The 144,179-nt window shown below is 41.4% G+C and overlaps 2 protein-coding genes across 2 annotated transcripts; both read left to right on the top strand.

Moving 5' to 3' along the window:
• FCRL4 (Fc receptor like 4) lies at positions 22,914 to 47,261 on the top strand. The gene is given in 11 exon segments (XM_013976239.2): positions 22,914 to 23,010; positions 23,842 to 24,096; positions 25,496 to 25,750; positions 26,193 to 26,477; positions 27,300 to 27,587; positions 37,511 to 37,621; positions 39,311 to 39,338; positions 40,113 to 40,195; positions 40,402 to 40,470; positions 46,998 to 47,029; positions 47,127 to 47,261. Coding segments are annotated over 11 exon segments (1,620 nt in total). The 3' UTR covers positions 47,244 to 47,261.
• FCRL5 (Fc receptor like 5) lies at positions 58,043 to 132,880 on the top strand. Its single transcript, XM_018046527.1, is given in 17 exon segments — positions 58,043 to 58,121; positions 91,668 to 91,922; positions 93,004 to 93,255; positions 93,540 to 93,818; positions 96,099 to 96,368; positions 99,765 to 100,052; positions 102,696 to 102,974; positions 104,255 to 104,533; positions 111,793 to 112,071; positions 117,448 to 117,726; positions 126,414 to 126,692; positions 127,127 to 127,243; positions 127,928 to 127,955; positions 129,207 to 129,289; positions 129,493 to 129,561; positions 131,979 to 132,010; positions 132,089 to 132,880. Coding segments are annotated over 17 exon segments (3,237 nt in total). The 3' UTR covers positions 132,179 to 132,880.

Genomic DNA, 144,179 nt, shown 5'->3' with positions numbered 1-144,179 from the left:
CTCGTCCACTTTTTTCAGTAAATACAATGTGTCCATGCATGGCTCATTCCCATGTCTAGAGCACCCAGTAGGGACTGAAGGGTGCAGGTGAGCTTTGGGGCAGTGCTTCTGTATTTGGAAGTGGGCTGCTGGACACAGCAGAGATTTTCAAAGCAGTAACTTCTGCCCCTTGACACTGATAGCAGTCACCACTCTGCACATAGGAAGAGAATGTGGGTCTCTCTCGAAGGCCATATCTTTCAGAGCCTCTGTGTCTCTTGGAGAGAGACAGAAATCCTGGGGGATGAAGTTTAAGGACTGGATAAAAGAGCCCCACCCCCATATCCTCTTTTTAATTTTCTAATTTCTTCTCCAGCAGAGCACCTAAGAACACATCTGGAAAGCAAAGTGGTTCCATGTTCCTGGCTTGTCTTGTCCCAGTATTTATTCTCGCTCAATGAAACATGTAGTTCAGTGTATGAGACACAGTAGTCCCTCAACAAAGCATTAGCTTCATTTCTCTTTATGAGTTTTTTCCTCCTCAAAATTCCTGTGTTGTCTCTTCTGATGTGGAGAAAGGACAGTCCCCAGCAGCCCCACTTAGCAAGTCTGAGCGTGAAAGGAGCCTGAGAGGAACCTGCCGTGAGTCAGAACAGATCCTACAGGCATGTCTTGACCTTGACTCAGATCCCTGGTGTCTTGAAGTACCCACCAGGATTGCCATGTGCTTCTCTCCTAGGAGTCATCAGTCATTGTTTCAAGGATAAGGATAATTATCTGTCAGGACTCAGCAAGGAAAACTCAACAGAAGAAAAACTAAAATCATGGCATCTGGTCCCATCACTTCATGGCCAATAGCCAGGGGAAAGGTGGAAGCAGTGACAAATTTTCTTTTCTTAGGCTCCAAAATCACTGGGAATGGTGACTGCAGTCATGAAATTAAAAGATGCCTGCTCCTTGGGAAGGAAAACTATGACAATCCTAGACAGTGTATTAAAAAGCAGAGACATCACTTTGCTGACTAAGTCCATATAGTCCATATGGCTTTTCCAGTAGTCCTGTATGGATGTAAGAGTTGGACCATAAGGAAGGCTGAGCACCAAAGAACTGATGCTTTCAAATGTGGTGCTGGAGAAGGTTCTTGAGAGCCCTTTGAACTACAAGGAGGGAAAACCAGTCAATCCTAAAGGAAATCAATCCTGACTATTCATTGGAAGGACTGATGCTGAAGTAGGTAGCTGATGTTCCAATGCTTTGGTCACCTGATGCAAAGAGCCAACTCATTGGAAAAGACCATAATGCTGGGAAAGATTGAAGGCAAAAGGAGAAGGGGGTGGCAGGGGATGAGATGGTTAGATAGCATCACCAATTCAATGTATATGAATTTGAGCAAACTCTAAGAGATAGTGAAGGACTTGGAAGACTGACATGTTGCAGTCCTTGGGGTCTTAAAGAGTCAGACATGACTCACAGACTGAACAGCAGCAAGGAAAGTCAAGGCTAAGAAGCAACCCTAACCCACAGTCAAGGCTAACCCTAACCCTAACCCTAATTTTTTCTGAGGATACTAGAGAAGGTTATGGGAATATTGTCCTCATGACCTGTTCATGACCCAGACCTTGTGTTTCCTTCAGGGACCAGGGTTGGCAGTTGGAGCCGTCTTTCCAGTTTTCTTTACCCCCTCACCCAGACTATACCATACTACAGTGAAGCCAGTGTAGGGCCCTCAGCTGGAAGAACCAGGTCACAGACAGGACACGAGGGAGAGGGAACCTTCGTGAGTAGGGGCTGCCCCCAAATCCCCTGAGGGCGGCTATGCAGTCAGCACCTGCACACACAGAGTGAGCGGTAGCCTTGCACCCAGGCCACTGGCTGCAAGTCACAGACCCTCTTGGGGAAACTTGGCCGCAGTTCTTAGGTTTGACTGTGACAGAGGCCCTCAACTTGGCAAGCAGTGGGCGGAGATAGCCTTTCAAGCACCTTTACCGTTAGGCAAGGCCTTCTGGTATGCATGTCATGTTCACTCCTGATTTGTTTTACTAGTGTACCCCATTTCTTCACTTTTAATCTTTTGACATGCGTTCAAGCCTTGATCATCATATTACTGATGATCGTCATATCATCATCTACTTCATGAGGTTAGAATAAATCAACAAATGAAACATAATAATGTGGTGTAAGTAGTTCTAACTGGCATAAGAAAACTAGTTGTGAAAAACAAACGGTTACGATGACTCTGTGGCAATGGTATATTTTTATATTCATCTGCCTCTACTGCAACTATGTAGTCAGGCTACACTGCATTACATTAATCTAGCTTCATTATATGAGAAACTACCTTAAAGCCATTAAGTTCCTCAGTAAAGGGTTTCCCTCCTCACTCTGCACCTTCTGGTTTTCATTCTCCCTGACCAAAACCCCAATTAATTCTTAATACTGTTTCTATCAATGGATTAACTTTCAACTTTACATAAATTTAAAAGAATAAAATAAATTTCCGTAGGCAATTTGAGTGGGACTGTTCTTTCCAGAATCCATTTAATCCTTAGTCCTAGGGATTTTAAAGAGTTATGAAATGAGTTTTCCATAACATGAAATACAAAAATAATTGAGACCAATATAATTCTGCCATTACAGAAAGTTTATTACACTGTCTCTAAGGCACAAACCTGCCTCTCTCCTTTTATACCAAAATTTTCAGAGTCCATGGTCCCCCAAATACCACACTTTGTCCTGTCCTCCTGTCTCCACCTTCACTTCCTGCCATATACCACCATCAGACTCTTTGCTTATGGAAGGAAAAAATTTAAATCTTTGAAATGGCTTAAATTAAAAAAAAATTAAATCTTTGAAACATTTCCAGAAACTTTAGGCAAAGTAGGCAAGACATATATTTCAGGAAAATAAAGGGAAGAAAATAAATTATAAAAAGAGGAATGGTGGGTCAAAACAGCCCCTGGTGGCTGCAGAACTAATATGTCATAGACAAAAGGAAGGTAAAAAAAAGAAAAGAAAAAATAAAAATCTGACAAACAACTTCAGATGGAAAAAAAAAACAACTTTAGGTTGAGGCATACGATGGTAAATTTTGTCAACAGGACTAGGCTCAGAGATGCCAGTGTTGCTAGTAGAACATTATTTCTGGGTGTATCTGTGAAGGCGTTTGTAGAAGAGACTCGCATTTGAATCATAGACTGAGTAAAGACCTAGCCTCATCAATGCAGGTGAGCATCACCTAAACTGTTGAGGACCAGATTAAAACACAAAGGTGAAGAAAAGGCTTGAGCCAGGACATCCATCTTCTCCTGACTTCAGATATCAGCACTCCTGGTTCTTGGGCCTTCAGACTCAGACTGTTATACCATTGGCTCCCTTCGTTCTCAGGCTTTCAGGTTTGGACTAGGACAATACTACTGGCTGCCTTCAGCCTCCAACTTGCAGATAGCAGATCATGAGACTTGTTAGTCTTCTCAATCATGTGCCAGTCCCTTTTGCTATATCTATGCATCTTCTACTGGTTAAAAGGTAACTGCAGGGACTTCACAAGCTGTTCTGGGCTGGAACCTTCTCTGTTTTTGGAAGAGAGGTGACATGGCAGGACAAAAAGACAAGATTTGGACTGGATGGGAATGCTGATTGATTTTTTACCACTTGTCTAACTTTGGGAAATTATTACCCTCTCTGAACCTCAGTTATCTTATCTATAAAATGGGAGTAATTGTTCTTATAGGGCTGTTATAAGATTGAGAACTTCTAAGAAATAAATGCCTATTGTAAAGAAGGCATATAATAAGTGGTAATTTTAATATTGTGATTGCTATTATCATCATTGTTATGGAAAGGACTGTTCCTTACAGACATTCCAAAATACAAATTTATCAAGAGGTCTTTAGTGAGTTTTATCCATGTTACTGCTACCACCTTTTTCCAAACACAGGCAAATGCAAAGAACTCTACATATGCTCATATAGTCTAATCAATGGAGTAGACTACAGAAAGCCCACTTCTCTTCTCCAGTCTTCAGATAATATTTTAGTCTGGGCTTTTTGTTCTAGAACAGAAATCAGTTTTGGCTCACTTTTCAAAATGGGGATATTTAGCTGAAAATATATTAGCGACTCAGAAAGCGGAATGAGTAGGCTTAGGAAATGGATAGGAACAAGAGAGTAAGTGGCCCAAGCAGTAGAGACCACAGCAAATTTCATGTTACAGAAATGTGACCTACACACTGATCTGTACACTGTAGCAACCCCATACCCTAATACCACCAGCTCAAGCTGCAAAGTCCTGGGGTAGAGGACTAACAGGCTGAGCATGGGTCGCACATCTATATCTTAACGGCACAGGAATGGGGGATGGAATAGTCTTGTTCTTTGGGTTTTTAAAAGGAGACATTGCACTCTTCCTCACCAAGACCATGCATCAGGTGAGTCCACCTAAAAGGAAATCAAAGTGATGATAAGAACAGTGTGTTGTACTCAAGACATCAAATAAAGCAAATGACAAGAGTCTGCTAGCACCACTAACTCAGTCATCTTAAAATATGACCAATTGACCCATATATGTGTCCTACATATCCATGCAAATAAAGTGTCTTTTTTTTTTTTTTTGGCCAAGGCCTATGACTTGCAAGATCTCAGTTCTCTGATCAGGGATTGAACCCAGGCCTTGGCAGTGAAAGTGCCAAATCCTAACCACTAGACCACCAGGGAACTTCTAAAGCGTGTCTCTTTGGATTAGATACAAATAAAATTACTACTGTAAAACAGACTATAGCAAGAATTATGACAGGCTAGAGAAGATGCATATTGAAGAACTTAATGAACTAAAAAATAAAAGGCTGAACTTTAAAGAGGTCCTCTTTTTAGTGTTCATAAATTAAATATTACCACTATGAAATGCAGCTACGTGCTCAATAAGAAACAAAAAGTTTTCTAAGTACAAGGACTTTCACAGAGGGTAAATCTATAAAAGAATGTTTCTTGAGGGCAAAAATATTGTGTTTCCTGAAGAGAATTAAGCATTGGCTGAGGTTCAGGAAGTTGAAAATATGATTTAAGAGCTGAAAGGATAAGTGTGTGAAATTTTTAACCAATGTATGGCATTTTTACAGCAGTTTATAAAAGTATAAAGATAAATACTACCACCACCTGGAATAACTATTTACTTCAATATCTTTAAGAATTAAGATGGAACTAAAAGTTTTGGTCCTGATGCTAATAATGTATTGAGATAAATCACATCAGTTAGTGCATGCACGCACGCTCAGTCAATTCAGTCGTGTCTGACTCTTTGTGACCCACTGGACTGTAGCCCACCAGGCTACTCTGTCCATGGGATTCTTCAGTCAAGAAGAATCCTGTGCCCTCTTCCAGGGGATCTTCCCAACCCAGGGATCGAACCCTCATCTCCTTTGTCTCCTGCCTTGTAGGCAGATTCTTTACCACTGAACCACCAAGGAAAGCCATCAGATAGTAAATCTGTGTAACAAATCACCTTAAAACTAATGGTTTAAATCAACAGACATTTATTTATCTTATGATTTGGCAATACAGTTACTTGGCTTGGGTTTATCTCGACAGCTGTTTCGGCTTAGGCAGTGCTCAACAGTTATTGGCTGGGTTCTCTTATGCATTTCTCCTGTCACCTGATGATTGGGTTTGGGCTGTCTGGTTTAAGCAGTGAAGGCAGAAGCATGCAAAACCTCTTGAGACATTCATGATTTTCATATCATTGCTACTGCCACTTTTTATTGGCCAAAGCAAGACGTTAGGCCATACTGTATTCAAGAGATAAAGAAACAGATTCCCCTCTTTCATGAGAGATGTTACCAAGTCACATTATAAGGTCACAGATGCAGGTTGGGGAAGAGCTTGTGGCTATTTTTGCATCTACCACAAGTCTTGAAAAGTTAATATGTGCTCAGTCGCTCAGTCGTATCCGGCTCTTCTGTGATCCCGTGGACTGTGGTCCACCAGATTCCTCTGTCCGTGGGATTTCCCAGGCAAGAATACTGGAGTGGGTTGCCCTCATCTTCTTCAGAGGCTCTTCCCATCCCAGGGATGGAGCCTGCATACCCTGAGTCTCCTGCATTGACAGGCGGATTCTTTACCACTGAGCCACCTGGGAAGCCCAAAGTTGAATATAGCCTGGTCAAAATTAGTAAAAAATGTGCTCTTACAGTGGTCAGTGCTAATACTGAACTTATGATTTGCAATGAAAAGGAACTAAATTTGATCATTGCACCATTCATAAGAAATCACTCTATGCTGAAACAGAGCACATCTCAAACTCAATAATTAAAACCGTAAGCCAGATATATTCTTGGATTAGGATCACAGAAAGACTAGCCATTTTACTTGATGAATGAGAGGCAGAGTATAGCTGTCATTTGTACATGAGTTTTAGGTGACTTACTTGTGACATGATACCATAGAGAACTGAAAGAAACTCATTCATGTCATCGACCTCGGCTCCCCACCAAAGATTAAGTCAAATACTTGGTTTTTTAGTGGATGATTCAATACATTTAAACACTATGTCTCAGGAAAACATTCATTAATATTATGTGCTGTGCTGTGCTTAGTTGCTCAGTCATGTCAGACTCTTGGTGACCCCATGGACTACATGTAGCCCGCCAGCCTCCTCTGTCCATGGGGATTCTCCAGGCAAGAATGCTGGAGTGGCCTTCCTCTAGGGGATCTTCACAACCCAGGGATTGAACTTGGGTCTCCTGCATTGCAGGCAGATTCTCTACCATCTGAGCCACCAGGGAAGTCCAAGAATACTGGACTGGGTAGCCTATCTCTTCTCCAGGGGAACTTCCTGACCCAGGAACTGAACTGGGGTCTCCTGCATTGCAGGCAGATTCCTTACCAACTGAGCCACCTGGGAAGCCCCATGAGTATTATAATTCCCCAAAATTGTGATCCCATTGATTGAAATCATTTTCTAGAAATAAAAGGGATGACCCAAACTATATAACTCTAACTATGGAGTTGAAAAGTAAATTTAGAAAAAAATGTCTGAAAATAAACTAACATGGTTAAATTGGCCTTTTCCAATGAACGTGATAATTGAGCTCAAGAGTTTCAAATAGAAATAACTAAACAGTAAGGCAATGTTACAGTGAAAAACAAATATGGCAATGTAGGAATACCAGAATTCCAAACATCTAAGTCCTTCTGAATATGAAAACCACTGTGCAAAGTTTCTACCCGTGATCAGAGATGCTTACATTTGCAAATAGCTATTCAACCTTACAAAACAACAAAACTAAATGTTGTGACCATTTGTCTTTTTTTCTTCCAGTTTTATGAAGATATAACTGACATGCAGCACTGTCTAAGTTTAGGGCTTCTCAGGTGGCACAGTGGTAAAGAATCTCCCTGCCAATGCAGGAAATGCAAATACGCATTTGCATTGACCTGTGGGTTGGGAAGATCCCCTGGAGGAAGAAATGGCAATCCACTCCAATATTCTTGCCTGAGAAATCCCACAGACAGAGGAGCCTGTAGGCTACAGTCCATGGGGTCGCATAAAGAGTCAGACCTGACTGAGTGACTGAACATGCATGCACATGTCATATGAGTTTAAGGTGGCACAGCATAATGATTTAACTTACATACACCATGAAATGAGGATCATAAGGTTAGTAAACATTTATTATCTGACTTAAGTGCAAAATTAAAGAAATAGAGGAACTTCTGTGGTGGTCTAGCGGTCAAGGTTCTGTGCTTTCAACACTGCGGACATGGGTTTGATTCCTGGTTGGGGAACTAAGATCCCACATGCTGTCTGTGATCTTAGATGAAAAAAAATTTGCTTCCTTTTGATGAAAATTTGTATCTTTTCACTACTTTTACCGAATTCCCTCTCACAAATCCCTCCGCCATCTCAGGTAACTACAAAGCTGATCACATCTCTATGCATTTGTTTGTTTTTGGAGTGTAATTGACCTACAGTACAATTAGTTCCTGTCATAGAACATAGTGATTTGATGTTTCCATACATTTCAAAATGATCATTATGATAAATCTAGTTACCATCTGTTGCCATACAAAGATATTACATAATTATTGACTATATTCTCCACACTGCTCATTTCATGCCCATGACTCATTTATTTTGAAATTGGAAGTTTGTTTCTTACTCTCTATCATCTATTTCTCTCCCCTCAACTCTCTTCCCTCTGTCAACCACTTTTTCTTCTATCTATGACTGTTTATGTTTAGTTACATTTGTTCATTTGTTTCTTAGATTTCACATATAAGTGAATCATGCAGTATTCATCTTTCTCTGTCTGACTTACTTCACTAAGCACAATACCCTCTGGATCCACCCATATTGTCACAAATGGCAAGATTTGATTCTTCTTTATGTCTGAGTAGTATTTCCTTATGTGTTTATGTATCCATCTATATATATAAACATACATACATATGCATAATGCTTCCTTGTGTGTATACATCACATAATGCTTCCTTGTGTGTATACATCACATCTTCTTCATTCATTCATCTACTAATGGTCATTTAGGGAATATTCACATCTTGGCCGGTGAAAATAATAGTGCAGTGAACACAGGGGTCCATATGCCTTTGAATTAGCATTTTCATTTTCTTCAGATAAATATCCAGTAACAGGATTGCTGGATAGACAGCAAATTCCCTGAGTTGTACAGCAAATTCCCACTGGCTATCTATTTTACACACGGTAGTGTATGTGTTTCCAGGCGACTCTCTCCATCCGTCCCACTCTTTCCTTCCCCCCATCTCTGGTCTGTCTGTTCTCTATGTCCGTATCTCCATTGCTGCCCTGCAAACAAGCTCATCAGAATAAGATAATTAAACTTTTAATGCATATGACAATTGATTTTTCTCACGCCTGACCTTTCTTACCCTACATTGCTTGCCTGACTTTCATAGGTTTGGAATTCACACCCCTTGAAACAGACTGCTGCTGCTGCTGCTGCTAAGTTGCTTCAATCATGTCCAACTCTGTGCGACCCCACACACGGCAGCCCACCAGGCTTCCCCGTCCCTGGGATTCTCCAGGAAAGAACACTGGAGTGGGTTGCCATTTCCTTCTCCAATGCATGAACGTGAAAAATGAAAGTGAAGTCTCTCAGTCGTGTCTGACTCTTAACGACCCCATAGACTGCAGCCTACCAGGTTCCTCCATCCATAGGAAGTTCCAGGCAAGAGTGCTGGAGTGGATTGACCTTGCCTTCTCCGTGATGTGCACTTGCATCTAAAAATGTGTAGTTACAGACAAAATTTAGAACCAAATGCATAGTTTAATGCTGTTTACCAGTGACGGGTGGCCTTATTTTAGTATCTAGATTTTTTAATTCTTTAATATACAGTCTGCCAGTGAATTGCTTGGTTTAGAAAATTGCAAAGTCCAACTAAAAGTTATGGTTTTATAATTTTTATTTTGCTGATTCTTTCTCAAAATGTTTTGGCCAATGGAAGTGAAGTAGTAAGAAAATTAATTTCTATATTAATTTATATTAATATTTTCTATATTAACCTACTCCAGTACTCTTGCCTAGAAAATCCCATGGGAAGAACTTGGTAGGCTGCAGTCCATGGGGTCACTAAGAGTCGGAAACAACTGAGCGGCTTCACTTTCAGTTTTCACTTTCATGCATTGGAGAAGGAAATGGCAACCCACTCCAGTGTTCTTGCCTGGAGAATCCCAGAGATGGGGGAGCCTGGTGGGCTGCTGTCAGTGGGGTCGCACAGAGTTGGACACGACTGAAGTGACTTAGCAGCAGCAGCAGCAGCAAGCAAAATCAGTAAATCAGTTTTTCACTTTCCCTTCCAAATAAGTAGGGGCCCCCTAACATGTGTCATCCAAGACAAGAATAGAAATGAAGGCCTTCCTTGCATATATGCAGAGGTTTAAACATTATAAATCAATCTAGTGAAACAGTAAAATATGTTTTTTCCTTTTACTTTAGCAAATATGCCTTTATGATGACCTGCCAGTCTAGGTTCAAATATAAACTCCTTGGACCTTTGGAATTGCATACTGGAACATGACACCATAAGAAATGCAAGCTCTGATTGCAGGTCCCGAGCCTGCAGCTTCCTCCTTCTCTTCCCATCCCCAGCTTCATCCTATAGCACAATGCATGTCAAAAGGAAATACCGAGACTCAGTTGCAAGAGTTCCCAATGGACAAAGCAGAAATATTTTAAGCAATGAGATAAAGTAGCATTAGATTATACCTAAAGTATAAAATGAATACACATGAGTTCATAGTGATGTAAACAAAGATTGAATGAATGAATGAACACACAGAGACAAATCAATAAATAATGGGGACCAAAAGACAAATCTTCCTTACAAAAGTGGGACTTAACACCCTCTCAACTCCACTTCCTGAATGTGGATTGGACTTAGGAACTTGCTTCCAAACACTAAAGGATGGAAAGGGATAAATAGTAACATTACATTGAAGAAAACTGGCAAACACCACCATAACCAAGTGACTGAGATAAGCAGTACTTGTAATAAGACATGTTGATGTTGTATATCCATTGATACGAAATGATGAGAAGCACACTGTGGCATTGTTTCTGCAAACCTGTAACCCTACTCGGATCCTGAGAAAAACATCAGATAAACGCAGATGAAACAGCATCATAGGATATCTGGCCAATGATCCTTAAAGTTGTCAAAGTCACAGAAAACAAAGACTGAGAACCTGTCACAGACCAGTGTAGATGAAGCAGAAATATCTAAACGTAATGTGGTATCTTAGATTGGATACTACAAAGAGAAAAAGGATTAAAAAAATTTAGTCATTCTAATGGGTATATAGTAGTACCATGTATGGTTTTAACTTGAATTTCCCTAATTATTAATAATGTTGGGACAGCTCTTCAATGCTTATTTATCATCCATGTATATATATATATATATATTTTGGTGAAGAATGCATTCATATTCTTTGCCCATTTAAAAAAAAAGTTGTTTTTTAAAGTAAAAAATGGTAAAATCTGAGTAAAGTGTGAAATTAAAATTAATGCATATATATATAGAATCTAGAAATATGGTACTGCTGCTGCTGCTGCTGCTAAGTCCCTTCAGTCGTGTCCGACTCTGTGCGACCCCATAGACGGCAGCCCACCAGGCTCCCCCGTCCCTGGGATTCTCCAGGCAAGAACACTGGAGTGGGTTGCCGTTTCCTTCTCCAATGCTTGAAAGTGAACAGTGAAAGTGAAGTCGCTCAGCCGTGTCCGACTCTTAGCGGCCCCATGGCCTGCAGCGCACCAGGCTCCCCCGCCCATGGATTTTCCAGGCAAGGGTACAGGTGAGCCCATTTGCAGGGCAGGGATGGAGATGCAGACGTAGAGAACAGACATGTGGACACAGTGGGGAAAGGGGAGGGGGGATGGATTGGGAATCGACATATACACACACTACCATGTGTGAAATAGATGGCTAGTGGGGCAGAGCTACTGTACAGCCGAGGGAGCTCCGCGGGTGCTCTGTGATGACCCGGAGGACTGGGGTGCAGGTGGGGGTGGGAGTAAGGTTCAGGAGGGAGGGGATACATGTGTACATACGGCTGATTCCTTCATTGTACAAAACGTCATAAAACAATTATACCCCAATAAAAATTTTTTAAAGGTAATATACCAATCAGGGTTTCTTAGTTTTGATAAATGTACCACTATAACATGAGACAGTGGATGAGGGATACATAGGAAACTTCTGTACTATCTCTGCAATTTTCTGTAGATCTAAGATTATTCCAAAATTTAAAATTTATTTTTAAAATGCAGAGTTTTAAATATTTTTTCATACATGAAAAAGATCAATTTCTTACAGTCAGTAAATATAAATATTTACTGTCAGTAAAAATAAATATAAATATAACTGTTTCTCATTAATGTAAAATCGAAAAGTTGTTCTTGATTGTTTAAGCAACTGCCTAATAAATTGTGGTATTTGCTGATTTGAAATGAAACTATAGTTATGATAACAATAACATGCATTTATAGCAATGACTTAAACACAACAAAAATAGTACTTGACTTAAACTATGTAAACTTTTACATAGTGGTTGTCAATGTGACTTTTGTGCTTGGACATCTTTTGTAATGTCATAAATACAAAATTTTATTTGCTAATTGAATATCCCTCATTCATCAAAATTGATGCCCCAAACAAGAAAACAGAAGATGTGATTTCAGCTTCCCCTCTACCCAGAATCAATAATATTGAAGTACTTAGTGTAAAATACTTTTTGTAGAATATTGTATCAATTATAAAGTGCTTTCTAGTTCATAGCCCTAAAATAATAATAGTGATTTATTGAATGCTTGCATTGTGCCTAGCACTGGGCCATGAGTTTTACATCATTATTGCATTCATACACACGACAATAGCAACATCCCCTCTGAGAGAAAGTGTTAGTTGCTCAGTCATGTCCAGCTCTTTGCAGCCCCATAGACTGTAGTCTGCCAGGCTCCTCTGTCCATAGAATTTCCCATCAAGAATCCCAGAGTGGGTTGCCATTTCCTCCTCCAGGGGATCTTCTGACCCAGGGGTTGAACTCAGGTCTACTACACTGCAGGCAGTTTTTTTTTACTGTCTGAGCCACCAGGAAAGCCCTTTAAGTGAATATTATATTTATCTTGTTTTTACCAGTGTTGAATCTGAAACCTAAATAGGTTAAGCACTTGACCAAAGTCATACAATTAATAAGAGGTGGGGACGAGATCTGAATCCATGCCTCACCCCTCCTGAGACAAATAGCAACAGTTGGAAGATGATAGGTCACAGAGCTAGGTGATGAAGGACCTAAGTGCCACCTTGACACTCTTTATGTTCCCATGGTGCCTTGTGTCTATCAATACTTTGATCCTTACAACATGTTACAAAGTCTTTAAAGGAGATGCATTTTATTTATTTTGTGATACTTCTAAGGTCATGGACATTGCCTAGAATTGATGTCCAATACGATTCTTAATTAGAGAAACAACTGTATGTATATAGAAAAATGTGATTATGAGAAAAATATGGGCCATTCACCTAATTCATCCTATGTCTGTTATCTCCTCCTCCTAAGAAGGCCAGGGGTCATTTAGTCACAGATACTATGAGTGTGATGATGATGGTGACGTGACTGCCTCCACCTTTGACCACGCTCATCTCTCAGTCTACTTGGATGTCTCTTCCATGGGAAACTTCTCCTGATTCTCCATAATTGGGCCAGATTTCCCTCCTTCTAAACTATCAGAGCACTTTTCATTCTATTTAACTTCCTGTTGGCTTTACTGTCTCCCCACTAGGATGAAAGCTTATCGAGTCTTGCTTACCACTATTCTCCTGGCACCTGGCACTATGCCTGAAAGTGAAGGTGGCTCAGTCGTGTCCAGCTCTTTGCAACTCCCTGGAATACAGTCCATGGAATTCTCCAGACCAGAATACTGGAGTGGGTAGGCTTTCCCTTCTCCAGGGGATCTTCCCAACCCAGGAATCAAACCGGAGTCTCCCGCACTGCAGGCGGATTCTTTACCAGCTGAGCCACAAGGGAAGCCCAAGAATACTGGAGTGGATAGCCTATGTCTTCTCCAGTGGATTTTCCCGACAAAGGAATCAAACCGGGGTCTCTTGCATTGCAGGCGGATTCTTTACCAACCGAGTTATACTTATGTAATTAATATATATTGGTCGAGACATTCCTGTATCAAATTTTGGATTCTAGGATCTTAAATCAAAAATTTCACAGTCCATTCTCCAGGAAGAGCATGATGGGGCTATAATTTATTCTTTGCAACCTTCTCAGATCAGTCTGTATCTTCATTTGAGACAAATGAACCAGGGTATTTTCATAAAGGTCAAACAAGGTACAAGTTGTCTTATGATTCAGATACTTTGTCCTACATAGACGGTTATCTGGAGGTGGCCCAGTAGAGTTTGTCAAGGGTCATTTCTGCATTGAATGGGAAGTTTTTGAACACTGGAATGATACAGCACATCCTTGGATTATGTGGATCTCAATTGGATTGCAGTCTTACCTGATATCTGGTAGCAGAGAGGATAGGTTACAGTTTTCTCAGAAGACAGAGTCTGGAGGGTTCTGAAAATAAGACAGCTAAAGCCTTGAGAAGCTATTCATACCAAGATATCTGAGCAGTTCTTAAATATTTTGATCAAATTTTGACTTTCATCATTGAGATTTTCTCACACAGGGTAATGTGCTATTTGGTATTTAAAGAAGGATTCCTCCACTTCCCTTTTTCACTTCATTAATTTGAGCAGCGATACTCAGAGAGGAGACTTGTTGAACTCACTCCCCAGTGCTGGGAACTGGCTTGTCTCCTATGAGATGCTCCTCAGGATGCTAGAGGAGGCTTCCGTGCTGCTGTGGGCATCCTTGCTGGTCCTTGGTAAGTGGTGGGGGTCGTCTCTGCTCACTGGGAAAACTGAGTCTCTCTATAGGCAAACAGCTTCTCTGGGCTGGCTGCTGAAAAAAGAGATTTTACTCCCATTTAGAAGCATAAAATGAACAAAGGAGAAAGATATCAATTTAATGGAAAGACAGGGAAAAAATTATTTCCAAAAATGTGTTCCTCATTTGCTTTTAATTGCCTAATTGAAAAATTCCTTTTATTCTCCAAAAAGTGGACTTATTTTTCCATGTAAAAAAAAAAAAAACTACAATTAGTTGTTACCTCTCTAATCACAGATCATGAAGACTAGGAGGAAAAGATGAACTGACTCCCTTGTGAAAGGACCATGTTCTGACCATGGGCTGATGTAGAATGATCTTCTGCTGAGAATAGTTACTTCTTTCTCTGTATTAAAAGATCAAATCTGTTCTAATGTTTGCAAAGAGAGTGAGAAGTTTTCCTTTGATTTTGTTTCCCTGCTTCTGGGTTACTTGCTAATATCTATCCAAATGAGACACAATCTCTAGTAGTTCAAGCTTTGGGAAATAAAGACTAGCCAGTCATTTGTACAATGCATTTTGTTAAACGTGTTTGTCTTGTTCTCAGCTCTATCTCCAGGCTCTAATTAAGAAGGGAAGAGTTATTAGTGTGACTGGCGCATTACAGGATCTCAGTAAATAGTGAATGAGTGGCCATATGGGGCATAGCACAGTGTTGGGCAATGCGGAGGATGCGGAACGTGGAGGACATAGCCTCTGTCCTCAAGAACTGACACTCTGATAAGGAAATCAAAAGAGTATTTGACCTGGCAATACAAGAAAAATATTGCACAATGGATTATAGGATAATATGTGATGATAATTAATTATTGCTGATAACCCTGTGTCAGATAGTCTTCTAAGAATATCTCATATTAATGTATCTAATTCTTTAATAATCGAAGAGCTGGAACTGCTGTAAATTCTGTTTTATGGGTGAGGAAACTAAGGCAAAGAGATGACGTCTTGCCTTAAGTTTCATGCCCCAGTTAAGCGGCAGAGTCAGGATTCAAACCTCTGCTCTGACAGTGTAGTTACGCTTTTAAACACTGCCCCATACTGCATGTCCAGTTGAGGATTTCATGTGAACTTGAATGGGAGGGGTTCTAAGTCAAAAGAAAAGTGATGGTTCTGTGGCATAGAGGTATCTCAGAGGGCTTCATGGAAGAGGCGGAATTTCATCTGGGCTTTAATGCATGGGTGTAATTTGCTTTTGCTTCATACTGAGGTAGGAGAATAACACTCCAGGCAAGAAGATAGCAAAAAGCTAAGCCTCAGCAGCAGCCACAGTTATGTTAAAAAATAATTCTAGCAACCCTTAACTGACGACTTACGAATTTAACTCCTTAAAATAAGGCCTCGAGATCACTTTGATGGTCCTCATTTTACAGATGAAGAAATTAATTGAGCCCTGGAGGTTTTATGTAGCTTGCCCAGGGTCACACAGCTAAAATTCAAACCTGTTTCCGTCTGAGTCTGCAGCCTGAGACTCTGGCCATGACATCACCTTGTTTCCCCAGAGTGGGTGGATCTGGGCATGTTTTTCCTCCTTTTGGGTGGAAGTTGAAAGTGGCAGGTGGGCTCTCAGGGTGAAATGGTTTGGGACTCATCGCCTTATGCTGACACCTGACTCTTTACTCTCTTGCAGCAGCTCCAGTCAGTGGACCACTTGGTAAGTCTTTCTTTTCCTTTCTCTTTTACGTTTCTGGATGTCCTAACAGCCATCCTCTCTCAAATATTTGTCGAAAGGGACCTTGTCGTGCCCGCATCCTTTCCTTGAGGACTACGGGCAGGTAAAAACACATCTTAGGACTCAGACCCTGAGAGTCTGCGGGTCACACTCCCAGACCAAACCTGCTGCTGTGCCGGATGATCTTGGAGGAGGACCTGGGATATATGTCATGAAATTCAAGGAGAAGGTGTGTCCCCATCTGATGTGGGATTCTAGCTGAACTGACAGAATGCATAGATTCCTGAGGGGGGAAGAACAGAAATAAACTATTACCTCAGTGGGGGAGGTTGAGGTGCAAACAACTTGCTGGCTTCTCCATATTTCCCCCAGTTTGACAGATCAGTTGCATACTCAGCTGCTTCAGTCATCTCCTACTCTGTGACCCTGTGGACGGCAACCTGCTCGGCTCCTCTGTTTGCGGGATTTCCCAGGCAAGAATACTGGAGTGGGTTGCCATTTCTTCCTCTAGGGATCAAACCCATATCTCCTGTGGCTCCTGCATTGGCAGGCAGATTCTTTACCACGAGTCACCTGGGAAGCCCCTGACAAATCACTGTCCCTAAGCAAGTGCAACCAACTCATCCCAAACTTCAGCATTCTCTGTAGATATTTCTCTGTTAATAAGCTCAGATCATGATGACTTTGAGTCCCTATCCTACTACTTAGCAGAAAGTCAGGCCTCTTTGGGGAGCTGTTTCCAGGAATTTTGGCAGTCCCTGAGGATTCATTCAAGTCTCCTCTCCCCAGGGAGCTGATTATGGTCAGTTAACTCCAGCCAGCAGGAGCCACTGCCCCTTGATGCATGGTGTCCCATGAAACTTCCCAGAAGAGTCTCCCCCTCAGTGCGTGGATACAGACTTTTTCCCACAAATAACTGGGAGGAGATCATAACTTGACAAAGCTTTCTTAAAAGTTCTATGATGGCGAAATAAAATACAGAGAGTGTCAGCCAGTAGATGTGGGTAATCTCAGGACCCACTGCCTCCGTCCCAACCTCAGAAAGACCCTGACAAGATGTGTCTCCTCCTGACCACAGGACTGCCTGTATTAGCAGGGGGAGCTTACTTGGTGTGGCAAGGAATGAAGCTGTGTCCAACAAAGGAAGTTTCCCCTTCTCCCTAGAACAAGACCCACTGCCCAAGTCTCCATTTCCCCAATCCCAGGCTCTTCCCAGGAATATAGATAATGCAGATTCCTATTCTCTTCAAGAGAAACACAGTCTCATACCTGCTGGGGACATAGTATATCTACAAACCTCTAAAGAAAGAGAGAGAAAAAAGGTCTGCAGAGACATATGAATGTTTATATAACCAAACAGAACACTTAGTTTTCTTGTTTAAAACAAGCATTCAGGTCACTCTACAATTTTTGCCCCCAGAGTATTTTCATTACATTTGTGTATAATTCTAAGGTGTATTTGGGTGTATTTTTCTTATGGAAAAAGTTGAGAATAGGTAAAGTCTCAGGGCTTCCCTGGTGGCTCAGCAGAAAAAAAAAAAAAAAAATCCACCTGCAATTCAGGAGCTTCAGGAGATGTGGGTTCAATCCCCAGGTCAGGAAAGTCCCCTGGAGGAGGACATGGCAACCCACTCCAGCGTTCTTGCCTAGAGAATCCCATGGACAGAGGAGCCTGGAGGGCTGTAGTCCACAGGATCACAAAGAGTCAGACACAGCTGAAGAGACGTAGCACACATGCATGAAAAGTCTCAAGCTTTAAAAAAAAGTAATTGCTTATACACCCTTAAATACAGATGGTCCTCCTTATCTGAGTATCAAATGTACTAAGATAAAAAGACACTTAAGTGATTCCACTTACAATTTTATGGTAAATTGCATGTCCTCAACATTGAGATATTATTTTTGAAAAAAGATAATATAAATGGAAATAATTTACTTTGTTTTCCTCATCACAAAATTTAGATCACCATAGGCAATTTGTAGAACAAAGCATGAAGCAAATATTGATTTTTTTTTTTTTTTTTTGGTATGTGATCGCAGTCACAGCTTCAGGCATCACGACTGTGTGCAAAGCAGGAGGGGGGGGGGAGGGAGGAGGTGCCTGCTATGCTTCTCTCCCTTCACCATAAAGGGAAAACCTTCCCCAGAATCCTCACCCCTTATTTCACTCCCAGCTTTATTCTTCTGACATCTCCTTACTCAGAACTGTGTCACAAAGCTGGGCAGTTAGTGCTTCTGTTTTTCAAACTTATCGGCAGGCAACAGGCTCAACAGATGGGCACTGGGACTAAGTTTCAGAAACCAAACAAGTATTGTTCCTATCGCTGATTTCCGCTCTTCAGTTGTTAACAGATCTTGCTCTACTACACTTGTCAGTGACTTTGGAGGCATCAGAGCAGTGGTCTCACAGAACTTTTACCGCCTTCATGAATTACTGCATCTTTGACAGAATCTGAAGTGTCACTTTAACAATCAATTTTCATTGCACATACCATGAAAGATTAGCCTGTCAAAGCATTGTTCTGGCTAGATAGCAGCATTAAAGGAGTGAGAAAGTTTACATGGATGTTTGTGACTAATTTGGTTTGCAATGACTTTTATTATGTCAAAGATGGAAACTTTTTTTTCTATCCTCTTCTGTTTATAATGGAGGATTGCAAATGAAACCGACAAAAGACAGACTGGCAAGAGAAAAGAAAAATTTTTATTCAAAACTTCAGGAGTACATAGAAAATTACAACCTAAGGAACCATTAGAATTCGGGAATTATGTAATATCTGGATTGGAAAGAAGGGGAGAAGGGCAAGAGGGTCACTTCGTTGTTGTTGCTGTTGAGTTGCTCAGTTGTGTCTGACTCTTTGCGACCCCAGGTACTGCAGCACACCAGGGTTCCCTGTCCTTCACCATCTTCCGGAGTTTGCTCAGACTCATGTCCACTGAGCCAGGGATGCCATCCAACCGTCTCATCCTGTGTCGCTCCTTTCTCCTCTTGCCCTCAACCTTTCCCAGCATCAGGCAGGGTGTTTTCCAATGAGTCATCTCTGTGCATCAGGTGGCCGGAGTATCGGAGCTTCAGCTTCAGTATCAGTGCTTCCAATGAATATTCAGGGTTGATTTCCTTTAGGACTGACTGGAAGGCCACTTACTGGAAAACAAATAGGTTTTAGAAAAGATAAATAGGCCCTTAAAAGAATAGATGGGAGCTAAGCTAGTTTTGTCACAATGTCTGTTTAGGTGTGGTGTTGACTTTCAGTAGCTGGTGATAAGAGCTGATTGTTTATTTGCTCCTGGGGAGGTGATTTATAACAATTGACTGTTTTCACTGGCTTTGCTTTTAGACAGATAAGGGAATTCAGAATAAAAATGAATAAACAGAATCTTTTATCTTATGCCCTCAGTTCAGAATAATTTTTATACCACAGTTGTACCTTCACCCATCAGTTACTAACTCTCACAACCTTGAAACAGCAAAACTTAGAAAATAAACATTCAGATAAGAAAGAACCACAGTAATAACTGTGGGAAGTAAAGTTAAAACAAAATCTACCAACCCAGAAATCCTCTCCACAAAGGTAAAAAAGAAGCAAATGCTTTTAGTACTAAACAAGCATTAAATCAAATCCCTTACAATTATACAGTGGAAGTGAGAAATAGATTTAAGGGACTAGATCTGATAGAGTGCCTGATGAATTATGGACACAGGTTTGTGACACTGTATAGGAGACAGGGATCAAGACCATCCCCAAGGGGGGAAAAAAATGCAAAAAAGCGAAATGGCTGTCTGAGGAGGCCTTACAAATTGCTGTGAAAAGAAGAGAATCCAAAAGCAAAGGAGAAAAGGAAACATATACCCATTTGAATGCAGAGTTCCAAAGAATAGCAAGGAGAGATAAGAAAGCCTTCCTCAATGATCAGTGTATGGGAGAAGGAAATGGTAGCCCACTCCAGTGTTCTTGCCTGGAGAATCCCAGGGATGGAGGAGCCTGGTGGGCTGCCGTCTATGGGGTCACACAGAGTCGGACACGACTGAAACGACTTAGCAGCAGCAGCAGTGATCAGTGCAAAGAAATAGAGGAAAATAATAGAATGGGAAAGACTAGAGATCTCTTCAAGAAAATTAGAGATACCAAAGGAACATTTTGGGCTTCCCTGGTGGCTCAGAGGTTAAAGCATATGCCTGCAATGTGGGAAACCCAGGTTCGATCCCTGGGTGGGGAAGATTCCCTGGAGAAGGAAATGGCGACCCATTCCAGTATTCTTGCTTGGGGAATCCCATGGATGGAGGAGCCTGGTGGGCCACAGTCCACGGGGTCGCAAAGAGTCAGACATGGCTGAGCCACTTCACTTTAAAGGAACATTTCATGCAAAGATGGGCACAATAAAGGACAGAAATAGTATGGATCTAACAGAAGCAGAAGATACTAAGAAGAGGTGACAAGAATACACAGAAGAACTGTACAAAAAAGATCTTCATGACCCAGATAATCATGATGGTGTGATCACTCACCTAGAGCCAGCCAACCTGGAACGTGAAGTCAAGTGGGCCTTAGGAAGCAACACTATGAACAAAGCTAGTGGAGGTGATGGAATTCCAGTGGAGCTGTTTCAAATCCTAAAAGATGATGCTGTGAAAGTGCTGCACTCAATATGCCAGCAAATTTGGAAAACTCAGCAGTGGCCACAGGACTGGAAAAGGTCAGTTTTCATTCCAATCCCAAAGAAAGGCAATGCCAAAGAATGCTCAAATTACCGCACAATTGTACTCATCTCACACGCTGGTAAAGCAATGCTTAAAATTCTCCAAATCAGACTTCAACAACACAGGAACCGTGAACTTCCAGATGTTCAAGCTGGTTTTAGAAAAGGCAGAGGAACCAGAGATCAAATTGCCAACATGTGCTGGATCATTAATAAAGCAAGAGAGTTCATGAAAAACATCTATTTCTGCTTTATTGACTACATCTATTTCTGCTTTGGTGACTACACCAAAGCCTTTGACTGTGTGGATCACAAGAAACTGCAGAAAATTCTTAAAAGAGATAAATACCAGACCACCTAACCTGTCTCTTGAGAAATCTGTATGCAGGTCAGGAAGCAACAGTTAGAACTAGACATGGAACAACATACTGTTTCCATATAGGGAAAACGTACGTGCAGACTGTATATTGTCACACTGCTTATTTAACTTATATGCAGAATACATCATGAAAAATGCTGGGCTGGATGAAGCACAAGCTGGAAGATTGCAGGAGAAATATCAATAACCTCAGATATGGAGATGACACCACCCTTATGGCAGAAAGTGAAGAGGAACTCAAAAGCCTCTCGATGAAAGTGAAAAAGGAGAGTGAAAAAGTTGGCTTATACCTCAACATTCAGAAAACTAAGATCATGGCAACTGGTCCCATCACTTCATGGCAAATAAATGGGGAAACAGGGGCAGACTTTATTATTTTGGGCTCCAAAATCACTGCAGATGGTGATTGTAGCCATGAAATTAAAAGATACTTACTCCTTGGAAGGAAAGTTATGACCAACCTAGACAGTGAATTAAAAAGCAGAGACATTACTTTGCCAACAAAGGTTCATCTAGTCAAAGCTATGGTTTTTCCAGTAGTCATGTATGGATGTGAGAGTTGGACTGTAAAGAAAGCTGAGCACCGACGAATTGATGCTTTTGAACTGTGGCGTTGGAGAAGACTCTTCAGAGTCCCCTGGACTGCAAAGAGATCCAATCAGTCCATCCTAAGGGAAATCAGTCCTGAATATTCACTGGAAGGACTAACGTTGAAGCTGAATCTCCAATACTTTGGCCACCTGATGTAAAGAGCTGACTCATTGGAAAAGACCCTGGTGCTGGGAAAGATTGAAGGCAGAAGGAGAAGGTGATGACAGAGGATGAGACGGTTGGATGTCATCACCGACTCAATGGACATGAGTTTGAATAAACTCTGGGAGTTGGTGATGGACAGGAAGGCCTGGCGTGCTGCAGTCCATGGGGTTGCAAAGAGTCAGACACGACTGAGCGACTGAACTGAATTGAACTGAAGCATTAAAACAGAATACAATGCCCATCACAGGCAATCCACCAAGAGATTGCAAAGATAGAAAGGGATCTCTCATTCTTATATGGCCAAGGGGATTCAGCCCATTACATCCATGTTTTCAAGATTAAACAATAATTAGTTCTCAAGCAGGAGGACTTGACAGCACCTTTTGCCACATATTTAGTGTCAGTCGCTCTGTTGTCTCTGACTCTTTGAGACCCCATAGACTGCAGCCCAAGCTCCTCTGACCGTGGAATGTTCCAGGTAAAAATACTGGAGTGGGTATCCATTCCCTTCTCCAGAGGATCTTCCCTACCCAGGGATCAAACCTGAGTCTCCTGTATTTTGGAGGATTCTTTACCTTCTGAGCCACCAGGGAAATCCAATTTATCACTCTAGGTCTCTTTTATCCAGAGGAGAAACAACTTTTTCATATATTTATGTAGGGGACTTTCCAAGTGGCTCAGTGGGTAAAGTATCTGCCTTTGATGCAGGAGATGTGGGTTCGATCCCTAGATCAGGAGGAAGCTCCCCTGGAGGAGTGCATGGCAACCCATTCCAGTATTTTTGCCTGGAGAATCCCATAGACAGAGGAGCCTGCCAGGCTGCAGTCCAGAGGGTCACACAGAGTCAGATACAACTGAAGCAACTTAGCTCGCACATATCTTTAGGTAAGACTGGAGGTACTATTTCATATTGGAGCAAGGTACACACCAAAGGTAAACTCTTACCCTTCCATGGTAATGGGGAGTCAGGAGCCAGAGGAGCTGTCCCCCTACATGGCTGCATTTCAAAAAGATGGCTCCTTCTTGAGAAAGATGGTTCTGAGTTATGAGACAGGCAAGAGACTTTTTAGCAATTATAAAGAGTCACATATATTTGAAAGAAATTCTGAAGGAGAAAACAGAGAGAGAGAGTTGTTTCTCTTACTCTTACTCCGAGAATGAAACCTCTTCTTTTTAATTTGTATTTATGCTTACATTCTCCAGCTTCTGTCCATCAATAATTCAAAGATCTTGAGGCTTGATTTTATTCAGGGCCCACATTTTATTTTCATGAATGAGTATCTTTGGGGTGTGGGGATTTAGAAGCACCTGGTTCCCAGCACTCATACCCTTTGTAGTTATTTCAGGGTAATTCCCACTTCAGACAACAGCCTGCTCATAACAGCCCTACAGACTTCTTGTTGGTAAAAATACTATATAGACCCTTTTCCATAACTGTGGAATTGACCCAAAATTCCTACACTCCCTCCCTCTATAATCCCTCACCCCACTTTGTGGCCTTGCCAGACAAATACTCTTCTTAGAGAAATGCGAGTAACACGAAGAGTCTGGGTGGGAAGCAGCCCAGGAGGAATCTACTTGAGGATGTGGCCTGTTTGAAAAGGTAAGGGTGTTGGCAAGTCTCTCCTCACTGATCTCCCATGCTGAGTAGGTCCTGCTGGGGTTGCCCTCTGAAAGGCCGGTATTCTCCTCTAGACCATAGAGCTGCTGCTGACACTCCTGAGTAAGACAAACAGTCAGCAAATTTGAAACCTGGGAAAACAGCAGCCTGGCCACAGGTTCTTTCAGAGATTCTCCAAAGCCAGGTCTTCTGGTCCATTCCACACAAACTGCCTGGTTGGGGATGCAGGCACCTTCACCTCAGACTTATTTCTCTTCTCTCTAGCTGCTATACACAAATCCGTGATTTCCGTCCAGCCTCCGTGGACTACTGTCTTCCGTGGAGAGAGAGTGAATCTGACTTGTAGTGGATTTCACTTCTTTGCACAAGAGAAATTACAAGGCTACCGTTGGTTCTCTGGGAAAGCACGTCCACGTGAAACTCCAGGAAATACCCTTGAGGTTCGTGATTCTGGACAGTACAGGTGCCAGGCCCCAGGGTCACTCCCAAGTAACACCGTGCACTTGATCTTTTCTTCAGGTGAGAAAGTAGGTGAATCAGTGAAAACTTGGGAAGCGGTTTCAGTACATCTTAGCTCCCTAGATTTCCCAAGAAAAGTCTTCATTCTACTCTAAGCCTTGATCTTTCAGTTTCATGTCCGACCTCCAGCATTGTCTATAGGTGTTTTTCAAACTACTATTGACATCAGAGTTTAAATGTCTAACATTAATCAGCAGACATCTTGCACACATATAATTAAAGGAAGGAGTTAGTTTTAGGGGATTCAGAAGTAAAGCTGTCTTAGGTCCTGTCTTTAACAACATTATAGCCTCCTGTGGGAGAAATTGCGTCTACATGAATGTGCTGAGCACAAAATAGAAAGGAAAAAGTGCCCTAAAACAGGAATTCAGAGGTGAGAAATCTCCATCCTCAAGCCTCGTGTCCTCACCTGTCTTAGGATTTGTCCCTTCTCCACTACTTTCCTGTCTAACTGGCACACATATCTCTTCGCCCAGTTTTTCCTGCTCCAAAGATCTTCATTTAGAGCAGTGGTCCCCAACCTGTTTGGCACCAGGGACCATTTCAGTGGAAGATAACTCTTTCATGGAGTAGGGTGGAAGATAACTCTTTCATGGAGTAGGGAGTAAGGGGATGGTTTGCGGATGATTCAAGTGCGGCAGGGCTCATGCTCCTATGAGAATCTAACGCTGCTGCTGCTCTGACAGGAAGCGGATCTCAGGTGGTGATGTGGGTGATGGGGAGCAGCTGTAAATACAGGTGACGCTTCGCTTGCTTGCCTGCTGTTCACCTCCTGCTGCGCAGCCTGGTTCTTAACGGGCCACTGTCCGTGGTCTGGGTGTTGGGGACCCCTGGTCTGATCACTCCGCAGGCATTGGTCAGAAGGAGCAGGCATTCACTGCCATCATCTCAGAGAGAAAGGGTAGAACTTGTCTCTAATCAGGATCTGCAGGGCATGAGAGGTGCACGAGTGGGCCACATTCACTGTCTCTCGACCCCGGCTTTGTGTCTATGACCACAAACCCTCTGCCTGGTGCACTTCAATGCACTGTAGCACCTCCTAGTGCATTTCTCCAAAAGCGTCTTTGACAACTCCTGTTATCTAGTCAGCAGGTTGGTGCTGATCTTTGCTGTATCCAGCAATGTCAGAGATTTTGGTCACATCTCTCAGCTTTTCCTCTCCATGTTAGAATCCTTTTATTTTTGAATCTGTCCTTGAATGATTAAATAGATGTGTCTGGGATTTATTTAGGAATTGTATCTGAAGCAAGTCACACTGATTTGGAAGGAGATGAATGAGCTTGATCAGGAGACTAAATCCTGGGGAAGGAAAAGGAAGAAAAAGAAAAACTCTGCAATTCAAGAGACTCGAAGGAAAGAGTGCCTGAATGACAGTGTCTTATCTCTGTGTGATTTCCAGCCTCCCTCATCCTCCAGGCGCCATATTCTGTGTTTGAAGGTGATGAGCTGGTTCTGAGATGCCAGAAAAGGGGGAGAGAGAAACTGGCTGTTGTGAAGTATACTTGGAATCGAAAAATTATTTCTGGTACTGATGAAAGCTTTGATCTTTTGATACCAAAAGCAAGTTTAAATAACAGTGGCTGTTACCAGTGCATTGGATTCTTGGAAAATGCTCATGTATTGAGAACAAGTCAGACAAATATTCAAATTCAAGGTAAACCCTTCATTTCATACATATTTCCTTAGCAGTGTCAGGGTGGGGTAAACTGGGCACCTGAGTGGGGATCTATATAAGTAGTTTTTCTGTCTGTTTGTTTGCTGATTTGTTTTGGTGTGCCTCACGGTTTGTGGGATTTTCTTAGTTCCTGGATCAGGACTGAAACAGGGCTCTCGGCAGTGAAAGCACACTGTCCTTACCACTAGACCTCCAGGAAATTCCCTATATAAGCTGGTACCATAGCGAATGTGGGATAAATTCATGACCTAAGTCCTCTAAGAGGTAGAGAAGGTGGAGTAATTTAACTTAAACAGTCCTGGGAAAGAAAAATGTTAATAGAGAGGCCAATAAGTTTGTCTTGTTGGATGTCTGAAGTTTTCTGGAACCAAGAATTCAAGCTGGCCTCATACTGAGAGCTTGGTTTCCCTCTTCTCTCTAGAATTATTTTCACGTCCGAAGCTGGAAGTCACAGATTCCCAGCCTATAGAGGGGAAGCCTGTAAACCTGAGCTGCCGGACACAGCTCCCGCTGGAGCGGCCAGACACTCGGCTTCACTTTGCCTTCTTCAGAGACAACGGGGTCATGATCTCAAACCAGAGTGGGTCCCGGGACCTCCAGATCACAGCCATTTGGAGAGAAGACTCAGGATCATACTGGTGTGGTGCTGAAACAGTGACTGGTGGCATCCACAAACGCAGCCTCCCACTTCAGATTGACGTGCAGAGTGAGTGTTGGAGGGCCAGGCTGTGATGTCACCCCTGGCTGCTCCATCTGGCCCCGTGGGGGTAGGGACTGCCAAGCACAGATGGATATTGTCAGCCTGACAGAAGCTCCAGGCTTAGATCTCATGTGAAGTGAGGTACTATAATAAAAGAAACACAGGATTTTGCTTCCATCTATATTTCTCTAAAAACTTAGCATTTCTTTAAAATTCCAGCACCTTGAAATGACAGAGATGATTCATGGAGGTAGATACAGAGTTGGGGAAAACAAAATGAAAACAAGAAGCTAAATGTTTTGCTACTGAATCGACAGATTCTAGGATGTCAGGTCTTTGGGGAAACTGTTTAGAAAACACATAACCGCAGAGGTGGATCTCAACTGGTAACAACAACCAGTGTGATGTGTAAAGTGGAAGAGGAGGACATACACACATAGAAAGATAAATACAGTAAATATTGGCTTGTCTTAAGTACCAAAAGCCGGACTGGTGGAAAAGGATGTAGTCTAAGCCAATGTAATGATAGCAACTATTGCTATTATCTCTCTGGGATCAAAATAATTCAGACTAATAACTAGGACCTGACATAAAACCCAAACACTTTTCCAAGGAGAGTCAATTTTTCTCTCCTGGAGCCTATGTATCAGGATGAAAAGGTTATTACATTTAGTGATGCTCTAGGTCTGAAATCTGCAATCTCTGGGCTACAGTGCTAGCACCTGCAGAAGAGTGTACCTTCAAGTCCCATAAAAAGTGCCCCTGTCCAACATCCCAGCCCCAGCCTCCTCTCATCATGCCCTCACCTGTCGTCCTGTGTTCACACAGGAATCCCTGTGTCTGGAGTGCTCCTGGAGACCCAGCCCCAAGAAGACCAGGTGGTTGAAGGGGAGACACTGGTCCTTGTCTGCTCTGTGGCCAAAGGCACTGGGAACACCACATTCTCTTGGCACAGAGAGGACACGAGGGAGAGTCTGGGGCAGAAAAGCCAGCGCTCCCAGAAAGCAGAGCTGGAGATCCCTGTTATCGGGGAGAGCCATGCCGGGCGCTACTACTGCACAGCTGACAACGGCTATGTTCTCATCCAGAGCCAGGCAGTGAACGTCACTGTGAGAAGTAAGGTTTAATCCCCATTGATCTTATTTATTCTCATATTTCTCAAATCAGGGGTGGACATAGCCAACACTATCTTTATGATTCTCCTTTTTAAATTTTGTTTCCACTTTGCCATCTTCCAAGGTGATAGACACTTTCTTCCATTAAATATCAATAATTCAGGTTGTAAGGAGGTACTCCAGTGAGCTAATGCTGTCCGGGAACCATTTCACCCCTTGGGGATGATTTTGTGTATTTTAATGCTGACCCATTGTTTTGTTGCTCTCTAAGAACAGCGTCATGTCATTAGTAGTGTTTTGGTAGGGCATAGCTCCACCATCCTAAGCGTCAACTATACTCTCCTTTCAGTAAATCATTGAACAGGACCAAAGGTCTAAAGCATCATTTTACTCTGTTACTGAGGGTCTAAGAGCATCTTAGTACCAAACGGCATGCAAGTTATGAAACTTACAAGTACCAAGAGTGAAGATAGAGCCCCTAAATGTCCATAGAGGACATAAGCCTTCCTTTGGGATTGCACAGTCCTAGCATATATCTCTCTATCCATTCATCTATCTCCAAGGAGTCGTATAAAGTTAAGCCAGATTCCCACTCAGCCACTATGGCACTGAAGAAATGATTCCTATGGGGCTTCAATGCAGCCTCTATTTCAGGTTCACTTGCATCCTGGGCTAACTACGGGAAAGCAAAGATTTTCCTGCCTTCCTTTATATTTAAACCCCTTAAAAGAGTTATCTCTACTCACTGTCTTCACTTCTATTTTCTTTCAGACCCGTCACTATCAGGCTTTCCTCACTCCAATAGATACTATTATACCTATTCATCAGATGCTCCTTTTAAGTTTTCATTACTGGACCTTCATCACATTTTTCCCTGGAGTAGGAAATGGCACTGCACTCTGGTATTCTTGCCTGGAAAATCCCATGGGCAGAGGATCTTGATGGGCTACAGCCCATGAGCCAGGCATCATTCTAGACCCTCCACCTCGAATCTACCTGCAAGTCTGATAGCTCTGCCTGCAAAATATCGCCAGAATATGACTAATTCCCACCACGTCCACTCCTACCACCTGATCCAAGCCACCTGGCTGATTGCAATAATACTGTTCTTCTGCTTCATCTGTGGTTCTGCACAGCCTGTTCTCAACACAGCATCAGAAGGAACTCTAAGCCGTAAATCAGATCATGTTTCTCTTCTGCCCATGGCTCCCTATCTCCTTCAGAGAGAGAACCAGTGTCCTCTCAACATTCCACCAGGTCCTGGCGATCTGTTGGTCCTACTACTGTGACCTAATGGTTCACCACCCCCCTTCTCCACCTGAGCCACCAGGGCCCCCTGTCTCTTCTTCAAACCTTTCAGTCACATTCCACCACAGGGCCTTTGCAATGCTCTTCCCTGATATCCTCATGCTCATTCCCCTGCTTCCTTCAGAACTCTACTCACCTTCTCAATGAGACCTTCCCAGCCATACTATACAATGTGGCAGCTCTTCACCAAGGCCCTCCCTCTCCTGGTCCTTCTTGATTCTTCCTTGCAGCATGTGTCACCAACTCCCATACCATGTAGCCTTTGCTGTCTCCTTCCACACCCCTTATGAGGGCTTCCCTGGTAGCTCAGATGGTAAAGAACCCACGTGCAATGCAGGAGATTTGGGTTCAGTCCCTGAATTGGGAAGATCCCCTGAAGATGGGAATGGCAACCCATACCAGTATTCTTGTATGGAGAATCCCCAAGGACAGAGAGCCTGGTGGGCTATAGTTCATGGGGTCACAAAGAGTCAGACATGACTGACTGACACTTTCAACACTTCCATACCTCCCATAGTAGCTTCATGAAGGTAAACCTCTATTTTGACTATTTTTTATCACAAGTGCTCATTCTACTGATCAGCTCATAATGAGCATTCAGTAAATATTTGCTGAGTGAATATATTTTGCATATATCACTTTTGCTTATCATAATAATAATCCTAGAAAAGAAAGATATTGTTATCTCCATTCTACAGAAAAGGAAAATGAAACTCAAAAAAGTTTGCTGATTTGCATTAGGTCATAAAGCTTCTACCTAGCAGCCTGGATTTGAACCTCAATACAATCTTTTAGCTCACAGACAGAAACCGTTGTCAAAGTTTTTTGAAGAAATACCACTGTCCACCATGCTAAATAAGCAGAGAACTGTGCTGTTTATATAAAACCAGTCAGCCCTGACTGAGCTATAACCCTAAGCAGTTCGGTTAGTGGCTCTGGCAAGGGGTGGCTATGTTAATGGCACAGCTGCTCTACAAGTTTCCCTTCAACTCCCTCGAGGCATGTCCCGTGATCAAGCAGGGCCTTCCCAGGTCAGGGGAACTGACATGTCTTCCCCCAGATAGATGCCACAGAAGGGTCTGCATCTCACCCTCAAAATTTCTTGAACAGTAATATTGGATGTGATTCCCAGCAGAGAAGGGCAGAGACTAAGCCTGAAATACCGTGAAAACGACATTTCAAGAATCAGGTGGGCGAAGGGAAAAAGAGATTAGCAAAGCTGAAAGCTGCCCATAAGACACCCTCTGAAGAGTCTTGAACGCCCTAGAATCCAGAGTGACACTGAGGGTAGGAACATTGCTTCTCTAGGAAGGCTTTTTTTTTTTTTTTTTTTTTTTTTGCTAATTGATTTTCTTTTAAATTTTATTGTAGTATAGTTGATTTACAATGTTGTGTTAGTTTCAGGTGTATGGCAAAATGAGTCTGCTATACATATACATATATCCATTCTTTTTAAGATTCTTTCCCCATATAGGTCCTTATGGAGTATTGAGCTATATCCTGTGCTATATAGGACTTCCTGGTGGCCCAAATGGTAAAGAATCCACCTGCAATACAGAAGACCCAGGTTTGATCTCTGTGCTGGGAAGATCCCCTGGAGAAGGGAATGGCAACCCACTCCAGTATTCTTGCCTGGAAAATTCCATGGACACATGAGCCTGAGGGCTACAGTCCATGGGGTTTTGACAGTCAGACACAATTGAGCAACTAACAGTTACCCTGTGCTACACAGTAGGTCCTTATTAGTGATCTGTTTTGTATGTAGTAGTGTATATATATGGGCTTCCCTTGTAGCTCAGTCGGTAAAGAATCTGCCTGCAGTGCAGGAGACCCGGGTTTGATCCCTGGGTTGGGAAGATCCCCTGGAGAAGGAAATGGCAACCCACTCCAGTATCCCTGCTTGGAAAATCTCATGGACAGAGAAACCTGGTAGATTGCAGTCCATGGGGTCGCAAAGAGTCGGGCACGACTGAGCGACTAACACACAGTGTATATATGGGAGGGCATGGCAACCCACTCCAGTATTCTTGCCTGGAGAATCTCCATGGACAGAGGAACCTGGTGGGCTCCAGTCCACAGGGTCACGAGGAGTCAGACATGACTGAAGCAGCTCAGCATGCATGCACACTGTGCATGTATCAATCCCAATCTTCTAATTTATCCCCCAGCCTGGAGAATCCCAAGGACGGGGGAGCCTGGTGGGCTGCTGTCTATGGGGTCACACAGAGTTGGACACGACTGAAGTGACTTAGCAGCAGCAGCAACTATAAGTTTGTTTTGTATGCTTATGCTTAGCTGCTCAGTCATGTTCGACTCTGCAATTCCATGGACAATAGTCCCCCAGGCTCCTCTGTCCATGCGATTCTCCAGGCAAGAATACTGGAGTGGGTAGCCATTTTCTTCTTAAGGGGATCTCCCAGACCCAGGGATCAAACCCGGATCTCCTGCACCGAATGCAGATACGTTATCATCTGAGCCACCAGGGAAGCCCAAGTTTGTTTTACGCCTCTGTAACTATTTCTGTTTTGCAGATAAGTTCATTTGTACCCCCCCTTTTTTTTTTCAGACTCCACAGATAAATGGTATCATGTGATATTTGTCTTTCTCTGTCTGATTTACTGCACTCAACATGAGTCCAGGAAGACTCTTACACTGAAAAGTTTACTTACAATCCCTGAAAGAGAATAATTGTGAATCTGTTGGTAATTCACACCTACATGTAAAATTTCTCATCTTTCCTTTTGAATTTTAAGGTCAGTAGAATGAATCAGCATCCTCTGATACAGGCAGTGAACTGGTTCCTTCACACATGTAATTTCATTTTATTCTCACAACTGGTCTGCAAGGAAACAGATGATCTCAGAGTTTAAGCAGATTTTGAGGATTCAGTTGATATGCAACAGAACCAGAATGTCTTCTTTTTAATTTGTGGACCTCCTGCAAAATCTCTGTGCTTAGAAATGTCATATAGCATAGCAGGATAGAAACTCTGAGGTAGCCTGGAGCACTAGTGCCAAGATAGGCTGTCTTAGCTTGCATTGCTGTAACAAGATACAATAGACAGGGTGACTTTAAGAGCAGGCATTTGTTTCTTACCATTTCAGAGGCTGGAAGTCTGAGATCAGGACTGAAATCAGGATGCCGGCATGGTTAGTTTCTGGAGAGATTCCTCTTCCTTGCTTGCAGATTGCTGCCCTCTGGCTGTGTCCTCATGCGACAGAGTTGGGGAGAGAGTGAGAGCGATCTCTGGGATCTCTTCTTTTAAGGGTCCTAATCTCATCATGAAGGACCATTCTCACGGCCTCATCTAAACCTAACTACCTCTCAAAGGCACCATCTCCAAAGCCATCTCACCAGGGTTAGAACCACTTCAATTTATGAATTTTGGTGGAACACAGTTCAGTCCATAGAATGGGCTGAATTTGGCTACGGTAGTGCTGTGTGCATGCATGCATGTGTTCACACTCGGTTGTGTCCGACTCTTTGTGACCCCAAGGACCGTGGCCCACTAGGCTCTGCTGTCCAGGGAATAGTCCAGGCAAGAATACCGGAGTGGGTTGCCATTTCCTACTCCAGGGGATCTTCCCGACCCAGGGATTGAACCCGAGTCTCTTGAATCTCCTGCACTGGCAGGCCAATTCTGTGCCGTTGCGCCGCCTGGTGCTGCGTGAAAGTGAGCCTAATGCGTGAGGGTGTCCCTGAAACTGGTCAAAGGGCCATGAAGTTTCTGAGGGTGAGGGCATTAGAAAAGGCCCTGATGCTGGGAAAGATTGAAGGCAGAAGGAGAAGGGGATGACAGAGGATGAGATGATGGGATGGCATCACCGACTCAATGGACATGATTTTGAGCAAGCTCTGGGAGTTGGTGATGGACAGGGAAGCCTGGAGTGCTGCAGTCCATGGGGTCGCAAAGAGTCAGACATGACTGAACAACTGTACCGAACTGAGGGCATAACGTAAGGGCAATGAATAAGAGGTAATACTTACATAGACATAGCACTTATCATATGTTAAGAACCGTTCAAAGCTCTTTACTAACTCATTTTTATCCACCAACAATAGTACTGCTATAGTTACTATTATCTCCATTTTACAGATGAGAAAACTGACAAACAGGGAAGATTAAATAAAGGTTGCTGGCCACACAGGTAGTAAAAAGAGGAATGACTCTAACCCAACAGCCTAATTTTAGAATTTATGCCTTCCTTTTTGTTGCTATTCCACTCATAGTGAGATATAATTGACGTACAACACCATGTAAGTTTACAGTATACAATATAGTGACTTGCTGCATGTATATATTTCAAATTTATTATCACAAAAAGTTAGTTAACACATCCATCACCTTACGCAGTTGCAATTTTGTGAGTGTATGTGTGATAAGAACTTTTATAATCTACTATCTTCAGTTCAGTTCAGTTCAGTCACTCAGTCGTGTCTGACTCTTTGTGACCCCATGGACTGCATACCAGGCCTCCCTGTTAATCACCAACTCCCAGAGTTTACTCAAACTCATGTCCATTGAGTCAGTGATGCCATCCAACTATCTCATCCTCTGTCATCCCCTTCTCCTCCAGCCTTCAATCTTTCCCAGCATCAGGGTCTTTTCAAATGAGTCAGCTCTTTGCATCAGGTGGCCAAAGTATTGGAGTTTCAGCTTCAACATCAGTCCTTCCAATGAATATTCAGGACTGATTTCCTTTAGTATGGACTGGTTGGATCTCCTTGCAGTCCAAGGGACTCTCAAGACTCTTCTCCAACACCACAGTTCAAAAGCATCAATTCTTCGGCTCTCAGCTTTCTTTATAGTCCAACTCTTGCATCCATACGTGACTACTGGAAAAATCATAGCCTTGACTAGACGGACCTTTGTTGGCAACATAATGTCTCTGCTTTTTAATATGCTGTCTAGCTTGGTCTATCTTAGCAACTTTCAACTATATTTACAATATGTTCTTAGCTATAATCACAATTATATACATCACATCCTCCAAACTTACTCATTTTATAACTGGAAGTTTGTATCCTTTGACCACCTTCACCCATTTCTCCTATCCTCCACCCCCTACCCCTGGCAACCACCAATTCATTCTGTTTTTGGTTTTTGTTTTTGAAAGATTCTATATACAAGTGAGATCATAAAATATTTGTCTTTCCCTCTGTCTGACTTGTTACACTTAGCATAATGCCCTCAGGCTTCATACAAGTTGTTGCAAATGGCGGAATTTTCTTTTTTATAGCTGTGTAATAGTCTATCATATTCACATTCCATCATGATTGACTAGTGTGGGTTTGTTGTCGTTTAGTTGCTAAGTCATGTCTGACTCTTTTGTGACCCCCATGGACTGTAGCATACCATGCTCCTCTGTCCATGGGATTTCCCAGGCAAGAATACTGGACTGAGTTGCCATTTCCTTCCGTAGGGGATCTTCCCGACCTAGAATTGAACGTGTGTCTCCAGCATTGGCTTGTGCTTTTTCACTCAGTCGTGTCTGACTCTTTGTGACCAGTTGGACTGTAGCCCTGCATTGGCAGGGGGATTCTTTACCACTGAGCCACCAGGGAAACCCTATATATACCACACTTTCTTTATCTATTCACACATCAATGACATTTAGGTTGCACATATCTTGGTTATTGTAAATAATATTGTAGTAAACATGGGGATGCAGATATCTCTTCAAGATAGTAATTCTCTTTCCTTGGGATATATACCCAGAAGTGGGATTGCTAGATCATATAATAGTTCTTCTTTTATTTTATTTTTTAATTTTCTAGGAGTCTACATACTGTTTTTCACTGTGAGTGCACCAATTTACATTCTCACCAACACTGTACAAGGGTTTTCTTCTCTCCTTGTCCTTACCAACACATTATTTCCTGTCTCCATTTTTTTTTAAGTTATAGGGAATAAAGTTTATTTTGATGAAAAGTGTAAAGCAAAATTAAAATTGTGTTCATTAGTAACATAACTCAGCATGCTTAATTTGGTATAAGTGTGACACATTTTCTTGCTTTCCTATGTTTTGCTAAATCATCATAACCTTGTTGTTGTTCAATTAAGTCATGTCTGACTTTGTGACCCCATGGACTTTAGCAAGCCAGGCTTCAATGTCTCCCAGAGTTTGCTCAAAATCAAGTCCATTGGGTCAATGATGCTGTCTAATCATCTCATCCTCTGCTGACCCCTTCTCCTTTTGCCTTCCATCTTTCCCAGCATCAGGGTCTTTTCCAATGAGTCAGCTGTTTGCATCAAGTGCCCATAAAGTGCTCCATAAAGTATTGGAGCTTCAGCTTCAGCATCAGTCCTTCCAGCGAATATTCAGGGCTGATTTCCTTTAGGATTGGCTCTGGTTTGGTCTCCTGCAGTCCGAAGACACCATAACATAGACTGCTTTATTAAACTAAGGCATGGAAACTTATTTTTACTCTTTTGCTTACGCTCTGATTTCAAACAATTTTATTTAAAAAAAGCCATTGTAACAGGTGTGAGGTGCTACCTCTCTGTGGTTTTGATTTGCATTTCCCTGATGATTAGTGATGTTGAACACGTTTTCCTGTGCCTGTTGGCTTTTGCATGTCTTCTTTGTAAAAATGACTATTCAGATCCTTTGTCCATTTTTAAAGTATTATTTGAAGGGTTTTTTTTTTTTTTTGGCTATAGAGTTGTATGACTTCCTCATATTATTACCAAGGACTTTCCCCCTATAATTTCTCCTAGGGGTTTTATGGTTTCTGTTCTTAAAGTCTTTAATACATTTCTAGTTAATTTCTGTGAGTGGTTTAAGATGGAGGTCCAGTTTCATTCTTTTGCATGTGAATTAGCAAGTTTCCCCAGCACCGTCTATTAAGAGATTATCTTTTCCACTGAGTATTTTTGACTCCTTTGACAAATATTAGTTGATGATATATTCACAGGTTTATGTCTGGGCTCTTGATTCTATTCCGCTGGCTCATGTTTCTGTTTCTATGCCAATGCCAATTTGTGTTGGTTGTTCAAGCCTTGTTATATTGTTTGAAATCAGGAAGTGTAGAGCCTCCGGCTTTGTTCTTTTGTTGCAGGATTGCTTTAGCTATTTGGTGTCTTTTGTGGTTCCACACAATTTTTTTTTTAATTTCTATAAAAAATGATGTTGGAATTTTGATAGGGACTGCATTGAATCTGTTTGGCTTCAATAGCTTTGAACAATATGGACATTTTAGCAATATTAATTCTTTCAATTCACCAACATGGGATTTCTTTCTATATATTTGTGTCTTCATTTTTTTTAACCATATCTTATAGTTTTCAATATACAGATCTTTCATCTCCTTGATTAAATTTGTAATCAATAATAACTTTTATTGTTTTTGATGCTATTGAAAATAAGATTGTTTTCTTTATTTCTTCTTCAGATAATCCCTTGTTGTTGTATAGAAGCACAATTGATTTTTGTATTGATATTGTATTCTGCAACTCTATGAATTAGTTCATTAGTTCTAACAGATTTTCGGGGGAGTCCTTAAGATTTTCTTTATATAAGGTCACATCTTCAAACAGAGACAATTTTTCCTCTTCCTTTCCAATTTTGAGGCCTTTTATTATTATTATTTTCTTGCCTGATTGCTCTGGCTAGGAATTCTAGATCTATGTTGAATAGGAGTAGAGAGAGGGCACCCTGGCCTTGGAGAATGTATCTGATGAAAATAATAAAAATTCTCCAACAATTTAGTCTATTCCTTCTATCAGTTTTTTCCCCCCACCTCTTCAAAGCACATAAGACTCCGGCTTCTAGGAGGAAGGAAACGGATGTCATTTGATTGTAGTGTCCCAGTACATTATTTTAATGGCGAGCAATATCAGAGTTACTGTTGGTTCAACTAGTGCCCTAATCAGCGGAGACATTTGCTCTCTTTCTCAGGCATGTTGCTGTTCCCAGTTAGATTCTGCCAAGTCATCCTTATAACATCTTTCCGGATGTCTAGGGGAAATTTCCAAATGGCCACTTTACAAGAGCACAGAATAGGCAGACAACTGGTTAGACAGACAGACAGATGCAGCGTGTGTGTGCTCACTCAGTCATGTCCAGCTCTTTTCAACCCCATGGACTATATAGCCGGCCAGGCTCCTCTGTCCAGGGAATTTTCCAGGCAAGAATACTAGAGTGGGTTGCCTTCTACTGAAGAGACCTTCCTGGCCCAGGGATCGAATCCACGTCTCTTGTGTCTCCTGCTTTAGCAGGCAGATTCTTGGCCAGTGAGCCACCTGGGAAACCACAGATGTCCCTGTGAATATTAATGTCCAAAGTGAAGTCAGTGGGTCAGTGGAGGGAGCTGGCTTCCTTTTCTCCTCTTTGCCACAATCCCCTCAGATTCCTGCCTTCTGCCCCTGCGCGGTGTCACTTCCTGTCATATGCAGGCTCAGGACTGTGCTGCCCACAAGTGGAATCCTGCTTCCTATGCCACACAGTCCTAGTCCAATCCTCAACTGGCCCCACTGGTCCTTGTCTTTTAGAGCCCTCCCTTTCCCAGGGCGCAGGACCCCAGCCAGGTTGAGGAAAGTTTCCAGGGCTTCAGGGCACCTCCAGGCTCTAGAACCCTCCCCCTGAGGCTCACACACACACTGTTTCTGTGCAGGCATCCCAGGGATTAAAAGAAGCCTTGTTGCGGGAGGAACCACTGGGGGATCACTCAGCATTCTCCTGGCTGTGGCCCTGCTGTTTTACTGCTGGCACCAGAGGAAACCGGGTTTGTGTTCTCTCTTACCCTTTGCTAACCTCCACAACCTGTCCCTGCCTCAGATACCCCATTCATTGCAGCCTTGGAAACTGCCCCATTACCAATCTCCACCTCACCATCCCAGTGCTAATAGACGGGCTCACATGCTTTCTTCAAAAGGCTGTTTTCTTAACAGATGTCTAGTCTAATTTATGAAGCCTCAGGTGAAAGATGGGGAAGAAATACACATTTTAATGTAAAGTTTCAAGAACTTCAAACGGTTTCCTTGGATAGTTTCTTTGGTCCAAACAGACTGGTCCACTAGATATTTCAGCCCATCCTATATCCCCTGTAAGTGGACAATCAAATAAAACTTCATAGGAAAGGCCCTATGAAGAAATGACTGAGAATGGGAGCTGACTAATCTCAATCCTCCTTCCTCAGAGATGTCCTTGAGTCAAAGCCTGGGACCAGCATCTCGTATTCCAATGGCTCCGCTCTCTACAGGTCAGGCTATGGGCTCCCCCTCCACCCAGAGGAGAGAGTTTCTCCCACGTACTATCTGTTGTGCTTCCAAAGCCTTCTTGCTTTAGCCCAGGTCAGGCTAGTTTCAGATGTCAGAAAATCTGGTGTAGGAGACATACATAAAAGCTTTTTCAGCTCTAGTACAGTTACCCACATGCTTTAACTTTGTGTTTTGAGTGCATGCTCAGTCACGTCCCACTCTTTGTGACCCCATGGACTGTAGCCCCCCCAGGCTCCTCTGTCCATGGAATTCTCCAGGCAAGAATACTGGAGTGGATAGCCCTTCCCTCCTCCAGGGGATCTTCCCTACCCAGGGATCAAATCCAGGTCTCCTGCATTGCAGGCAGATGCTCTACTGTCTGAGCCACCAGGGAAGCACAACTCTGTGTTTTTAACTTAATTCAACCCAACTCACCAGATCCTTCTGAGCACCTCCTGTGTATCCTGCACTGGGCTGGATGTACAGAGCTTTGGACTTCTGACCAAAGTGTCCTTAACAAGCCTGAGGTGAAGTCTAAGGTTCTGGGCATAACCACAAATTCTTCTGGAAATCTACCTATAGCCCCACACTACTCTGAGAAAAAAAAAAAAAATTGGTTGTATTTAGTATTTCCTAAGGTATATCAACACAGTCTTGAACCCTAATCAAGTCTCAGATGTTTGCATATTCAACAGAGCAATGTGTAGCCCTGACCCCAGCAAGTTATGTGCTTGGTTCAATTCTTTTTCACGAGAATCCGAGACTGCACCCACATTTCAATTGACTCTGCTAGGCAGCACATAGGCTTCCCTGGTAGCTCAGCTGGTAAAGAGTCCACCTGCAATGCAGGTGACCCCAGTTTGATTCCTGGGTCGGCAAGTTCCCCTGGAGACCTAGGCTGCCCACTCCAGTATTCTTGTGCTTCCCTGGTGGTTCAGATGGGAAAAAATTTGCCTGCAATGCAGGAGACTTGGGTTTGATCCCTGGGTTGGGAAGAACCCCTGGAGCAGGGCATGGCAACCCACCCCAGTATTCTTGCCTGGGGAATCCCCCTGGACAGAGGACCCTGGCGGGCTACAGTCCATGGGGTCGAAAGAGTCGGACACAGCTGAGCACTGCACAGCACAGCACACAGCGCTGGTGGTACATGCATGTGAAATATTTGAGAACGGGCTCCCTCTGCTGACGCAAATCTGCCTTTGTTTTATTTGCAGGAGACGGCTTTCAGGGAGACATAATCAGGTGAGGTCTCAGCCTTCTGGTTTCCCAAGAATAAAATATGCAGAACTGTGGGGCTACAAGATCAGGCCAAGTGATTTCTCTATGTCCCTGTGACCTGCTGCTTCCACTTTCACATTCTTTAAAATGGCCATAATCACAGCTTCTTAGAATCCTTCTAATAGTGTATATAATGGATTTTCCCACATAAATAGATCAGTTTCTTATTTCAAATTTACCCATTCCATTAAATGGATGATACTAAAGGTTATAGATTTTCTAGGTTGGCACAAAATATTTCTGGTGCAAATAGTCCTATAGTTAGACCACATGTTACTATAACTGTATAAAATGATTGCTAGTCCTAGATTTTACAGTGGAGTCTCAGCTTCTAGTAATCCTCTTTTTGTCCCAAATGTGCTTATTTACTCATCAAGTTTTGTGTTTTTAAGTTCGGTTTGATAAATGTGGTCTTGTTCTTCTATCTGTGTCGGTATCTCGGTCTTAGGATATAGTCAGGGTCTTGGATCATGGATTACGTTTAATTGCTTCTTGAATTATCCAGGTAGAATGCTGTGAAGACACTTCCTCCTGATGATGAGGCTGTTTTTTTTTTTTTTTTTTTTTTTTTTTAACCAGTTGAGAGTGACCGTTCTATTTACGAGATGGTCATTTCTAAGAAGTCAAAGACTCTTCTGGCCTTGTTCTGCTGACTTCTCCCCACTTTTTTTTCCCTTTATTCCACTTTCATGTATAGTATAATGTTCCAAGGATGATCAGTGTTTCTATGCCTTACAGGAGACCCCTGACAGTAGGCCCACCAGGACCCTTCAACCCCATGTGCCCTGCCCCTGTGGAGCTGCAGCAGTTGTACATCAATGGTGAGGACTCCCTGGTAGGAAGCTGCTCTGGGCCTGAGCCAGAGAAAGATACTTGTTTTGAGGCCTGGCAAAAGGCCCTGGTCTCCGTAAGCATCCCAGACATTCACAGTAAACAATTGTTTATGAAGAAGCATCTGTATTGTACCCCACTGACTGGGACTGATTACAAAGTGTTTTTGTTTGTTTGTTTGTTTGTTTCTTCTCAGTGCATCCCAGAGAAAGAGACTTGGTATATTCTGAGATCCAGATTTCTCAGCCTGGGGCAGAAGGGGAAGGTACGTTACTGGAGAGAGATTGTGGCTTCAAATTGCGTTCATTCATTTGACACATTTGCTGAGTCTCCTTTGAGTAAAGGGAGTGAATCAGTGATCAAGACAGATTAAAAATCCCTACAGCAGTGCTTAGATTCCAAAGAAAGAGGACAGATATATAAAGCTATGTAGCATCTTTCCTGATATCAGAACAAAAATAAAACATTCTTCTAATCGACATTGTAATCATGAGGTATATGTTCAAAGGTTACCTGAAAGTAACGAATGAATTATTGCAAAGCACCTACCATGTGATAAGAATATTATCATTATAATATATAAATATTAATATGTGTAATATTTACATGTTTAGCTAATTTATATAGCAACCCCGTGTAACCCACATACTGAGCAAGCAAGACTCATGACTTACTTACAAAAATTTTCTGTCCCTCACTGTGTCTTTAAACGTTCTTCTGTGAGAGATTTTCCTGGACACTCGGGTTGAAAATTCTGGCAACCAAAGGCTTTTCAACACATTCTCCATTCTCTTAGGTGATAGACAGTAGGTGGGCACTTTATGTCATAGTCCTGTAGTCTCTTATTTAGAAAGTGAATAGAAAGCCAAGTTTGAAGATGGTGAATCAGAACTTTCTCCTCTTCTAGAGCAGGCCGGTTTCAGAATGAAGCTGGCAATGGTGTGGGTGAGGGGGAGGACCAGGCAGAGTTGGCTTCTTCCCTATCTCTTGGGTTGACTTGCCCTAACTAGCCTGGTGAAAGGAGTGGGAAAGAAGTTAATTTAACTGCTACTGTGGAAGCTGGCTTCTGCCTTCCTGGATGACAGATACTTAAGCGGGCACTCCCTCCTACAATGTATATATATGGTCTCTTGAGGTTTCCTGATGGAGCCCTCCTTCCTAAAGTTCGTTATGCACAGCTGAGGCATTTCTAATTCCATGAGTTGTTTCTTGCCCCTTCACTGGCCTCACCTCCAATCAGTCACATCCAGCTTCCTGCTGCTGGAGTCCCTTGGTGCCTGGAGGCCTTATTGAACAGGACTGAAGGTGATCACACTTCTGCTTGTTCTGTCTCCCATGTGGACCACATCTGTACTTGGGGACACCTGAGAATTTCAGGTCCTAGCTGGCCCAGCAGATTTCTTTTGATCCCACCAGTTGTGAGTTAGAACTCTCAATGCTACTGATAAGGGATGTCGAAATATTTTTTTATTGTAATCTGCAGTAAGAAATACAAGCTGTGTAAAAAAAAAAAAAAGAAATACAAGTTGTACTGTTAAGAAATGTGAATGTGCACATATATATGCACACACATACACATACCTAAACCAAAAGTTTTAGGAGATAATACTTAGTGTGATGCACTCAATTTTCTATTCTACTCAAATTGATTGTTTTAATCAACTTTATGGAGGTATCAACAATATAAAATATTATTCCCCACTTTTAAATGCACATTCAGATTATTTTGACAAATGTATCCATTCACAGAACCACCACCACAATCACAGTGTGATGTGTGAACATTTCCAGAAGCCCAGAAAATCCTTTCATACTCCTTTGCAGTTAATCTCCCTCCAGCTTCACCCTTGACAATTACTGATCTGCCTTCTGTCCTATATAGTTTGCTATTCTATAATTTCACATAAACAGATTCTTATATAATGCAATCCTTTTGTTTGGCTTCTTTCGCTTAACACAATGTTTTGAAATTCATCCACATTCAGCATAAGTAGTTCACTATTTTTTTGACATGTAAAAGCTATGCCTTTTTAATATATACAGTTCATGAGTTTAGGGATGAATCAACACCAGAGAAACTGTTACCACCATTAAGGCCATTGATATATGCACCATTTTCCAAAGTTTTATTTCACACCCTTTATGATGATGATAATGATGATGTGTGGTAAGGACACTTAACATAAGATTTACCTTATTAGCTAATTTTAAGTATATAATAAAATATAGTTAGTGATTGGAGAAGGCAATGGCAACCCACTCCAGTACTCTTGCCTGGAAAATCCCATGGACGGAGGAGCCTGGTAGGCTGCAGTCCGCGGGGTCGCGGAGTCGGACACGACCGAGCGACTTTACTTTCACTTTTCATTTTCATGCATTGGAGAAGGAAATGGCAACCCACTCCAGTGTTCTTGCCTGGAGAATCCCAGGGACAGGGGAGCCTGGTGGGCTGCCGTCTATGGGGTAGCACAGAGTCGGACATGACTGAAGCGACTTAGCAGCAGCAGCATAGTTAGGGATTGCAATATCTAGCCCAGTTGCTAAGTCGTGTCCAAATCTTTGCTACCCCATGAACTACAGCATGCCAGGCTTCCCTGTCCTTCTCTATCTCCTGGAGTTTCCTCAAACTCATGTGCATTGAGTCAATGATGTCATCCAACAATCTCATCCTCTGTTGCCCTCTTCTCCTCCTGCCTTCAATCTTCCCCAGCATCAGAGTCTTTTCTAATGAGTCACTTCTTCACATTAGATGGCCAAATGATCGGAGCTTCAGCATCAGTCCTTCCAATGAATATTCAGGATTGATTTCCTTTAGAATTGACTGGTTTTATCTCCTTTCAGTTCAAGGGACTTTCAAGAGTCTTCCTCAGCATCACAGCTTGAAAGCATCAATTCTTTGGCATTCAGCCTTCTTTATGGGCCAACTCTCACATACATGACTACTGGAAAAACTATAGCTTTGACTAGATGTACCTTTGTTGGGAAAGTTATATCTCTGCTTTTTAATATGATGTCTAGGTTTGTCATAGCTTTTCTTCCAAGGGGCAAGTATCTTTGAATTTCATGGCTGCAGTCATCATTGCAGTGATTTTAGAGCACAAGAAAATAAAGTCTCTCACTGTTTCCACTTTTCCCCCTTCTATTTGCCATGAAGTGATGGGACTGGATGCCATGATCTTAGTGTTTTGAATGTTGAGTTTTAGGCCAGCTTTCTCCACTCTTCTCTTTCATCTTCATCAAGAGGTTCTTTAGTTCCTCTTTGCTTTCTGCCATTAAAGTGATATCATCTGCCTATCTGAGGTCGATATTTCTCCCAGCAATCTTGATATTCCAGATTGTGCTTTATCCAGCTCGTCATTTCACATGATGTACTGTGCATTTAAGTTAATTAAGCAGAGTGACAATATACAATCTAGATGTACTCCTTTCCCAATTTTGAACCAGTCTGTTGTTCCATGTCTGGATCTAACTGTTGCTTCTTGTCCTATATACAGACTTCTCAGGATACAGGTAAGGTGGTCTGATAATCCCATTTCTTTAAGAATTTTCCAGTTTCTTGTGATCCACACAGTCAAAGCCTTTAGCATAGTCAATGAAGCAGAAAAATACTTTTTTTTTTTTTTTTTTGCAATTCCTTTGCTTTTTCTTGGAGAAGGAATTGGCAACCCCTCTCCAGTACTCTTGCCTGGAAAATCCCATGGACGGAGGAACCATCAGTCCATGAGGTCATGAAGAGTCGGACACGACTGAGCAGATGTTGGAAATTTGATCTCTAGTTCCTCTGCCTTTTCTAAATCCAGCTTATACATCTGGAAGTTCTCGGTTCATGTACTGCTGAAGCCTAGCTTGAAGGATTTTGAGCATAATTTTGCTAGCATGTGAAATGAAGGCAATTGTACAAGAGTCTGAACATTCTTTGGCATTGTCCTTTTTGGGGATTGCAATGAAAGCTGACCTTTCCCAGTCCTGTGGCCACTGCTGAATTTTCCATATTTGCTGGCATATTGCAGAGAAGGCAATAGCAACCCATTCCAGTACTCTTGCCTGGAAAATCCCATGGACAGAGAAGCCTGGTAGGCTGCAGTCCATGGGGTTGGGAAGAGTCAGACACGACTGAGCGACTTCACTTTCACTTTTCACTTTCATGCATTGGAGAAGGAAATGGCAACCCATTCCAGTGTTCTTGCCTGGAGAATCCCAGGGATGGGGGAGCCTGGTGGGCTGCCGTCTATGGGGTCACACAGAGTCAGACACGACTGAAGCGACTTAGCAGCAGCAGCTGGCATATTGAGTGCAGCTCTTTAACAGCATCATCTTTTAGGATTTGAAATAGCGCAGCTGGAATTCTGTCACCTCCACTAGCTTTGTTCGTAGTAATGCTTCCTAAGGTCCACTTGACTTCACACTCCAGGATGTCTGGCTCTAGGTGAGTGACCACACCATCATGGTTATCTGGGTCATTAAGAGCTTTTTTTATACAGTTCTTCCGTATATTCTTGCCACTTTTTCTTAATCTCTTCTGTTTCTATTAGGTCTTTGCTGTTTCTGTCCTTTATTGTGCCCATCTTTGCATGAAATATTCCCTTGATAGCTCTAATTTTCTTGAAGAGATCTCTAGTCTTTCCCATTCTATTGTTTTCCTTTATTTCTTTGAATTGTTTCCTTAAGAAGACCTTCTTATCTCTCCTTATTATTCTCTGTAACTCTGCATTCAGTTGGGTATGTCTTTTCCTTTCTCCTTTGCCTTCTGCTTCTCTTCTTACTATACAGTATATCTCCAGAATGTATTCATCCTTGATAACTCAAACTTGATACCTTTTGAGCCTTACTTCTAGTTTCCTTTCCCCAAGCTACTTGTAACCACCATTCTACTCTGCTTCTATGAGTTTGAGAAAATACAGTATTCGCCCTTCTGTAACTGGCTTATTTTTCCTAGCATAATGTCTTCTAGATCCAGCTGTGTTGTCGCAAATGACAGGATTTCCTTCTCTCTTAAGGTGGAATAATATTCCATTGTATATGTGTGTGTATGTCTGTGTGTGTGTATCATATTTCCATTTTCATTCGTCCATCAATAAACTTTTAAGTTGTTTCTATATCTTGCTGTGATCTATTCAAGATCCTGATTTCAATTCCTTTGGGTTATGTACTTAGAAGTGGATTTGTTGGATCATACAATAGTTTTATTTTTAACTTTTTAAGAAACTTCCATACAGTTTTCCATATTAGCAGTACCAATTTATGCTCTCACCAACAGTGTTCCAGAATTCTTTTTTCTCCACATCCTTGCCAACTTCTATTATCTTTTGTCTTTTTAATGATAGCCATCCTAACAGGTGTGATGTGATATCCCACTCTGGTTTTGATTCCACTGATGATTACTGATGTTGAGCACCTTTTCAATAACTGCTATATGTCTTCTTTAGAGAAACATCTCTTCAGATCCTTTGCCCAAATTGGGTTATTACTATTGTTAGTTTAGCTGTTGAGTTGTATGAAATGCTTATATATTTTGCATATGAATCTCTTATCTGATAATATGGTTTGCAAGTGTTTTCTTCCATCTTGTAAGTTGCCTTTTCAGTATCCTTGTGTCTAGTAGAAATTTCAGTTGTAAGCTGATCCTGAATTTGGTTTACAAATGAGGTTAAGGACTTCTGCAAGGTCCCAAATCCAATGAAGACTAAGTCTTCTGTTTTACTATAATATTTGCTGAATATAGTGCCTATTGCTATATTTGACTAATGTATATCCTCTGAACACCTGCTTTGTCTGTCACTGATTTCTCAGCTATCCTCACTAATCAGTATCTTTTGAATGATAGAATTAGAATTGCCACCAATTTGATTGGGTTAATTGGGTGCTTCTTATCGAGTCACCTTGATCAGTTGCTGCTCTTCACACTCTGTCTTTGACATATTTGTCAAAACACCCTTGAAGCTGAGCACTCTATTGGTGGATGAGTTATATTTCAGGCACTTTCTGTGTTGATGATCTGTAGCAATATTTCTTCACCAGTGCCTGAATGTTTCCATGAAGCCCCTGAAATTGCATACAAAGTTCCTTGGATGTGTCTATTATTCCAGGGAGAGAGTACATAGCTTCTATTTGGTCATTTAAAAGATCTATAACCCCGAAAGAGGCATGGAAAAAATATGATGAAAAATAGAGTATCCCAGGATGTATCTTTTTCCCCAGGCTCTATCCCCCCATAAAATCACTATATAGTTCTCATGATTCTATCTGCTCTGAGATTCTTTATGTCTAATAAGGAGGATGTGAGAAATTATACCTGCTAAGTTTTCTCTTACTGTGGCTCCATCTCTAAGAAATGCTGGCAATCAAATCAAAACCAGAACATGCTAATGTGAGACAGTTTTCCCCTCAGGGCATACATTTAAAGGATTCTAGTGGGAACTTGCAGAACAAGCAGGGGTTGGACTTTGCGACTGGTGAGATGGAGGTGCTATAAATTAATAGAGGCAATAATTGAAAGTAAGAGAGAAATCATCTCTTAACATCTGGTAAAGAAAGGGAATGAGGTTTCTCTTTGTGGTATTGAGGGAGAACTTTATAGATCAATGGAGCTTGCAAAGAACATCTAGAGGGTTGGGTTAAGAAATGGTAAAACAAAATCACGTGTGTTGTAGGAGGTGTTAGGTAGCAGAGAAGAGAAAATGACAATCAATGCAGAAGGCCCAATGACCCCCAGATTCTGGGAAATAAGCTAGAAGACTAGGTTTCAAGTAGATCCAAACATTCATCACCCTGTGGTTTTCTTTTTCTCCACAGCCAACACCTTCAGAACATCTCTAGAGAACCAGGTGAGTTTCATTTCCTGACTGTTTTCTCTCCCACTACTACCTATCACCCCACATTCACTCTCCTTCCAGTTCTTATTCTATCTTCTTTCCACCCCAGCATGTCTCAGTTGTCTACTCTGAAGTGAAGACACAGCTCTGAGATGATTCGGCTGGAAAGGTCAGCTCTAAAAATGAAGATGCCACGCAAAGCTATGAGAATATCCTACTTATATGATTTATCTCTGATCCAAAGACCCAGCTCAGTGCAGTCCTTGAGGACTCTGGAGTGGCCAACTAGGTCCAGCTTTCCAGTTCTTCTTGCCCATGTGCAGTCACTCCAAGGACGTCTGATTCAGTCTGAGGCGGTGATGGGAAGACCCTTCAGAGACTACACTGAAATGACCAAGATCCATGGTCAAGAGAGAAACCTATATACCTTCTCTGAGCCTAACCTAATGTGCTCCTTACTGTCTGACTTCAGGAGAGGGAGACTGCTGTAGAAAAACAGAAGGACCAATTTTGGAGAATTGGGATTTGTACCTAGATAGAAAGGACTAAGTGAATCAGGTCTCTGTGTAACACATTTTCAGCAACTCTCCCCATGGGGACTAGGTTGCATCAATTGGTTTCACTATGACTGGCTGCATGCCTACTTCACAAGAAAAGCACAGGTCCATCCCTCCTGCTTACACTGCCTGTCAAGATTCAGTTGCAGACAAAAGAATCCATTTCAAGTGGTTTACAGATAAAGGAATTAAAAAATTTATATCGGCTACTTTGAAAAATCATTTGAAGAGCTGGAGAAGCAGGATCCAGACTGAGCTTCCAAAAGCAAAACCTAATTACATTAATGTTATTAGGGACAAAGATTTTTAACACTGGAGACAAGAAATACAACAAATATAAAAAGTTAAGTAACAATCTGGAAAACCTAAATTTGAATTGGAAATGTCAGTACAAACTGATGGCAAAACCTGCTCATTTAAAAAATGTTATCTATTTCTGAGGTCATCCACTGGAAAGGTCTAGAAATAATTAATAATTCGGTAACAATGAGCATCCATTGCACATGCTGTAGTCTCTAAATACTTTTTCCTACTCAAAGGATATAGAGCTACCTTTCTTGTAGGAGCTGTATCTTTGAGTTATCAACTAGGTGATGTTAGAATAATTCTTCCAATAAATGAAGAAGGACTGAAAAAAATAGAAAGCAACTATTTTATGTGAATGTTTCATGCTACACCTAATGATCAAGTTGATATAAAAAAAACCCAGCCTAATATTATAGGCCTCCTAATGGAAGTATTCACTACCACCTAAAAAGTATTTAAGCCTGAATTATCAGAAGTAAATCTATTGAGGTCTCTAGATCTAACTACCAGTTTATAGGAAATACAGTGGACAAAGGATTTTGTTAAATAGCACCATGGGATTGCGATCAGAAAAATCTAAACTATGGAAAAATTCTAGAGACAAATGATCTGGCTTCTTTAACAAAAGAAGGAAGGAGAAGGGGAAGACTTATAAATTAAATGATACTTAAGACATGTCAGTCAAAAGGAATGAGTGGGTCTTGCCTCAAACAAATCAAGTTTAAAAAGAATTACTTATGGAATACTAAATGAAATTTATATGTTAATATGAAGAAATTATGTTTGGATAATTTATATGTTTGAAGAATTTATGTTTTGGGTATAAATGATAGTATTATGGTTATGTTTTTATTATAAATATTCATTTTTTACTTCATACTGAAGTATTTGTACATTAAATATTATGATTTTGCTTGATATAATCCAATAAGAGTTGGGTGGGCAAGAAGTGGATACAGGTACAGATAAAGTAAAATTGGTCATGTGAGCACCATTTCTGAAGCTGGATGGTAGGTATATAAAGGGAGGCAGTAGAGCTTATACTAGTCTTTGTATGTCTTAAATTCCGATGATAAAAAGTTAAGCATTGCCATTGTATATATGTACCACAGCTTCTTTACCCAGATCATCTGTCAATGGATCTCTAGGTTGTTTCATGTCCTAGCTACAGTAAATAGCGCTGCAAGGAACATTGGAGTACATGTGTCTTTTACAATTATGATTTGCTCAGGGTAGCCCAGTAGTGGGATGGTTGGGTCATATTGTAGTTTTATTCCTAGTATTTTAAGGAAACTCCATACTGGCTTCTATAGTAGCTATATCAATTTGCATTTCCACCAACAATGATAGAGGGTTCCCTTTTCTGCACATTCTCTCCAGCATTTATTGTTTGCAGATTTTTTGATGATGGCTATTTTGACCAGTGTGAGGTGATGTCACATTGCAGTTTGATTTGCATTTCTCTAATACTGAGCAATGTTCAGCATCTTTTCATGTGTTTATTAGCCATCTGTATGTCTTCTTTGGACATTGCTCAGTTATAAAAAGGAACACATTTGAGTCAATGTTAATGAGGTGGATGAACCTAGAGCCTATTATACAGAGTGAAGTAAGTCAGAAAGAGAAAAACAAATACGTAAAGTATGTAAAAGCCATATGTAAAGCAGTTAGCCAGTGGGAATTGTTGTATGATTGAGAGAACTCAAACCAGGGCTCTGTGACAACCTGGAGGGGTGGTATGGGCTGGGAGGGAGGTTCGAGAGGGAGAAGACATATGCATACCTATGGCTGAATCATGTTGATGTATGGCAGAAACTGACAGTGTAAAGCAATTATCCTCCAATTAAAAACAAATAATTTTGAAAAGATAATAAGACCTAGGGTGGAAGGGATAGTTAGGGAGTTCGGGATGGGCATGTACACACAGCTATATTTAAAATGTATAGCCGACAATGTCCTACTGTATATAGCACAGAAAATTGTGCTCAATGTTATGTGGCAGCCTGGATGGAAGGGGAGTTTGGGGGGAGAACAGATACATGTATATATGTTGCTGAGTCCCTTTACTGTCTAGCTGAAGCTATAATATGCATTAATATTGGCTATACTCCATACAAAATAAAAAGTTAAAAAAAATGTTAAGCACTCCCAATCTCCCTTACTCTGCTTTACTTTTATACCCCATAGCACTTATCACTTGAAAATATACCATACAATTTGCTTATGTACTATGCTTATTATATGTCAGTCCTCTAGAAAGTAAATTAAGGGCAACATCCTCTGTCTTTTTTGTTCACTGACATATCCCAAGCACCTAGAACTATGCTTGATACATTGTAGGTGCTTAATAAATACTTTTGAATACTTGAATTACCTATTTCGTTCTAAAAGATCTGCCATGACAGTTCTTTTAGAATGAGTGTGTGTGTGTGTATGTGTGTGTGTGTGTGTGTACTTTTAGTGTAGCTAGTAAAACCAGTGTATCAAAATGAATATGGGTTTTAAATCTAAAAGATTTTAGTTCAAGAATTGAATTCGCCACTTATAATTTCTTAGATAAGTTATATACATTCTTTGCATATAAATTCCCTCTATGCAAAATGAAGATACTGTGTACCTCATGGGCTTCACAAGTGGAAAGAACTGATAGCTTATGGTGAACGATGTTGGATTCGTGATCTTTGAAGAAGATTTAGCTTTGGGCCCAGGCATCAGGCTTGATCACTCAAGAGCTTTTGTGTAGCAGAGTTTTATTAAAGTGAAAAAGGAACAGAGAAAGCTTCTGACGCAGACATCAGGAAGGGGCCAGAGAGTACCCCCATCCTTAGTCTTAGCAAGGGAGTTATATACTTTTTAATTGGTTATTACAAAAATCAAAAGGATGTCTCAAGGTTGTAAAGATCTTACTAGACCCATTTCCACAATATACATTTTAAGAGAACAGGATTAGTCAGAAGGTTTTCAGAAAAGAGAAACATGTCCTCAAAGAAGGATGCTTTATAGTTATATAATCCTTACGAAGGAATGTAGAAAAAAACTTTTGTCCTTTCCTCCTCCTTGAGAATTCCAGACCCCTTTCTCCTCCTTGGGGACCCTGGACTTCTTATCAACCTGCCTAAGGATTGACTCTTTCAGGACCCACCTGCCAATGCAGGAGACATGAGACGCGGGTTTGATCCCTGTGTCAGAAAGATCTCCTGGAGGTGGGCATGGCAAGCCACTTCAGTATTCTTGCCAGGAGAATCCCATGGACAGAGGAAGGAGCCTGGTGGGCTACGTCCAAAGGGTAGCAGACTCTGACACGACTGAAGTACTTAGCACACATGCACATACCTTGCATGACCGTTGTGAATACATTCCTAGTCAAGGCTTTTGTCCTTGCATTCCCTCTGTCTGTAATGCCTTTCCTGCTGATAACCACGAATTGTTTCCTCTCATCCTTTAGAGTTTACTCAAATGTTGTAATCTCCATAAAATCTTCCCTTATTACCTGTTAATGATAGACACATCACTTAATCTTCATCAACTCCTCTTCTGCTGCTGCTGCTAACTCGCTCCAGTCGTGTCCGACTCTGTGCGACCCCACAGACGGCAGCCCACTAGGCTCCTTCTTATGCTACCTCATATTTATCCAAAGCACTTTGGTCATCTGACATTCTAAATTTTTATTTGTTTATTATCTGATTACCCAAAGTATAATTTATGCTCTATGTAGACAAGAATTTTATTTGTTTTCTTTAATAATGTACCCTTAGTGCCTCTTTCAGAGCCCAACACATGGTTAAGCACTTAGTTAACATTTATGAATTATGAGAATTATATAAAGCAATCAGTGTAAGTGTCTGATAATGTGCCTTTTGCATGTAAGCATTCAATACATATTAATTGTCAGTATTTAGTAAGCCACTGATTTATTGTGCACTTAGTATACCAAACATAAAGATAGATCAGGAAGAAATGTTTCTCCTTAAGAAGTTTCCAGTAGGGAACAGACTGGATACAAGGGAAGAGGAATGAGAGGGTGGGACAACGGGGAGAGCAGCATGGACACATTTAACTGCCAAATGTAAGATAGTGAGCCAGGGGGCTCTGCCGTATGACTCAGGGAACGAGCCAGGGCTCTGTGATAACCTAGAGGCGTGGAAAGGGCTGGGGGGGTGGGGCGGGTGCGAGGAAGGTTCACGAGAGTGGGGCTGTATGTATGCCTATGGCTGATTCATATTGATGTGTGGCAGAAACCGACACACTATTGTAAAGCAATTACTCTACAATTAAAAATAAAATTAAAAAGAAGTTTCCAAAGTAATGCACTGGAAGAGATAGATACATAAAGAGATCATTCTGGGAAAGTATGATTAGATGGAGCACTTAGCCCATGTGTTAGGGAAAGTAAGATTAACAGTTGTAACAGGTGAACCCAGAAGACTCAGAAACTTTCCAAACAAATCATCAGTTGCTCCAGAGTGAAGGGTAAGGCTGCACTCCACCCAGCCATTTGAGAACGTGGGTTGCTAACATCTCATGGTACTGCCATCTTCAGTGCTTCCAGTTCCTCTGCAAAAGGGGAGAGCATGGAAGGTCAGCCAAGAGACTTTAGGGCCCAGTCCTGAAAGTGGGATACATTTCATTGCTCCCACAGGCCACTGACCAGAACTTAGCCACAGTTTCCCTACCTAACTCAGGGGTGGGAAGAGGAATCCAGCTGAGGCCTGGAAATCAGAGGACACAGATCTTGTGGACACCCCAGCTAGTCACTGCCTGACTCAACCAAGGGAAATTTTCAGGGAAATTTTTTCTGGAAGAGATAGCACACAGTCAAGAGAGTATTAACATGTAGGAACCAACCAGATCTGAGTTCAGATCCAGGTTACAGTTCATGTCTATGTAACCTTAGCTATTGTTCAGTTGCAAAGTTGTGACCCACTCTTTGTCACCCATGGACTTGTCCATCACTAGCTCCTGGAATCTGCTCAAACTCACGTCCATTGAGTCAGTGATGCCATCCAACCATCTCATCCTCTGTTGTCCCCTTCTTCTCCTGCCTTCTACCTTTCCCAGAATCAGGATCTTTTCCAATGAGTCAGCTCTTTGCATCAGATGACCAAAATATTGGAGCTTCAGCTTCAGCATCAATCCTTACAATAAATATTCAGTGTTGATTTCCTTTAGGATTGACTTTTAAGTTACTCAAATATCTTCTTAGAGATTAAAAATGAGAGTAGCAGTAGAACCTAATTCATAAACATGCTGTGAGGATGAAATGTGTGGAGTCTTAAACATTTATTAATAAGAAATGTTAGCTGTCAGGAGGAGGAGAAAGGAAGGAACAGTACGGAGAGGAAAAGGAAACTGAATTAGAAAACTAGACACAGAAAGAATGGGCTAGGAAATGAAGCAAAGGGCTTTGCTGCTGCTGCTAAGTCGCTTCCATTGTGTCCAACTCTATGCAACCCCAGAGATGACAGCCCACCGGGCTCCCCTGTCCCTGGGATTTTCCAGGCAAGAACACTGGAGTGGGTTGGCTAGACAGACATAGATAACTGTGCTCAGGCATAAAACAGAAAAATGTGTTCAGGAACTTATAAGCAGATTAGTATATGTGCAGAGTAAAAGTCTGCTTACTGGAAAATTGTGTCAGTCTGGAAAGGTAGCTGTTCCAGTAACCTTGGCACCATAGGGAGATTTATCCTGTAACTGTCAGGAACCGCGGACGATTTAGTCTAACAGCATGTCTCAGATTTGTGTCCTCCAGAGAGATCTTTCTGGTGGTTGTGTCATAGACAGCTTCCTGGTGGGTGAGCCTGGTGACAGGGAGAGTACTGTCACTGCAGTCTAGGTTAGATGAACAGGGTAGAGCCACAAACGCAGTACAGGGGAGGGGCACAAAACTTGTTTTGTGAGAAACTCAATAAAAGTAATTGATTGATTGGAAGTGAAGAAAGGCATCGAGGACAGCTCCCAGGAGTTTGGCTCAGGCTGCCCAGGGGAACTATGATGCCATGGATGGAGACAAACTGGAGTATAATTCAAAAACTTCTTGGCAAAACTGCAGCCTCACCCAGTTGTGGTCAGTGTTGTGTTTTATGTGCCAGGACTTAATTTGCCAAAAACCTTGTGGAAAATTTGAGATTCACATCACGTCTCTCTCCTCCTGGCCAATCACTTTGTGGCCTAGTCCTTTTCCTTTCCTTTAAGAATTTGATTCGTTGCCTTTACTCTCGAGTTGTTAGAAAGTTTACCTAGATAATCACTATGATAATTCCATCTTGTGTATTTGATGATTCTGCTCTGCTTGCCACCAGCCTTTGGTCTCATTAGCACCATCCCAGCTTCTTGCTCATTATATTTAATAAAATCTCTAAAGCTAAGCATGGCCTTGAGATAAGATGTAAAAACAGCCCCTACCCAAATGTCAGCTCAAGAGTCTCAGAAAGAGGAACCCCAAGATAAATATATCATTTATGTTTATGCAAAATTGTGTTATGTCTTCAGACTTGCCAGAGGCATGGAAAAATAACACCTTAAAAATTTACATAAGCCGGAGGGGCAAGGGGAAAGCCTCAAACCAGTTGGCTTCTATTATTTTCTAGCTAAAAAGAGAAAAAAAATAGAATTTTCATTGTGAAAGGAAATCAGCTCATTTGCACAGGGCCTCCTTCCCTGAGAACACAGGAAGTCCAAGTTCTCTCCAAGAAGCATGAAGAGGAGGGCAAAGTTAGATTCAGGATATTATATAACTTTTACGACCCAGTGAAAAGTGAAAATGGAAGACCCCTTGTTTGAAAACCAAGAGGAGAAAAGTGATGCTAAAAGTACTAATATATAAATTTTTTTCTTTCTTCCATGGTCTCTCTCTCTTCTTGTCATGATGTTTTTTTATTTGCTATTTAAGGTCATCATAAATCATTAGCAATATAAAGGATCACCTTTATATTTTGCAATGTCAGCTTTGACTGGAAATATGAGAGTATTTCACTCATATGTAGAATCACAGAAATTAGACAATTTGAATTTCATATTTCATTCATGTGTATGCATTTTGTTCTTACAAGAAGAGTGGAAATTCCGAAAAAAAAAAAAAAACCAACCTCTCATTTAAAATTTCATTTCTTAATATAAGAACATTATGTCAATACTTCCTACTTGTGGAATACTGACAAGTAAGGAAAAACTGAAATATTGAGATTGTCTTGTCTTTCCTTTTCCTTCTATGTTATTTTCAACATACATGATTAACTGATATAGATAGGGAAGTACCGTAAGAAAGGATACAATAGGGTTTCTTGGTTGTTCAAGTTTCTTAGAACACAACTTCATTCTTACTGTGTTTGAATCAAGTTCTGGCTCAAATTGAAAGTGTGGCTTTTGGGGGCTGTTAGTTACTGATGTAATGTTTAGTTTGTACTCCCTTTGAGTCTCCCTGAGCATGGTGGATCCAACTGGAATTCTGTGTTCATGGGGTATTTGAATGTTATTTGCATTTAAGCAGCCAGGAAAGTGGATACACCTATTGTAAGTATCTTCTCTGCTCATGTGCTGACTCTATTGTCCCATCAGGCTTCATTTATAAAGCACAAATTTAAATATAAAGGTATTACAAATTTCAAGATGGCAATAGCAGAGCATTAAACCAAGCTCAGGGCCTTTAAACCAAGTGCAGGACCCTGTGAAACTGCACAGGTCATAAGCTCATGAAACCGGAAATAGTTCTGATGCTTCCAGCAAATCATAAGTGGCTAGTCAGAGGTCTTCTCCAATGGACCTTCCAGAGTCAAACAGGCCCAACACAAGTTCTAATTCTCTTTTTCTAAATTCTTTCTAACTATTTGAACCCATCATTGGAATTTGTGATCATGCTAGTGCTGGTATGAGAAGGCGATTGGATCTGAAAACCTTGGGCCGAGGGCAGCCTTGGTGAAAGAGTCACTGTGTGAACATTACAGAACACAAGTTCATGTGCTCCATGAGCAGCGAGGCCAAAAAAACTGAAACGTCAGAGTTTGGAGCAGAGAAAGATTTATTGCAGGGCCATTCAAGGAGATGGGTGACTCATGCACCCTCCTCCCAAACTTGGACTCCTCAAAGGGTTTCAGCAAAGAATTTTAAAGGCCAGGTGAGGGAGGGGGGTGACAGGTTATGTGACCAGCTTGTACACAGTTCTCTGATTGGTTGATGTTGGAGTAACGGAGTGGTTAATTTTATCAGTCCTTGTGTGTCAGTAGATCCGGGTGCTATGTTCTCATGATCACCGAGAAGCTAATGTCTTAAATTTGGTGATGGTTTTTAGCATCTGAAAAACTCAGGAAATACGCATGAGATACTAATATCTGGGTACTTCAGAGAGAGGCTAAAGCTGAGGATACGGGGGAGGGGTCTGTTCTGGGTAAGCTCCAAAGGCTCCTGGTTGGTTACATGAATGAAAAAAAAAAAAGAGCTGAGTTCAGTGTGACAGGTTAATAAGCTTCATAACTTCCATTTATGCAGTATCTACTATATGCTTGTGATATATACTTTGCAAATATCTCATTTAATGCCAACAATAACTAGAAGGCAAGTATAATTAATACCAGCTTTATAAATGAGAAAACTAGGGCTCTAAATCTCCTCTGTCCATGAGATTCTCCAGGCAAGAATACTGGAGTGGGTTGCCATTTCCTTCTCCACAGAATCTTCCCGACTCAGGAGTTGAACCCAGGTCTCCTGCATTGCAGGCAGATGCTTTACCAACTGAGCTATGTGGGAAGCCCTATAAATGAGAAAACTGGGGCTCAAGATCCTGCCTAGTTTGCCAAAAGTCACCCGGAGGGTAACTGACAGCTAAGATTCAGCTTCATATCCATCCAATTTGAATCCCAATGTTCTCCCCGTACACCAAGGTTCCTCTCTGACCAGTGATCAGTTTATACAAGGCAGACGGTGTATCAAGATGGCCAAGTTGGAAAAAAAGAAAAACACAGAGAGAAGAGTCTTTGCACAGACATTGTAGGTGAGGTTCACCTTGGCAGGTCCAGCAAGTATTTTCAGATAGGGAGAGATTTGCTTGACCATCCCAGTGAAGGGTGCCTCTTTGGATTACCTTTTAAAATATAATCAGGTAGATAAATTAATAAGAAATAAAAATCAATAGAAAATGATCAATAGCACATATTCAGAGGTTGAATTAGGTGGAGGAAAAGGACATAGATTAGAGAACTAATAAAAAGTTGGAAGGCTGGGGAGCTTTTGTTCTTTGCTACCTGTTTAAGGTAGCAAAGCCACAGCACATGAAAAGAATGTCCAGCATGCTAAGACAGAGGTTAAGGGCAGCGAAAAATGGTAGCAAGTATGCAAATTGACCCCTAGGGATGGGTAGCTCCCTTCAGAACCCTACAAAATTCAGTGGTAGATATCGGACATGTTCTTTCTCTGTTATCTCTGATGATGATGATCTAGTCGCCAAGTCATATCTGACTCTTGTGACCCCGTGGAATGTAGCCTGCCAGGCTCCTCTGTCCGCGGGATTCTCCAGGCAAGAATACTGGAAGGGGGTTGCCATTTCCTTCTCCTGTCTCTGACTGTTGCTCTTAGCAGACTCAGGTTGATGTAGACAGTAGCTTCACGGAAACTGTGAAATATTCAAGTGTATTATTAATAAATCTTTTTATCCTAGCCAATAAGATTCAAACAACAAAGCATACATTCGCAGAAATACTCATGAATGCTAAAACATGAATGAGACTTGGAAACATATTGAGGGAAAGAAACCAGACACAAAAAACCACGTATTATAAATTGATTTCTATGCTCAGAATAGGTAAATCTACAGAGAAAGAAAGTAAATTAGTAATCTGTTGCCTGGGCTGTGGGTGGGAATGGAGAGTACAAATGGGTGCCAAGTTCCTATTTGGGGTGGTGGAAATTTTTAAAAAATTAGATTGTGGTGATAAAGCAAGCGGATTATATCATTGAAAGTTATACTTCAGTAGGGTTGTTAAATTTATATAGATTCACCCAGTGCTTCAGTAAGTGTTCATCACCACAAATAAAGGCAATTTGGTAAAAAGGTTGTAGAGTACAAAGTGCATATTTAAAAAAACAACACATTTTGGTTTCATGCAGATCTGAGTTTTGAATAGATTGGCACCAACTTACCTAGAAGGGTGGTGTTGTCTCCTTTATAAAGATGAAGAAGCCTGAGGTCAAGTTTGAAAACGTGCTTGAGGTCATCCCTCTTGTAAGCGGAAGCGCTCTGAGTCTTTTTGGTAACACAGCCTGTGCTTCTTTACCTCTCTGTCACTGCAGAACCATTGCCTGTTAGATTTTCCCTTTGAAAAATGGCCTGATGGTAACATTTAAAGTAAATCCTACCTTTGTCTAGATTTGTTTATGCTGCCAGCACTCCTTCTTCATCTCTATCAGTCCTCTTTCATCACTGCATCTGAGATTTTCCCTCCAACTGTTGATAACCAGAGAATGGAGAGGTTCCAACCCTTTTCCACAATGATTGACAGAGCCCTTGAGCTACATGGTTTATCCATTGATCATGAGATTACAGTGGCTAATTCCTCACATCCTACTTTAAATATGTCTCTTCCTTTGTCTTCCAAAATTTTCTAGTTTTAACCTGTACTGTTATAGAGAGTACATTTATTTATAGACTTCAGAAAACCAAGTTTCCATTTCCTGCCACCAGGGACCCAGAATAGGTCCTTAGTAATTGCCTTTGAGATATAATCATTTGACCATGGAAAGTGTTGCTGCTACAGATGGTTTTCAGTTCATTTCATTTCAGTTCAGTTCAGTTGCTCAGTCGTGTCAACTCTTTGTGACCCCATGAACCACAGAATGCCAGTCCTACCTGTCCATCACCAACTCTCAGAGCCTACCCAAACTCATGTCCATTGAATCAGTCATGCCATCCAACCATCTCATCCTCTGTTGCCCCTTCTCCTCCTGTCCTCAATCTTTCCCAGCATCAGGGTCTTTTCAAATGAGTCAGCTCTTCGCATCAGGTGGCCAAAGTATTGGAGTTTCAGCTTCAACATCAGTCCTACCAATGAACACCCAGGACTGATCTCCTTTAGGATGGACTGGTTGGATCTCCTTGCAGCCCAAGGGACTCTCAAGAGTCTTCTCCAACAAGGGCAGTGTTGTATCTAGATTCCTATTCAAGTGTTAATGCCTGTTGAATCTCTTTATTGAATTCGTTAGGTTCAGTCTCAGATAGATCTGGGATGAAAGCCTGCTTCACTACTGCTTAAGAGTCTTCAGGCTTACAAGGTACTTGGAATTAAGGTACTTAATTTCTTTGAGCTTCAGTTTTCCTCATATATAAAATGAAGATGATAATACCGACTTGACAGAATATTGCCTCTGTTATTTCACTATTTAACTGTTTTAGCGTTGATGCAAACATTAAATAATATACACATAATACCTGGTGTGATGTTGTATTATAGTAAGCATGCAAAATATGGTAACTATTAGGAAAACCATCACTTTGAGTTCAGAATAAGAGCATATCTACCACATTTTACTTTCTGAGACAAATCACAAACGATAAAAAGAGTTAAAAAAAATCTACCCTGAGTGAAACTTTTTTGGGGGAGGAAAGGCTTTAACAAAACAATTTTTCCAAGCATATTTTGCCTTGGTATTTAAACTCATGTAAAATTAACTCATGTGTATTTCAAAGGGAAAAAAAAAATCCAACTTTTTCTGATTCATTTATGCTTAACTTAGCAGGATGTTTCTGGAGAAGAGTTATTGAGTATCCAGGTCACTCCCTATCATCCTCCTTAAACTTCTATTACTTCTTTTTTTCATCTTAAATTTGTAGATTAATTTGGTAAGATTTAAGGTCATTGTGTTGCTCTCCACATAAATGATACAACTCTCCATTTATCTAGCTTTTTTATGTCAATATATTTTATAATTTTCTTAAGGTACTACCAAATCAGGTCCAACTGCTCAAAAATCATTACTGAAGAGAAGCAAATGTAGGTAGAAAGGAAAGTTGCTTTTAATCAGAATGTCTGCAATCTGGGAGATGGTAGATTCAGTTCAGTTCAGTTCAGTTGCTCAGTCATGTCCCACACTTTGAGACCCCATGGACTGCAGCACTCCAGGCTTCCCTGTTCATCACTAACTCCTGGAGCTTACTCAAACTCACGTCCATCAAGTTGGTGATGCCTTCCAATCATCTCATCCTCTGTTGTCCCCTTCTCTTCCCACCTTCAATCTTTCCCAGCATCAGGGTCTTTTCCAAGGAGTCCGTTCTTCTCATCAGGTGGCCAAAGTATTGGAATTTCACTTCAGGATCAGTGCTTCCAATGAATATTCAGGACTGATTTCCTTTAGGATTGACTGGTTGGATCTCCTTGCAGTACAAGGGACTCTCAAGAGTCTTCTCCAACACCACAGTTTAAAAGAATCAATTCTTCAGTTCTCAGCTTTCTTTACAATCTAACTCTCACATCCATACATGACTACTGAAAAAACCATAGCTTTGACTAGGTAGACCTTTGTTGGCAAAGTAATGTCTCTGCTCTTTAGCATGCTGTCTAGGTTGGTCATAGCTTTTCTTCCAAGGAGCAAGTGTCTTTTAATTTCATGGCTGCAGTCACCATCTGCAGTGATTTTGGAGCCCCCCTTCCCCTCAAAAAAAATCTGTCACTGTTTCCATTGCTTCCCCATCCATCTATTTGCCATGAAGTGATGGGACTGCATGCCATGATCTTAGTTTCCTGAAAGTTGAGTTTTAAGTCAGCTCTTTTACTCTCTTCTTTCACTTTCATCAAGAGGCTTTTTAGTTCTTCATTTTCTACCATAAGGGTGGTGTCATCTGCATATCTGAGGTTATTAATATTTCTCCCAGCAATCTTGATTCCAGCATGTGCTTCATCCAGCCCAGCGTTTCTCATGATGTACTCCACATATTAGTTAAATAAGTAGGGTGACAGTATACAGCCTTGATGTACTCCTTTCCCAATTAGCAACCAGTCTGTTGTTCCATGTTTGGTTTTGACTGTTGATTCTTGACCTGCATACAGATTTCTCAGGAGGCAGGTTGGGTGCCCTCATATTCCCATCTCTTTAAGAATTTTCCACAGTTTGTTGTGATCCACAATGTCAAAGGCTTTGGCATAGTCAATAAAGCAGAAATAGATGTTTTTCTGGAACTCTCTTGCTTTTTCTGTGATCCAGTGGATGTTGGCAATTTGATCTCCGGTTCCTCTGCCTTTTCTAAATCCATCTTGAACATCTGGAAGTTCATGGTTCATGTACTGTTGAAGTTTGGCTTGGAGAATTTTGAGCATTACTTTGCTAGCATGTGAGATGACTGCAATTGTGCATTAGCTTAAACATTTTTTGGCATTACCTTTCTTTGGGATTAGAATGAAAACTGGGCTTTTCCAATCCTGTAGCCACTGCTGGGTTTTCCAAATTTACTGGCATATTGGCATAATCTTTTAGGATTTGAAATAGCTCAACTGGAATTCCATCACCTCCATTAGCTTTATTCGTAGTAATGCTTCCTAAGTTCCACTTGACTTTGGACTCCCAGATATCTGGGTCTAGGTGAGTGATCACACCATCGTATTTATCTGGGTCATTAAGATCTTTTTTGTATAGTTCTTCTTGTATTCTTGCCACCTCTTCTTAATATCTTCTGCTTCTGTTAGGCCCATACCATTTCTGTCCTTTATTGTGCCCATCTTTGCATGAAATATTCCTTTGGTATCTCTAATATATATGTTATGTCCATCTAGCTAACATGTCCTTTAAGGCCAGTATTTCCTTATTTATTTTCTCTTTGGATGATCTATTCATTCATGTAAGTGGAGCATTAAAATCTACTAATATTATTGCTTATTTCTTTCATTAAATCTGTTTAAATTTGCTTTATACATTTATGTTCTCCTATGTTGGATGCACAAATATCTACAAATGTTATATTCTCATGTTGGATTGACTCCATTATCATTATGTAATGTCTATCTTTGTCTCCTACTGCACTATTTGTTTTAAAGTCTATTTTCTCTGATATAAGTACAGCTATCACTGCAGATGGTGATTGCAGCCATGAAATTAAGAGACACTTACTCCTTGGAAGGAAAGATATGACCAACTTAGATAGCATATTAAAAAGCAGAGATATTACTTTGCCAAAGTTCCATCTCGTCAAGGCTATGGTTTTACCAGTGGTCTTGTATGGATATGAGAGTTGGACTGTGAAGAAAGCTGAGTGCTGAAGAATTGATACTTTTGATCTGTGGTGTTGGAGAAAACTCTTGAGAGTCCCTTGGACTGCAAGGAGATCCAACCAGTCCATCCTAAAGATCAGTCCTGGGTGTTCATTGGAAGGACTGATGTTGAAGCTGAAACTCCAGTACTTTGGCCACCTCATGCGAAGAGTTGACTCATTGGAAAAGACCCTGATGGTTGGAGGGATTGTGGGCAGAAAGAGAAGGGGACGACAGAGGATGAGATGGCTGGATGGCATCACTGGCTCGATGGACATGAGTTTGGGTGAACTCTGGGAGTTGGTGATGGACAGGGAGGCCTGGCGTGCTGTGATTCATGGGGTCGCAAAGACTCGGACACGACTGAGTGACTGAACTGAACTGATTCCAACTTTCTTTTGGTTTCATTTGCATAGACTACTTTCCCTTCATTTTGAGTCTGTGTGTTCCTGTCCTTACATCTGAAATGACTTTCCTGTAGGCATTATATATATGGGTCTTATTTTCTTGTCAGTCAGTCATTCTATGCATTTTGGTTGGAGCATTTAGTACATTTGAATTTAAAATGATTATCGATAGATATGTACATATTGCCTCTTTGCTAATCCATTCCTAGATGTTTTCTGTAGTTCTTCTATAGTTCTCTTTTTATTATCTCGAGCTTTTCTTTTTTAATAGACTATTCCAATTTTATATCATTTTTTACTCTTAAAGTGAATAACTGCTTTATCAACAAAAGTTAAATACACAAGCAAGTGAATTTATATGTTCCACAAAATTAAAATGGCAATCATTCTTGTGTTTCCAAGCAGGTTGGTTCTTGTAAACTCATCATGCCAAATTTACAAGAGTAGGCTTTTCATCCTAAGGAATCTTTATAATTTTTAGAAATTGAATGTTATCTTTCAGATTAGTTTCAAAATCACCTTTGGTCTCTCTGCAAGTTTAAATTATGATTATTTTTAATTGATGTTTGGTTGATTTACAATATTACATTAGTTTCTAGTATACAACATACTAATTCAATATTTTTATAGATTATGCTCCCTTTAGTTATTACAAAATAATGACTACATTTTCCAATGCCATACAGTAAAATTATTTATTTTATACATAGCAGCTTATATCTCTTACTTTATTACCTCTATCTTGCCCATCCCCTTTCCCTCTCCCTACTGGTAACCACTTCTTTGTTCTCTATACCTATGAGTCTTTTCCTGTTTTGTTATTTTTAAGTTTGTTGTATTGTTTAGATTCCACATATAAGTGATGAGATATAGGATCTATCTTTCTCTGTTTGACCTATTTCACTAAGTATAGTAAGCTCTAGGTTCATCTGTGTTTCTGTAAATGGCAGAATTTCATTTTTATTTTTTTGGTTGAGTAACATTCCATTATGTCAAAGTGAAAGTGAAAGTGAAGTTGCTCAGTCATGTCCAATTCTCTGCGACCCCATGGACTCTAGCCTACCATGCTCCTCTGTCCATGGGATTTTCCAGGAAAGAGTACTGCAGTGGGTTGCCATTTCCTTCTCCAGAGGATCCTCCCAACCCAGGGATTGAACCTGGGTCTCCCGCATTGCAGGTAGACGCTTTACTGTCTGAGCCACCAGGGAAGTTCCATCATGTCAGGGGAGTTTATAATTTCCTTGGTTCTGTCTTGCAGCAGCAAAAATTTGAAGCAACAGATGGACCAGTGTTACAGCTTGGTATTACAGTTTTATTTGGCAAGCAAAGGAAAATACATCCTCAAAGTGTGAGGGTGGACCGACCCAAAAGAAGCGTAGGGAAGAGAGAGAGAGAAGAGAGGAGGAGAAGCTCAATCTGGCTCCTGTTTTGATATGTTTTTTCCTCCTCCCCCTGAGTCTGCCCTATGTAAGCTGGGCTAGCCAGAAGGGCCATTTGCTTCACCTTAGGTTCTTACTCTATTCCTTGGAACTTTCTTTAGTTTATTTTTGCAGGCTTTCTCCTTTGTCTTTTAGCCACTGCTATTTTGGATTCTTTTATCCTATTCTAACTACCTAACAATCCTAGATGGTATATTCAAAAGCAGAGACATTACTTTGCCAACTAAGGTCCGGCTAGTCAAGGCTATGATTTTTCCTGTGGTCATGTATGGATGTGAGAGTTGGACTGTGAAGAAGGCTGAGGGCCAAAGAATTGATGCTTTTGAACTGTGGTGTTGGAGAAGACTCTTGAGAGTCCCTTGGACTGCAAGGAGATCCAACCACTCCATTCTGAAGGAGATCAATCCTGGGATTTCTTTGGAAGGAATGATGCTAAAGCTGAAGCTCCAGTACTTTGGCCACCTCATGCGAAGAGTTGACTCATTGGAAAAGACTTTGATGCTGGGAGGGATTGGGGGCAGGAGGAAAAGGGGACGACAGAGGATGAGATGGCTGGATGGCATCACAGACTCAATGGACGTGAGTCTGAGTGAACTCCAGGAGATGGTGATGGACAGGGAGGTCCGGCGTGCTGCGATTGATGGGGTCACAAAGAGTCAGACACAACTGAGTGACTGAACTGAACTGAACAATTATAACAAATACATCATCTTCTTTATTCATTCATAGGCTGCTTTCATATCTTGCCTATTGTAAATAATACTGTTATGAACATTGGGGGTATATGTACTTTTTTATTAGCATTTTTTTTGTATGTGTACCCAGGAATAGAATTACTGGATCATATGGTAGTTCAAGTTTTAGTTTTTTGAGAAGCCTCCATACTGTTTTCCACAGTGGCTGTACCAATTTGCATTCCTACCAACCATGTGAAAATAAGGGAAGCGAAAAGCAAAGGAGAATAGGAAAGATTTACCCATTTGAATGAAGAGTTCCAAAGAATACCAAGGAGAGATAAGAAAGCCTTCCTCAGGGATCAATACAAAGAAATAGAGGAAAACAACAGAATGGGAAAGACTAGAGATCTCTTCAAAAAAATTAGAGATACTGAGGAAATATTTCATGCAAAGACAGGCTCAATAAAGGACAGAAATGGTAGGGACTTAACAGAAGCAGAAGATATTAAGAAGTGGCAAGAATACACAGAAGAACAGTACAAAAAAGATCTTCATGACCCAGATAATCACAATAGTGTGATCACTCACCTAGAGCCAGACATCCTGGAATGTGAAGTCAAGTGGGCCTTAGGAAGCATCACTACGAACAAAGCTAGTGGAGGTGATGGCATTCCAGTGGAGCTACTTCAAATCCTAAAAGATGATGCTGTGAAAGTGGTGCACTCAATATGCTAGCACATTTGGAAAACTCAGCAGTGGCCACAGGACTGGAAAAGGTCCATTTTCATTCCAATCCCAAAGAAAGGCAATGCCAAAGAATGCTCAAACTACCGCACAATTGCACTCATCTCACATGCTAGTAAAGTAATGCTCAAAATTCTCCAAGCCAGGCTTCAGCAATACATGATCTGTGAACTTCCAGAAGTTCAACCTGGTTTTAGAAAAGGCAGAGGAACCAGAGATCAAATTGCCAACATCCGCTGGATCTTGGAAAAAGCAAGAGAGTTCCAGAAAAACATCTATTTCTGCTTTATTGACTATGCCAAAGCCTTTGACTGTGTGGATCACAAGAAACTGTGGAAAATTCTGAAACAGATAGGAATACCAGATCACCTGACCTGCCTCTTGAGAAACCTATATGTAGGTCAGGAAGCAACAGTTAGAACTGGACATGGAACAACAGACTGGTTCCAAATAGGAAAAATAATACGTCAAGGCTGTATATTTATCATCCTGCTTATATAACTTATATGCAGAGTACATCATGAGAAAACGCTGGGCTGGAGGAAGCACAAGCTGGAATCAAGATTGCTGGGAAATATGTCAATAACCTCAGATATGCAGATGACACCACCCTTATGGCAGAAAGTGAAGAACTAAAAAGCCTCTTGATGAAAGTGGAAGAGGAGAGTAAAAAGTTGGCTTAAAGAAAGAAAACTAAGATCATGGCATCCAGTTCCATCACTTCATGGCAAATAGGTGGGGAAACAGTGGCTGACTTTATTTTTCTGGGCTCCAAAATCACTGCAGATGGTAATTGCAGCCACAAAATTAAAAGATGCTTACTCCTTGGAAGGAACGTTATGACCAACCTAGATAGCATATTCAAAAGCAGAGACATTACTTTGTCAACAAAAGTCCGTCTAGTCAAGGCTATGATTTTTCCAGTGGTCATGTATGGATGTGAGAGTTGGACTATAAAGAAAGCTGAGCACTGAAGAATTGATTCTTTTGAACTGTGGTGTTGGAGAAGACTCTTGAGAGTCCCTTGGACTGCAAAGAGATCCAGCCAGCCCATCCTAAAGGAGATCAGTCCTGGCTGTTCATTGGAAGGACTGATGCTGAAGCTGAAACTCCAATACTTTGGCCACTACATGCGAAGAGCTGACTCATTGGAAAAGACCCTGATGCTGGGAAAGATTGAGGGCAGGAGGAGAAGGGGACAACAGAGGATGAGATTGCTGGTTGGCATCACTGACTCGATTGACATGGGTTTGGGTAGACTCTGGGAGTTGGTGATGGACAGGGAATTCTGGCGTCCTGCGGTTCATGGGGTCACAGAGTCGGACACGACTGAGCAACTGAACTGAACTGAACTGAACCAACCATATCCTTGCCAACATTTGTTATTTGTGGGTTTTTTTTTTTTTTTTTGGTTTGTTTGTTTTTGATGATAGCCATTCAGCTATGCGTGAGGTGATATCTCATTGCGGCTTTGATTTGCATGTTCCTAATAATGAGTGATGTACCTGTTGGCCATCTGCATTTCCTCTTTGGAAAAAATATCTGTTGAATTCTTCTGTCCATTTAAAATCGCTTCTTTTTTTTTATGTTGAGTTCTATGAACTTATCGGATATTAACCCATTATTGGTTACATTATATGCAAATATTTTCTCCTTTGACATGCAAAAGCTTTTCATTAGGTTCCATTTGTTTATTTTTGCCTTTGTCTCTTTTCCCTTAGGCAATTGATCCATAAAAATATTGCTATAGTTGATGTCAAACAGTGTTCTACCTATGTTCTCTCCTAAGAATTTTCTCAGATCTTAATCCATTTTAAGTTGTTTTTTGGTATATGTTTTGAGAAATTATACTAATTTCATCCTTTTACATGTAACTGTCTGGTTTTCCAGCACCACTTACTGAATTTACTTTCTTCCTTGTGGTTTAATGACTTTTTTCTTTTTTTGTGTGTAAACTGTTATATTTATGTTACTTTCTCTTTCTCTCATTCTGATTTGTTTGTTTGCTTTAGCATTTACTATAGGATAGCTTCATGGTTACCAGGAGGCTTTCATATAATAACATAGCACTCTATTTTAAGTTGGTAAGAACATAAATTTGATCCTTAAAGCTCAACATTTTTATTTCCCTCATCACAGTTTATATCTTTATATCTTGTGTATCCCTTAAGTAGTGATTATAATAGTTATTTTAACTACTTTTGTATTTTAATTTTTATACTAGCTTTATAGGTGATTGAAGCACTACCTTTACTATATATTTGTATTCTGTATCCAGTTCCCATGACCCTGCAGCAGGCCACTGTCAATGCATGCCTCCACCAGAGACTCCTGGACATTCACAGGCAAGTCTGGTTTAGTCTTTTGTCGGGACACTGTTCCTTTCTCCTGGCTCCTGGCTCACTTGCACAAGGTTTTGTTTGTGCCCTCCAAGAGTCTGTTTCCCCAGTCCTGTGGAAATTCTGTAATTAAATCCCATTGGCCTCCAAAATCAAATTCCCTGGGGGTTCTTGGTCCCTTTGCTGCATCTCCATATCCAGGTTGGGAAATCTGTTGTGGGTCCTAGAACTTTCTAAACAGTATGAGAATTTCTTGGTATAATTGTTCTACAGTTTGTGGGTCATCTGCTCAGGGGCTCTATGGTGGGGCTAATGGTGACCTCCTCCAAGAGGGCTTATGCCACATACTGCATGACCCAGGTCTGCTGTACCAAGAGACCCTGTCCCCATGGCAAGCCACTGCTGACCCATGGCTTTGCAGGGGACACTCAAACACTCAAAGGCAGGTCTGGCTCAGTCTCTGCAGAGTCTCTGGGTTCTGGTGCACAGAAGATTTTGTTTGAGCCCTCCAAGCATCTCTGGTGGATATGGGGTTTGATTATAAACAAGAATTTGCCCCTCCTACTGTCTTCTTGAGGTTTCTCCTTTGCCCTTGGATGTGAGGTATCTTTTTTTAATAGGATCCAACATTCTCCTGTTGATGGTTGTTCAGCAGTGAGTTGAAATTTTGGAGTTCTCACAGGAGAAGGTGAGCACACATCTTTCTACTCTGCCATCTTTACCTTCCCTAGGGTCTTGCTTATTTCAGACCTTATAACACAGTCCCAGAGAGTGGACACATAGCTACTCTTGAATCAAACCTATTTGGAGCCTAAGCCTGGACATCATTTTTCCTGGTGACTGGGGATTCCTTAAATCTCCCATGAAGCACAGTTGGGATAAAGATCATAATATGCTCCTGTTATCTTACACAACAAATTTAAGGCAACAAGAGTAAGAAAGCTAAGATGCTCTTCCCCTACTTCCCATCCCCCCTCCCCTTTTTTGGTCCTTTCCAATCTCCTCCTAGGACTGGAAACCTAAGATGAGACTTATCACTTCCACTCCCACCCCTACACCCCCAACCCCTTCCCACCTTGTATCCCCATGGTGGGGTCACCAGGCTTTGCCTTTCAGTTACTTTGCCCTTCACCGTAGGAAACACAACTAAGAACAAAGCTAGTGGAGGTGATGATATTCCAGTTGAGCTATTTCAAATCCTAAAAAGATATTGCTGTTAAAGTGTTGCACTCAATATGCCAGCAAATATGGAAAACTCAGCAGTGGTCACAGGACTGGAAAAGGTCAATTTTCATTCCAATCCTAAGAAAAGTCAATGCCAAAGAATGTTCAAACTACTGCACAAATGCACTCATCTCACAGGCTAGCAAATTAATGCTCAAAATTCCCCAAGCCAGGCTCCAACAGTATGCGAACCGTGAACTCCAGATGTTCAAGCTGGTCTTAGAAAAGGCAGAGGAACCAGAGATCAAATTGCCAACATTTGCTGGATAATCAAAAAAGCAAGAGAGTTCCAGAAAAACATCTGCTTCTGCTTTATTGACTACATCAAAGCCTTTGACTGTGTGGGTCACAAAAAACTGTGGAAAATTCTTCAAGAGATGGGAATACCTGACCTGCCTCCTAAGAAATCTGTATGCAGGTCAAGAAGCAACAGTTAGAACCAGACATGGAACAACAGACTGGTTCCAAATAGGAAAAGGAGTACGTCAAGGCTGTATATTGTCACCCTACTTATTTAACTTATAAGCAGAATACATCATGGGAAATGCTGGGCTGGATGAAGCACAAACTGGAATCAAGATTGCTGGGAGAAATATCAATAACCTCAGATATGCAGATGACACCACCTTATGGCAGAAATTGAAGAGGAACTGAAGGGCCTTTTGATGAAAATGAAAGAGGAGAGTACAAAAGCTAGCTTAAAACTCAACATTCAAAAAACTAAGATCGTAGCATCTGGTCCCCACACTTCATGGCAAATAGATGGACAGGGAAGCAATGGAAACTGTGACACACTTTATTTTCTTTGGCTCCAAAATCACTTCAGATGGTCACTGCAGCCATGAAATTAAAAGACACCTGCTTCTTGGAAGAAAAGCTATGATCAACCTAGACAGCATACTAAAAAGCAGAAACATTACTTTGCTGACAAAGGCCTGTCTAGTCAAAGCTATGATTTCTCCAATAGTCATGTATGGATGATAGTGTTGGACCACAAAGAAAACTGAGCACAGATGAATTGATGCTTTTGAACTGTAATGTTGGAGAAGACTCTTGACAGTCCCTTGGATGGCAAGGAGATTGAATGAGTCAATCTTAAAGGAAATGAGTCCTGAATATTCATTGGAAGGACTGATGCTGAAGCTGAAACTCCAATACTTTGGCCACCTGATGTGAAGAGCTGATTCATTGGAAAAGATCCTGATGCTGGGCAAGACTGAAGGCAGAAGGAGAAGGGGATGATAAGGGGGTGAGATGGTTGGATGGTATCACCAACTCAATGCACATGACTTTGAGCAAGCTCCAGCAATTGGTGGTGGACAGGGAAGCCTGGCATGTTCAGTCCATGGTGTTGCAAAGAGTGAGACATGATTGAGCAACTGAACTGATTGACTGGCTTACTATATATTTACCTTTTTACTGAAATATTTTCTTTCATATATATATATATATATATATGTTTTAGAAATTAAACTTTCTTTTCTATTTAAATAAGTCCTTTTTTACACTGCTTGTAAAGCCAGTTTAGTGGTGAAAAGTCCTTTAGCATGTGCTTCTCACTCCTTCTAGTTTAGATGATAACTTTTCTGGGTAGAGTATTATTGGTTGATTTTTTTTTCAATTCTTTTGTTTCAGAACTTTGAATATATCACATCACTCCCTTCTGGCCTGCAAAGTTTCTACTATATAATCTACTGATAATCTTATGAGTGTTCCCTTGTATGTAACAAAATGCTTACTCTAGATGCTTTTAATACTTCCTCTTCATCCTTAACTTCTGCCATCTTAATTACAATGTGTCTTGGTGTAGGTCTCCTTGGGTTCATCTTAATTTAACCCTGAACTTCCTGGATCTAGATATCTATGTCTTTACCCAAGTTAGGGAAGTTGTCATCAATTATTTTTTCAAGACCTGGGCCATTTTCTCTCTCTCTTCTCCTTCTGGGACCCCCATAAGTTGAATGTGTGTCCACTGAGTTTTGTCTTCTAAGCTCCTCAAGCTCTTTTTACTTTTTATTTAATTTTTATTGCTCCGATTGGGTGAGTTCTACTGCCTTGTCTTAAAGTGGACTGCTGCTTTCTTATGTTTCATCCAGCCTGTTGTTGAATATGCCCAGTGTATTTTTCAGTTCAGTTTTTGTATTCTTTAACAGTAATTTCTTTTTGTTTACTTCTATGAAATTGAAGAAGGACTTCAGTTAAAATTTTATTCAGATTGCATCCAACCCTATGTCATTATGTCGCATGTTATATATGTCACAATGGTCTAAGAAATATGTTAAGGTATGTAATGTAATAATGTTTACTGTATGGGAGTAAGACATGAAATGATAAAGACAAAAGTAACATTTCCTTTATTTGTTACTGTATTCATTCTTTCATGGCAATATCTTTACTTAAAAATGACCTGTAATATAGTCTTAATGATACCCTGTGCATAAGCTTTCACTGTTAAGATTATTGTCCATGAATCTGTGGCCTTTACAATGTCTTCACAATTATTTTCAGTTTATACTGATCCTCTGAGTCCACAGTTGAACACACTTGGTCATTGTCTTGTCTAGCTCCCATCTCTCAGCTGGCATTACCTGGCAAATCTCACTGGCACCTGGGAAGTAGTGATATGTAAAGAGTTCCCAGTTTTCAAATGTAAATATCCTTGGGTTTCTTTTGCTATGTGCAGCAGATAGAAAACTGAAATCAGCAGTAATTTCTATCTGTCACTTTCTCATATTTTCCAACTTTTTGTTGACATTTTTCTGTATCTATTTATTCTTCTCCCCAGGTCAGTGAGCATTCTTATGACCATAACTTTGAACATTTAATCAGGTAAATTACTCAACTCTGTTTCATGAAGTTTTTTTCTTTCGAGGTTTTATCTGATTCTTTTATTTGAGATATACTTCTCAGCTTTCTTTATTTTGCTTGACTCTGTTTTGATTTGTATACTGTAGATGTTTCAGCAGCCTCCCCCCAACATTGAAGAGTGGCCTCAGGTAGAAGACAAAGCTTATTATTCAACTACTCCAACTCTTTGTCATCTCTCTAATCTTTGCATTTTCAAACAGCCTATTATATTTTTAAATGCTCCTAGTATTTGAGAATGTGCCTAGATCTCTCAGTGTTCCTAAGAGGAGTATCTCAGTACCTTGCTTCAGGCTGTTTGGAAGACAGAATTCAGGCAGCGTCTTTTAAAAGTATGCAAATATATACAGCTTTGTGGGAACTTAAACTTAAGTCCCATTAGCAAGGTGATCTGATGATCTACTCCAGGTTGCAGTGGCAAAAGCTGGGGCTTCAGACAATGGTATAGGCTCTTTTTTTAATTAAAGTATAATTGACTTATAAAATATTACAGTGCTTTCTAGTGTGCAACACAATGAGCAAAAATTTGAACATGAAGAGATGCTCAATTGCATAATTCACCAAGGACATGAAAATTAAAACTGCAACAAGATAATCCTAGCATGCTGGCTAAAATTTACAAGATTAGAATACTATAAAGGTTGGAACTAGCACAACCACTTTCAAAAATAATTTAGCAGTACCTTCTATACAGTTTTTTTTAAAGACAGCTTTCTAAAATAATGTTATAAGCCAGGAATTCTATTCCCAGGTATATAAGCAACAGAATGCAAGCCCACATGTACCAGGAGACCTATACAAGAATATATGTAGTAGAGTTATTTGTATTAGCTTCAAAAGCAAGTTAAAGCTCTTTGTTGCCTTGAGGTCTTCCTGATGGACTGAGATGGAATAATCTCTATTTACCATTATATGCTTTCCTTGTCTCAGAGTGAAGTAGGTAGGATGTAACATAATATATGTAAGTGATATGCATTTGTAGATATGATATTAAATGGTCCCTTAAGGGATTCGTTGGTGGCTCAGATAGCAAAGAATCCACCTGCAATAAGGGAGACCTGGGTTCCATCCCTGGATTGGGAAGATCCCCTAGAGAAAGGAACAGCCATCCACTACAGTATTCTTTGAAGAAGGAAATGTCCACTCCAGTACTCTTGCCTGAAAAATTCCATGGACAGAGGAACCTGGTGGGCAACAGTTCATGGGGTCGCAAAGAGTTGGACACTACTGAATGACTTCACACTCACTCACAGTATTCTTGTCTGGAGAATTCCATGGACAAAGGAGCCTGGCAGGCTACAGTCAGTGGGATTGCAAAGAGTTAGACACAACTGAGTCAATTTCACTTTCACTTTCACTTTAAGAAGACCAGAATACAGACCCAGAAAGAAAAGGTGGGGAAAACTGTTTGAAAATAAGAAACTGGCATTCCTCATGGCAGGTAATGTCAGTATACCAGGATGAAAACCTGACTTTTAAAAAGTTATCCTGTCTGCGAGACAGCAAAAGAGACACAGATGTATAGAACAGCCTTTTGGACTCTGTGGGAGTGGGAGAGGGTGGAATGATTTAGGAGAATGGCATTGAAACATGTATAATATCATATATGAAACAAATCACCAGTCCAGGTTTGATGCATGATACTGGATGCTTGGGGCTGGTGCACTGGGACTACCCAGAGGGATGGTACGGGGAGGCAGGAAGGAGGGGGGTTCAGGATGGGGAACACGTGTATACCTGTGGCAGATTCATGTTGATGTATGGCAAAACCAATACAATATTGCAAAGTAATTAACCTCCAATTAAAATAAATAAATTTCTACAAAGTTATCGAAGCAATTCACATATACAGAAATTAAAAACAAACAAAAAAACTGTATAGAAAGACATTGGAAAAGGAAATGACAACCCACTCCAGTATTCTTGCCTTGAAAATCCCGTGGACAGAGGAGTCCATGGGGTCACAGAGAGTCAGACACAACTCAATGACTAAGCATATAGCATGTATGCTTCTTCTGCTGCTGCTAAGTCGCTTCAGTCGTGTCCAACTCTGTGCGTCACCATAGACGGCAGCCCACCAGGCTCCCCCGTCCCTGGGATTCTCCAGGCAAGAACACTGGAGTGGGTTGCCATTTCCTTCTCCAATGCGTGAAAGTGAAAAGTGAAAGTGAAGTCGCTCAGTCCCGACTCACAGCGACCCCATGGACTGCAGCCTACCAGGCTCTGCCATCCATGGAATTTTCCAGGCAAGAATGCTGGAGTAGGGTGCCATTACCTTCTCTGATAGCATATATAGAAAGATATAAAATAAAATATCTTCTTCCATTCCATAGTTCTGTAAATATAACCACTATTTTAGGTTTATTTCCCAGGAAATGAGAAAGGATTCTTATATCAATTTATACATGTACTCTATATTTTACATTTGAAGAAAAGTTATGACCAACCTAGATAGCATATTCAAAAGTAGAGACATTACTTTGCCAAGAAAGGTCTGTCTAGTCAAGCCTATGGTTTTTCCAGTGGTCATGTATGGATGTGAGAGTTGGACTGTGAAGAAAGCTGAGGGCCGAAAAATTGATGTTTTTGAACTGTGGTGTTGGAGAAGACTCCTGAGAGTCCCTTGGATTGCAAGGAGATCCAACCAGTCCATTCTGAAGGAGATCAACCCTGGGATTTCTTTGGAAGGAATGATGCTGAAGCTGAAACTCCAGTACTTTGGCCAACCTCATGCGAAGAGCTGACTCATTGGAAAGACTCTGATGCTGGGAGGGATTGGGGGCAGGAGGAGAAGGGGATGACAGAGGATGAGATGGCTGGATGGCATCACGGACTCGATGGACGTGAGTCTGAGTGAACTCTGGGAGCTGGTGATGGACAGGGAGGCCTGGTGTGCTGCGATTCATGGGGTCGCAAAGAGTGGACACACTGAGTGACTGAACTGAACTGAGCTGAATATTAGTACAAATATCAATCTACTCCCCATGTTTTTCTCTTCACATTGATCAAGGCTGTCTTGTTTTCTTACATGTACAAGCTTATCTCATTCTTAATGTCTTCATGGTGTGTCATTATTTTGATGTATCAGAATATTCTTAAGCAGTCCTATGTTTATTCTGGAGAAGGAAATGGCAACCCACTCCAGCATTCTTGCCTGGAGAATCCCAGGGACAGAGGAGACTGGTAGGCTACATACAGTCCATGGGGTCACAAGAGTCGGACACAACTTAGTAACTAAACCACCACCATGTTTATTCAGTCCTATAATGTTTCCTCCAGTGTTTAGCTATTATGAATGATGTCATAATAAACATTATTTTAGAGCTATCTTCCATGCTTTCCTTAAGGCATTTTTCCAGCAATAGAAATGTGGTATCAAAAACCCTAACGTTTATTTTTATCACTTTGATCACAGGGCAGGAAACTTTGATAAGTAGTTAAAAATGGGAACTCCCACTTCCTTTTTTCTAGTTTACTAATGCATCCTGCTCTTTGAAAAAGCTATTTCACAGATGCCTTTCTTAGGGCTAGGGTGATAGTGTACCACTGTGAGATCAATGACAAACGCACTATTCCTGAGAAAGCTTCTCTTTTGGCCTCAGCCCTGGGCGGCCCAAGTCTTCATGCTGCTGTGGGTATCACTGCTGATCCTGGGTAAGTAAAACAGCTCAACATGGGTCCTGGGTTGGGTTAGGACAGCATCTCTCTACCACAGACCTGGCTTTTTAGGGGGGCTCAGCCCCTGCTCAAAGATTCTTTCTTGCCTCGAGAGATTATGTTCTCTGACTTCACCATATAGCTCAGAGATTCTTCCTTTGAGGCTGCAAGAGTGGTCAGAGCCTCAACTTTACAGAAAAGGAAACCACAGTGACCACAGCACTAAGGGATTATTCATCTTTTTTCTACAAAATAATACTACATCATGAAGTGCAGCAAGTGTTTTCTGTTTGCTTGTTCATATGGTCTCATTCAGATAAGACCTTACCTTTCTGTCTGCAAAGGAGGTGTGTTTATTCCTTATGTGACAGTCCAAGGCTGTGGTGCTGGACACGGGAGGACAAGTTTTCTAAGACAAAAGATGTCTCCTTCTTTCGCACACAAAAGCAAACGGTATCAGTGATTGGCAGTTAAAGAGCACAAAGAAGGGGAGATGAAGACAGGGACTCTCAAGGGGAAGTGGGCAAGGCAGGGGAAAAACCTAAGATGCTTGATATTTTTCTTTTCCCCCTCGGGTTTATTGAAGCATAATTGACAAATTAAAATTATATGTATTTAACATGTGATACACATATATTATGCAATAATTACTACAATCAGCTAGTTAGCATTCTTCTCACTTCACATAGTTAGTCACCTTGTGTGTGATAAGAACACTCAGGATCAACTCTTTTAGCAAATTTCAGCAAATTTCAACTTAACGTTATTATTAACTAGTCACCGTACTCTACATTAGATCTCCAGTACTGCTTCATCTTACCACTGAAAGTTTGTTCCTTTGACCAACACGTCCTCAGTTCTGTTATAGCGTACTCACTGCTGGCAAACACCATTTTAGTCTCTGCTTTTGTGAGTTCAACTTTTTCAGATTGCACATGTAAGTGAGATCATGTAGTATTTGTCTTTCTGTCTGGCTTATTTCACTTAGCATAATGTCCTCCAGGTTTATCCATGTTGTCTCAATGTCATGATTTCTTTCTTTCTTTAAAAATTGAATAATATTCCATTGCATATATGTGTGTGTGTGTGTATACACATACTACCTTTTATTTATCCATTAAACAGAAGACAGACACTTAGATTGTTTCAATATTCTAGCTACTGTGAGTAATGTTGTAATGAATATGAGAGTGCAGGAATCTCATTGTGATACTAATTTCATTTCCTTCAGATATATAACCAGAAGTGGGGTTACTAGATCATATGATAGTTTTATTTTTAATTTTTTAGGAACTTCCAGACTATTTCTGCATTATGACTGTGTGAATTATATTCTTGCCAACAATGTACAAAGTTTCTTTATCAACACTTGTTATCTTTTGTCTATTTGATAATCAGTTCAGTTCAGTTCAGTTACTCAGTCGTGTCCGACTCTTTGATAATAGCCAATCTAATTAACGTGAGGTTTTATCTCCTGGCTTTGATTTGTGTTTCCCTAATGTTTGAGCATCTTTTTATAAACTTTTGGAGATTTGTACATCTTCTATTGAGAATATCTATTCATATTCTTAACTACCTTTTAATCAGGTTATTTGTATTTTGCCGTTTATTTGTTAAAGTTCCTTAGACATTTTAACCCCTTATTGGATAGATGGTTTTCTTTTATTTTCTCCCATTTCATAGGTTGCTGTTTATATTGTTATTTCCTTTGTTTGCAAAATTTTTATTTTTGATGCAATCCCACTTGTTTTAGTTCTTATTTTTGTTGCCTATGCTTTTGGGGTCATACTGAAAACTCAAGTCCCAGGTCAATGCCAAGAAGCTTTCTCCCTGTGTTCCCTTTTATCAGTTTTACAGTTTCAGGTCCTATATTTAAGTCATCTATTTGAAATTGATTTTTGTATATGATGAGATACAAGAATCCAATTTTGTTTGTTTTCATGTGGGAATTCGGTTTTCAGAGTGATTTATGGAAGGAACTGTTCTTTCCCTTTTGTGTGTTTTTGGTACTGATTTTGAAGATCAGTTCAGTTCAGTCGCTCAGTTGTGTGTGATTTTTGCCCATGAACCTTAGCACGCCAGGCCTCCCTGTCCATCACCAACTCCCAGAGTCCACCCAAACTCATGTCCGTTGAGTCGGTGATGCCATCCAACCATCTCATCCTCTGTCGTCCCCTTCTCCTCCCACCTTCAATCTTTCCCAACATCAGGGTCTTTTCAAATGAGTCAGCTCTTTGCATCAGGTGGGCAAAATATTGGAGTTTCAGCTTCAACATCAGTCCTTCCAATGAACACCCAGAACTGATCTCCTTTAGGATGGACTGGTTGCATCTCCTTGCAGTCCAAGGGACTCTCAAGAGTCTTCTCCAACACCACAGTTTAAAAGCATCAATTCTTCGGCGCTCAGCTTTCTTCACAGTCCAACTCTCACACCCATACATGACCAGTATAAAACCCACAGGCTTGACTAGACAGAACTTTTTTGACAAAGTATTGTCTCTGCTTTTTAATATGCTGTCCAGGTTGGTCATAATTTTCCTTCCAAGGAGTAGGCTTCTTTTAATTTCATGGCTGCAATCACCATCTGCAGTGATTTTGGAGCCCAGAAAAATAAAGTCAGCTACAGTTTCCACTGTTTCCCCATCTATTTGCCATGAAGTGATGGGACCGGATGCCATGATCTTTGTTTTCTGAATGTTGAGCTTTAAGCTAGCTTTTTCACTCTCCTCTTTCACTTTTATTAAGAGGCTCTTTAGTTCCTCTTCACTTTCTGCCATAATGGTGGTGGTGTCATCTGCATATCTGAAGTTATTGATATTTCTCCCAGCAATCTTGATTCCAGCTTGTGCTTCCTCCAGCCCAGTGTTTCTCATGATGTACTCTGCATATAAGTTAAGTAATCAGGTTGACAGTATACAGCCTTGACATACTCCTTTTCCTGTTTGGAACCAGTCTGTTGTTCCATGTCCACTTCTAACTGTTGCTTCCTGACCTGCATACAGGTTTCTCAAGAGGCAGGTCAGTTTGTTTGGTATTCCCATCTCTTTCAGAGTTTTCCACAGTTTATTTTGAAGATCAGTTGACTATAAAAGTATGGATTCATTTCTAGGCTCTCTGTTCTGATCTATTGATCTATTTGTCTATTTTTATGCTAGGTTTGATTTTTTTTATTGGAAAATAGTTGTTCTACAATATTGTGTTGGCCTCTGCCATATATCAACATGAATAGTTTTGATTATTACCACAGCTTTGTAATAATTAGACGCCAGAAATTGTTTTTTCCAATTTTGTTCTTCTGGTTCAAGATAGTTTTGACTTTTGGGGGGTCCTTTGTATCTATTTGGGGCTTCCCTGATGGCTCAGATGGTAAAGCATCTGCCTGCAATGTGGGAAACCTGGGTTCGATCCCTGGGTTGGGAAGATCCCCTGGAAAAGGAAATGGCAATCCACTCCAGCACTCTTGCCTGGAAAATCTCATGGACGTAGGAGCCTGATAGGCTACAGTCCATGGGTTGCAAAGAGTCAGACACGACTGAGCGACTTCACTTTCACTTATATCTATTCAGATTTTTTCTTCGTGATTGCTATGGAACCTATATAAAATATAAGAATTTAAATTAAGAAATTCATCTAAATCAAGTATTAAAACTCTATCCTTTAATTATCCTCCATTTTATTATAGATATCACAATTTACATACTTTTACATTGTGTATATATTAACAAATTATTGTAGCTATAGTTAATTTTTAGTACTTTTGTCTTTTTAAACCTTTTTGCTAGAGTTAAAAGTGTTTTACATACCACTATATAGGATTTTATGAATGTTTATTTCCCCTCAAACTTCATATATTAAAATTTTGACACTGAAGGTGATAGTATTAAGAGATAGAGGGGCCTTTGGGAGATGATTATGTCATGAGGGCACAACCATCATAAGAGATTAGTGCCCTTATAAAAGAGGTTAAAGAGAGTCCTCTTATGCTTCTTCCATGCGAGATTATAGTGAGAAGGTGGCTGTCTATGATGAAGTGCACTGTGCCAGAGAGAGTCAGCCAGTGTTACTAGCCTTCAGAACTTTGAGAAATAAATTTCTGTTGTTTATAGGTTACCCAGTACAGCACTTTTGTCATAACAAATTGTATAGACTAAGACACAGTGTTTAGCATATTCTGAATTTGATTATACTAATCTTCCTCAATTCATGATAGAGTTATATCCTAACAAACTCATTATAAGCAGAAAATATCACGTCTGAAATGCATTTAATACACCCAGCTTATCAAATATTGTAGCCTAACCTAGACTGCTTTAAACATGCTCAGAACAGTACCTTAGCCTATAGATGGGTAAAATCAGCTAACAAAAAGCTTATTTTGTCATAGAGTGTTGAATCCTTCATGTAATTTACTGAATACTGCACTGAAAGTGAAAAGTATAGTGACTGCATAGATACAGCGTTGTTGCAAGTGTGTCTGTTGCTTGCCCCTGTGATTATGCGGCTGACTGGGAGCACTGGCACACTGCTGCTGCCCAGCGTCACCAGAGAGTGTCATACTGTGTGTTGCTGGCCCAGGAAAAGATCAAAATTCAAAGTCTGGCTTCTACCAAATGCATATTGCATGGATTCCTCGGCTAAGAGGCAGGTGGTAGGAGCATGGACAAGTGGGGCTAGAGTTGAGTCCACAGGAGAATGGGGCAGCTCTCAGTCTGTAGCTGGAATGATAATCAGTGAGTCACCTCCTAGCATGTGCCTACCTTCTCAAAATGGCCCTTCGTTGTTACTGGGCTCCAGTGGGATTTCACAATCTCCCATCTAGATCTCAAAGCTGTCAGTTTTTGTTTATAGTAGGCTGCCAAAAATTTGCTTCTGTAAGGGAAAGACTAGAGACCTCTATTCTACCATCTTGTTTATGCCACACTCAACAAATGACCTTCTCATTATGTCTGTGGGCGGGTGTTAAGTCTATCAATTCACATGTATCAACTGGTTGGTTTTTCAACCAAAGTTGAAACTATTAGAATAAAATATATTTATTCATTTGTTCAACAAATTATTCAGTAACATTAATACACAGCATTATGTTAGGTGCTAAGAATGATGAGAAGACATGAAAGTGAAGGTCACTCAGTCATGTCCGACCCTTTGCAGCCCCATGTACTATACAGTCCATGGAATTCTCCAGTCCAGAATACTGGAGTAGGTAGCCTTTCCCTTCTCCGGGGGATCTTCCCCACCAGGGATAGAACCCAGGTCTCCTGCATTGCAGGTGGTTTCTTTACCAGCTGAGCCACTAGGGAAGCAGATCATAATCTGCTGCTGCTGCTGCTAAGTTGCTTCAGTTGTGTCTGACTCTGTGCGACCCCATAAACGGCAGCCCACCAGGCTCCCCCATCCCCGGGATTCTCCAGGCAAGAGTACTAGAGTGGGGTGCCATTGCCTTCTCCAAGATCATAATCTGCATATCCATAATTCAATGCACTGTCTTCTCAAAACGTGGGGATCAAGCTTCATTAAAATAATGTTGGATCATTACTCACATTCTCCACCAAAAAACAAACAAAAAACTGATAATGCTGGTACTCATCATTTCCCTGGTAGCTCAGTGGGTAAAGTGTCTGCCTACAATGCGAGAGACCCGGGTTCGATCCCTGGGTTGGGAAGATCCCCTGGAGAAGGAAATGGCAACCCACTCCAGTACTCTTGCCTGGAAAATCCCATGGACTGAGAAGCCTGGTAGGCTATAGTCCATGGGGTCGCAAAGAGTCAGACATGACTGAGCGACTTTCTATTTCATTATAACAAAGGGCAGAAGAAACATGTCCAGTACCCAGAGTACCTGCATTATATTGCCTAAAATATCTAGTTTATAACAGAAGTATTAGATATGCATAGAAATAGGAGTTGGAACTCTATAGTGGGAATAAAGGGCATTTGGAAAATGACCAGTAAAATTACCCTCATAAAATTAGGTGATATCTCAGCAAAAAAACAGGGAGGCCAGAAGGCAGAGGGAAACATTCAAGGTGTGCTAAGAAAAAAACTCATCAACCAAGAATTCCATCTTGACCAAAACTACCTTCTGAAAGATAGAGACAAAACAAAGATGCTCTCAGATCAATAACAACTGAAAAGATATATTAATAAATTGCCTCACAGGAATTACAGGAGGAGTTCTTCAGCTTGAATACTAGGGATTCCAGAAAGTAGTTCATATTAACATTAACAAAGAAAAACACTTGTATATTTAATGCCATAAGAATAAAAGGCAGAAGTAATACAGTTTTCTTTTAGTTGATGTGAAAGGAACTATGTAAAATCCTATGTATGTCATGTGTTAGTACACTACAATATATAGCAATGTGATACCCATGTTAGTACATTTGCCATTCAAAAGCACAAGCGTGAGAGTAAACTGTTCTGAGCAAAGGAAATGACCACAGATGGTACACAAGTGTACCAAAATATTTGAGAGGATTATATCATTAATATAATCTGCATGACAATAATAAAAAAATGGAAAAAGATAAAGCTTTATATGAATGCTTTCTTGTAACCCTGGGATTAAGCTATGATAATATGTAATCAATGCATATATTTTAAAAGAGGAAACTCTATTTTTTTTAATATCTAATGGAGAAGCCATTTAGAAATGAAAGGACTAGAATATATTCATTTAATGAAAAATAAATTTATAAAGGACTTACCCACTCCAGTACTCTTGCCTGGAAAATCCCATGGGCAGAGGAGCCTGGTAGGCTGCAGTCCACGGGGTCGCGAAGAGTCGGACACGACTGAGTGACTTCACTTTCACTTTTCACTTACATGCATTGGAGAACGGAATGGCAACCCACTCCAGTGTTCTTGCCTGGAGAATCCCAGGGACGGGGGAGCCTGATGGGTTGCCGTCTATGGGGTCGCACAGAATCAGACATGACTGAAGTGACTTAGCAGCAACAGCAAGAATTAAAAGTGTTAGTTGCTCAGTCATGTCCAACTCTTTGCAACCCCATGGACAATAGCCCACCAGGCTCCTCTGTCCAAGGGTTTCTCCAAGCAAGAATACTGGAGTGGGTAGCCATCCCCTTCTCCAGGGGATCTTCCCGACCCTGTGATTGAACCTGGGTTTACCGTACTGCAGGCAGATTCTTTACCTTCTGGAAGAATTAAAAATTTAAGAAATGTAAAACACAAAAGGTAAATGCCAGGTGTATTGCATCTATGTCAATAATACTAAGAGTGAATGAATGATGTGGTCCAAACAGGAAGAAGAGAGTGTCACCTCATACGAAATAGACAAACCCTGATCTAAGTATGTACTATGTAGAAGAAGCAGAGTATATTTTTTATTACATTTTAAATTTGATTTAGTTTATTTATTCATTCATTTTCAGCTGTGCTGGCTCTTTATTGCTGAGCATGGGGTTTTTTTCTAGTTGTGATGCTTGGTCTTCTCATTTGCAGTGGCTTCTCCTGTTGTGGAGCACAGGCTCCAGAATGCTGGCTCATTAGTTGTAGAGCATGTCCTTAGTTTCTCTGAGGCATGTGGAATCTTCCTGGACCAGGGATCAAATCTGTGTCTTGCGCTCTGGCAGGCAGATTCTTAACCACTAGGCCACCAGGGAAGTCTAGAAAGCACACTTTAGATGAAAGACACTAAGAATGAAAGTCCCAGTGTGTGGTAGATATACCTGTGAATGACACCAACATGAAAAGAGACTGTATAAATATTGTGCAAAATGCCCTTGAAAACAAAAAATATTAATAGAGATACTGAGGGATATTATATCATTCCCAAAGTCTCAAATGTTATGGCTTGCATCTGAAGTGAAAACTAAAAAAAAAGATGTAGCCTTTTCATGCCTCTGCTAGCAAATGAGGGAGACTGAAAATCAGTACCATGTCTATTGACCTTAACAGACTTTAAAGATGACTCACCAAACCTGATTTGAGGAGGAAAGGAAAGAATAAAATTTAAAGTAGAGATGAATGAAATGGGGAGTGGAAAAATCATAGAGAAAAACCAGTGAAATCAAAAGTGAGTTCTATAGAAAAATTAACAAACTTGACAAATCTTAAGCAAGGTTGATCTAGGAAAAAGAGGGAATATTCAAATTTATACAGTCAGGAAGAATGAGGGATATTACTATGGACATTGCAGAAATAGAAAAAGACTAAGAAAGAACTCAATGAACAAGTATATGCCAAAATCTAAGACAATTCACATGAGACACATAATTTCCCTGAAGGAAACAAATTATTGAAACTACGAAAATAATACAAAAATAAATAAACCAAAAAACCCAAAATCAAAACAGAACTATAAAAAGTGAAATGCTTGAGGGACTTCCCTGCTGGTCCAGTGGTTAAGAATCCCTATTCCAATGCAGAGGATAGGGCTTGGATCCCTATTTGGGGAACTGTGATGCCAATGCCTCAGGGCAACCAAGCCTATGCACCACAACTAATACCTGATGCAGCCAAATAAGTATATAAATATATTTTTAAAAGGTGAAGTGTCTGAATTAGTACACCAGAAAACACTCATAAAATAGACCTAGACCGTACCTCTGAGTAGATGACTTCAAAGTTCTCCAAAAGTTTTCAACAATATATATTACTGTTGTTCACAAAGTCTTCTCAAAGGAGACAACACTTCACACTTATTTTGTGAGACTGTTACTACTATAATATGAAAAGTGAAAAGTTAACTACCAAAACAAACAAACAAACAAAAACTCAACCCTCAAAAACAAAAACTATACACCTGACACTTTCCTGGTGGTCCCATGGCTAAGACTCTGAACTCCCAATGCAGGGGGCCTGGGTTCAATACCTGGTCAGGGAATGAGATCCCATATGCCACAACTAAGAGTTCACAAGCTGCAACTGAGGGTTCTTCTCAAATATGGGTTCTTCATGAACTTTGACCCTCTTTTTAACACTGATAAGGCTTCTCTCCAATGTGAATCCTTTCATGGATTCAAAGAGACTTGTTGTTTCTGAATGCTTTCTCACAGTGTTTACATTGATAGGGTTTCTCTCTGGTGTGAAATCTTTCATATGATTGAAAGCTTTTATGACTGCAAAAAGCTTTTTCCACATTGTTTACATAGGATTTCTCTCCAGTGTGACTCCTTTCATGGAATCAAAGAGAAATGTGGTATCTGTATGATTTCTCACAGTGTTTACATCGAGAAGACATGGGAAACAGCATTTTGTACTTAGGAAGCTCATGACATATAAGGGTCTTCATTCCACAAGGACAATGTACAAGATACATCTATGCAACAAGATCTCATGTAAACAATTGTTCAACCAAAAGTTACCAATGATGGTAAAGTGGATAGTAAGCTATATGCCAAATTGTTGGTAATGACTTCATGAAACAGAGGGACAGTAAGAGCTGGAGGGGGCAGGGATGGAGTGCAGGAAAATGTAATAAAAAAGGGCCTCATAGTTTGAAGCTGTATGGAATACTCCAGAAATGAGAAGAGGTCCTAGCGTGGCACCAAAACAGAGGAGCAGGATAGGGTAATGGCCAGGAGCATATGCGTTGGGATCAAACAACAAGGGTACAAATAAATGGGTTAAAAATTATATTCTGCCCCTCAGTTCAGTTCAGTTCAGTTCAGTCACTCAGTCATGTTTGACTCTTTGTGATCCCATGGACTGCAGCATGCCAGGACTCCCTGTCCATCACCAGTCCCCCCAGTTTGTTCAAACTCATGTGCATTGAGTCGGTGATGCCATCCAACTATCTCCTCCTTTGTTGTTCCCTCCTCTTCCTGCCTTCAATCTTTCCCAGCATTAGGGTCTTTTCAAATAAGCCAGTTCTTCTCATCAGGTGGCCAAACTACTGGAGTTTCACTTCAGCATCAGTCCTCCCAATGAATATTCAGGATGGATTTCCTTTAGAATGGACTGGTTGGATCTCCTTGCTGTCCAAAGGACTCTCAAGAATCTTCTCCAACACCACAGTTTCAAAGCATCAATTCTTCACTGCTCAGCTTTCTTTATGTCCAACTCTCACATCCACACATGACTACTGGAAAAATTATAGCTTTGACTAGACAGACTTTTGTTGGCAGAGTAATATCTCTGCTTTTTAATATGCTGTCAAGGTTGGTCATAACTTTTCTTCCAAGGAGCAAACGTCTTTTAATTTCATGGCTACAATCACCATCTGCAGTGATTTTGGAACCCCCCCAAAATAAAGTCTCTCCCTGTTTCCCCATCTATTTGCCATGAAGTAATAAGACTGGATGCCATGATCTTAGTTTCCTGAATGTTGAGTTTTAAGCCAACTTTTTCACTCTCCTCTTTCACTTTCATCAAGAGGTTTTTTAGTTCCTCTTCACTTTCTGCCATAAGGGTGGTGTCATCTGCATATCTGAGGTTATTGATATTTCTCCCAGCAATCTTGATTCCAGCTTGTGCTTTTTCCAGCCCAGTGTTTCTCTTGATGTACTCTACATATTAGCTAAATAAGCAGGGTGACAATATACGGCCTTGACGTACTCCTTTTCCAACTTGGAACCAGTCTGTTGTTCTATGTCTGGTTCTAACTGTTGCTTCTTGACCTGCATACAGATTTCTCAGGAGGCAGGTCTGGTATTCCCATCTCTTGAAGAATTTTCCACAGTTTGTTGTGATCCACACAGTCAAAGGCTTTGGTGTAGTCAATAAAGCAGATATTTTGGAACTCTCTTGCTTTTTTGATGATCCAGTGGATGTTGGCAATTTGATCTTTGGTCCCTCTGCCTTTTCTAAATCCAGCTTGAACATCTGGAAGTTCACAGTTCACATACTGTTGAAGCTTGGCTTGGAGAATTTTGAGCATCATTTTTCTAGAGTGTGAGATGAGTGCAATTGTGTGGTAGTTTGAACATTTTTTGGCATTGACTTTCTTTGGGATTGGAATGAAAACTGACCTTTTCCAGTCCTGTGGCCACTGCTGAGTTTTCCAAATGTGCTAGCATATTGAGTGCAGCACTTTTGCAGCATCATCTTTTAGGATTTAAAGTAGCTCAACTAGAATTCCATCACCTTCACTAGCTTTGTTCATAGAGATGCTTCCTAAGGCCCACTTGACTTCACATTCCAGGATGTGTGACTCTAGGTGAGTGATCACACCATCGTGATTACTGAGTTGTGATGATCTTTTTTGTATAGTTCTTCTGTGTCTGCTTGCCACCTCTTAATATCTTCTGCTTCTGTTAGGTCCATACCATTTCTGTCTTTTATTATGCCCATCTTTGCATGAAATGTTCCCTTTGTATCTCTAATTTTCTTGAAAAGATCTCTAGTCTTTCCCATTCTGTTGTTTTCTCTACTCGTTGCATTGATCACTGAGGAAGGCTTTCTTATCTCTCCTTGCTATTCTTTGAAACTCTGCATTCAGATGGGTATATGTTTCCTTTTCTCCTTTGCCTTTCACTTTTCTTTTCACAGCTATTTGTAAGGCTTCCTCAGACAAATATTTTGCCTTTTTGCATTTCTCTTTCTTGGGGATGGTCTTGATCACTGCCTCCTGTACAATGTCATAAATCTCCATCCTTAGTTCTTCAGGCACTCGGTCTATCAGATCTAGTTCTTTGATTCTGTTTGTCACTTCCACTGTATAACTGTCAGGGGTTTGATTTAGGTCATACCTGAATGATCTAGTGGTTTTCCCTACTTTCTTCAATTTAATTCTGAATTTGGCAATAAAGAGTTCATGATTTGAGCCACAGTCAGCTCCTAGTTATATTTTTGCTGGCTATATAGAGCTTCTCCATCTTTGGTTGCAAAGAATAGAATCAATCTGATATTGGTATTGACCCTTTGGTGATGTCCATGTGTAGACTCTTCTGCCTCTACCAGCTATCAAACAGTTTTTCATCTGTAAAATGGGGATAATCATAGAATTTTCCTCATAGGGGTTGTGACAAGATTACATGAAACAACATAGGGGAATATCTACCATATAGAATATACTCAAAAAAGTATTTGTTGTTGTTGTTCATCATTCAGTTGCTAAGTTGCCTTCAACTCTTGTGACCCCATGGACAGTAGCACACCAGGCTCCTCTGTCCCCCACTATCTCCCACAGTTTTTTCAAACTCATATCCACACTTTGACTATGTGGACCTTTGTTGGTATAGTGATGTCTCTGCTAGCCTAAACAGTGTCTTGTCTGTAAAATAAGGACAATCATCAAACTTTCCTCATATGGATAGTGAATAGATTACATGGAATGATATAGGTTGCATTATCTACCATATAGAATACACTCAGAAAAATAATCTCTACTTATATAACAATGCAAAATCCATGGTGTCGAGGTTTTCAGAAAATGGCAAATAATCCATTGTTCTGATTATAACACTTCGGTTTGGATTACTTCTCCATCAGCCCCACGCAGACAGAGATAATATCCCTTTTGCTCACTGCTGGATTTCCATTGCCTTGTCCAGTTCCTAGATATGGTTAGACAAATTCCACAAATTCCTGCTGAATGAATGACTCAAGTCTGTTCCTCGCTGGAATGTGTAATCAATGTACAAAACCTGTCAGTTTTGCCTTCTCTGCCTCTTGGTTACCCCTTTCTCAAGCCTGCATCCTCTCAAACCAGAATTGAAAGAGACACATGTACCCCAGTGTTAATTGCAGCACTGTTTACAATAGCTAGGACATGGAGGCAACGTAGATGTCCATCAGCAGATGGATGGATAAAGAAGTTGTGGTACATATACACAATGGAATATTACTCATATAAAAAGGGACCCTTTAGAGTCAGTTCTAATGAAGTGGATGAAACTGGAGCTTATTATACAGAGTGAAGTAAGTCAGAAAGAGAAAAACAAATACTGTGTTTTGATGCATATGTATGGAATTTAGAAAGACAGTACCGACAATACTACATGCAGGGCAACAAAAGAAGCACAGATGGAGAACAGATTTTTGGATTCAGTGGGAGAAGGCAAGGGTGGGATGATTTGAGAGAATAACACTGAAACATCTACATTACCATATGCAAAATAGATGACCAGTGCAAGTTCATGCATGAAGCAGGGTACCCAAAGGCAGTGCTCTGGGACAACCCAGAGGGATAGGGAAGGGAGGGAGGTGGGAGGGGGGTTCAGGGTGTGAGGACCACATGTACCTGTGGCCAATTCATGTTGATGTATGGCAAAAACCGTCACAATATTGTAAAGTAGTTATCCTTCAATTAAAAATAAATAATTAAAAAAACCCATATCCTCTCAAGTAGAGATACTTACTGATCTAGTGCTTCTAATTAATTCACTGTTCAGTAATCATTTATGAAACATGTCTGATGAGTTTGGCACTGTTATAAATTCTGTGTGATGTATGGTGAGAATAAGAAGTCCCCACTGTCATACAGATTCTATTGTAGAGAAGGGAAAGTGAACAAACAAGTGAGATGATTTCAGATAAATACTCTGAAGAAATTTACGTATCACTGTACCTTGCTCTGCCTTCTCTCCAGTCCTTCTGCTTTACCTCTTCCAGAGTGCTCCAACGAAGTTACAGCTTTTACTCTTGTCACTCCTCCTCTTGAAACGTTTCCATGGTTCCCTGTTACTTTTATGATGAAACCATAGCTGCTTACCACTCATAACTTAGACCCTGTCTGCTTGTCCAATCTGATTTCCCTTAAATTCTCTACCTTCCAGAACCACTCTCCTACCCAGCTGAACACCCAGTGCTATTTCTTCACATCTGGGGCCTTTCTGTTTTGCCTGCCCTCTCCATCATCTCTTGCCACATAGAAACACCTTTCCCTGGCTGACTCCTATGTTCTCATCCAGTTTTCTCAAGCATCACTTCCTTTGCTACATGCTCGCTCCCATACAGAGACCCTACATATTGGGATGGGTGACCCTTCTGCCTTTATGATGTCCCCATGTGTATTTTTAGTATTTACACCCCGTATTATAATACTTTCTTCAGGTTTCTGTTTATCACACCCCCCAAATTAACTTCTTGCTATCAGATACTATTTTTAAAATTCATCTTAATAGTCCAAGCACAATGACCAGTATACACAGACATTTGCTAAAGGACTGTTATATTTTTAAAATAAATTTTAACAAAAAAGTAATAAGTGAATCGGGAAAAAACAAGCACTACTTTTGAAAAGCCAAAGAATCTCTGCTCTGTGTTCATCTCTGGCTCTTTATATTTTTACAGCTCCTGTCGGTGGACAGTTTGGTGAGTTCTCCTTTCTTATGTTCTTCAGTGCTGCTGGATAAGAATGTCTCTCTAATAAATATGAAATACTTGTGGCAACTGTCTGAGGATCTCTAATATCTCCTGTTTCTCTTGCTGACATCGACAAGGATGTGAACGTGCTCCTGGTTTACTGGGATTGCCCTGTGGCCCGGATGGTTACATAGTCATCCTCAGACCCTCCCCGGAAGAAGTAGCAAATGCTCAAGCAGCTACTGGCTGTCACTGGGCCCTGCACTTACTCCTATTGCAAATGAACCTCAGATCACAAGGCAGGACATCTCAACTTCATGTCAAATGTTTAAGACTTGGGATAAGATGTTCTCCAGTCATCAAACCCCAAAAACTGCTCTGAAACAGTGGGAATGTTTCATTCTCTACAGTATTCTCTCCAGGAAATGTGTGGAGAATAGAGCATCCAACAGATGGGCCCTTAAAAGGAAGAAAGGCACAATAAGAGGAGATTGGGGGAGAAGATAAATTGTCTGTATCCTACATTTTTTAGAGTTCTGACTCTTCATTGACATTTGTTTGGATCAGAGGGTATCCTGGATATTTAAAGACCCGTGAATAGCAAGAACTGTCTACAACCTGTCTCCTGTCCAAAATCAGATGCATCAGTGTTTCATCCTTATCTAGATCATCTCTGGATTCTAGCTAATGCCTTGTCCATTCCTTGCTTTACCATAATTATCTATGATGGACTTTTTATTTATTTATTTATTTTTGATAGTGAAACAGTTAAGTGTTTATTAGGAGGAAAAAGGGTACAATGTATGTGGATAGATACACGGGCAGACTCAGAGAGAATCGCTCCATCACTTACATGGGGCATTTCTTCCTGGTTCCCTTTGGCCAATCACTTTGATTTGCCTGGTTCTGAGTCTGAATTTGGTATATCTAAGGATCCTCCCATGTGTGTGTACACATCTCTTAGCCAAGATGGATTGTGGTGAAGAGACCTATGTGTAGAGTGAGCATCACTCTTTTTTTTTTTTCTGATAGGCAAGAAGTAAATTTATTAATATAAGATGCTTGGAAGAGATGCAAACGGACAGGTGAGGGAACTCTGTCCCGAGGATTGAGTGGGTTACAGTTTTATAATGAGAAAAAGAGGAGGGGAGAAGACCTCTTCTTCAAGTACACATAGCTGCAAACATAAGGCATACATCATTAGCTCCTCCTTCATATTAGGCAGAAAATTGTCTGACCCTATGAGGTCAAACTAGGATTATCATATTAGTGGAAGGGTGGTGACAGTTCTTCCATCTAGTGGCCTGGGGCATATCTTGTGGTTTTGTTTACAGTTTTATAATTAAGCAAGCTTGCTTCATTGAACAATGTTCCAATAGCTTTCTTGGGCTATCATTAACTTGCAATGGCCTACCAAAGTTTCCTAAGTTTCCTTCTCTATCTATAGTCCCCTACTAGGATCATCACCCTCTTTTGACTTTCAAGGAGCTTTCTAGTTGGGAAGGCTTTCTTGACTTTGGTCTTTATCTTTTTCTGTATATCATCTATAAAATGAAAGCGTTAAGCAAGTTAATCTCTCAAGTTTTGTTAGTGCCAAAATCTTAATATGATTATCCCTTTTTTTGTGCAAAGTGCAAAACTATGATTTTAACAACTCCTTGTGAAGTTCTTATGGGTTTATGAACATGATAAAGTGGCAGAGGATGACTTTTTCCAGAATCCAATCCTAGAACAAATTAACCAATCATTTTTCCTATTGACATTTGGCAGTTAATCTTACTGGTATTGCAATCTTGAAATCTCTTTGCTCACTGCCGTCTCTTCAGCAGTCACTTTCTCCTGGGTGAGAGCTCTGGTTGAAACAAAGCCATGAACAGTGACCTTCCCGGGGATTTCTTGGGGATCCTCCAAAGTCAAGGCCTCTGGACTGTGCCTCACAAACCACTGTGATGGGAACTGTAGGCCACTCCACCTCAGATTCTTTCTTTTTCCTCCACAGCAACTGAAATAAAATCTGTAATTTCCCTCCATCCTCCATGGACCACTCTCTTCAAAGGAGAGACTGTGACACTGACTTGCAAAGCATTTCAGATCAATGCACCACAGAAAATAAAATGGTACCATTGGTATCTTCCTGGAGAAATACAATATAAGACAACGAGAAACACCTATGAGGTCCGTGAATCTGGAGGGTACAAATGCCAGGCCCAGGACTCACACTCAAGTGATCGTGTGGACTTAATCTTTTCTGCAGGTGGGAAAGAAATGAAAGAAAAAAAAGTTTAGGAATAATAAAGTGATTCAAAACCCAGCTGCATTTGCTAATTCAAAAGCTATAGAAATAGGGCCCAAGAATTTATATATTTTACAAGCTGCTCAGGTAAAAGAAAATTTGAGAAGCAATTTATTTGAATAGTTTCTGAATCTATGTTTAGTTTGAGGCTTATAAAATTTATTTGGAATAAAAATCTATGTGAGGATTTATTAATATTTTATAGATAGGTAGATAGAAGATAGAGAGGGAGTAATTTCCATTTCTGTCCTAAAACCACCTATTTTGAATGAATTTGAGGCAGTATCTTTCTAGTTATAATATAATGCTCTTTAATTTAGTGAACAAGGAACAGTATAGTAGCAAAGAGCTAAGAAAATGTTTAGCCTTTTGACCTGACAATTCTTCTCTTAAGAATTTACCTACTGAAATAGTCATAGATATATACAACCAAAATTGAAGAATCTTAAATGGCCAAGAAGAGAAAATTCATTAAATAAATTATCTTACTGCCATTGAAGGAAAATGTTGTGGTCATTGAAAACCAGGTTGATATTGGTGACATAGGAAAGTATTCATAGTAAAGTAAGTGAAAAGCAAGTTATCAAGTGGATAAATATTTTAATTTCATAAAAAGAAATATATACAGACTCTTATATACATGCACATAGATAAAAGAACTGGAAAAATATATGACAAAATCTGGTGAGTTGATAAGGTTAATTTCCATTTCTGTTTTAAGCATTTTCTCAAGCATATGTGTTCCTTTTAAAGCCAGGGAAAAAAAGGGATTTCCCTGGTGGTCCAGTGGTTAGGACTCTGCACTTTCATTTCAGGGAGCATGGATTTGATCCCTGGTTGGGGAACTAAGATCCTACAAGACATGTGGCATGGTCAAAAATAAATTAATTAATTAAATAGATAAAATCAGAAAAAAAGAAATGATGAGTACTTTAAGCATCCTTTTCCCTAGTTCCCAGTCTTATAAAATCTTTTAGAATAATAGTGAAAAGAGGGGAGAAGCAATCTGAAGAAACAAACAACTCCCTTGTGTTTCCTACAGCCAACCTGATCCTACAGGCTCCATCTGATGTGTTTGAAGAAGACTCCGTGGTTCTGAGATGCCAAGCAAAGGCAAACATAGTACTAAATAACCTGACATTGTACAAGAATGGAAAAATCCTGAAAATCCTTAACAAAACTTCTGACTTCCATATTCATCAAGCAAGTATGAAGGACAGTGGTGAATATTACTGTAGTGGAGTTAAAGATACTCACTTTGTTTCTTCAAACAAAATTCAAATCGTAGTCCAAGGTAAAGTGTTCTTTATTTTGTGAAACAGGTTAGTCAAAATGAGGACTCCTGAGATTGCAGAGGATAAAAAGGGTGGTCTGAAATACTACTGAACCTCAGGGAGCATTCCTACAAGGAATAGAGAAAGTACTACTGTGCTTTGGAGGATATTAGTAATCAAAGGTGGCATCTTTTCCACCTGCTTTTGTATGTTCTGTTTGCGGGTGCCGAGGATGAACTGTGTTTTTCTCCAAAGCAGTTCCAAACCTCACTTCCCTGAGAAATATCGTGATCCTTCTCTCTAGAGCTGTTTCCAAGACCCGTGCTGAGAGCCAGCTCTACCCAGCCCACCGAGGGGCACACAGTGACCTTGACCTGTGAGAGCCAGCTCGCTCTACAGAGGCCAGAAGGCCAGCTCCAGTTCCGCTTTGTCAAACCATCCACGACGTCAGAATGGAGAATCTCCCCAGAATTCCAGTTCTCTCCCATACGGAGAGAAAACTCAGGGACTTACTGGTGTGACGCACGGAGAATTAATTCCCTTGTCCAGAAACGGAGTCAGGAATTACAGATACAGGTACAAGGTGAGTGCTAGTGGGTTCTGAGATTTTCCAGAATGGGGCTGGGAAGGGCCGGGCAGAATGACACAGCAGTTTGTTTTTCTTTCAGTACTGTGAGACACAACTTGTTCTTTTTCCTCTGAGGTTAGTCTTCCTTGACATCTTTTTTTTTTTTTTTCCTGGTGGTCCTGTAGGCATGGGCTTCCCAGGTGGTGCTAGTGGTAAAGAACCTGCCTACCAATGCAGGAGATGTAAGAGCCCTGGGTTTGATCCCTGGGTGGGGAAGATCCCTTGGAGGAGGGCATGGCAACCTACTCCAGTATTCTTGCCTGGAGAGTTCCATGGACAGAGGAGCCTGGCGGGCTACAGTCCATAGGGTCACAAACAGTTGGACGCAACTGAAGCGGCTGAGCACACACATGTACACTATAGGCTTAAACCACAGAGCCCTTTGATTGAGCTAGATGGACTCTGCTCAGCCAGATGGACAGATTCTTAGAATGCTAGATGCCTGGAGGTGAGCACTTAAGAATAAAAAAAATCTAAAGGACAAGAGCTTGGGGAGCAAATATTTCTAACTGGATATATTTAGGGATGATGTTGTTCCCACTGGGCTTCCCTTGTGATCAGATGGTAAAGAATCTACCTGCAATGCAGAAGACCTGGGTTCAATCCCTGGGTTGGGAAGATCCCCTGGAGAAGGGAAAAGCTGTCTGCTCCAGTATTCTGGACTGGAGAAATCCATGGACTGTATAGTCCATGGGGTCACAAAGAGTCAGACACGACTGAGTGACTTTCACTTTCATTTTGACCCACTATTGCTTTTTCCTAAGTCTCTGAAACTGTATAGGTCTTCAAGCGTGAGTGCCACCCAATGGTCAAGTGCCTCTTCTGATTTATTTTGACCTATTGATATCTCATAGGAGCACTAGGACGGATGCAGATTTCCAGTGAGGAAATAGTGAAAGTGCTTAGCATTCTCCATCAATTTGCTCCCATTCCCAAGCAAAAGAGATGGTTTCATGTTTCTTCCAAACTGTCTGAAATTGAAAATGTTAGTTGCTCAGTCCTGTCCAACTCTTTGTGACCCCATGGACTAGAGTCCACCAGGCTCCTCTGTCCATGGAATTCCCCAGGCAAGAATACTGGAGTGGGTAGTCATTCCCTTCTCCAGGGGATCTTCCCAACCCAGGGATCAAACCGAGGTCCCCCACATTGCAGGCAGATTCTTTACCATCTGAGCCACCAGGGAAGTCCTTGAAACTGTCTAGATATTAGGTATATGATTTGGACTGGACAACTGAGAGGAAGTGGAGAGGTTGTTACTCAACAGCTGCAACACAGTGATTTCTAGCATAGGATCTCCCTTCATGTTACTGATGGAACCCAGACCCCAAATCCTACTCCTTATCTGTTCCCAGGTATCTTCCCTTGTTCTTCAAGCCTCCAGGATGACTCAAAATGGCATTGCCCTTAGCCAATATCCTAGTGTGAAACCATAACCACCTGGAGTGTAGAACACTTTCATCCCAGATTTTCCTATTTTAGGAGGACTGTCACAGGTCCACCTCCTCTGACCATCTAACTGACAGGCAGAGGTGTTAAGAAGTGCTTACTCCAGGGCAAGCTTGCTGTATATGTCAAAGATTGATTTCCAGCAAAGCATCCAAGTTGTCACAGCTTCAGAACAAGTACCTCCAGTGCCAAGTCTTCCTGTCTTTTGCCATCCTCACCACTTCAGTGTTGGGCACTGGGTGTAATTTCCAGGATGACTGGCCCATGCTCTGTCAGGTAGGGCATGAGGAGAGGCTGGGCATTTTATTCCCTGTGGAATAAATGGTTCCTGGTGGCTCAGATGGTAAAGAATCTGCCTGCAGTGTGGGAGACCTGGGTTTGATCCCTGGGTTGGGAAGAGCCCCTGGAGAAGGAAATGACTCCCCACTCCAGTATTCTTGCCTAGGGAATTCCATGGACAGAGGAGCCTGGTGGACTCTAGTCCATGGGGTCACAAAGAGTTGGACAGGACTGAGCAACTAACACTTTCAATTTCAGGAACTGGCTGCACCAGTTCATTAGGAATTGAACTTCTCTCAAACCATTGTCTCTCCAGCACTTTCTCCTTCTTCCCAAGCAGAAATCTCAATTCCACCCCAGATCAACTTCCCATCAGGTCAGCAGACTTAGCCCTTCCCATTCTGTGACTCTTCTGTGTCTCATTCTGTGCCACTCCAATGCCAAGAATCCCACATGTCATTTTTATTCACTTAGAAATTGTTCCTGATGTCCAAATACACTCCCATCCAGAGTTCGTGTTTGAAGGTCTGGAGCTGGTTCTCATCTGCTCAGTAAGTGGAGTTCCAAGGCCCACCACAATCTCTTGGTACAAAAAACAGACTGTGGAAGGACAAATTCATATCCAAAACAGACTGCGGAAGGACAGAGAGCTTCAAACTTCCTCAGAAACAGAATTCAAGGTCCCTGTGGTGCAAAACAGCGATGCTGGAGAGTATTACTGTATTGCCAGAAACAGTCGCTTTTCCATTAAGAGCAACTCAGTGATCATCAGTGTGAAAGGTGTGTCTGCCAACTGTCATTTGCAGAACAGCTTTTCAAACTTTGTAAAGACCATGAGGTGATTGAGTGGGAGTGGGTGTTGATTGTTGCCAATAATTTACTGCTATGAATAATCTGCCAGAAGTTAGACTAACAGCAGGGGGATTTAGGGGTAGAATGGGTTGTGGGAGCTCTTGGAAACTCCTAGAAATGGAGGACAGAGAAAGTATTCAATGACTGGCATATGTGTGGGATCTTCATATTTAAAATTTTCTTTTTAAATGAAATGGTTCCTGAACAAATAGAATTTTAGAGCTGGAATGATATGGGGCCATGTCTCTTGATAAGAGGGCCCTCTTTCTCTTGTAGTAGGTCACATTCTCTCTGTGTCCTCACATAACCTTTCCTCTCTGTCCTTGAAGAGAGAGAGGTCTCTGGTATCTTCCTCTCCTGTCTGTAAGGATGCCAGTCCTATCTGATTAGGGGATCAATCTTCTCTTATGACCTCATTTAACCTTTGTTGTTGTTCAGTCTCTAAGTTGTGTCTGACTCTTTGCAACCCCATGGACTGCAGCACGCCAAGTTCCCCTATGCTTCACTGTCTTCCAGCGTTAGTTCAAATTCATATCCAAAGAGTCAGTGATGCTATCTAACCATCTCATCCTCTGCCACCCCCTTCTCCTCTTGCCTTCAATCTTTCCCAGCATCAGAGTCCTTTCCAATGAGTTGGCTCTTCGCATCAGGTCACCAAAGTATTGGAGCTTTAGCTTCAGCATCAGTCCTTCCAGTGAATATTCAGGATTGATTTTTCTTTAGAATTGACTGGTTTGATTTCCTTGCAGTCCAAAGGACTCTCAAGAGCCTTCTCCAGCACCACAATTTGAAAACATCAATTCTTCAGCACTCAGTCTTCTTTACGGTCCAGTTCTCACATCCGTACCTGGCTGACTACTGGAAAAGCTATATCACTGATGACTATACAGACGTTTATCAGTAAAGTGATATTTCTGCTGTTTAATACGCTGTCTTTTAGGTTTGTCATAGCTTTCCTTCCAAGGAGTAAGCGTGTTTTAATTTCATGGCTGCAGTTACCATCTGCAGTGATTTTGGAGCCCAAGAAAAGAAAATCTGTCACTGCTTCCACTTTTCCCCCCTTCTATTTGCCATGAAGTGATGGGACCAGATGCCATGATCTTCGTTTATTGAATGTTGAATTTCAAGCCAGCTTTTTCACTCTCCTCTTTCACCCTCATCAAGAGGCTCTTTAGCTCCTCTTTGCTTTCTGCCATTAGAGTGGTGTCATCTGCATATCTGAGGTTGTTGATACTTCTCCTGGCAATCTTGATTTCAGCTTGTAATTCATCCAGTCTTGCATTTCACATGATGTGCTCTGCATATAAGTTAAATAAGCAGGGTGACAGTATACAGTCTTGTTGTACTCTTTTCTCAATTTTGAACTAGTCCATTGTTCCATGTCTGGTTCTAACTGTTGCTTCTTGACCTGCATACAGGTCCCTCACGAGACAGGTAAGGTGGTCTGATATTTCCATCTATTTCTTTAAAAAAAAAGTTTTATTTATTTATGGCTGCACTGGGTCTTTGTTGCTGCATCTGGGCTTTCTCTAGTTGCAGTAGGGGCTACTCTTCATTGAAGTGAGGGCTACTTTTTGCTTCAGTGAGCAGGCTTCTCATTGCAGTGGCTTCTTTTGTTATGGAGTATGAGATCTAGGTGCTTGGGCTCAGTAGTTATGGCAAACAGGCCTAGTTGCTCCATGGCATGTGGGAATCTTCCTGGACCGGGGATCAAATCTGCATCCCCTGCATTGCAAGGCGGATTCTCAACCACTGGACCACCAGTGAAATCTGATATTCCCAGCTCTTTAAGAATTTTCCACATTTTGTTGTGAACTTCCATCCATCATTCTTCAGGCACTCTGTCTACCAGATCTATTCATCACCTTCACTGTATAACCATGAGGGATTTGATTTAGGTCAAACCTGAATGGTCCAGTGGTTTCCCCTACTTTCTTCCATTTAAGTCAGAATTTTGTAATAAGGAGCTCATGATCTGAACCATGGTCAGCTCAAGGTCTTGTTTTTGCTCACTGTATAGAGCTTTACAATCTTCAGCTGCCAAGAATATAGTCAATCATTTAACCTTAATTATTTCCTTAAAGGCTCTATCTCCAAATACAGCCACATTGGAGGTTATGACTTCAATATATGTATTAAAGAGGGACACAGTTCACTCCATAACACCGTCCCCATTGGCTTTGAATAAGTGTCTCTATCTTGTGGGCCTCATCCTTCAACCAGTTCAGATACTATCATACCTCTTAATATGTCTGCAATCTCTCTCCCTCTCCTTTCTTGAACCCAGCATCTGTAGAACTCACCGTTTTTCTCTTTTCTTTCTTTATCTGTTGAAATCCCATATGCTTGAGTTTCAAATCAATCACAGTAGTTCTCAAATAATTCCTCTGTCCCAGGGTTATGGAGATATCTGTTGTTCCAATCAACAGTCAATTATTTTCAGTAACCAGTGTGCAAATCCATGTAGGATACAACAACAGGTAGTAATGTCAATTACTCCAACCATGTAACTATGGTTACTACACCACCCCAAACTACCCTACCTCCTTTACCAGTATCTAACATCATCTTACCCTCAGTACTGTTAAGGTAGTTGTGGTAGTGACAGGAAAATAGCTTCAATAGAGCCCTGTGCTTTTCCCTTCATTGGTGACAAGCTCCAGTTCCCCTTTTAAGGAGTCGATGTTATTTAACTTTGGAACAGGAGTCAGGAGACAGACTTAGGTCCTGTCTGGCCCTGAAAACATCCTGATGAGTTACCACAGACAGATCTCCTAACCTCTTCCTGACTCAGTTTTCTCACCTATAAATAGAGAGTGTCAGGCTGGATACAGGGAGAGTGTAGGAACAGAGGAGATTCTAGAAGAGTATGTGAATGTAGTCCAGAAAAGAGAAAGGGGCAGAGGCCTGAGGCCAATCCCAGCAAAGGGACAAAGGAGAGCAGGGACGGGCAGGAAGACTAAGAGTGGCCTGGGCAGGTGAGGGGACAGATCTTCCAAGTCCTATGGTAGAGGGAAGGAGCAAGGTAAATGTGTCAGTCTGATGGTAGCAAAATCAGGGATTTCTTCCCCAGGAACATCATTTCCCCTGGAAAATGGGAGTCAGGTCACCTAACAAGGGGAGATAGCAGAGGAGAAGGGCCAGGTCTGATGGAGAAGGAGAAGACCAACATGGAGAAGAGGAAAGAGCTGGGGAGAAAAGTCGGGAGACGGTGGGCTGCCCTGAAAGCCAGTGGCCGTGAGACTGGACATTTCATTAGCCACTGATTGACAGCTTTATGAAGTGTCAGGGGAAACTGTTAACTAAGGTTTTTCTCTCCCTCAGTCCCTGTGTCTCAACCTGTCCTCACTCTCAGACCTCTTGGGACCTGGACTCTTGTGAGAGAGATGAGCCTTCAGTGTGAAGTTCAGAGAGGATCTCTGCCCATCAGGTACCAGTTTTTCCATGAAGACGTGTTGTTTAAGGAGATAAAATCCAGTTCAGAGAGAAAAGTATCCCATAGATTGTCGCCGACTGAAAAGCCCTTTGGAAACTACTACTGCACAGCTGACAATGGCCTTGGCCCTCAGAGGAGTGCGGCTGTGAGTAAGTAAGCCTCCCTATCATTAGTAAGCCCAGGTTCTGTTAGAGACCTATACTTGGCCTCTATCCCTGACTGCCCCAGAAATGTGTTCCCACCTTCAGTGTCACCTTTTTCATCTGGCCAAACCAATGTTCTTCTCAACACCCCCGCTCACTGAGACAGCTATCTGCTGCTTTTGAGCCTGGTTCCTTCAGAAGCCCGTGTGCCACTGTGCCCCTGGCAGCCTGCACAGCAGTTCTGTCTTTCCTGGACCCCAACCTCTGAGGAGTCAAGTGCTTCTCTCTTTTTGTCCTCTTGTCTTATGAACCGCACCCCCCCCTCGCCCAGATTCCTGATTTTCATCCGTTACACTGTCCCCTGTAGCCACAAAATCAGTTCTCCCTGAGGCACAGATGTGTCTCTTGTCCCTTTCATATCAGATACTGATCATTTACAGTGTACAAAACCAGGTAAGATGTAAAGACAAGGAGCATGATCATAGTTACTCCAAATATGATCCTCTTTTTAAGAAAATGTTTATCAGAGTGTAGTTGAATTACAGTGTTATGTTAGTTTCAAGTGTACCACAAAGTGGATCAGTCATACATAAATATATACACATTCATTTTTAGATTCTTTTCCAATATAGGTCATTACAGAATATTGAGTTAAGTTCCCTGTGCTTTACAGTAGTCTTTATTAGTTATCCCTTTTATATATAGTAGTAATGTACATGTCATTCCCGATCTCCCAGTCTATTCCCTCCCTCACTTCTTTGCCCCCTGGTAATCACAAGTTTACCGTAAGTAAACCATAAGTTTAATTCAACATAACCACATTGAGTAAGCTCTTTTAGAGTTGGTTAGGTAGCAATGTGAGAGGGGCCCAAACGGAGAAGGGCTGGCAGCAGATCAAGGGATAACCACTGTGAGCCAAGAGGAACTCTGCTTGCCTGATTTAAGGCCCTAAAGGTGAATGTCAGCTCAAAATCAAGTTAGATAGGTTTCAGTTGAGCCCTGAATCTCAGTTTTGTGTCATCTATGTGTGGCCAAAGTCCAAGCCCAATTTTAGGGAGCAGTGTGATTTGGGTTTGTACAGATTGTAGAGTCCAGTCCTGGCTGGTCCTGGAAGCAACCTATTTTCTCTTCTGTTTGGAAAAAAAAAAAACAAGCAGAGCAAGGCTGGAGATAAGCCAGAAGGCAGCCCCTCCCACAATAGATATGCAAAAGGTTTTAAAGGAAAGGATCAAGGAACCCTGGAAGGAGACATCAAATGAAAGAGACAGAGAAGCTGTGCTCCTGACATCCACAGACCCAAGGAATTTGGAGGCAGGATGTCATCATCAGATGCTCTCAGAGTTGCACAAAGTTCTGTAGAATGGCTCCTTTATCCACCTCCTAAGTAATTACTTCATGTATTCAGTATGCCAGACTATACTGACATCTAAGGATACAGAGACTAGACCAACACTGTAGGAGTGTTTAACAAAGTGAAACCAAGTGAGGGAGAGTTTTAAGCAAAAGACAGTAGAGGCCAAGTCAGAGAAGGCAGAGCTGATATATGATGAAAGATAAGAATTGAGTCACATCCCCTGAATTTAGCCACAAAGCACTGAAAAGGAAAGCAGAAGAATACAGATGAGAACCTGCTTTGATAGCTGGGTTTGATGGGTGCCTCACCACGTACTAGCTATACAGTTTAACCCCAGTAGCCCTCAGTTTCCTCATCTGTGAAATAAAAGCAGTGATAATAGCTTCTCAGGATTGTTTTGATTATTAAATTAGTGTTTGCCTACATATGTTTACAAATAATATATGACAAACGCACACCAGACACATAGTTAAAAACATTATATTATATCATGTGAGTGACTGAGTGAAGTTGCTCATTTGTGTCCAACTCTTTGCAACCCCATGGACTGTAGCCTACCAGACTCCTCCATCCATAGAATTTTCTAGGCAAGAGTACTGGAGTGGGTTGCCATTTCCTTCTCCTATATTATATCATAAGTATCTATTATTATCACCATTATCATTATAATCACAAGCATGAAAAATCACCTTTAGTATGTTGGTGGGTATAAAAACAAGATTGTATTGAGCAAAAGATCAGAGTGAGGAAAAAGTAGAGACAATGTTTCTTCTATGAGTCTTTCCACAGAAAAGAAACAGACATTGGGAACATTAAATGCAAATAGGGTTTTGTTTTGCTGTTTTACTAAAGGGGAGAGGATTAAACACATGTTTGGAGGAAGTGAATAGATGCAGAGAATTTATATCTGGGACACATGGAGGTGAGCTCAGGGTCAAGAAAGAGCAGGATCCTCCTTGAGTTGGTGGAGGGGCAGCAGTTGGTGGAGGTCTCCAGACAGGGGAGAAGCAAGGGGCTGATGCAGGTAAACGGTGTGAGTCTGGTGGCGGCAAAATGAGGGACTTCCTTAACAACATCAACTCCTCTGAAAAATGGGAGTGAGGTGACCTAACAAGGGGAGACAGGAGAGGAGAAGGGCCAGGTCTAATGGGAAAGGAGAAGACCAACAAGGAGAACAGGAGACAGCCAGGGAGAAAAGCCAGGGAGGCTCTGGGGTGCCCCGACGGGCAGTGCACATGAGACTGAACATTTCACCAGCCGCTGATTGACAGCTTCCGAAAGTGGCAGAAGCAACTGCTGACTATGGTTTTTCTCTCCCTCAGTCCCTGTGTCTAAACCTGTCCTCACCTTCAGCTCTCCTGGGACCAGGACTTTTGTGGGAGATAAGATGAGTCTTCACTGTGAAGTTCAGAGAGGTTCTCTGCCCATCTGGTTCCAGTTTTATCGTGAAGGTGTCTTGCTCAAAAAGAGAGAAGCCGTTTCATGGATAACAGCATCCTATAGCTTCTTTCTGATCGCAGAGCATTCTGGGAACTACTACTGCACAGCTGACAATGGCTTTGGCCCTCAGAGAAGTGAGACCATGAGCCTGTCTGTCACCGGTAAGCGTTAGGTTCTGTTAGTGACCCATCCCTGGCCTCTATCCTTGTGAAAGTGAAAGTCGCTCAGCCGTGTCCAACTCTTTGTGACCCCATGGACTATACAGTCCATGGAATTCTCCAGGCCAGAATACTGGAGTGGGTAGCCTTTCCCTTCTCTGGAGTATCTTCCCAACCCAAGGATCAAATCCAGGTCTTCCACATTGCAGGCAGATTCTTTACCAGCCGAGCCACAAGGGAAGGCAGGCTGTTATCCTTGACCCCTCCAGAAATGTGTTCCCACCTTCAAGTTTCCCCTGCTTCTTCCTCTGGCCAAACCTATGTCATTCTCAATACCTAGGTTCTCTTGAGACAGCTGTCTGTTGCTTTTGAGCCTTGTACTGTGAGCAACTCAGATGTTATCACACCCCTAGCTTCCTGCAGAGCAGCTCTCTCTCTCCTGGGCCCCAACTCTGAGGAGCCAAATGCTTCTCTCTTTCTGTCCTCTTGCCCTACTAATCCACAGATTTCTGATTTTCATTAATTACATTGTTTCCCATAGCTACAAAATCAGTTCCCAGGGTCACTGAGTTGTCACTTGTCCCTTCCCTATCAGATACTCCTAGATGGTTCAGTGGTAAAGAATCCACCTGCCAAAGCAGGAGATACAGGAGGTGCTATTTTGATTCCTGGGTTGGGAAGATAGTCTGGAGTAGGAAATGGTAACCCTCTCCAGTATTCTTGCCTGAAAATTTGCCATGGACAGCGGAGCCTGGTAGGCTGCAGTCCATGTGGTCTGCATCCATGTGGGCCTGACTGAGCAAGTGAGCATGCAAGCACTGATCATTTACAGATACAAAACCATAAAAGATACAAAGACAGGGAGCAGGATCATAGTTATACCAAAGATGTCCTCCTTGAGTAAGCACTTTAGAGTTGGTTAGGCAGCAGTGTGAGAGGACACAGAGGGGAGGGGCTGGAAGCAGGGCAAGGGGCACCCATTCTGAGTCAAGAGGAATTCACCTCTGCTTGCTTGGCTTAAGGTCCCAAAGTCCATGAAGGTGACTGTCAGCTCAGTATGAAGTTAAAATGGTTTCTGTTGAGCCTTGAATCTCAGGGTTTTTGTTTTTGTTTTTGTTTTTCCATCTGTGTATGGTCAAACTCCAAGCCCAATTTTAGGGGGCAGTGTGATTTGTGCTCTCCTGAGGGCCAGTGGACATAAGACTGGATATTTCACTAGTCACTGATTAACAGCTCTAGGCAGTGGCAGAAGCAACTGTTGACTAAGGTTTTCTCTCCCTCAGTGCCCGTGTCTCAACCTGTCCTTACCCTCAGCCCTCCTGGAACCCGGACTCTTGTGGGAAATGAGGTGAGACTGCAGTGTGAAGTTCAGAGAGGGTCTTCGCCCATCTGGTACCAGTTTTTTCATGAAGATGTGTTGCTCACAAAGATAGAAGCTACTTCATGGAGAACAAAGTCCTATAGCTTCTCTGTGACTGCAGAGCATTCTGGGAACTACTACTGCACAGCTGACAATGGCTTTGGCCCTCAGAGCAGTGAGACCATTAACCTCTCTGTCATTGGTAAGCTCTGGATTCCTGCTAGTGACCCATCCCTGACCCAGATGCTTGTCATGCCAACTCCTTTCAGAGATTTTCATGGATCTTCCAGTTTCCTACCCCATCAACTTAATGCCCATCTCATTTCCCTTCTTAAAGAACCATCTATCTGTGGGCTTCACTCCTCATTCAGCCCTCACTCAACCAGGCCCCTAAGATAGCTCAACACATTCCCCCACTTTTACCAAATGAATTTATTTTCTCAAAAGTCCCTGGTGGCTCAGATGGTAAAGAATATGCCTGTAATGCAGAAGACCCAGTTTCCAGCCCTGGATCAGGAAGATACCCTGGAGTAGGAAATGGCAACCCACTCCAGTATTCTTGCCTGGAAAATTCCACGGACAGAGGAGCCTGGCTGGTTACAGGCCATGGGATCACAAAGAGTTGGACATGACTGAGAGACTAACACTTTTTTATTCTCAAATTATATTTTCGGGCCCTGTGTGTTCAGTCTCTGAGCCAATTTCTCTTAACTGGATGCACAGAAGCATCTCATATCGCCCCACTAATACCTACATATTAATTTAGCTACAAGTTCAGACATATGGACATATAGTGGACAAGAGCTTACTTTTTCCAAAGGGTTCTGAAGTAGTTCAGACTCTTGCTGCTGTTGCTGCTGCTGTTAAGTCGCTTCAGTCATGTCAGACTCTGTGCGACCCCATAGACAGCAGCCCACCAGGCTCCCACGTCCCTGGGATTCTCCAGGCTGGAGTGGGTTGCCATTTCCTTCTCCAGAGCATGAAAGTGAAAAGTGAAAGTGAAGTCGCTCAGTCGTGGTTTGTGGGTTCTCCACACAGGAGTGGGTTGCCATTTCCTTCTCCAATGCATGAAAGTGAAAAGTGAAAGTGAAGTCGCTCAGTCGTGTCTGACTCTTAGCAACCCCATGGACTACAGCCTACCAGGCTCCTCCATCCATGGGATTTTCCACTGGAGTAGGGAAGGCCAGTGCCTTTTCCACTGGAAGGCCATTACCTTCTCCAGTTCAGACTCTTACAGTAGGTTTAAAAAGGGCTGAAAGTGAAAGGAAGGGAGGAAATGGTTTCCTGGAAGCCAACTCACTGGTTTTTCTGGGGTTTCTGGAATCTTTTGACTTAACCCAGTAATAACACAAGTGTCATTTCTTTGTATTATGTTTTTTACAGTTTTGTTGCAGTATGACATACATTTGTAAATGTAGACGAATCATCAGTGTACAGTTCATGGTTGCCTATAGAACCATGAAAAATTGTCATTTTAGGAGCAAAATTGCTTCCATTTACTCTTGGAATCTTCATGTAGAAGAGAGTGAACGTTCAGTTTTCTTTTCAGAGAAGCAGAAAGAAAGACAGAGAAATCTTGAGTCAGATGTATAAGATCATTTTAGATAAGAAATAAAAAGACCTTGATGTCCCTGAGGGGTGAGGGTTTGCTAAGTAAATCCAGGGAATTGAGAAAAAAAAAAAAAAAAAGGAAGACAACATATTCAGATTCACAGAATAAGAACTGAGAGGTTTCTCAGAATTCAACTTATTTCTCAAAAACAGGTTGTATTTATGCTTGATGAACTAGATGCTTTCATTATTATCTACTTCTAGCCCTGCCATCTGTTTCCTTTCTCTGACTTTCTGCCCCATTTTTCGTATTGCTCCGAAGTGCTTTCCGCTCTCATTCTTAAGACTCTATCTTATGACTTATCTTGCCTCAGACCTCCTGCAAATTTCATCATTGACTGTCTTAGACTTTGTAGTAGGACATCCTGCTCTGTATTTCAACGTCTGCCCCAGCTGCCAGTGCTGTATGGCTTGCTACCAAAGCAGTGCTTCTAACAAGTCTAATTAGCCAAGTAGCCTAACTCTAAGACACCTCACAAGCCGCAGGCAAGTCTATACATGAAATGTTCTTAAACCAACTGCCCACCTCCAGTTCAACAAGTGGTGGCAGAGGGAGCAGGGTCAATTGGGACAATATGACATATAACGAACTACATTGTGGAAAATAGTTTTTCTAGGAATGATATACACAGCAGGACCTCTGAGGTTTCCTAGAAAGAGCCAGTGTACATGTAAAACGTCTTGCTTGAGTTACGTGATGTCAGTGTGGATGAGAATATCTGAATTCTAGCCCTAGTTGTGAAAATAGCTAGTTCATAATTTAGGCAAAATTTTAAAATATTCTTTGTCTTACTGTTTTCACTTTCTCTTGAAAGTTAGATAAGACAGTAATTAGTGTCTCTTAAAGCCCCAGAATTCTGTGATTTGAGTTGGAATAAGAACCCAAAGGTAATGAATTCATGATTCTCTGAAAGAAATGAGGTGAGGGTCCGTGGGTGTCCCTTTTTTTTTAACCTGGAAAAGCAAAGGAGAGCATCACTTTGACAGAGTCTCATCATCCTTCAAGGTGGTGGGGAGGAGTTAGGGGAGTCACTTTTAGGGTTTAAGAAACAGGAATTAGTCAGAGTATGATGGTAACTACAAGCATGGTCTGGTCAGAACTTTAGGCAAGTTCCTGTTATGGTCTCTGATCTTAGGAACCCATGAGTCCATCTGGAGTCCTTATTACTGCAGTCCTATCTTGAAACTGATCAGTCTGAACGATCACTTGCTCCTTGACAGTTCTTGTTTCAGATCATAGTAAAACATGACCAAAGGAAGACACTGCACCTATATAAATTGTTGAGTAGAGAGATTATTTATGAAATGTAAATGCTCTGAGATTCAAACTCTAAAGCCTGAAGCTGAGCTATCGAGGAAAGTCCCAAGTCCTAAACACATCCTCTTCCTCATGATCGTGTTTTATTTTCTTCTCAAACTTACTGTTATCTAAATCCCTTTTACTTCTTGTTTCATGTGTATCTTCCTCAATACCAGAGTGTAAGCTTCATGAAAATGGAACCTTTTTAGTTTTTGGTCTGCTCTGCATCCCTGTGCTTACTCGGTGTCTGGCACAAAGTAGGTCTTCAGTGAGTATTTGTAATTCCATGAACAAAAAGTCTTTCAGGTGAGATGAGGAAGAAAAGATTAGGGAGAGAACACTGGTCTTCACATCTGCTTATACCAACTGGACAGAAATAAGTGAGCCTTAAATTAACACACAAATTGAGCAGCTTCATACTGAGCCATGCAGACTTTCTGACAGAATAATTTGTTTTGTGTGTTTTTTTTTTCTTTTTGAGGGAATATACCCCAAAGAGAAGACATGGAAATTTCGTGGGAATATAAACTGATAAGATATGCCCATTTTGAATCTATCCATACACGCATACACAGAGCATTCTCAAGCAAATACAAGAGTCTGAATATAACTGTGTTCATTGAACTATAAGCCATAAACATAAGAAGTCTAATGTGGGAATTTTTGCTTCGATGCATTTAAAACTGTAACAGGGAGAGAAAAGCCACAAAATTCCTAATACCTTAAAGAAGAAGAATTTTTTTAAGAAATAAAAAAGCTTTCTGGATATTCTTAATACAATTAAAGAAAATATGGACTTATGGACTCCAGGGGGAGAAAAATACAATGGGGAAATTAATGAGGTTAAAGAAGAGATGAATCTTATCAGAAAAGAAAAGAAAAACAAGAATATATATATATATATATATATATCGGAGTTCAGGAGAAAAACCAAAGAAAACAATAAAGTTATTTTGGAAATAAAATCCAAATTTGAAGGAGAAGGAATAAAATGCACACTTCTGAAATCTGTTAATGGAATGGAGTTGGTATGAGAAAATAATATGGAACCCAAGGTAGAAAGACACAGAAAAAGGCAAAAGGAAAAAAGAAATTAAAATATGGAGATCAGACAATGAAGACCGCAAGTGCCGATAATTAAGTGTCTAAAAAGAGAAACAAAACTCAAAGGTTTAATTAAAAATTTCTTGACTTGAAGAAAACTTGAGTATATAGATTAAAAGACATATCTTGATGAGGTTATTGATTTTCAAGGCTGAAAATATATACGTGCACATGTGTGAGTATATGTGTGTGTGTGTGTGTGTGTGTGTGTGTGTGTGTGTGATCATGGTGGAAAAAAAAAACGAGTCATCTCAGAAAGAAAAATATTAAGTGGTCTTAGATTTTACATAGAAGTCAATGCTAAAAGAGAGAAACAATGTTCAGACTTGCAGTTTTGGAGGAGAAATGAGAATTGGGAATTTTATCAATAACCTCAGATATACAGATGACACCACCCTTATGGCAGAAACTGAAGAAGAACTAAAGAGCCTCTTGAAAGTGAAAGAGGAGAGTGAACAAGTTGGCTTAAAGCTCAGGGCAAGGGCAGGATGATATGAGAGAATGGCATTGAAACATGTAAAATATCATATGTGAAACGAATCGCCAGTCCCGATTTGATGCATGATATAGGGTGCTCGGGGCTGGTGCACTGGGATGACCCAGAGGGATGGGATGGGGAGAACATGTACACTCATGGCGGATTCAAGTCAATGTATGGCAAAACCAATACAATATTGTAAAGTAAAATAAATTAATTAATTAAATTAAAAAAAAAACCCTCAACATTCAAAAAACGAAGATCATGGCATCCGGTCCCATCACTTCATGGTAAATAGATGGGGAAACAGTGGAAACAGTGAGAGATTTTATTTTTCTGGGCTCCAAAATCACTGCAGATGGTGACTGCAGCCATGAAATTAAAAGACACTTACTCCTTGGAAGGAAAGTTATGACCAACCTAGATGGCATATTCAAAAGCAGAGACATTATTTTGTCAACAAAGGTCCATCTAGTCAAGGCTATAGTTTTTCCAGTGGTCATGTATGGATGTGAGAGTTGGACTATAAAGAAAGCTGAGCGCAGAAGAATTGATGCTTTTGAACTGTGGTGTTGGAGAAGACTCTTGAGAGTCCCTTGGACAGCAAGGAGATCCAACCAGTCCATCCTAAAGGAGATCAGTCCTGGGTGTTCATTGGAAGGACTGATGCTGAAGTTGAAACTCCAATACTTCGGCCACCTGATGCGAAGAGCTGACTCATTTGAAAAGACCCTGATGCTGGGAAAGATTGAGGGCAGGAGGAGAAGGGGACGGCAGAGGATGAGATGGTTGGATGGCATCACCAACACAATGGACATGGGTTTGGGTGGACTCTGGGAGTTGGTGATGGACAGGGAGGCCTGGTGTGCTGCAGTTCATGGGGTCGCAAAGAGTTGGACAACGACTGAGCGATTGAACTGAACTGAACTGAACTGATATCAAATCAAAAAGACATTTTCAAATGTGCAAGGATTTAAAGAACTTAGTACTCGTTAACCCCTCTTGAAAAATTATTTGATGACAAACACTAGCCCAGCAGAGATAAGAATCAATATAAAAGACTCAAAATGAAGAAACCATGATATGAAAAGTGAATACTGAATCTATTCACATCCGTAGGTCTCAGCCTTGGCTGCATATTAGATTGATGTTGATGTATGGAAGAACTATCACAATATTATAAATTAATTATCTTCCAATTAAAAATTAAATTAAAAAAGAGTCACCTAGGAATATTGAAAAAGATATTTTACTAAGCTCTCTCCAGACCAGTTTAGTTCAGAATCTTTCAGATGAGGCCTCATAATCCCTTTTTTTTTAAACACATCCTCAGTTGACAATATTATACAAATAGGGTTGAAAATCACTGATTAAGACAAAAATAAAGGCTAGGCAATATAAGAGTTATGGCTACAGAATATTAAGCAACTATTATAAATGCTAAAACAGTAAAAGGTGACAAAGGTCCAGCCAGTCAAAGCTGTTTTTTCCAGTAGTTGTGTATGAATGTGAGAGTTGGACCATAATGAAAGCTAAGAACCAAAGAATTGATGCTTTTGTACTGTGATGTTGGAGAAAACTCTTGAGAGTCCCTTGAACTGCAAGGAGATTCAACCAGTCAATCCTAAAGGAAATCAATCCTGAATATTCATTGGAAGGACTGACGCTGAAGCTGAAACTCTAGTACTTTGGCCACCTGATATGAAGAACTGCCTCCATTGGAAAAGACCCTGATGCTGGGAAAGATTGAAGGCAGGAGGAGAAGGGGGCAACAGAGGATGGGATGGTTGGATGGCATCACTGACTCAATGGACATGAGCGTGAGCAAGTTCTGGGAGTCGGTGATGGACAGGGAAGCCTGGTGTGCTGAGGTCCATAGGGTCACAAATAATTGGACACAAAGGAGTGAATGAACTTAACTGAACTGAAAACAGTTAAAAAAACATGTAACAAAGAAAAATCAGTCAGAGGGAATAGAGGAAATAAAAAAAAAACAACAATTTTCTTCTTGTTTCATAATGGAGGACAAAAATTCATGTGGTAATTTAGAAAAATTAATGACAGATTCAAGAGTTTTCATTTTGCAAATAATTTCTGAATACTTTTATAGACAGCAACTCATCATTAATGGATTATAATTCACTAGCAGTCCATAAAAAATCAGTAAAGTGCAAGGTTCCCATAGGATAGAATAAGTAAATTCTTCAGACAAACAACTGTAAAGTTTAAGACTAGGAAAAGAGAAATAATAGGGAAAATAAGTCTGTGTGTTTATGTGACTGCAATTGATCAGAGAGTGGGGAAAGGAGACTCTTATAAACCATGAGTGTAAGTGCAAATTGGTTGAAACTTTTTGAAGAACACATAGCGTTATATATCATTATTTGAATGCTTATATCACAGTTCCAGAAATCCCACTTGTAAGAGTTTATCCTAAGAAATGTATTGACAAAGCACAATGATATATATACAGAATTGTGTATAGAGCCTTATTCAAAATTAGAAAATGATAGCAACCTAAAGTTCCATAAAGGGGAATTGCTCAAATGTGTTACAGTAAATTCATACTGTGGGATGCTTTGTGGTTGTTAAAAATAACCAAACAATATTTACCCTAAAATATCAAATTTTAAATTTAAAAGAGTTGCTTTTATGCATGTAAATTATACCTCAATAAAACTTATTTTTTAAGTGAGTGAGATAGATCCTTAAGTAATAACATAGAATGATGGTCATGATATTTTGCTAATTGGAAAAATCAGTTGGCAGACCAATACGTATCTTGTGCTCCCATGCATATATGTGGGGTTTTTTACGCATTTATTTGTGTTGATAAGGCCGAGTGTTCCTACACATAGAAAAGATCTAGAAAGTGTCACCAAATTATCAACAGAGGTAACCTCTGGAAAATAAAAATAGAGGAAATGGGAAAAGATACTGATATCAACTAACTCTTTTTTGCTTTCAGTTCCAGTATCTCGCCCTGTTCTCACGCTCAGGACTCCCAGGGCCCAGGCTGTGGTGGGAGATGTGGTGCAGCTTCACTGTGAGGCCCAGAGAGGCTCTCCCCCGATCCTGTACCAGTTTTATCATGAGGATGTCACCCTCGGGAGCAGCTCAAGTCCCTCTGGAGAGGGTGCTTCCTTCAACCTCGTTCTGAAGACAGAGCATTCTGGGAACTACTTCTGTGAGGCCAATAATGGCCAGGGGGTCCAGCGCAGTTACACAGTGTCACTCAATGTCAAAGGTAAGTGGACCCAACTACAGCACAACCAGAGACAGACCATCTCCCCTACCATTCCCAGTAGCCGAGATTGGAGGTACCACAGGGACACTTGCTGTTGGACATCATTACTAGCCTGCTGTCTACACATCTGAGAGTTCTGTATTCTACATTTTTAAGAACTTGAGCCTTCCTTTTGCTTGCTTTGCCTCTCCTGGTAGCAACACTGCAGCCATTGTGACCCAATGTATCCTAATGTAGGAATAAAGGCTTTTCAAATGCAAGTTGCATCCTGGCCAACAATGATCAGCAAAAAAAGTTTAAAAGAAATTATAAAGTTCAACTTGTCTCAGTTCAGTTCAGTCGCTCAGTCGTGTCCGACTCTTTGTGACCCCATGAATCGCAGCACGCCAGGCCTCCGTGTCCATCACCAACTCCCGGAGTTCACTCAGACTCATGTCCATCGAGTCAGTGATGCCATCCAGCCATCTCATCCTCTGTCATCCCCTTCTCCTCATGCCTTCAATCTTTCCCAGCATCAGAGTCTTTTCCAATGAGTCAACTCTTTGCATGAGGTGGCCAAAGTACTGGAGTTTCAGCTTTAGCATCATTCCTTCCAAAGAAATCCCAGGGCTGATCTCCTTCAGAATGGACTGGTTGGATTTCCTTGCGGTCCAAAGGACTCTGAAGAGTCTTCTCCAATAGTACAGTTCAAAAGCATCAGTTCTTCAGCGCTCAGCCTTCTTCACAGTTCAACCCTCACACCCATACATGACCACAGGGAAAACCATAGCCTTGACTAGATGGACCTTTGTTGGCCAAGTAATATCTCTGCTTTTCAATATGCTATATAGGTTGGTCATAACTTTCCTTCCAAGGAGTAAGCGCCTTTTAATTTCATGGCTGCAGTCAGAACAGATTAGTTGGGGTTTCCTCTATCTGTTTCACCCCACTCCAGTACTCTTGCCTGGAAAATCCCATGGACGGAGGAGCCTGGTAGGCTGCAGACCATGCGGTCGCTAAGAGTCGGAAACGACTGAGCGACTTCACTTTCACTTTTCACTTTCATGCATTGGAGAAGGAAATGGCAACCTACTCCAGTGTTCTTGCCTGGAAAATCCCAGAGACAAAGGAGCCTGGTGGGCTGCCATCTATGGGGTCGCACAGAGGTGGACACGACTGAAGTGACTTAGCAGCAGCAGCAGCAACTATCTGTCAATCAATAGTAAGGCCAACTCATTCTTTCTCGGGCTCATAAACTCTGCTCTAGCCTCTCCTGCCACTGTCCTAGGGCAGCTCAGATCCTCACCCTGAACTCCTGCTAAAAGGCTTCTCAACACCATTCTCCTGAATTCTCTCTTACCTGTCATTCAGCAGTAGCACTCTCTGCCACCTGGCCATCATGGGCTGGCCTCCTAGTCATGCCCACTTTCAGTGCAAGCTTGACACCACTCTCATAGTCTTCCACTGTACACTCTGTCATCATTCTATGACTGTAATGTCCACATGGATGACTCTTTCAACACCATGGCTTGTCATCCTTCCCACAACTCTCATCCACTCCCCCGCATACACACTACTCCAATTACCTGACCACAGCCTTCTATCCTTCTGCTTGTTTCTTCAACTCCTCTAATCACTATTGTCCTCAGACTTCAACAGAACTCCCAGTTCATTAACACCTTTACTTCCTCCCAGACAATCACACCCTTGGCTCCCAACCACCCTATTGGGTGTTTGTCTTTGTATCCATCCAGTAACTTATCCTTTCTCTTCCTAAGGTACAGAATAGAAGACTGCTTCCTATAAAAAGTGAAAATATCCATCTCATTTCTATAATAGCATCCTTGCTTGCATTCTCAGATAATTTGAACAACTTTCTCTCTTACGTCCCTTAACACCTACTCTATAGGATCCTTCCTATTGAGTTTAACATGCTATATATCCCCCATGTCTAAGGGGGGAAAAAAACCCATCTGATCTCATTTATGCCTCCAGTTGGGCTTCCCAAGTGGTAAAGAATCTGCCTGCTGATGCAAGAGACACAAAAGACATGAGTTTGGTCCCTGGGTCAGGAAGATCCTCTATAGAAGGAAATGGCGACTCATTCCAGCAATTCTTGCCTGGGAAATTCTATGTACAGAGAAGCCTGGCAGGCTACAGTCCATGGGGCCACAGAGCTGGACACAACTGAGCAACCAAGTACACATCCCTCCAGCCACTGTTCTCTTATGACTAAATTTCCAAAAGGAGAGTCAGTTGTACAGGTTGCCTCCATTTCCTTTTTATCCACTAGGATTAAACCTTGGTTTCTTCTGAACTTTATACCAAAATTATTCTTACAAAAGTCACCAATGACCTCCATGGCTTTAAATCCAATGGACATTTTCCAATCCTCACCTTACTTGATCTCTCAGAAACAGTCCATGTTGTTTATCTATTTATCCTTCTGGAAACCATCCCTTCCTTGTCTTCAATGACTTCACTGTCTCCCGGATCTCCTCTCTCTGCCACTCCCTCTCAGTCTCCTTTACTAGCTCCTCACATTATAGATGAACTAAGCATTGGTGTGTTCCAGAACTTTGTCTGGCATGTATCCTCTTGTCTTATATATTAATATGTTCTTTCTCTGGGTGATCCTGGCTATGTCATCTATATAAGTAATTCTTAAACTTTTAACTACAAAACCTCCCACATGAGTACATGCTTATGCCATATCTCTTAAAAGTTCATGACCTGAAACACCTCTAAAATACATGGAATCCCCCCCCCAGACCTGGTCCTCCTTCAAGTATCCCCACTTCTGTGAAAGATATCTCCATTCATTCAGATACACAAGGCAAAAATCCAGGAGTCTTCCTTGATGTTTCTCTCCCTTGCTCTCCATAGCCAGTTAACCATTAAGTCCTGTTGCTTTTATTTTTTTATAAATATTTCTCAGATCATTTTTTTACTCTTTACTGCTGCTATCATAGTTATATCTACCATCATTTCATTTATTGCAATGCCACTACTCCAGTCTACTTCTGATAACCTTTCCACTCCAATTTCGTGCCATTATGATCTATTTTACACACTGAGATCAGAATTGTCTTTTTTTTTTTTTAAAGACAGGTTTGATCATCTCATGCCTCTGTAGAGAGACACTTAGAGATTTCCCATTGCTCTGTGAAGAAGGATCAAAATCCATTCCATGGCTTATGAAGCTCTGCCTAGCTCTTCAGCCTCCTATTTCCTGCCACTCTTCAAATGCTTCCCATAGCGCTGCTGTTACCTTATTTCAATAACACAAAAGCTCCAATGTTCTTACCATCTCAGGGCCTTTGCACATACAGTTTCCCCATCTGTGAGGTCCTCAATCTCTTCTTCACTTGATTAATTCAAATGTCACTTTGTGAGGAAGCATTCCCTGACTAACCCATACTAGATCAACCCCCAGTACTATACATTTCATAGTATCCTATTCTTTATATCAATAAAATAAAAATATTTCTATTTTTATTTAACTGCTTCTTAACATCTCATCTAGATTGTAGTCTTCATAGAGGAGGGCCTCTGTCTTTCTTACTATTGAATCCCCAGTACACTGTCCTGTTCCTAAGGCTTATTAATTGCTTAATTAATTTCTGATAGATGAATAAATATAAAAATGAGCCAATAATTTGATCAATATCTATTCTCTTTTGGGTCTTATTTTTTATGCAGCCAAGGCTCAATTACTTCCCTGGCTATGTAAGCAAGTCTTCCTCGTTCCTCATTTTCTATTGAACTGATTACTTCTTTTGACTACTCTGATACTTGAGTTTTAATTTAATCTTTATTTTCAGATTGCTCAAACATTTTTGAGATTGTGTATTAAGTACTCCCTGCTATTCTTTGGAAGTCTGCATTCAGCTGGAAATATCTTTCCTTTTCTCCTTTATCTTTCACTTCTCTTCTTTTCTCAGCTATTTGTAAGGCCTCCTCAGACAATCATTTTGCCTTTTTCATTTCTTTTTCTTGGGGATGGTTTTGATCACCACCTCCTGTACAATATTATGAATCTCTGTCCATAGTTCTTCAGGCACTCTGTCTATCAGACCTAATCCCTTGAATCTGTTTGTCACTTCCACTATGTAATCATAAGGGATTTGATTTAGGTCATACATGAATGGTCTAATGGTTTTCCTTTACTTTCTTCAATTTAAATTTGAATTTTGCAATAAGGAGTTCATGATCTGAGGCACAGTCCACTCCTGGTCTGGTTTCTGCTGACTGTATGGAGCTTCTTCATCTTCAGTTGCAAAGAATATAATCAACCTGATTTCAGTATTGACCATCTGGTGATGTCCATGTATAGAGTTGTCTCTTGTATTGTTGGAAGAGGGTGTTTGCTATGATAGTGTGAAATATCAATAACTTTGGATATGCAGATGACCCCACCCTTATGGCAGAAAATGAAGAGGAACTAAAGAGCCTCTTGATGAAGGTGAAAGAGGAGAGTGAAAAAGCTGGTTTAAAATTCAACACTCAAAAAACTAAGATCATGGCATCTGGTCCCGTCACTTCATGGCAAATAGATGGGGAAACAATGGAAACAGTGAGAGACTTTATTTTTTCAGTCTCCAAGATCGCTGCAGATGGTGACTGCAGCCATGAAATTAAAAGACATTTGCTCCTTGGAAGAAAAACTATGATAACCTAGACAGCATATTAAAAAGCAGAGACATTACTTTGCCAACAAAGTTCTGTCTAGTCAAAGTTATAGTGTTTCCAGTATTCATGTGAGAGTTGGACTATAAAGAAAGCTGAGCACTGAAAAATGGATGCTTTTGAACTATGGAGTTGGAGAAGATGTTTGAAAATCCCTTGGACTTCAAGGAGATCCAACAGTCCACCCTAAAAGAAATCAGTCCTGAATACTCATTGGAAGGACTGATGCTGAGGCTGAAACTCCAATACTTTGGCCACCTGATATGAATAACTGACTCACTGGAAAAGACCCTGATGCTGGGCAAGATTGACGGCAGGAGGAGAAGGGGATGACAGAGGATGAGATGGTTGGATGGCCTCACTGACTCGATGGACATGAGTTTGAGTAAGCTCCAGGAGTTGGTGACGGACAGGGAAGCTTGGTGTGCCACAGTCCACAGGGCTGCAAAGAGTTGGACACAACTGAGTGACTGAGCTGAACTGATTAAGTATTCCAAACTATATAACACTATATACATATATATATATGTAAAACACTACACAAATGATGCTATTTCTTCAGATTTGAAGAAATTATAGCTCAGTTCTTAGTGATATCACAAGGTCATTAAAAACTGAGAAAGATATTTTTCTGTTTGAAATGTCTTTTCTATGGTGGAACACATTTAAACAATAGGAAATGATGGTTAACCCATTTTCTTCCCTCAGTTCCAGTGTCTCATCCTGTCCTCACCCTCAGGACTCCCAGGGTCCAGGCTGTGGTGGGGGACATACTGGAAATTCACTGTGAGACCCAGAGAGGCTCTCCCCCCATCCAGTACCAGTTTTATCGAGAGAATGTTGCCCTGGGGAGCTGCTCAAGCCTCTCTGGAGAAGGAACATCCTTCAACCTCTCCCTGACCACAGAACATTCTGGAAACTACTCCTGTGAGGCTGACAATGGCCTGGGGGTCCAGCGTAGTGAGGCAGTGTCACTCAGTGTCAAAGGTGAGTTGGTCCTGCCCACAAGCATCACAACCAAGGACTGACTGTCTTCTCTCCCTGGCCTCTGAAACAGAGCTCCAGGACTACTGTTTGTTGGGTAACAGCCCAGCGTACTTCTTGCCCACAGAACCTCTAACTGAAGTCTGGGGTCCTTACTGTGGTTACTGTTTAGGAGCCTTGACTTTCCCAACAGCACAGTTAAAGAAGTCTTCTTGAGTGTCATTTAAAAAAAAAACAAAAACAAAAAACTCTCAGTAAAAATGCAAAGAAGGTTTTTAAGAACATAGGCTGCATTTTTATCTATGAATATGATACAAAAGGGAAACTAAAGAATTCTAAGTATAGGTTTCTCTGCTCCAAAAATGTTGGGCCAGGTTTTTCTTTCATTGACTCTCAATGAACCTCTACTCTTGAGCTTCTTTCACTACCAGGGATAAACATGCCTCACACATCTCCTTTAATCTTTAAGATGAAGAACTGAGTTATAAATGAGATCCTTTTTTATCTTCAGTTTGCAGGAGAGGAAACTGAAGCTTAGAGAGGGGACGTAATTAGCTTACAGACACACTTAACAATGGTAAAGCCATGTTGAAAAACAAGCCTATCCAACTCTTAAAGTAAATCTACATTATGACACCTCTCATCCCTTTGATGCAATCTCATGCTTTAAAAAGACATTTTAATAATTTATTATTTGAAAGAATACATAAACCTTCGTGATAAAAAGAAATCAAATTGTACAAAAGGGACAATATGAAAAGTAAAGTTCTCTTTCTACCTGCATGTACACACTTTCATACCTACATGCTTCCAAGACATAACCGCTGTCAGTACTTGCAGGTGTATTTTCCTAGAAATATTAAAATATATTATAAGGGTATAAAAATTTTACAAGTAGAATCATACTACATGTATAGTTACGCTGCTTGCATTTTTTACTTAAAAATTTATTTTGGGTATCTTTCATGTTTTATAAGTGAGTTGATTAGAATGTCTCTAGGTTTTAGCAATTGCAAAATATCTACAACAGAAGTATTCCTGCAGATATATTTGCAAATCCTTTTGTAAAAGTACTTGTTTATTTATGTATATTTGGCTGTGCTGGGTCTTTGTTTCTGTGTGTGGGCTCTAGTTGCAGCAAGCAGGGGCTACTCCCTAGTTGCGGGAGCTCTCATTGTGGTGACCTGTCCTTTTGCAGAGCACAGGCTCTATCTAGAGCACGCAGGCTTCAGAAGTTGTGGTCCACAGGCTCACTCACCCCATGGCATGTGGAACCTCTCCCAACCAGGGGTCAAATCCACATCCTCTGTGTTAGCAGACAGATTCTCAACTACTGTCATCACCAGGGAATCTTTCCTTTTCTAAACTGAAGTATAGTTATTTTACAGTGATGTGTTAGTCATTTTTTTTTAATTTATTTTTTGATTGATGGATAGTGGCTTTACAGAATTTTGTTGTTTTCTGTCAAACCTCAGCATGAATCAGCCAGAGGTATACATATATCCCCTCCCTTTTGAACCTCCCTCCCACCTCTCTCCCCACCCCACCCCTCTAGGTTGATGCAGAGCCCCTGTTTGAGTTTCCTGAGCCATGCATCAAATTCCTGTTGGCTATCTATTTTACATATGGTAATGTAAGTTTCCATGTTATTCTTTCCATTCATCTCACCCTCTCCTCCCCTCTCCCCGTGTCCATAAATCTATTCTCTGTGTCTGTTTCTCCATTGCTGCCTTGTAAATAAATTCTTCAGTACCATTTTTCTAGATTATGTATATATACATTAGAATAAGATATTTATCTTTCTCTGTCTGACTTACTTCATTCTGTATAATAGGTTCTAGGTTCATCCACCTCATTAGAAATGACTCAAATGCATTCCTTTTTATGACTAATATTCCATTGTGTATATGTACCACAACTTCTTTATCCATTCATCTGTTGATGGACATCTAGGTTGCTTCCATGTTCTAGCTATTGTAAATAGTGCTGCAACGAACAATGGGAGACATGTGTCTTTTTCAATTTTGATTTCCTCAGAGTATATGCCTCGGAGTGGGATTGCTGGGTCATATGGTTGTTTTATTCCTGGTTTTTAAAGGAATCTCTATACTGTCTTCCATAGTGGCTGTATCAGTTTACATTCCCACCAACAGTGCAAGAGCATTCCCTTTTCTCCATAGCCTCTCCAGCATTTATTGTCTATAGACTTTTGGAGGACGGCCATTCTGACTGGTGTGAGGTGATATCTCATTGTAGTTTTGATTTGCATTTCTCTAATAGTAAGCAATACTAAACATCTTTTCATGTGTTTGTTAGCCATCTGTATGTCTTTGGAGAAATGTCTGTTTAGGTTTTTTTCCCACTTTTTAATTGGGTTGGTTGTTTTTCTGGTATTGAGTTGTATGAACTGCTTGTATATTTTGAAAATTAATCCTTTGTCAGTTGTTTCATTTGCCATTATTTTCTCCCATTCTGAAGGCTGTCTTTTCACCTTGCTTATAGTTTCCTTTGCTGTGCAAAACTTTTCAGTTTAATCAGGTCCCACTTGTTAAATTTTAGTTTTATTTACATTACTCTAGGAGGTGGGTCATAGAGGATCTTACTTTGATTTATGTCACCAAATGTTCTGCCTATGTTTTTCTCTAAGAGTTTTATAGTTTCTGATCTTACATTTAGGTCTGTAATCCATTTTGAGTTTGTCTTTGTGTATGGTGTTAGGAAGTGTTCTAATTTCTTTCTTTTACATGTAGTTGTCCAGTTTTCCCAGCACCATTTATTGAAGAGGCTGTCTTTGCCCCATTGTATATTCTTGCCTCGTTTGTCAAAAACAAGGTACCCATAGGTGCATGGGTTTATTTCTAGGCTTTCTATCTTGTTCCATTAGTCTATATATATTTTGTGCCAGTACCATATTATCTTGATGACTGTAGCTTTGTAGTATAATCTGAAGTCAGGAAGGTTGATTCCTCCAGCTCCAATTTTCTTTCTCAAGACTGTTTTGACTTTTTGGGGTCTTTTGTGTTTCCATATGAATTGTGAAATTTTTTGTTCTAGCTCTGTGAAAAATGCCATTGGTAATTTAATAGGGATCTTATTGAACCTGTAGATTGTGTTTGGTAGTATAGTCATTTTCACAATATTGATTCTTCCTACCCAGGTACATGGAATATCTCTCCATCTAGTTATGCCATATTTGATTTCTTTCATTCAGTTCAGTTCAGTTGCTCAGTCGTGTCCGACTCTTTGTGACCCCATGAATCGCAGCACGCCAGGCCTCCCTGTCCATCACCAACTCCCAGAGTTCACTCAGACTCACGTACATCGAGTCAGTGATGCCATCCAGCCATCTCATCTTCTGTCGTCCCCTTCTCCTCCTGCCCCCAATCCCTCCCAGCATCAGAGTCTTTTCCAATGAGTCAGCTCTTCGCATGAGGTGGCCAAAGTACTGGAGCTTCAGCTTTAGCATCATTCCTTACAGAGAAATCCCAGGGCTGATGTCCTTCAGAATGGACTGGTTGGATCTCCTTGCATTCCAAGGGACTCTCAAGAGTCTTCTCCAACACCACAGTTCAAAAGCATCAATTCTTCGGCGCTCAGCTTTCTTCACAGTCTAACTCTCACATCCATACATGACCACAGGAAAAACCATAGCCTTGACTAAACTGACCTTAGTCGGCAGAGTAATGTCTCTGCTTTTCAATATGCTATCTAGGTTGGTCATAACTTTCCTTCCAAGGAGTAAGCATCTTAAATTCATGGCTGTAATCACCATCTGCAGTGATTTTGAAGCCCCCCAAAATCAAGTCAGCCACTGTTTCCCCATCTATTTGCCGCGAAGTGATGGGACCAGATGCCATGATCTTCATTTTCTGAATGTTGAGCTTTAAGCCAAATTTTCCCCTCTCTTCTTTCACTTTCATCAATAGGCTCTTTAGTTATTCTTCACTTTCTGCCATAAGGGTGGTGTCATCTGCATATCTGACGTTATTGATATTTCTCCTGGCAATCTTGATTCCAGCTTGTGCTTCTTCCAGCCCAGCGTTTCTCATGATGTATTCTGCATATAAGTTAAATAAGCAGGGTGACAATATACAGCCTTGACGTACTCTTTTTCTTTCATTAGTGTCTTATAATTTTCTGTGTACAGTTCTTTCGTCTCCTTAGGTAAGTTTATTCCTAGATTTTTAATACTTTTTGTTGCAGTGCTGAATGGGATTGATTCCTTAATTTCTTTTTCTGATTTTTCATTGTTAGTATATAGAAACACAAGTGGTTTCTGTGTGTTGATTTTGTATCCTGAAACTTTGTGAAATTTACTGATTAGCTCTAGTAATTTTCTGATACTATCCTTAGGGTTTTCTATGTACAGTATCATGTCATCTGCAAACAGTGAGAGCTTTACTTCCTCTTTTCTGATCTAGATTCTTTTTATTTCTTTTTCTTCTTTGATTGCTGTAGCTAGGACTTCCAGAACTATGTTGAATAATAGTGGTGAAAGTGAACACTCTTGTCTTGTTCCTGATCTAGGGAGAATGCTTTCAGTTTTTCACCATTGAGAGTAATGTTTGCTGTAGGCTAATCATATATGGCCTTTACTGAGGTAGATTTTTTCTATGCCCATTTTTTGAAGAATTTTAAACATAAACAGGGGCTGAATTTTGTCAAAGGCTTTTTCTGCCTCTATTGAGATTATCATATGGTTTTTATTTTTCAGTTTGTTAATATGGTGCATCACATTGATTGATTTCTGTATATTGAAGAATTCTTGTATCCCTGGAATAAACCCAACTTGATTATGGTGCATGAGCTTTTTGATGTGTTCCTGAATTCTGTTAGCTAAAATTTTGTTGAGGAGTTTTGCATGTATGTTCATCAATGATATTGGCCTGTAGTTTTCTTTTTGTGTGTTGTCTTTGTCTGGTTATGGTGTCAGGGTGATGGTGGCCTCGTAGAGTGAATTTGGAAGTGTTCCTTCCTCTACAAGATTTTGAAAGAGTTTTAGAAGGATAGGCATTAGCCCTTTTCTAAATGTTTGATAGAATTCTCCTGTGAAGCCATCTGGTCCTGGGCTTTTGGGAGATTTTTTATTACAGCTTCAATTTCAATGCTTGTAATTGGGTTGTTCATAATTTCTACTTCTTCCTGATTCAGTCTTGGAAGATTGAACTTTTCTAAGAATCTGTCCATTTTCCCCGGCTATCCATTTTACTGCCATATGATTGTTCATAATTGTCTCTTATAATCCTTTGTATTTCTGCATTCTCTGTTGTAACTTCTATTTTTTCATTTCTAATTTTGTTGATTTGATTCTTCTCTCTTTTTCCTTGATATGTCTGGCTAAAGATTTGTCAATTTTGTTTATCTTCTCAAAGAACCAGCTTTTAGTTTTATTAATCTTTACTATTGTTTCTTTCATTTCTTTTTCATTTATTTCTGCTCAGATCTCTACTAATTTTGGGGTTTCTTTGTTCTTCATTTCCCAGTTGCTTTAGGTGTAAAGTTAGGTTGTCTATTTGATGTTTTTCTTGTTTCTTGAGGCAGGATTGTGTTGCTATAAACTTCCCTCTTAGAACTGCTTTTGCTGCATCCCATACGTTTTGATTTGTTGTGTTTTCATTGTCACTTATTTCTAGAAATTTTTTGATTTTCCTTTAGATTTCTCCAGTAACCTGTTGGTTATTTAGAAATGTATTGTTTAATCTCCATGTGTTTGTGTTTTTTTACAGTTTTTTTCTTGTAATTGAGACCTAGTCTCATAGTGTTGTGGTCAGAGAAGATACCTGATACGATTTCAAATTTCTTAAATTTACTGAAAGTTTGATTTGTGACCCAAGATGTGGTCTATCCTGGAGAATGTTCCATGTGCACTTGAAAAGAATGTGTATTCTTCTGCATTTGGGTGGAATGTGCTGAAGACATCAAGGAGACCCATCTCATCTAATGCATGATTTAAGACTTGTGTTTCCTTATTACTTTTCTGTTTTGATGATCTGTCCATTGGTGTGAGGACATGTTAAAATCTCCTAGTATTATTGTGTTACTGTCAATTTCTCCTTTTATGTATGTTAGCGTTTGTGTTATGTATTGAAGTGCTCCTATATTGGGTGCACAGATATTTACAATTGTTATGTCTTCCTCTTGGATTGATCTCTTGATCATTAAGTAGTGTCCTTCCTTATCTCTTGTAATCTTTATTTTAAAGTCTATTTTGTCTGATATGAGGATTGCTACTCCAGCTTTCTTTTGCTTCCCATTTTAATGGAATATATTTTTCCACTTTCTCACTTTCAGTCTGTAAGTGTCTTTAGGTCTGAAGTGGGTTTCTTGTAGACAGCATATATATGGGTCTTGTGTTTTTATCCATTCAGCCAGTCTGTGTCTTTTGGTGGGAGCATTTAATCCATTAATATTTAAAGTAATTATTGATATGTATGTTCCTATTGCCATTTTCTTAATTGTTTGGGGTTGATTTTGTAGATCTTTTTCTTCTCACCTCCCTAGGATGCCCTCCAACACTGTGCTGGTCTCTGGACCTGCTGTGGGGGCATCTAAGATTCTAATCTGGTCCTACTTCTGTGTGTTCTTGCCTCCAATGTCCACACCTATCAGAACTAGTGTGTTTTCTTTTGTGGGTGCTCTCAATGTCCTTTTATATATTCCATAGACACAGAGTCTGCCTAGTTGATCATATGGATTTAATCTTCAGCTTGTACAGCTGGTGGGAAGGTTTTGGGTCTTCTTCCTTAGCCACACTGCCCCTGGGTTTCAACTGTGGCTTTATTTCCACTTCTGATGTGAGTCGTCCACTGGGGTTTGTTCCTAAGGCTTCCCTGGAGGACTTGGGCCTGCCCCAGTGAGGGCTAGAAGTGGAGGTGGTGCAGCTGCTTGAGTCGCAGGGGTTCTGGCAGCACCAGGTACTCACGGGAGTTGGCGGCTATGGCAGCAGGAAATACAGTGCTCTAGAAGGGTATGGCAACCAGTATTGGCCAATACGTTCCAGTATTCTTGCCTGGAGAATCCCCTGACAGAGAAGAGTTGGACACAACTGAAGCAACCCTGTGTGCATAGATGCAAGATTTTTTTTTTTTTTTTTTTTTTTTTTTTGCCTATGGCAGCTCTGCCCCAGTGAGGGTTGAGTGTAAAGGTGGTGCAGCTGCTTGACTTGTGGGGACCCTGGTGGCACCAAGTGTGTAGGGGACATGGACTGCCTCCACCACGGGAGTTATGGCCCTATAAGAGTCTTTTTTCAGGCCTCTTGTAGCTGGCAGTCAGAAGGCCTTTTTGACTAGTCTTTCTCCATAGCTCTGCCTGTTCAGGCACTTAGAGGGATCCCTTGCCTGGGATCCTTCTCTGTTGCTTGTGTGTCTGACACATAGAGGCCCTCCCTTGACTGGGTTCCTACTCTGTAGATCAGTGTATCAGGCACTTTAAGGGGCACCCTCGGTGGGGTCCTACTCTAGTTCAGTTCATCAGGCATTTGATGGGCCAGTCTCTCTATTGTTTAGCTGCAGATGCTGGCATGTAGGGAGAGAAAGGGTATGGTGATGACTCCAGCCCCTAAGTGTGACTCAGCAGTATTGCCTTGCTTCCATGGCTGTCCGGCTTTCCTCCACAGGCATTTCCCACCATAATCTCCTCCCTCATATCCCCTCGATCCGTTTCTCCACAGTCAACAGCAGCCCTCGCCCTGGGATTTCTTCACAATCCCTACACTTCAGCTCCCAGTTACTATACCTTCCAGGGGACCTGTGTCCCTGTCCAGGGTATATATGGCTGTGGCAAGGACTCTGTGATTCTCACTCCATTTAGGCTGCTACAGATCAGCTGTTTCCCTCTCAGCCTTAAATGTTTCTCCTCCGACTCAGACGTTGCCCCCAATGTGGGGACTGGACCCCTGTTTCAGTTCCCCCACCTAGGAGGGCAGGTCCAGTCCTAGTAACACTCCTGTTTTCCCCCCTAGTTCCTTCATCCTACCGAGTTTTGTGTGATTCTATATATTCTTTTCGCTGGTCAGGTATTCCTGTCCTCTCTCAGCTGGTGTTTTGCGTGCACTTCTGTGTCGGAAGTGTATTCCTGATGTATCCATGGAGAGAGATGTACTCCATGTCCACCTACTCCTCTCCCATCTTGTTCGCCCATATTAGTCACGTTAGTAGCCCTAAAGAAAATAGTCTTATAAGTATATTTGCTGGGTCAAAATTTAAGCGCATTTTCAATTTGGTCAATACTGCCAAAGCTCCATTCAAGAAAGTGACTCAAATATGCATTCCCACCAAGAGCTTATCAAGGTGCCTGTTAATCCACAACTCCACCATAATTATCTGCCTGTGTTAATCTTTGCTGGACAAGATTGTCCACACTCTGGACAAGGAGTGTCCTTAAATACCCAATCTGATGGGTATTTTGTTTGTAAACAGTTAATAAGTAATGAGGAAGATAATATTTTTATATATTTATTGGCTATTTGAAGTTTCTAGTGGCTCATAGCCTTTTCACAGTTTACTGTTGTATATTTTTGTGCATTGAAAGCTGTTTGTGGATTCAGATCACTAGCTTTGTCTGTCATACATGTTTTCAACCCATTTTCCTAGGTTGCAAACTGACTTTTATTATTTGTTTACATTGTTTTTTGTTCCTTTATAAATATATTGGCAATAGGACCTTCTATTGACTTTTTTGTTTTCCCCCAGTTCCAGTGTCTCGCCCTGTCCTCACCCTCAGGACCGCCAGGGCCCAGGTTGTGGTGGGCGATGTATTAGAACTTCGCTGTGAGGCCCAGAGAGGCTCTCCCCCGATCCTGTACTGGTTTTATCACAATAATGTCACCCTGGAGACCAGCACATCTCACTCTGGACAAGGAGTGTCCTTAAACCTCTCGCTGACTGCAGATCATTCTGGGACCTACTCCTGTGAGGCCGACAATGGCCTGGGTCCCCAGCGCAGTGAGGCAGTGACACTTTTTGTCATGGGTAAGTTTTCCATGCCCAGGCCACAGGGCATGAAGAACAAAAAATGTCCTCCAAGGATGCTCTGAGTGCCCTCTCAATAGTTGACTAGGGTGGTGCCTCTCAGGAACAGGTACACAAAGCTGGAAGCATTCCAAGTTGTTATTTTCAGGAGTGTTTCTGAGAGCATGTAATTTGGATGGGAAAAAAGAGCCAAAGAAGACCACTGAATTTACTGTTTATCAGTTACTATCATCCATCCTGACCCTCAACCCTCTCATCAACCACAGATATAATCTTCCCCACAAAGAGAAGAGCCATTTCCTGTGCCACATCTATACCTGCTTAATCTCAAGAGCCCTTGGTTCATCCTCTCTCTCAGGCATCAGCTTCAGGGGTCAGGCAGTTCAAGACCACAAGCCTCTACCTCTGGCTCATGCCTGGCATCTCCCCCTCAGGGCTGACAGGGAGCAAAAGCAGCCTTATTGCCACCAGTGTCACCGGGGGACTGCTCAGCATGATGGCCATTGCTGCCGTGGCACTGCTGTTCTACTGCTGGCTCCTGAGAAAAGCAGGTGGGTGACTCCCTGGCTAACCTTCGCTTGAGTCCTTGTCCTTCCTGTCTCTGTTCCTTTAGGCTCATGCTGCCTTTGGAACCACCCCCAAGCTCTCAACAGCTAATTTCTGCACAATTCCACAGCTCCTACCTTCCCCTCTAGATCCTCCAGAATTTGTCTTCTTCAAATGCCAAGTTGCCAAAACAGCCCTTTTGGGTGGAAGTTGCTTTTACAAGATGTAGTTTATCCAACGTGACAAATTGCAGTGTATCTCCATCTCTACCCTTGAAAGACTCCCAAGGAACAAGAATAGAAGAAGAAAAACTCTGAGAAATAGGAGCAAGAACAGAAATCAAATGAAATTTTGATAACTTATTAATTTTGTAAATGTATGGTACTTTCATAGTAGATAAGTCTCTTTTCCCACATCCATCTATTGACCGTTGTTCTTCACAAACTCCAGGTTAAACAATTATGGATTGTCGGCTACTCTTTTGCATTATAACTATAAACTTCTGGAAGCCAGGATCAGTAGTTTTTGCCCAATCTTCTACCTCCATTGTGAATATCAAAGCAGGGTTCACATTTTAGTGACAATGACTTCTGGCAGGTTCTAGATGAGCCTCCTATGAGCTCTGCTCATAGGTAGACTTGTGACGTCTTCCTTTTCCTAGACTCAATGCTTCTCTGCTTTCCTTTCAGGAGGAAAGCCTACATTTGACTCCTCAAGGTAAGGCCTGGCTGTATTCCCATATGGTTAATGAAATGCCCACTGGATATAAAAATGAAATTGAATCTGGCTACTGCTAAGAATGGGGATTTCCTGATGGCTCAAATGGTAAAGAATCTGCCCTCAATGTGGGAGACCTGGATTTGATTCCTGGGTTGGGAAGATTCCCTGGAGAAGGAAATAGATATCCACTCCAGTATTCTTGCCTGGAGAATTCCAAGGACAGAGGAGCCTGGCATGCTATAGTCCATGGGGTCTTAAAGAATGGGACACGACAGAGGGACTAACACTTTCACTTTCACTGCTGAGAGCACAGTCACTGCTTCATGTCACTGAGAAGGGTTATGCCAATTCCATGTTGCCGCCTCCCTTGGGTTATCTCAAGGCAATTCCCCAGACTTTCTCACCCACCAACTTAACTAAACAGGGCTTTTTTTCTTTTATGCCTGTACGCTCAGTTGCATCTGACTCTTTGCAACCCCATGGACTGTAACAGTCCAGGCTCCTTTCTTTCCATACTTTAAGAAAGATTGGTATCTCAGAGAAATCCATAATTAGAAAGGCTCAGAGGAACTCGGGTTGGTTTGGATGTTGCTACCATGAGCTTGCTCAGGAATAGCTGTGGTGTGGCTCCTAAAGTCAACCTTGGGAATCCAAGATGGCAGTACCTTCTTCACAGGCCCCACCTCCTATTAGCAGAGAGGTGTCTCTGGATGGCCAAGTTGTGTGGCTTCATCTTCTTGGCTGTCATCACAACAGATATTGGTTAGCTGGGCTGGCCATGACCTAATCAGAGCTTTCCAGGCTTATTAACCTTACAGCATGTTAGGAAATGGATGGATTCTGTGGTCATGGTGATCACTCACACAAACTAGGCAACAGTGGACCAAGGATGTATGTCCTTGGTTTGAATCTTGGCTCTTTCCTTTTCTAGTTACATAGTCTTCAGCAAGTCATCTGTTAGAACCTCCATTTCTTTTCCATCTATAAAATAGAGAAAAAAACAGAATCAACTTAATATTGTTATAGGTACTAGCACAGTGCTTGGTACATACCAGATACATACCATAAAGTCTGGATTAATATTATGATTTATAATTTAATAGTCCCTAATAATAAACTGTTTATTATACACTCATCTATGTTTCCAGGCTTGACAACTATCCTGTGATAAAGACTTGCTAACAGGGAATGATCCTTAGAACTACTTTTTCAGGATTTCTGGGAAACATCAATGTTTCTGTTTCATAGGAATCCTTCAGCCCCAGATCCCCAAGAGTCCACCTACTACAATGTACCGGGCTGGATAGAACTGCAACCAGTATACAGCAATGGTGAGGACTGAAGACCCTCCATTTGGGCAGGGACTCCAGGGTTTGTCTGGGAAGGGGTGGGACAGGAAATGAGGAAGGGGCAGTGCAGAGGCTCAGAGGGCTCTGCTCCCTCTAGAGAATAAGCTATGACTGGGGAACAAAAATGTAGCAAGACAAGGGGGCAAGAATCTTAGAATCCTCTCAAGTGTCATCTTCTCTCCAAGTAAATCCTAACAGAGGCGAGGTGGTGTACTCGGAAGTCTGGAGTGTGAAGAAGGAGAACAAACCCACAGGTAAGACCCAAGGACCCTTGATTTTGGTGGTTGATTGCTGTGTGTGGCTCAGTCTCCACCCCTTCAGTGGGTCTGGGCCAACCAGACATAGATGTGTCCCTTGCGTTGGGTCACTGGACTTCTTGAGTTATGCCCAGCTATATTGGGCTTCCCTGGTGGCTCAGGGAGAAGGCAATGGCACCCCACTAAAGCATCTGCCTGCAATGCGGGAGACCTGGGTTCAATCCCTGGGTCAGGAAGATCCCCTGGAGAAGGAAATGGCAACCCACTCCCGTATTCTTGCCTGGAGAATCCCATGGATGGAGGAGAACTGAGATTAACTCAAGCTTATTGTGCAGAACTGCTTTCTCTTTTCTCTATGGATGGCCTCAGCATCATCTGAGTAATGAAGCCATTGCCCTAGGCAGTCACTTAATCCCTCAGAGCTTCCATGTCCTGTCTGTGAAATGAGACAGGACTGTCTCAATGCCTGTATCTATTTTTTAATGCTGCTGTGGCAAACAACCACAAGGGCTTAAACAATACTAGTTAATTATCTTACTGTGCTGTAAATCAGGCATCTAACTCAGGTCTCACTGGGCTAAAATAAGTGTCCACTGAGTTCCTTCCTGGAAGCTCCAGGGAAGAATATATTTCCTTGCCTTTTTTCAGCTTCTAAAGGATGCCCCTTTCCATGGCACATGGTCCCATCCCTCTGTCTTTAAAGCCAGCAATGTAGCATCTATCTAACCATTCCTTCCATAGTCAATGTTGCCTCTGATCACAGCTAGGAAATGTTCTCAGATTTTAAAGTTCTCCTTAAAGTCCCCTCTGGATAATCTAGGAAAATCCCTCCATTTCAAGGTCCTTAATCTTAATCACATGTGCAAAAATCCCTTTCTCCATCTAGGGTCACATAGTCACAGGTTCTAGGGGTCAGGATGTGGACATCTTTGTGGGAGACGTTATTTAGCTAACCATACTCTCTCATAGGGTTATTGTAAGGACCAGATGAGGAAGCAGATGTAGAGATGCTATAGCAGCAACAGAATCTGAGCACCTTTTATGATGAGTCTATGCTGGTTGTCTGGCTGTGTCAATATTTCTCCCTCCTGGTAGATGGTCTGCAGTGAACAATCCCAGCCTGGCTTCCTCTTGCAGGCAAAGGAAAGAACAACCTTTGGGGCTGTTTTAATTCTATTCTGAAAAAATCTGCCATGTGATTTTAGCTATTCTGCTTCCCCCCCTTTTTTGATCCCTCTTATATAAAATCAAATGACAAATGAACTGTATTTTTTTGTTCTATTCTTGGTTCAGTGGCCTCTTGACCTCTCACATGGATGAACTCATTCATACTTATAATCCCCTTTGATGAGAGTATTGCTATTATTTCCACTTCTTAGATGAGGGAATGGAGGCAAAGATACCTTAAATGACCAGCCTGAAGTCACAGAACAGTTTGTCTCCAGAATCCAAGTGTTGGGCCAAGCTCTGCTTCTCAGGACAGTTCCAGGGAGCCTTAGAATTCACTCCAAGCTAAAAGACAAAGTCCTGCTTGATGAATGCCATATTTCATTCCAGCTCTAAGAAAATAGAGTAATAATGACAGCAACTTCTAGTATCATATCAACATGTGTTGAGCAGTTCTTATGTGCCTGATACAGTTCTGAGTACTATAAATAAATGTTAAATTGTATATGCCTTAAATATATACACACATATTTATAGTTTGTTAATAGCCTTCAGAATTGTACCCTCACACTGGAATTGCTCAATGTATAACAGATATTAGAAATCACATGGACACACAACCCTATAGATAGATATTATTATTCCCATCATCCAGATGAGACAACTAAAGCAGGAGATACTGTGTGACTCGTCTAAGGCCACAGAGGTGGTACAGCTGTCCTGGAGCTCAGTTTAGGTGCTCTGGATCTGGAATCTGCTTCAAGCCAGCTGCTTCTCCATAACGTGCATGCATGCTCAGTCAATGTCTGACTTAGTGATCCCGTGGTCTGTAACCCACCAGGCTCCTCTGTCCATGGGGTTCTCATGGCAAGAATACTGGAGTGGGTTGCCATTTCCTCCTCCAGAGGATCTTCTCGACCCAGGGATCGAACCCACATCTACGCTGGCAGGTGGCTTCTTTACCACTGAGCCACATGGGAAGCCCCTCTCCACTATTAATCTATGATCAAAGCATAAACAAGATTAAAATAGATTTCTTCCTTTTGAGAGCCCCTGAGGGAGCTCCGCATGGGGAACAAAGAGTGTAGTGATGCCGCGGAGATAGCTGGTGGAAGGTGTGAGGCTGAGGGTCTTAGAAAAGGTTCAGTGGCTGTGCAGGCCCCATGGAGAAGGCTGTGGCTGGGCTGATGGCTTGGATACAAGTGGAGAATTGAGTTCACAGTTGAATGCTTCCCTTCTCTCCACAGCAGCCTCTGAACCAGAGCCTTTTAAGAAGACGGTGAGTCCCATGCCCTGTGCACCCTCCCATCTCAGGCCCACTGATCTCTGCCCCTCACCTGTGTGCTCTTTTTCCCAGGATTCCTGTGTCATCTACTCCCAGGTAAAGGGGGCTTCCACCGCAGCCTCTAAGCCCCAGTTCTTGGATCCATTGACTCCTCACAGATGAGTCCCCATAGCTCCAGACTGCTGCCTCAACCTCTGCACTCCAGAGCCATTCTTGTGGGGTGGGGGAAGGGACATCGAAGTGGGAAGATTTAAGCCACCCCAGGCCACACCCTGCAGCCAGTGCCTCCAGTGCCCACACCCTCATCTGAAAAAAACACAGGGCCCCAAGGGACTCCTGTCGACTTCCAAATTGACAGCCCTGCCACATATCCCGAACAGCATATTGTTCTCAACCCAGGGCCCATGATATTGCCCGGCTTCCTTATTGTGCTTGAGCTTCAGGCATATCCCCACTATTCTTCCATGAGGATGACACCCGAGCTCTGCCATGAATACAACTTGCTCTCAGTCAATGCTTTTCTCAGTTGCCATCAGTCTGGTATGGCTATGCACACACCCATGAGATGTGTACACTGGATTTGTTATAGACCTCTCCATGGTGGGACTGCATTCCATACTCACCTGTGTGTCTGAAACTCTAAGCTCAGCATCTGACACCAGGATAGCTTCTCTCCTGCCCATGTAACAATATCTACCTGTCCAAGTATGTGGATTTCACACACTAGGACCTAGATCCTTCCCATCCTGCCAGAAGGAACCTAGCACAGTCATGGCCAGGAGGACCAGAGATGCAGATAGAATGCAAATTGAAATATAAGAGGTGCTTATTACTACTTGAATGAATGAATGAATAAATGAGGAAGATATTATGGATCATTATGATGTATTCTTACCCTCAAACTGGCATCTGATACACTGTGCTTCCTAGGAAATTCAGGAAATAGGAAATAAATTCAGAGAAGGAGTTTGAGTGAGGAGAGATCTGTTCAGAAAGCAAGAAGGCTTCTCAAACTTCAAACTGCTTATGGGTAACCTGGGGATCACAGAGTCTTATTCAGTGGGTCTGGGTGGAGGCTAAGACCCTGTATCTATAACAAGCTCCCATGTGATGCTGATGCTACTGATCCTAAAAGTCTACTAATCCTAGGAGTCTACCAAGTACCCAGACCTTGTAGGTTTTGGCAGAGGTTCATGGAGAAGCAGTGAAGGCTGCTTCTGTCCATTGCCCAACTCCATAGGGGCCACTGATACAGCTCACATGATTCCTGCACTGTTCTTCCATCAGAACACCATCAGCTGCTGTTACTAAAAGAACTTCTCTTCTATACGCTGGGATGCATCAGTCACCCTGGGTCCAGGAAAAAGCAGTTGCCACTATCTTTGTTTCCTCACCTCGGGCCTCATATTTCTTCCATAAAGGGATTGAATACACTGTGAATAAATATACCCTGTAGCTTTCTCCATTCAAAGTTGATCTGTCTCATCTCTGAGCCATAGGATGCTTTGTTCCATTTTTATGATGCGCATCACACCTTATCTTGATCTCCACCCTCCACTGGATTGTACAGAGGGAATCATTTCCAAGCCCCATTGCCTAGAATAAAACCCTTCGCAAGGAGTTCATGATCCTTCTCCACACAGTGCTGTCCACTTCCCTCTCCAGGCTTTCCCACAGTTGTTGTTCTTCACACCCTATTCTCAGTCGCAGGGTGATCTTCCCCATTTTCTAATATAGACTGTTTGTACTTCCTCCATAGAAGGGCTTTCCCGTTATTTGCATATCCTGGAATCCTGTTCATTCACCAAGCCCCAAGTCAAATGTCAGCCCTTCCTAGAATTGATCTGTCTTCGGGATCTCATAGCATTTTCTTTTTTTCGGCCACTTTGTTTTTTTAACTGAATGATATTTGCTTCACAGACTTTTGTGGTTTTCTGTCATACATCAACAAAAATCAGTCATAGGTGCACCCAACTCCCCTCCCTCCTGAACCTCCCTCTCATCTCCCTCCCCACCCCACCCTTCTGGATTGTCACAGAGCCCCTGTTTGAGTCCCCCGAGTCATACCTAGAGCCTGTTATAAAGAGTGAGGTAAGTCAGAAAGAAAAATATATGTATCATATACTGATGCACATACCTGGAATCTAAAAAGATGGTACTGATGAATTTATTTTCAGGGCAGCAATGGAGAAACAGACATAGAAAACAGACCTCAGGACACAACAGGAGGGGAGGAGGGAGAGGGTGAGATGTATGGAGATGGTAACATGGAAATTTATAATACCATATGTGAGACAGCCAGTAGGGATTTGCTGTGTGACTCAGAGAACCTACAGCACTTTTACACAGTGAGACTTGGAATCACTAATGGTTGATGTTTGGAGGGAACATAGTTTAAACCACTTCTCTAACTTTGTGGTTGGAAGTTGAGAACCAGAGAGGAAGTGTAACTAGCTGAAAATTAAGCAACCAGTTAGTGGCAAAGGGCACACTAAACTAAACCCAGGAGAGTGCTCTTTCCTCTACATGGTTCCTCTGCTACAAAGACATGTGCATTTTTGTGTCACCAACAAGACTGAGTTCCTTAAAAGCAAAGCCCAGGTGGCCAGCGTGGTGCCTGGTATTCAACCGGTGCTCAATGAATGGTTGTCAAATTGGATGTCTATCAAATCCCCTGACAAATAAATATCACCTCCACAAATTCATTTATACCCCAGAGAAGTGCATACATGTCCTTCAATCTCAGAGCTTTTTTAATTTATATATATAATCTCAGTAAAAATCATTGTTATGAGATCCATCTCTCAGTTTGAGATGAATGCTGTGTTTTGTTCAAAACCTGGGTGACCTGCAGATATCTCAAACATGACATAAAACCCAGTCTGTTGTCCCCATGAAACCTGCTCTCCTTCCTGTGTTCTCTCTCCTCTTTCCTTCCCTCCTCTCTTCCTTCTCTCCTTCCCTATCTCTTCCTCCCCGCTCCTCCCTTTGCCTTCTTCTTCTCCTCCCTTCCCCCTTCTTCTTCTGCTTTTCCTTTGTCTTCTGTCTGCCCCTCGCTCTCTGTGTTTTCCATCGTCTTCTTTTCCTAGTTGTAGATAGCACTATCTAATCACCCAAGACAGAAGATGCATAGCCTTCTCTGAGTCTCTACATTGAATTGGTCACCCAAGCCAGTTCAGCCAACTGTCTTTCCTTGGACACACCACACAGCATGCAGGATCCTAGGCCCAGGATGATGAATCAGATCTGGGGGGCCATGCAATAGAAGCATGGAGTCTTAATCACTGGACCACCATGGAACTCCTGGTCAACTTTATTTTTGAACTGTCTCCCAAATCACATCTTCCTTTAGTGTCCACCCCTACTGCCTTAGTACACGCCCTTGTCACCTGCCACCAGGACTGCATAGTATTCTCACAAGTGCTTTCTCCACTTCCAGATTCCCTCCTTGCACAGCCACTCCCAACAGATGTGCCAGGATGCCCTCCCAACAGAGTTACTAGTATGATCTTTCTAAAACCCAGCTCCACTTACTACTCTGCTTGAAATCCTTCAGTTATTCAGAGTTCAGGCTCCATCATGGGGTATAAGGCTCTTCCTGACCTAGATCCAACTTACATTTACAGCTCTAGCTCCCAATATCTCCTTTAACAGACAAGAACCCTTACCATGTATTCCTGCCACACAAACTTCTTTCCATTTCCTACACACACCACCTTCTTTCAAGTAGCCATGACGTTTTTCTCCTTTTTTTTCTATCAAAATCACTCATCCTTCAACACCTAATTCAAACGTCACCACTCAGTGAGGCCTCATTTCTCTCAATGGGTTTCCATAACCTATGTTTCTTACACTTCTTACAAAAGTGTATGTGTGTGTGTGTGTGTGTGCATGCGCACACGCGCACGCATATACTTCTCTCCCTAGACTACTTAAAACCTATCTAGAGTTGAGTGTTACAGCTAGTTCTAGTTTATAACCCTCCCATCACCCTCATATCAGCCTCAGCACACAACACCGGGCCTGGTGAATCATAGAGACTCAATTTATAGTGAATAAATGAATGCGCAACAGTATTGAACTGACTTTCCCTATTTTCCTCAGAATAACACCTAAAGCATCAAAGTTGAGCTCAAAAGTTGATAACAACTCACATGTGCTGCAGAGGAACTTTTGACACAATCCCACAGGATTGACTCGGAAGTGGCTGCATGACTCTTGAGCACCTCCCTGGCTTCTCACACCTCTTCTATCAGCTGTTGGTCAGAGTTCGTTGAAATGGGTGATTGGGGAGGAGATGGTGGTTGGTGGGGAGTAATGGGCATTTTACTTTCCCTCCCCACTCCATCCAGGAGAAGACAGAACTCCACCCCTCACCTCACCACTCAAGGAGAACTGTTGATCCTTGGGCAGAAAGCAGAGCCCAATGAGAGAGTGTTTAAGAGATCTTGACATGAGTGCCCTGGGGCTTGGGGATGTTAGAGAGAACACTTTATTTCTCACTCTTGTAGTTTCCTCTCATGGGAAGAGAGTTCTATTAGCATCACACTTATGGCCTCCAGTAGTTTTAGAAGGAGAGCATAGTCCAGCCCTTCTTTTTTCATGGCCAAGAGCAACCCACAGGATTGCATGTTCCTCTCTGTTCTAAATTCTAAAGGGTCTGCCTCTACATGGGATACTGACAGTTTCACAGGCATAACCCTGACCTCAGTGTTTGCGCAGGAGGCTTCAAACCTTGAGAAGCAAAATAGAGAATTCAGGGGAGCCAAATGCACAGCAAGAGATGAGGTTTCTGTTCCAGGCAGGGCAGACAGCTCTATGCTTTGGTGGTGTTTACCAGATATAGACCATGTGGGTTTCTTTTACTGTTTTTTTTTTTTTTTTTTTTTATGACAATGTTTGGAGCTGAGTTGGCTTTTGGGGGCTGAACTTGAGAGAGGAGCTCTAAGCCTCAGACTGCGTTGTTTGGTGGCAGGTCACTAGAACTTGGGCAAAGTTTTGACCAAGGGCTGTAGGGCTGGGGGTGTGCACATTGACCATTAAGCTATGGTGAGCAAGTGCACAGACTCTTCTGGTTGCAGTGGCCCCAGACATAGCTTGCACTATTCCTGTGGTTGTGAATTCAGGCAGCTGCTTCTGCTGGTCAAAGGTTCCAGTTTCTTCTGGCACTCGGGGGCAGAACCTCTCTCATACACATGCCGTGAACCTTCCCTCTATAGTCTAAGGCTCCCAATCAGGCTGAAGTGCAAATGTGCAGAGAAGTTGATTCTGACAATGGCATATTGGAAGCAATGGAAATATTTTGCTCCTTTTCTCCTCTCTACAGTCCCCTGCCTAAATGCACCACTCAGAGATGCAAAGCTTTATTTACATAACTTCTTTGAGGGCTCCTTGAGTGAAAAAGCAATTGATTTGTTGCAAGACTGTGGCAGGTTTGGGGTGCATGCATGCAAGCTGCTTCAGTCGTATCCAATTCTTTGCCACCCTATGGACTGTAGCCAGCCAGGGTCCTCTGTCTATGGGATTCTCTAGGCAAGAATACTAAAGTGGGTTGCCATGCCCTTCTCCAGGGGATCTTCCCAACCTAAGGATCCAACCTGTCGCTTAGGTCTGCATTGGCAAGCAGGTTTTGTTTTTGAGTTTTTAAAAAACCCACTAGCGCCACCTAGTGGCACCTCTGAGCCACAAGGGGAGCCCCAAGTTAGGGCTGCTGCTGCTGCCGCTAAGTTGCTTCAGTCGTGTCCGACTCTGTGCGACCCCATAGACGGCAGGCCACCAGGCTCCCCCATTCCTGGGATTCTCCAGGCAAGAACACTGGAGTGGGTTGCCATTGCCTTCTCCAATGCATGGAAGTGGAAAGTGAAAGTGAAGTCGCTCAGTCGTGTCCGACTCTTAGCGACCCCATGGACTGTAGCCCACCAGGCTCCTCCGTCCATGGGATTTGTTACACAATCTTAAATGTGTTCTTTCCCAGTCTCTCTCCTATCCCTTCTCCCTCTTGCTCCCCTGAGATTATACTCACTCATAGTGTGTTAGCTCACAAGCTTGTGCTTCAGGCTATCTTCTAGATGAAAGTCAAGGGTCCAGCAAAGCTAGCAGCCTGAAAAAGGGGCTCATTTTTCCTTCAACAGAACGGTTTTTCGGAACAGCTATGGCTGTGGCCAAGCTTCAGCCATAAAACAGAATATGTTCATTCAAGGCCTTTGGTGTATTGAAAGCCAGGGCAGTCTTTTCTGCTTTCAGTGCAATGGCAGCTATTTCCATGTGTGTCACAGAGCTTTGCAAGCTGTTCAACATTAGGGCCTTGCCAAGATAGGCAGGGCTGGGTCTGCTGATCTAATCGCAGATGAGCGTTTTGACAAGGACACCAAACACTAGAGACATGAGCCTGAACTGCAGCCCTGCGCTGCCTTACAGAGCACAAGGGAGGACACTTGTCTCCACTACAGGACTTCAAAGAATACAAAGACAGGACAAGGGGAACGCATCCCTGGGAGCCCCTGGGATGCCCGGCTGCAAATTGAGAGACGACAACAGCAAGAACAACTCAGGACTAAAGGAAAAGATCTGCTCAGTGTCTCTGATTTTGGGGCCACAGACCCAACAAAGTTCATACTCAGTGCAGCTCTGAGAAGGTGGTGCTACCAGGCTCTAAAAAGGAAATTTTAAAATTCTTCAATGGAGAAGAAAGATGTCTCCTAGGTGAATTTCTACCCCTTTCCCAGGATGGTGAATTCATAGTTGCAAACAAATCTTAAGATTTCCTCCATTTTAGTTTTGTGGTAGATCACAAATTATAGACTCTAAACTTTATAGAGATTTAATTCTGGTGAATCTTTTCCATCTACCCTCCATGATTCAGACACCAGTCTCTTTGGCAATGCTAAAAGCTAGACTCTTGGGACCCAATTATGTTGGGATAAATGTTTTATTAGCTTGATATTAGCTTCTTTTCTAAAGTCAGTAAGTGTAGGGTCAGTGCTATGATATTCTGACATGTCCTATTAACTCTCTGGATTCTTTCAAATAGTGTGTTTGTTCACTCTGGCTGCTATAACAAAAATACCATAGACAGTAGCTTATGAACAGCAGAAATTTATTTCTTAGGGTGCTAGAATCTGTGAAATCCACAACCAAGGTGCTGGCAGATTTAGTATCTGGTGAACGTTTGCTTTTTGGTACTTAAATATGTCTTCACATGGCAGAAAGGGTAAAAAGAGCTCCCTGGGATCTTTTCATAAGGGCATTAATCCCCTTCATCAGGGTCTTTGCCTGCATGGCCTACTCACCTACCAAAGGCCCTCACCTCTTAATACTATTATATTGAGGATTAGGTTTCAACATATAAATTTGAAGGGGTCACAAGCATTCAGTATATAGCAAATTGTAAGGTACATAATCTATGAGTTTGCCTTTGGATAAGTGGAGCATGAAAAATAATATTAGTAGTAATAAGTGATAACACATTAAGCTTTAAAAGAATATATGAGATAATTATTCTCAAAGGGAAAAAAGAGCAGGCAAAAGTTCTTATTTACAGAGGACAACAAATAATAAATGTAGAAAAAATGCTGACATTAGGAAATCACCACTTTGCAATCCCATGGTAGCAATAGACTCAGGCAAGGATCACCCATGGATGTTAAAATCACTGGATGAGAGGTTGTTAGGAAAAAAGAGATCCACATGGTCTCAATTCATCTCTATCCATAGTACTTGCTTATCAAAAGGGAAATTTTACCTTTGCAATGGAGAGATCTGGCAGGGCCAGTTTTCACTAAGGGATCAAATGTGGCATCACTGGTAATGGGGGACCCTGGGTGATCTCTAATGTGGTGCAATGGGGAGTCCAGTCTCCCTTTCACAGAGCTGTTATCAAAGAAGCTGACCGAGAACCTACATGAGGAGACAAATTCAGAACGTGGGCCATTCTGAGGGAGATTCCTCAAAACTGCCAGTGTCACAAAAGATGAGAACAAAATAGCAGTGAGACCAAGGGAGACTGGAGAGACATGACAACCTCATAGGAGCCTTGACTGGATCCTGGATCCCCAAAAAGCCATAGGAGAGACTAGGGGAAATTGAATACAGGCTATACGTTATTGATAATATTGAATCAATAACCTAGTATTATTGTATAAATATTTTAAAATATATTTTGAATGCCTTCAAATGATTCATGTGAAAGAAAGAAAGAGCACAAATGTGGCAAAAAACTTAATTGGTGAATGCAGGGAGGGCATACAGATTTGCATTGTACTAGTCTCTTTTCCAGCCTTTCTGAGGTTTGAAAACTTTTAAAATAAATCAGGTTGGGAAGAAGCACTTCAGACACTTGGCATCAAACTGATAGGTGCCCTGAGGTGCTGAGAGAACTCACCCAGCCCTGTGTGCCATCATTTCCCACTACTGGGGTCGTGAGAATCCTGTTTGGCTCAGGTACTGAGACACGTTGGCCAAGGATAAAGCCACATAGGACACCAGCTTTCTCATTTAAAATATTTTATTTTAGAATCCTTAAGAATTTAATTTTTGAACTGCCTTTCTTTCTTGAACATTTCCTAATGGGATGGAGTTTGTTTTCAACATCAGAGTATCTTTGTGTTGGCATGTTATGACTGGAAAGTAAATATCACCAGACTTCACTGCAGAACCTCTGATAGATGGTTAGGAAATATAGACGAAATAACTAGTGATGGGTAATAGAGAAGAAACTCTCAGCTTCAGGTGCACTGTGAGCTGGAGTGGACTTTTGTTAGTCACTGTTCTGACCCATTTTGGAGCTCTCTATAAAACCCCAACTTCCCACCTCTGTTCCCAAGAGTCTACACAGAGACGGAATATTTTGTTTTGGGGGTACAGTCTCACATAGATGGGATCAGTAGATTTTTTTCTGTTGCCCACACTTGTAATTGACCACAGGCTTAATAGATAACAACAGTGAGCTGAACAAAAATCTAGGGAGCTTTAAGATTTTCTCTAAACACTCCCTATTCTTCCCCAGTTAGTGGATGATGGCCATTTGTCCACACGTCTTCACTGACAAGTCTATTCTATCCAAATTCTAGGCATGGGATTTGTTCCCTAATTTATTCCTCTCTACCCAGGACCAGTGTGAGCCTGTAATCTAGGTAAGTGTGTCTTCTCTGAGGGCAGAAACTTTCCTTCAGGTGGCCTGTCTCAAGTTCCAGCCTGGGGAGAGGTAGTTAGCCACCCCATTTGGTTCTCATGGTTCTTCAGCTTTATTAATAATTGCATTAAGGTTCTCCAGAGAAACAGAGCCAGTAGTAGATCTATCTACTATCTATCTATCTATCTATCTAGAAGAGGGATTGATTTATTATAAGGAGTTGGCTCATGCAATCATGGAGGCTGACAAGTCCCCAGTTTGCCAAATGCAAATCTGGGGAACCAGAAGAGCTGATGGTGTAATTCCAGTCCCAACACCAAAAGGTTAGAGACCTAGGAAGAGCCAATATTTCAGTTTGAGTCCAGAACTGGAGAAAAGTGGATGTCCCCGCTAGTCAGGCAGGAGAAATTCTCGCTCTCTTGGAAGAAGGCAGCCTTTTTTGTTCTTTCCAGCTTTCAACTGATTGATGAGGTCCACCCATATTAAGAAGGGCAGTCTGCTTTACTCAGTCGGCCAATTCAAATGCTAATCTCATTCAAAAACACCTTCACAGACATACCTAGAACAGTATTTGTACAACTGTCTAGGCACCACATGGCCCAATCAAGTTGTATATAAAATTTATCATCATCAACATAAAAGTGATCTACAGGCTACAATATATGTTTTGGTTTTCTTCTTAATTGGTTCAGAACTCTGACAAGGAAGAGTAGTGTTTCTTTGGGGGTGGAGTGTGGGGATATCCTCAAAGAGGAGAGGTACCTGCCTGGCCTCCCTTACTTTGGTGATTAAAGAATGCTAAGCATTTCAAAGATACACTGGCTTTCTCTTTCTGTTTTGTCCTTTGTCCTGTCTCAAGGTCCATCTTTCTCTTTGACATCTGGCTGACACACAAAATCTCCTGATTTAACTTCTATGTCAACTAGACAACCTTGCTGTCTTTCCCCTCTTCTGATCTTCTCTGATCAATACTACCCACTCAGCAGAGATCTAACTCATAAGAATAGTTGCGATTTATTGAAGAATTAATAAATATAAGGCAGCATGCTAGGGCATTATGCTAGATATGGAAGCAAACTAGATGTCCATGGATAAAGATGAGACACATATATACAATGGAATACTAGTCAGACATAAAAAGAGTGAAATAATGCCATTTACAGTAACATGGATGGTCCTAGAGATTATCATACTAAGTGAAGTCAGTCAGACAAAGACAAATATATGATATCATGCTTATGTGGACTCTAAAAAAAATGACACAAATGAAATTATGTACAAAACAGAAATAGATGCACAGACATAGAAAACAAACTTATGGTTACCAAAGGGGAAAGGGCATGGGGGAAGGATAAATTAGGAAATTGGAATAAACATATACATACTACTATATATAAAATAGATAACCAACAAGATCTACTATACAACACAGGAAAATATATTCAATATTTTGTACTAAGCTATAAGGGAAAACAATCTGAAAAAGAATATATATGTATGACCGAATGGATTCTCCAGACATGAATACTGGAGTGAGCTGCCATGCCCTCCGCCAGGGGATCTTCCCAACCCAAGGATCGAACCCACGTTGCTTATGTCTCCTGCATTGCAGGCAGATTCTTTACCACTAGCACCACCTGGGAAGCCCCTTACGTATAATATATAACTGAATATATATACATATATATGTATATGTATATATATATATATACACACACACATATATATTATATAACTGAATCACTTTGCTGTACACCTGAAACTAACACAACATTGTAAATCAACTATACTTCAATTACATTTTTAAAATAAATAAATAGATAAATACATTTTAGCCATAAAAAAAAGAGAGCATGCACTAGTAAGTTGGAGCTAGCAGCTTCATAACTCTTCAGTGCATACTCTTCGCCTCTTCACCCAGGGTCCTTAGAGGGCTTCATGAATCATGACACCTGGAGTCAGAGGCCTGGCTCCTGTGTGGTCTCCTACTGCTAACTATCCAGCCTCTCCTTGCTCTGTTTCCCTCACCTATAAAACAGAAAAAATAACAACAGCTGCTTGGCTGTGTTATTTATTGAAAGAGATAATGTTTGTATAAACATCGTGCAGGTGTTCTCAGAGCAGGTGGTGAGGTACCTGTGTTCATTACAAAGTTTGCATTACTATCTGTTTGCTGTTATTGGTCCCTACTCCATCATTACAGTGAAGCAGCTGCTGAACTGCCAAAAAGATACTCCAGAAGAAGAGAGTGGAAAAAATTTGTTAGCCCTTTTAATGTGAAAGGAATGGGATAATTAGATGGGAAGTGTCAGAATACGTGCCTTTAGTATTTCAGGGACTGACCTATGTAATTTGGGTTTTATCCGATCATTTAGCAGAGAAATAAAAGCAAGGGGGTGATTTTGCTAGATATACTCTCCCAGGTCTCTTAGTGACAAAAGATCATGTCGTTTGATTACAAAAGAGCTTTGAATAAATTCTAATTCCTAGGGCCAGGGCCCAGAATATCCTGTAGCTTTAGGTTTGCTGGTACCAGGTAGCTGAAGAGATCAAAGTCTGGTATGAAAGAGAGAAAATGAGAGTGCTTGGGTTGATGGGTATTTCAAGGCTTTTTCTCCATGCTCCAGCTCTCAGCTTCCCTTTATTCCTGACCATTACCATTCTCATTTGCATCTCTCCTGTGCTTGTTCCACACTTCTGAACCTGACTGTCCTCTTAAGTCTTCAAATGGAGAATCACAGTGCAAGCCCAATGGATAGGTCTGGTCCAGAGTTGACCATGTGGCCATGTCAATGAGACTGTGTGAGAATTAGAAGAAGAGATGAAAGAATAATGTTGAAACGAAGATATCCCCCACTCACCCTCCTTCTCTTGGTCCAGGCTACCCTCTCTCCATCAAGGACACATTACAGTGCCTTGGCAAAAATAGAATAAGTTCTATGTGTGGGGGCAGGAGGAGAAGAACTTCTGTGCCCAGAACCATGGAGTAACAGGGGTGTAGAGAAGGTCAGGGAATGGCTTGGGGGACCCAGC

This window comes from Capra hircus, chromosome 3, assembly GCF_001704415.2.
Source record: "Capra hircus breed San Clemente chromosome 3, ASM170441v1, whole genome shotgun sequence".
NCBI lineage: Eukaryota > Metazoa > Chordata > Mammalia > Artiodactyla > Bovidae > Capra > Capra hircus.
The sequence above is the reverse complement of the archived record's forward strand: the minus strand, read 5'-3'. Positions and strand labels throughout refer to the sequence as shown.